Genomic DNA, 121,896 nt, shown 5'->3' with positions numbered 1-121,896 from the left:
CTGAAAGGAAAGTGGTGTTGCCCAGGTTTGAGCTTAGACCAAATATGAAGAAGACAAAACAAAAACTCAACAGCCTCCTGTGACTTACACAGGCAAAACTTCCCTAGCAGAAGGGGAAAAAAAACCATGCTCTTTGGGTGAGGGCTTATCATTCCTGAAGCTGGCACAGGAGCACAGAGCAGCACATGCTTCAGAAAGCAAAGTAATTAATTCTCATTGCTTCCAGCCACAGCAGCCTCTGCTGTGCAATACTGCACCACAACTGGGCATGGAGACACTTTCTTTCCAATCAAAAGAAGTATTCCTTTTTTTGCTCTGTCACAGCAGGGTTGGTCTTCCTTTTAATATTACTGAAGACAATGTCGGCTCTGCCTTTGTATGACCTTCAGAGTGTGGCTTTATGTTCAATTTTCCATCCCCCATGTTTGAAACACGAGGATTAAAAGAAAAAAAAATATATTTTAATAAATCCGTGATAGGGCGCATTAAAGCAAGATGATGATCGGAGGCTGGGGTAGGGGTTGAGCTCCTCATCTGAAGCTGTTCTCCTGGACTCTATCAATATCATGGAGAGCAGGTTGGGAGCAGTCAAGCAGGCTGACCCATGGCCTCTTGCCCATGCTCCTGGCTGCTTACCTGTTTGTGGGTCAAGCTGGTCGCACCCCACAGTGCCTAGGCGAAGGCACGAGCATGCCCAAGAACCTGACCGAGATGCCGAGTTCACCTTCCTTCCACCCAGCCGTGCAAGGTGGGCTACAGTTGTACCGCAGCACGTGTGCGCTTGCCTGCAGTGAGAGCAGTAGCTACATCTCGACTTGAGAGTGAAGTTGGAGTCATGGTTCACTGCTCTGGGGCATTTCAGTTCCCCTTTGCTGTAACGGTGCTAATGCTGCCAATAACTCTTGCGTCTTCCTGTTTGCGGGGCAGGCTGCTCCAGGCAGACCCCCTCGCTCCGAGCGTGGGCAGTGCCTAGCTTAAGCACCACCTCAGGTCGGTCTCCATCTGCAAATGTGTCACGATCATCAATGGTTCAAATTTGATGCTGGTTTAAATTCCCAGTTGCAGCGAGACTACCTAGCTTTCAAAAGCCAATTACTCAGCTCAGCATCCTCTACTCAGCTCCAGCAAGTTTTGGGGGAGCTATGCACACACCTCTGAAGGTAGAAGGAGACCCTTCAAGAAAGTCAGCAGATGATGTGGATCAAAGATTGCAGTTACAGCCTGCCCAAATGAAGGTAAATGTTCAAAAGCACCTTGGGAAACCTGGAGCAGAGTTGCAGACAACAGACTGTCAGAGGACATTCAAATAAACCTGAATTTGCGTGAAAGCAATTAATAGGCACTGAGGAAGATCGTTTTAGGAAAAGGCTTAACAGTTAGGCAATAAGCCATGACTCCTCTACTTAATGGTTGTCTTGGGAGCATATTGAGGTACGAGGCAAAGTCAAGTGTTTCCAAGTTGCCGGAGAACTGCATAATCGTTAATCATCAGCCCTAGCTGGCTGCACCAGCATCGAGACAGGGGGTCCGCTGGGATTAGAGGATGAGCCCTTGAAAAAAGAAAGCAAAATATTTCAGATTTGAACATTTAGATGCATTTAGATTTTGAACATTTAGATGTATATTAAGTGCCACTATGTGACAAAGTCCATTTTGATATCAGTGCCATCCCATGAGCAGTTCAGACGGGTCAAAGAGGCTGAGCAGCTCTGTCGCTCGGAGCTGAGGAGACAGCGCTGCTCTCAATACGGAGAGGGATTGAATCACGTATGCAGACCAGTGCGTTATAACTCACCCAGAGGCACCCTGTGAGCTCCTGTTTTAAAGGGAGGAGAAATCTCCCCTCAGCAGTAATAAAAAAACCAGAAATGTCAGACTGGCTGCATCTGGGGGCCCGTCTCGGAGAAGCGCTCAGCACCCAGCACCTCCCGTGGGGCTGCTGAGAGCAAGGATGGGTGCCATAAATCCAAGAGAGATATAAAGGTGGAGGGAGATAGATGCAGGCAAGTAAAGCACAAAGGTGAAAGCTTCAGCTGGAGGGTTAAGCTGGAGACCAGGCGAGGTCCTGGTGGGGCTGGTGGGATGCATGTCTGCAGGACAACCCGGGGCTCTGCTTCAGCCTGCAAGGGTTCACAGTCCCCACCTGCTCCTTCCTGCCCCGTGCGTCTCCACCTCTTGGAAGGCAAAATGCCTTGTGTAGAAGACTAAGAAATGCAGGCAAAACAGCGATAATGACTATTTGGTACTATATATAAAATATAAACAAATATACAATTCAAATACAAAGCTTTGTCTCAGACTTCAAAACAAGGTAGACTTGAACCCTGGCTCTGTATCTAGCCCATTTGTTCTGCAGTCTTCCGAAAAATCACAGACATCTTTGCACTTCTGTATTCACAAACTTGGGTTAGTGGTATTATTCCTTTAACTACCCCACAGATGTGCAGTAATGTTTTTGTTTAAATTAAAACTGCAACACTAAATTTTTACCTGATATATTGCACTGGGGTTGTATAGACTTTAAAGACGTAAGAGAAAGAGTAAGGAAGGGATGGTTTTGTGTACCAAAGAAGTTTCACAGATACCCTATTTCTTCTGCCCCAACCAGTTGGCTTGCTATGTGGCTTTCAAAGTACAGTTAAATTTTAAAAATTATAACATGATTAAAATGACCATTTTGGAGCACGGTCAGAGAAGTGACCATGAAAAACCTCTGCTTCTGCCAGCTGTGATCCAAATGTCCGTTTTGTGATCGGGTCTGACAAACACCCCCAGTCGCTTGGCGCCTGCCTCCACCATCGCCCGAGCTAGCGCTAAGCCGATCACGACATGCTTCAGCTGCCCAACCTCCTAGAAACCTGCCCTCAGGTTTTTATGCTACTTTTCCGTTCCTTTGGTGCGTATCTTGTGTTTTCTGCACCTTCTCTTAAAACGTTCCAGCCTCCTGCTGTTTTTTGAATATTTTCAGAATTATGCTCCAGAGCCGCCGACCTCATTCCTAGCAGATTTCTGTTAGTTAGCGATCGAACGATGGTGGACGTCATCCCTTTTGCTTTGGTTTCTCTCTTCAGGATATGATTAAAAAACCATGAGGGTTCACGGTTCTCCGCTGCGCTCTTCCCTTGCTATCAAGACGTCGAGCTGCCTTCCCGGAGCGTTACCTCATGTACCTTGGTCATTAATTAACAACCATTTCCCCTTCTTATACCCAGCGTGATTTGGGAACGAGTCTTTTCACTAGCGAAGGGTGTGCAAGGGCTGGAAGATGACCAGGGAAGTTTCAATGATGAAATGCAGTTGCAAAACGTTGTGTTAAAGGCGATTCCCAAAGGCCAGTGACGGAGGGCTGAGGTTGGAAACGATGCCCCTGCTTTTGGAAAGCTCTGGAAACTCCCAATCCCCCTCCCCCTTTTGGGGGGAAAGGACTTTAGCAAGGAAATGGCCTATGTCACCTCTGCTTTTCACCCTCCTTAGGAAAATGCACCAAATTTGGCCAAATTATAAGTAAGTCACCCCTAGCAATAGTATATTCTAACACTTTATGGAGACTAACATTTCTGTTTCCTCATTAAAAAAAAAAAAAAAAAAAAAAAAAAAAAAGAAAGAAATCCCACTGCCAGAGAGCTGTGAGAGAGCCACTGCACTGGCAAAGCCAAATGCCTGAGAGTAGGAGATATCAGCCCTCGGGGTGCTCATGACATGGTAACCTGGTAAACGGGGCAGCCCTGGGCACCACCGCCATGGCCGTGTTTGACATGTTCCTCCCAAGCCAGTGGGGCTCAGCTGTCTGCCCGGATGAGCCATGACCTCCCTCGAGCATGAGGAGAGGCTGAGCACAAAACCTGGCACCCAGCAGCACCGCTGTGGGAGGGCCATCAGGCTCACCAGCCTCCCGAGAGTCTGCGGTCCCTGGGCAAATGCTGGTTGGAGTCCCTCACGCCAGACCGTCACTTTGAACCTCATCAGGTGGTCACCACACTTGCTGTTACCAGATACAGAAGATGGAAATCAAGTATTTCTGCTCTTCCTGGGCCCACCTAGAGCGAGAGAGCAAAGGAGCGCCATGGTCCACACTCAGAGATGAAATGTCAAGAAGGACAAGGGTGGATTTTAGTCTTCCCACCCTCTACATGGGTCTGGGAAGGTAATAACAGCAGTGCAACCTTGAACGTGGGGTGGCTGAGCCTTAAATTACATGTTCCGCTGGGTGCTTGATGTGAACCCATTGGGATTTGTTTTGTGGGCAAGGTGAGTGCATGACCTGCTGTTGGGGTTAGGGTAATGCTGTTTTGTACATGAAGAAAAAGTTAGAAAATGCTAACCACACTGAAAAAAATCCCACATGGTGCTTGGCTAGCTTCACCTGTGCTCCTGAATTAGTAGGACCTTCAGGTTTCTTTCTTTGGTCCAGCTTCCCATCTACGAGACACGACAATATCCAGACACCCTGTTGCAAGTTATTCTGGGAACTGACTGTTTAATATTGGCAGGGTGCTGAGCTGCAGCAGCATGAGCTACAGAAAAACCTGGGGGAAAAGAAAAAAAGAATAAATCTATTTTCAAAGCAGAGCCTGAAGAACTCTGCAGTAAGAAGCTAACAGCTGCTCACTTTCTGAACAGCATCCATCCTCTCATCTTAGGAACAAGGCAGGAAAAATAGCATCTGTATATAATGAAAAGCCATCCTCTTGACAGCATACAAGTGGAGCAAATTAAGGAAGTACAGGCCGCCTATCTCTAACTCAAGCGGTTCCTAGCTTCCAAGTGTTGGATTTTTTTCTAAGCACTGTGATGCATATGTGCAAAAACTGTTTTGTGTATGTGTGTTAACTAGATTTCTTCCGATTAAAAAAATTTAGAAACTAGTTATTTTAAAAGAATCTATTGTGAAAGATGTCGATCGAACCCCGAACATCAGTAAATTTGGGTGCTGAGGACCAGCCTGTGGTGTCAGCGAAGCCAAGGAGCAGCTCTGCGGCCACTGGAGGAAGGATGTCCCAAGCAACTGCCTCACTTCCAAGGCTTAGCTGGCTGGGGGACGCTGCTCGCGGAGAGAGCGGCCGGCTCCTGCACTGCGTGGGACAAGCCCACGAATGGCAAAACCGCGTGCCGGCGGGCGCCTTTCGCCAGCACGCGGCGTGACGCTGCACGCAGACACTTCCCCAACCGCGGCAGCGTACAAGCAATGTTCACACACCGACTGTGCCGCACCGCTTGGGATCCCACACACGTGCTGCACCGCTGTTAACCACAGGCAAAGCCTGCCTGCAATACCGAAAGCTTGTTCAGGCATCCACCCTAAAGCCATCCTTGCGGAGAACTGGGGTGCTTTAAGCTAAAAAAGGGAAACTGGGTTGGTTTTTTTCCCTGATGAAGCCTTGCACTGGAGGGCTCGGTATCTTACCATAACCTGCCTACACAGACCTATTCCTTGTTGCCGTACTGCCAACTTCTACAGATGATGCTGGCAAAGCCCATAGCATTCTTCTGCAAGCCAGTTTGTTCTGGGAGAGATTCAGCATTATCATCTACGGAATAACAACCTCCAGGGCTACTGCTATTGTGTCGCTGGTACTGCAGCAATCTAAAAGAGCCCCAGTCACAACCCATAACCCCACCATGCAGGGTGCTGTACGGAAAACCCAGGTGTGCCTTGTTCTTCCTCAAATTCCCATGGAGATCCCTGGGAGTGTTGCTAGTTAAGTGAAGTAGATCAGCGCTCCAGACATACATACATACATGCACACCAAGCAAGAAGAGATGCAAACTGAAATATTAAGCTGCCAAGTGGTTGTTAAAAACCGTGTCCTGCTTTGACAAACCATGCAGGGATGCACGTACGTGACTGCACAGGGAACAGGCTCCACGTACGGAGGATTAGGCTGTATGACCTGTAGCTCAAAGCATTAAGCATGATTAGACTTGCGATCAGCGGCGTAACTCAAGCACATGCTCCCCTACACAGACTGCTTTTGTGAACGCAAAAGCTGAGGTTGCTCCCCTGGCTTTTGCTATTGGACGAGGATGCGCGGTGAGCACGACTGCAGCCCTGTGCGCGCTCGACGGTGATTCGCTCCCCTACAGCAAGGAACGAGGCAACGCTATTGCAAGAAAGCCTAAGCTGGAAAGGGCTCTCTGCCACCCACTGTAAACCTCTTCCGACACGTCAACGCTGTGAAGCTGATGAGCAAAAATAACTCTTTTATTAGTGCGTCTCAGTGAAGGAGTCATCCATTCACTTTATGAATGCAACCAAAATAAAGGTTACCCCTCCCCCCCCAAATCCAACCAAGTGCTGAAGCTTTGACGTCCAACACGTGTAGCTCCTGTCTTTGATCTCAGTTCCAAACTGGGATCCTGCTCCTCTTTTTGCCGAGCTCTCCAGAGGAAACGAGACCGGGGTACGCGCCCCCTGCGCCAGCTTTGCCCGCTCCCCGACCGCGCCAGGCTGTGGTTTTACACCAGTCCCACCGCCGCCTTGGCCCCCTTCCTCCTGCGGGTCCTGCACTAACCGCCGCGCTCCCCCCGGAGACCTTGCGGAGAGCCCACAGATGTGCGGGGAACAAGGTCCCCCTGTTCCCAGCTACTAGCTAGCCCCTAGAGAGGGGAACTACCTTCTAACGCGGGGGGAGGAAAAAAAAATCAGTAGTTCACTGAGTTCATTTTAATCTGGTTAGCGTTTGCCAAGCTGATTACTGCAAAGCCAGTTAAAACCTTAATCGCAGCTATAAAGACGCTGAACTCTTGTGCACAACGCAGAGCCGCTGGGGGCTGCTTTCTGCTTTTAATTAAGAAAAAAAAAAAAGAGACGAGAAAAAGGTTACCAAAATGTTTAGCCTTTGTTTTATTGAGTTACAACAAATGAGCAACAAGTTAGAAAAGTTGGATTTATTCAAACTCCCTAGCATTATAATTGTGCAGTGTACTGAAATATGGGCATGTTTTCAAAAAACAGCTAGTCAGAGTAACACGTCACCCAGGTCTCACCCGCGCTTCCTTGTACACACACGTACACACGCGCCTCATTTTTCTTCATACATGCACGCACAGACACCCCCACACAAAGAAAATTAGCACTATTTGAAAAAAAGTGCACTCGGGAATCTAGAACTGATCTAAAAATTTAGTGGCAAGGGTTAATCAGGAATCTCTTTTGTGCGCTACAATACCTAAAGCCGGAGGGCAGACTTTGTTTATATTGTCCATCTTTGTACCAACCAAAGAAACGCAAACAAGTTCAGCTCATGAAGCATCTTGATTTCCTCACTGCAACCCCTTTGGGGATTGTACTGCATGTTTAAACAAAAAGTGCTAAAAAAAAAAAAGGCATTCTAGCAAGATTTTCAGAGAACCATGGCCTGTGCTGGTTTGTGAGAAGTGAAGGACAGGAGCTGGATAAGCCTTGCTTCATAGGAGCACAGAAAAGCAGAGATTCAAATACTTCAACTGGTAGCAGATGGCCATAAAACAAAACAAAAAGCCTCGAAACATCCCCTCGCCCCCAACTAAGCCAGAACAACCCCTTCGCTGGGGTGGGAACCTGGGACCAGGCGCCGATCTGCACCCAAGGGATTCCAAACGTTTCCGAAAACACTTCAAAAAAAGCCTCCTCTCCCCACAAAACACACCTCCCTCCCCCAAACCAATCCAAAAATTTTGCAGCAGCGTGATATGCAAGAATAACTTGCCCCCATTAAAAAGTTAACAAAATTTCCACATTGTACAAATTTGTTCCAGTACAGGAAGAGGCTGGGCAGGAAAGTGGGTGGGAGAGGATGCAAAGGAGAAACCTATATACAAGGATCCTTTTTCTCTCTCTCTCTCTCTTTTTTTGTAATGCAGTAGTAGGACTTTGGCACTATGAACAGTCCCATGATGATGCTCCACAAGAGAATCTCTCGCTGTGCCTCCGCGAGCGTGGTTTGAGACTTGGGAGTTGCAACACACTATCTCACCCCAGGCAGAAAAATAGATTTTTCTTCTATTTCCAAACAGCGTTTCCCCTTCATTGGCAGGACAGTGCAGCTGATCAGAACCCCTGGAAAAATTAAAAAAGAAACATCGCATTTAAAGGCAGGCTGAACAACTGCTTGAGCTGCCAACTGACAGCATTTCCCTGCGCATGCAGCGGCGCTGAATTTTCTCTTAACCATACCTTGAAGCTTACTCATTTCTCAGCTTGACCCTGCAGTAGGGCACCAGATGTTTTGTTGCATACAACACTCAACTAATACATCCCCACAGATTTCTAACAGGGATACACAGCCCAGCCCGGACTCTCTGCTGGTTCATTATGACCCTATAAATTGCACAAATCTTCACGGTTGTTCAAAGATGGTTTCATGCACATGGGCTGGAAGCAGCTACTTTGTGAGGAGGAACAGACAGTGCTAAAAGCAAGAAGACTACAGGTCCTTCTTCGACCATAAATCCTCTATACGGCATTTTCGCGTGGTTTTAAAAATGAATTAAACAAACCTCAAGATAATGGAAAAAAATCATACGCCTCTGTGCTGCGCAGAGCGACTCGGGAGCTCTCCCATGATTCTGGCACCAACGGGAAGGCTGCCCCAGGGACCGGCGATTAAAAACCCCCTCGAATACTCGCCCGCCTCCCCGCGCACCCAGCCCTCCGCGCGGCTCAGACGGGGACACGCGCCCAGGGCTCTGCAGCAGCGACGTGTCCCCGCGCGCTCCTCCCCGTCGCGGGGAGCGCGAGCTCACGCTGGAGCTGCCGGCAGCAGCACGAGCGACGTCTCCCGCGCCAAGGCTTACAGAAACCCGAGCTAACCAAGCGCTTCGTGGCCCCCGTTCACGTTGCTGCTCCGCTACCCGCAGCGAAGCAGCGAGCTCCGGCATCCGCCGCTCGGAAAGCAAAGCAGTCGAGGCCAGCGAAAGGGCACGGGCTCGCGCGCACACGTACAGCAAAGAGCCTCCGGGCCCTGCAGGCTTTTCTCGCCCCTTCGCCTTCATCCCAGCTCATCGGCAATTTCTAATTGCTGTACCGAGCGTCGCTTCCTCCCCCATCTGGCTTCGTTGCTTTAGAGGCTGGGGCTCCGACGCGCCTCGCTGACTTTAGGGGAAACGGCGCCGCCGCTGCTTCGCGACGCCCGCGGAACAGCCTCGGCCAACCCGGTGAAAATCCCACGCCGGCTTCAGCCTGGAGCCCAGCAACGGGAAGAGGCACTACAGCTGGCTCTAAGGATGAAACCCTAAACCACAAGAAAAGCAAGAACTTGGGCAGAAAGGGAGGGAAAGCCCGGAGCTGTTAGCGCTTACCAATTTCAGACGCTGAGGAATGTGTTAGGCCACGTGAGAAACGGGTGATCTCAGCGCCTGCCGCGGTCCAAAAGGAGCAAAGGCACCAAGAAGGCCCAGACAACCTTTGATGCTTGGTGCAACACTTACGTAAGGAGCAAGGAGTAACTTTTTGAGGACTTTTTATTGCATGCAACTCTCGGATGTGTTTTTTTTTTTCCTTTGGGCCAAGGTGGAGGTCATGGGAACAACTCTAAAAAAGAAAGTTGATGTTGGGAAGAAGTGTACATTTCTGAGAAGAAAAAGCTCTGCTCTAAAGAAATACTGGTCTTGGGAAAACTCCCCTGGGGGACAGCGCTGTGAAGAAAGAGAGCAGCAACTGCCAACCACTCTGGCATTCGCCATTCCCACTCTCGTGCTGAGCTGCAATTTGCTGCGTTTAATTTCGGACCAATTTCTGACTGTCTGGCTTGCACAAACAGTGACAACAGACCTGATTTTGAGTCACGCTGCCGGAAGGCAGGAGTACTACTATTGATGGAAATGGAGCTACAACACGGTATTGACATGATGAGAAGGATGGGGAGCTTTGGTACGAGCGCACGGAGCGCTTTTAGTGATGACTTCAATGCATCTTATAGGAGCCAGCCACATCTTGAAGGCCTTGGTACCTTATGGAGACACTTCTTGCAGGCTTATTGTTTAAGGAACATGATCCCATTGTGGAGTTAACCTGATTTTACCAATAACTTCAAACAGGCAGAAACAGACTCTAACAGATACTTTTATTAGTCTATGGCTGGTATTTCATAGTGTTGAGCAAACTCTGCTCTCATCAAGGTCAGGCGGTGGGAAAACTCCCCAGCCTCAGCAGCAGCAGGATGTGGTGAACACAGATCAGTTCTGAAAAGTCCCATTTCCTAAGGCATCGTGTCCAGTAAGGCTATAATAAAGTACTACCTAATAAGTTCAGAAACTCCTAAAACTACATGCCTGGGCTAAGAGCGACCTGAGAAGCTCTGGAACGGTTCAAGTTTTACAGAAGCTACATCTGAACTCAGCCAATGACAAAAATTGAACAGAGAATAACGCTCTCTTTAAAGTACATACATCAAGCTGAGAAGCCAGCAACACCATGGATATCAAAGGACCACATCTGTGCATGATGTCAAGTCGAGCAACAGCTTCATGTAATGACTACAGCTGCACCAAAGCCCAGATGAGAAGTCCCCTGTTGGCTCTTCAGGACTTTGCAGTACTTCTTATCTGAGGCCAGGACAGCAACACGGCCCCCTGTACAGCACTGAGGACTCCAATGTTAGGAAAATCACTTTTATGGGAGAATATAACACATGGCAAGTTGCCAACTCAGCAAAAACAGGCTCTCCTTCAGGTCCCTCTGCTTTTGAGTCCTACCACAGGCTCTCATTTAAGATAACCACTGGTTATCTTAACATTGAAATTATGGTTAAAAATTAGGTAAGATGGCCACGCTTCACCAAAACAAGAGCGATGGCTTAGGCTGGAGGGAATGGGCAGCCTGTTTAATGCCTGCTTGAGACTGCCCGGAGCTGGCAGCAGGGATTTTTCCAAGGTTCCCATCGGTGGCAGGGTACAAAGCTCCGAGCTTTTGCTCCAACACGCCTGCTGCAGAGCCTCCAGTACAGTCACCAGGAAAAGGGAAGGGAAAACAAAATTGATAACAGACTTCTGTCAGGGCCCCAGGCCAGCGTGCTAAGAAAGGGGTGAAGAGCAGAAGGCAAAATGACCCCCTAGCCTTAATCTACACCGTGAAAGCCTCGCTCCAGTGCATCTCTTCTCAGGAGGCGTATTTTAAAATCAGCCATTTGAAAACACATCAAAAAGATGAAGTGGTGAAAGCTTAACCCCGATCAAAGCTTTTATTAGAATTCCTTTCGGAGCACGCTCAAACACCTCACGGCAGTGGAGCTTTACGGCCGGTGCCTGCGCTAGGGCTCCAAGTCAGAAGCTTCTGACCACAGCACACCCTATGCCGCTCACTGGCACTAAAAACACAGGCACCAAACTTATGCTGCTGGAACAGGCTTGCAACAGAGCTTGGTTTCACAGTACAAAGCATTTGCAAAAAATAATGGTTTAATAAGGTAATCTCACTCTCTCCTAGCCTCCTACCCCGTTCCCAGTCCTAGCCCATGGCATGCTGCCTCTCCTCCATTACGTTAGTACAAAAATTCATAGCTGGAACAGGGAACTGATCTGGAATAACAATCCCCGGGGGAAAGGGGGAGAATCCTACAGTGCGTTTTTCTTTTGTTGCTAATTTGTTTTTAAAAGCCAGATCAATTCCTAGCACTACTTTCGGATGTAGCTTCAGAAACAGTGACGGCACCCCAAAGAGAGCAGCATGCTATGAGGTCGGAAGAAGACACCTCTCGATGTCACTCCCATGTCCTTCCTCCTTCAAGCTCCGTGTTTGCTGCTCAGGTAACATGCACCCTGTTCCTTAGGCTCGTAGCTACCAACTTCCATGAGCTTAATGCAGGACAAAGCATCATACAGCAGTCTGAAAATACTCTGCAGTACAGATGCTGTGACATTTCTCAAAATTAAAGTCTATACAACTTGTAGGTCAAAAATAAAACCACTGGAGTGTTTCCCTTTTAAATGTGGAGAAAACATTCAGGAGGCTTTTGGATAAGGAGAAATCGGAGTGCTCTAGGCTAGCCAGGATGGCTTGCAAGGAAAAACTGCACTGTCACAACATTTAACGGTTCAACTCAAGTACTGCAAAGCTGCAACACTAAAAGTCTTTAGTGCAGGTGCAGAGGAACTCTTGTCAGTTGTGGCTTGTGTGTGTGTGTTTGTTAGAGTATAATATACTTCAGTATTTTTGCTTATTAGATATCAGAGAACTATTAATTATTTCTAAAGTAAGCGTTGTCTGTGTTTGTTAACACATTGTGTGGCATTTTCTGTTGGATAATTCCTAGCTTGAGCAGACTCCAGTGTAGGAGAGACAAATTTAGATCTCAGTTATACCAAGCATAAAACATTAAAGGCTCCAGTGAACTCAATTCAACAGACAATTCAAAAAAAAGCGATGGTGCTTGCTCTGGAATTACACCTGCCTAACCGTGATCAGAAACAGGCTTCAGCTCTCCAAATACAACATCCTCTTGCATTCTGAGAGACTGCATAAACCCCCTCCAGAAAACCCCTGCAGCCTGTTTTTAAATTCAGGCTCCTGTGAAGAGCTGCTAAAACACCCATGCGGCTTAGTCTGGGGCATTTCCTAAACCTCTACCGCGAGCAAGCCGAACAAAGCAAGGCTGGAGAGAGTTCTCACCTGCAGGAGGAAGACAGCACATTTGCATGAGCCCCTCCAGTCCCCACTTTTTTTTTTTTTTTTTGCTTGTTGTTGCATAAAGAAACATCCTTGTCCGGGACCCTTCCCCCAGCAACCTTCTTCTCTGAGCAAGTCAGGATGCTGCAAAGGCTTGACCCAGAGTGCACAAATAGCTAGAGCCCCTATTCACAGGAGATCAGTGATCTGTCAGCAAGATGGACATTACTAACCAGAATTACCTACTATTTCTTGGCATGGCTCAACTAATATATTTTACATCAAGCTCTGCAGACATTGCACTGGTCATTTAAAGGCAAAAAGTTCAGGGTTTATCACTTACTCCAGTTAAGTTCTGCCTTATCCAGAACCTGACCCACAAGGGGATGAGAAACAAAGCAAACAGTGCTAACTGCTCCCCTGCTGAGCAGGTACTTAAATTTGCAACCAGGATGGGTCTCCCTTGTGTTTGAGCATCCAGCAGGTGCAAGCATCTGGCAAGGATGGGCTCCTGGGACTGACACTGCAAAGGGGCTACTGGATACTGGGAGCACAACCAGACTGAGGCAGGCTCAGAGTAACAGGGCAGCAGCAGCGTTACCTGTCTATACGTGGGAATTGTCTCCAGATATACTTTCAGAATCAAAGTCTGCCAGTTCTGCCTGGCCTTCAGGTGCTGTTTGACTCCAGCTATCCGTACAGTCCGATGCAGCATCATCCTCACCCACTGTCACCTCCACCCAGTTCACATCTGCCGGCTCCTCGTTCTCCTCGCTGCCATGGCCGTCGTGGCTGTTGCACTCCAACCTGTCCGTGCTCTCTGCCTGATTGCCCAACAAAGAGTCTTTCAGTGGTTCACAGTCTCTTTTTGATCTCACAACTAGTTTCCCCCCGTTCTCTTCATTTAGTTTTTTATGCTCCTGGTAATGCTGCCGAGACACCTCGTTACCATTCTTTGGGCTCTCAATGTGTTTTGACCCCCTTTTCTGGTTTTGCTCATTATAACCATCAGCAACATACTGCTGTTGGTACTGATCAATCCATTTAAGCGACCCCGTTCTTAGTGATGACCGGTTTTCCTTGAACCAGCGAACAATTTCAGTTCTTGAGAGCCCAGTTTGAGATGCTAACTGGTCATACTCCTGGGGTGATGGCCACTGGGTTCTCGCAAATGTGCTTTTCAGTAGATGAATCTGCTCTTGGGTTTTTTTATTAAACGTGGCAGAGGACCCAGATAAAGAGCCAGGCAGCTGAGAGCTGTTCAGCAGTTCTGCCTGGCTTATTGCACCATTTTGGGTTCCTTGATCTTTAATTTTTCTGTATGACCCCATCGAGTCCAAAACAGCTTGCTCCATACTGTCCCTTATCTTCCTCCGCTCGGAGAACCACGAATCAATCTCCCTCCTACTCAGTTTAGTTTCCACTCGAAGCCTGTCCAGTTCTCCTTGGGTTGGAAAAGAGCATCTTAGGAAACTCTCTTCAAGGACTCTAAGCTGCTCCTGGGTTTTCTCTTTAAATCTATGAGGTGTAAAATCTGCATATGGGTGGAATGAACGGCAAGGTCGACCAGCTGAAGTCACTATTTGATCTTTTGCCAAAGAGTCATTATTCACATGCACAACGCCCCGTTGACTTCTGTACCTGTGGTCACTGAACCACTTCTTGATCTCACTCCTGGAGAGACCTGTCATCTCTATCAGCCGGTAGATTTCTGCATCATCAGGAAACTGGCTTGCCATAAAACTGGCCTTCAGTTCTGCTATCTGCTCCTTTGTCTTTTTTCGCTCACTTGCTGGAGTCAGTGGTGCAGCAGTCAGCTTGGCAGGAATCTCGGGCACCTGAACAACATGTGGACGTTTGGCCTCCGGGATATTTGACAAGGTCTGTATTGTTCTCTTTTGCCCCTGATTAGGAGCAACAGCAAGTGTAATTGGTGAACAAGAAACTGTTGAACCATTTGACACCGGAGTCAAAACCAGACCGGTTTGGCCCAGTATCTGACAAGGCAAAGCTGTCTGGATAATAGGCTGGGGCATTTTTGCAGTTGTCAAAGGAGCTGGTAGCACAGTAATGGTTTGGGGAACTGCCTGGATAGTACCATTAAACATCTTTTTTCTTGCCTCCTCCACTTCTTCTGGAGACCAACTTATACCATGCTTCAGACGCTGAGTAGCGAACCAGATTCGGATTTGCTCCTCTGGATGTTTTGACGCTGCTGTCAACCATGACAACTCTGCTTGTGTTGGGTAAGGAAATTTATTAAAGGAGTTGATCATGGTTGCATTAGTGTCCAGTGCAGAGTTATATTTGGTACTGTTCAGAGGTACCGGGACCTTGGGGACAAGGTTAATATTTGGTGGTAGCTGTACAGAGGGCATAACGTGAGCTAACACATCGTGGAGAAGGTCTCCATTTATACAAGCAATAGCTTCAGTAGCTTCAGTTATGATGCGAGGGAGAGTCCCGTCCATGTGGTTTTCCATAAGTCCCTCTTCTGGCTTTTTGGGACCCTTCTTGGTTTCCGCTTTAGGCTTTCCCAATTTCATCACTGGGGTTTTACTTGCACTAATCGCCCCACGAAGCGAGTCATCACACTCTGCATTTTCTAACCCACTGCTAGCGACAGCGACATTGTTGGTGGTGGTCTCGATAGACTGCTCTAAAACAGTTTGATTATTGCGCTTTATTAATTTCAATTTAAAATTACTCTCTCCTGGGTGATATTTTGTATTGTGGTCAGATAGGGAATCGTATTTTTTGGTTGTGAAGTTACATTCAGCACAGACATACAGGGGGTTGAGAATGACGTTTGGATGCTGAGTGTCAACATGCTCTGTAAATTCATTTAAGTTTTGTGTTGAGTAAGGGCAGTATTTACATTCGTAACCACCCTGGGGTTTCTTAGATTGATTTTCAGCTGGGGGCTTTGCCTCAATGACTTCACAGTCTTTTACCGAGCTTTCTGCAGGCCAGCTTTTTTTAGCGTCCTGCTGCGGTGCGGCAGTCCTCTTTTCTTTAGGAGCTCCTATGCCCTCAGCAGCTTCCTGCTCCACTACTTCAGAAGTTCGCACCATACACGGAGTTGTTGACTTTCTTTTGCTAGCCATGGCAGCCGTTTGCAGTGCGCTAATGTCCCAAATGGTGACTTTCTGGCAGAGGCAGCAATAAATGGGGAAGTTCTCGCAAATGACTCCAACCTCCCGGGATTGTTACACTCTACTTCGTTTAATAAAGCATTTCAGCGCCGGCTGCGACCATCAGCTTCAACAGCAAACCTGCTGGCTCCATGACACCTGTGAAACAAAGCACATGGCATTAGGCATCGATCTCTAAAGCACGTATTTAGCACAAAGTCGCAATTCAAGACATGCTTTTACAGCACCAGTCTGGACAATGCTGAGCTCTTCCGCCCACCCCAATAAACTTAAGGGGCAAAAATCTGCCCACAAAGAATAAAAGCAGTGGATAAGTTGCAACAAAGCATACCACAGGTAGAAAATGGCTTTGAAACAAATAAGATCATCAGACATTGGATTTTAATCCCTACTAGCCAGTCAAAACATCTAGTTGTGAAAGAAAGACACTGCTATAAATACTGTATCTTTTCTTAGAAGCTGCAGTTTCTATTAATTATTATTTTGAAGCCTGCAGATTTGGAATTGAACGTGATTTATATTAAATTTAATTACTTCTCACAGTCACCTACCTTTTAAATATGTCTACTAAATGATTGTGGCTATCAATGCTGGGCAATTTCTAAATAAAGCTATAGGGCCCTGTCTTAATTGTAAAACAGGAGTCAGAAAGAAGAGTTAATACAAATCAACAGTTTCAAAGTGCTGTCTTGACTTGAGGTGGGTTCAAAGAGATAAATGCCAGTCAGCTATGACAGGTGTCTACAGACCTACTACAAGTTTCCTAAAGGCATCGCTTTTCACTGAATATTGATGAAGGTAGCCTTCAGATTCCTTTTCCCTTTCTCTGTCCTGCTGATATTTTCATCAAGTCCTATTCTGTGTACTTGACTCCTTACAAAATTAAAAAAAAAAAAATCTGTTTTTAAGTACGATTTACATGTTAAAGCACTTTTGGAGGCTCCCAAATATAAGCATTTTGTAAAAATAGCATTTTAAAGAAGATGCGACCTCCACACCAGTCAGCAAAACAACAGAAAGTACGTAAGTTGTGTTAGGACCAAATCATGCTCATCAGGTGTGTGTGTGGGAATTTGTCATGACTGTTTTGTCTATCAAAATTGATGACACTAAGTTTCACCTGCAAAAAACCCAGAAATTGTTAAAAGGACAAAAACATCTCTGAATCTGTCTTATGCTTGGAAATACCAGTTGATCTTCAGAGATGCTGAGGAACTTAACTCCTCTCAAAACCAAGAGGAGTTGCATATGTCCAGCATTGCCTGGAAGTGAGGTCAACTTAAAAACAAACAAACAAATCCAGCCAAAGAACAGACCCCCCCCCCCCCCAAAAAAAAAAAAAAAAAAAAAAGAAAGAAAAAGAAAAAAGAAAAACCCCAAAACACATAAGCAAAAATAATAAAACAGCAACCTCCAAATTTTAGTCTTGCTTTCTCACGTCATTTAGACTAACCACAGTTCACTGGTATTGACTCCAATGGGTTCTCACTGGCATAACATATGGAAAAATGAAAAGCTCTACTCAAATTTGAACTGAGAGAGTTTCTTTAATGCTTATTAATGGATTAAGAAATAGTATTGAAACGGCTTATAAATGCTGTTACATTTCCACTGGTTCAGCTAATGAATACTGGGACAGTGCAGGTCACCCAAGCAGAGTCGTTTCCCTCATATTTCCCTCATTTACCATCAGGTCTCTCTGCTAGGTGCTTGGGGCACATAGAGGCTTGAGCCAGTGCGGAACGAAGCCATCCCAGCTGGGGAGCAAGGCATCATGCAGAGAGCCCAGCACAGCTGTACTTAGCAAGCTGCTTTCCCCCAAAGTGCTGATTTTAACCCATAAATCAGACTTTCAACACCATGGCAAAGGGAGGTCTTTGCTCCCTGTCAAAGTAGATGTACCAACACTGTCCAAAAGCAGTTGATCCAGCACATTCCCTACAACAGATGTACTGCCTGTGAAGTGCTCTGGACACATCAATCAGCTCCACGCCATCTGGGCAGGAAATCCCACCTGTGCCAGGTTCACAACACAGTCACTGTAGCATTGACCTGAACAGGCACACCAGCTGCTTCCCAGTGTTTCTAGGAACAAAGATTTGCTGGATCCTCAAGACTGATAAAGCTGCAGCCTCAAGCTAAAAGCTGCCAACTGCAGCAAAGATGATGCAGCTCTGGAAACAGCTGGTGGAGCACCAAGTCTCCTCTCCTACCCATCGTGGCCATCAGTGGGACGTGCCCTTCAGCGAAATGCCTCTTTGGCGAGATGCCTTTTCTAATCAATCCTTGATGACTCTTGATCAGGAAGGGTCTGGGTTTGTAATGTTTCCAGGCCTGATGGGAAACTCATCCTTCCCACTCAAAGAGCCCCTGGGATGGCAGGGGAGTGAGAGGGGACAGGCCCCAGGAGTTACAAACTGGAGGAAGATGGGAAGTGGAGATAAGTGAAATAAGGGGAGAAGACCTATATTCATTTCAGTAGAAGCCCATTCAATTGAGGAATCAGTTAGAAATCCTGCATCTGATCAAACACAGAATTTCTCACTGCGAAGTCTATAAGTGACGAGCTGCAGGAACCTGGCTTCGGCATTTCTGCTGCCACTGAGCTTCAGGGCTCCCCGGGAGCCGGCTGGAGGCTGCAGCTGCCAAACCAAACGGCTGTGGCCTGGGCAGGGAGTCTGGTGGAGAAGAGCTGGGGAAGGTGGGGGACAGACAGCTGGCTGCCCTTCCAAGTGAGAACCGTGCTCCTTTCCATGGGAGCAATGCTGATTTGCCTGGAAAAAACACGAGCTTTTGCTCCTACCACCATTTTCAGATTCTGGTGTCCACCAGCTGGCATTACTTGCAAGTCACCTGCAGGACCACTTCACAGCTCAGCTGATACAATGACCACACTAGTTTTAAAACTGTAGATCACAAACAACAACAACAACACGCAGCCTTGAGTTTCCACTATCTCCTTTTCTCTTGTAATAAGCAAGGAGATGAGCAGGGGAACAAACAAGAGCCTGGTTTTCTATGGATTTGTGCTGACTGACCTTTAAATTGGATTACACCGAATATTCTCTATTATTTCCATATATTCCTTCAAAATTCCGCTCTGTTTCCCCTCACAATCTTCCTCCCACAGAGTCCTTTGGCTGCGATCTATGGCTTACTGTGTTGGGCTGTAGATGGGATAAGGAGTTATTAGAGACAAATACGCGACTATCCAAACTCTGGGTCCTCCATCCTCCTGACCATCCATTTTTATGAAACTTGCAGAAAATTAATTATCTTTGAAACATCTGCCCCTGTATGAGATCTGGTCAAAATTGGTCAAAAGGTCAGAGAAGGGGGCAGAAATAAACTGCATCACCCTGGCTGCTGTCAGAAACCATGGTAAGTGTAACCAGGTTGCCTAAATGTACCTTGCAGATCACAAAGCACTTGTGATTTTTACAGACAAGGGAAGGGAGGCACAAGGCAGAGTCCCGGGAAAGGGCGGCAGAGACGAGACCAGAGCTTCAGCTCCTCTCACTGCTGCTGTGCTGCTCTACGGGGCCACACAGCTTCTCTTATAATGTCTGCTCTTTCTTTGATGTATGACCTTACCCAAGAGTCATGTGGCAAAAGGAAGAGGATCAAAGGACATCAAAGCAAGAGCAAGGCTTATTTATATTTCACTGAATATACTCTCCACACCCCCGCCAAAGGAAAGAAAAAAGAAAAAGACCTAAGAACAGAAAGATAAAGGAATGGCACGGGAGAGAAAGTGGAGGAAAGAGAAACCTACCTTAGATCAAAGGTTTCTTAGAAGTCAGACTAAATGTTTTCAAATCCATCAGAATTCCTCGTTTTCTGGGACCTCACTGAGCTCCTCCACCAAGCTGGCTTGTTCTGCTAAACGCCTGCCCCTCACGGAGACAGGCTGATTGGCCAGCCCTAGGCAAGGATGCTCAGGTAAGATGAAAGGGCCAAGATACCCCTAAAACTGCTGTGAAGTAAACGGGTGGACGGATGCAAGAGAAGAAATTCTGCCTGCTTGGATTTCAGCAGAAAATGGCACAGATTGCCACTTGTGCCGGTTTCGTATCACACAGATAACATTCTATTTTTGTAACCGTTGTTTTTGCTAACTCTCCATTTTTAATAGTTCTTTTGCCATATGAGAACCACTACCCACTGCACAAATCTAACTCAAGAGTAAAACATTTCTTTCTGGAGACTAAGGAGTTTCTATCCATGACAGACAGTTTGGAGCAGGGAGGAGAGACGGGGAAGGTCATGGGCAACCAGAGACTGCCTTTGATGCAAGACAGCATCCTGAAATAGGGGGAGAAAACCAGGCCCCAGCACAGCTCCACAGGCTGCCTTTTGCTGTCAGAAGAAAGCCTCCTCCATGGGCTGCCTGCTTGAGCCAGGAGCTGGTGTGTATTGGGACTTCGGCCACTGCCCCTGCAGGACCTCCACAGGCATCTCACTTGGGATAAATTCGTATCAAGTTGCTAAGAAGTCTTCCCTGCCCCGGAGCTTCCAGCCAGTTCTCACAGGAAATAAGGACCATGTATGTCGCGTCTCCACGAACTACACCTGTGCCAAAGGACACGGCAGAAGCATCGTAGAGCTTCAAAGGAGGGCGATTCGCTGGAGCGTCAAAGCCACCAAAGTCAACGTGAGGCACACAGGGCTCCTCCTGACCGCGCTGCCGAATGATGCTGCCTTTGCTCCTCTGATTTAGGAGCGAAGCGATGCTCCTGGCTGTCGAGTCGGCTAGAGCTCAGGGGGCAATGAAGACGCTAACCTGTCCACATGAATCACCATGCTTCACCCGGAGATGGTTGCGTCCGGGACTAGCAATAACCAGCAGCAACTTCCAACATTGGAGAGGGGATGGGAAGGAGAGGGGAAAACCACCAACCCCTTGGCAACAGCCTTGGCTTAGCAAGCTGCAGACCGAGGTGGGAAACACGGATGCTTCACCTCACAGCCCGTGCCGAGATGAGTGATATCCCCGCTCCGAGGGGATAGACCCGCATCGGGGTGAGACAAGCGGAGCTGCACCATGGACCAATTTCTCCCAGCGGGTTTAGAGCCCCCAAGGCTAAAGCCCGGCTCATGTCTCTGCTCGTATTTCATTGCTGATGGGAAGTCTTTTTTAAAAAAATTAATGAGCAGACACACAAAGCAGCAAAAAGAACCTAGGTTGAAAAACAAAAGCGTTCGTTTCTAAGCAGACAGCTGCGCTCATGAACCAGGTCCAAACCAAACCACAGAGCGTGTGCAGCAGCGAGAGCTTTTGATTTGCTTTGCTTCAGAAAAGGGAGCCGGGATGGGAGCACGAAGGTCAGAAGCAACGTGTTCTTTTAAACATACCTCCTCAAAAATGCATTGCAGCCATTACGACAGAGGCCCTAGTCTGCTTCTGTTTAATTTCCGAGAGCTAACAAAAAACCCAATCAGTCCTATGATCTTTACAGCCCCTCTTAAAATAGCTCCAACGCATCAGACGTGAGAACAAAGTGGCACCTAAATTTGGCGACTCTGCACACGAATAACAAAACACCAGATCTCCTAGTTGGTCCTTGGCTCCCAGGTCGGGGACAAACGGGGAAACTGGAGAACCACAGAGGTAAAGGGAAAGATAAACCATGTTTTAGGTCTTGCCAGCACTGGTAAAGGCTTGCTTGTGTAGCAATGCCACCTTTCAGCAGCAAAAGGTAACTTCTGCCTCTATCGATTCCTCAACTGAATCAAGTCTGGCTGGTAAAAACACTTCTGTGCTGGTAAGACTATACCTGCACTTGTGCATTTTCCAGTTCAGAGCTGTTTAGAAAAAGAGAAATAAATATCCAATGTTACCTGTGCCAGCAGTACTAAGCCAACCAAAGCAGCGAGCGTGGACTGGTGCTAGATACAGCTCAAGCAAAGGGCTGAAGAGTCAAAAATAAAAGCTTTCTCTTGCTGAACTTTGGGACCTTTTCCCTCTCCCTCATCTTTTCTCTGGCCCCCAGCTAATTTTCCACTCCCATCCAGCCCCCGCAAAAAACAAGCGTTTGGATGGAGGCCAAACTCTTTCCCACAGTGCTTTATTCCCACACTGGCTTCTCAGGGCTGGTGGCAGAGTGGAAATTTTCCATGGCAGCAGAGATACTGCCCATTTGCACCAAGCATCACCCAAAGCCCCCAGAGAAAACCCTGGGAAATTGGTCGGGCAGCGGAGAGACGGAGAGAGCGGAGGAGATGGAGATGCTGCCTTCTCTCCTATCCAGGAAACACAAGAGCCCCTGAAAAAAAGGTGCCCAAGGATTATCCCAAATTTGCGGAGAAGCCAATTCAAGAGGCAGGAAAAACCCTGCTGAGCTCTCGCAGGAGGGGAACAGCACAGCAGAAATAGCACTGCTTCCCACCACTTCCAGCTCAGAGGCGGCCAGGGCTCGAAGAAGGCAACATAACAAAGACCAAACCAGGCTCAAACTCCCACCCAATGTAAATGATCTTTACTTTTCACAGATATATGCTGCACTTCTTCCTTTCCCCCCCCCCTTTTTTTTTTAAAAAGATCACTTTAGCAACACTTATATGATTTGCCAATAAAGTTTCTTCCTACTTTTCCTCTTACTGCAGCGCGTGCCATGTGCCAGCAGAGAGTTCCCAGCACCCAGCCTTATCCTGGAGCAAACAGCAGGAAAAGCACCACCACGAGGATACCCACAAACCAAGGCTGAAACACAGGGAGTTTCGCTCGCGAGGGCCAGCTGGAGCTCCAAGAGAGTGCAAGCGTTTTATTGCTTTACTGCTCAGGCGTTTGGTCTGCAAGGACAGCGCCTGCCCGGCTGCCGTCAGGCCTTGCCTCCCGCTCGCTTGCCAACGGCGCGACGCCGGTTTCAAAGCAGGAGCCTCCTCGTGCATCACTTCTCCTCTCTCGGGCGAAGGCGTTTGCTCTGGCAACATGTGAGCCGGGTTCTCCCACAAGAGCTCCACTCGGAGCAGAAATTAATATTGCATGTTGTGAATTTTCTATTTTAGATACACATCGGTGATCACTAGCATTTTTTTTTCTTTCTTCTTTTTAATGCAAGTTACACTTAGTCATTAAAATCTGGAACGGGCCCAATTTTAGCGGGTTTCCTCGCTTCCTGGCCAGGACTTTCTGCGCTGCAGCAAGGGTTGGGGGACTGACAGCTTGCGCACCAAACAGAGAGCACAGGGCCCTCGTGACCGGCACACAAGGGCTGTGCCGAGGGCCTCTGGTGAAGAGAGAGACAGAAGCTCTTCCTCACATGGGAAAACGGACCCCAAAATCCCAGTGGCGCCTACGGCTGTGCATACTAAGCACTCAAAATCCACCCCCTCCAAAAAAAAAAAAAAAAAAAAAAAAAAAATCACTAGGAGATGTGCTACCAGGGCCCTGAATACTCCTTTGGGAAGGAAAAGCGTGCACTGACCTCAGCTCTGCTCATGCTGCTCTTCCAAGCAAGACACATCAATGACTCACCGTCCCCTAAAATACTGCCCCATACAACAGCAAGCATCCTCAACGTCCACACGGGGTTTAAACCTCTTGCAAATGCCCTGCATCACTCGCTTCCAGGGGAGTGAGCTCCAGAAGTTAATCGAGTACCACGTCAAAACTATCTCCCTTAATCAGTGGTATGTTTATTCCTATGAAAAGTATTTGCATGTTTGTAAGAGAAAAACAAGGAAGAGCAGATTTCTTGAGAGAAGTAGAAACACTATGAAAAAAATCATTCTAACTAGTTTAATTACTTGTCTGTGCAGCTCATTGATTCCTCATCAGTAGATTGGAATAAAATCACTAGATTCAAGTAATTTTTCACACAGAGTTTATGCATGACCACGTGGTAGAAGGACAAGAGATTCATAGATGCAAAACCAAAGTTATCTGTAGGCACACAGTATCTTCAGCTACCCAGGTAACACTGGGATGTATCTGCATTTGATATTACAAAGAACATGTAATTTATTCTGTTTGAATATTTAGCTTCATTTTTTTTCTAGGAGGTCTTTAAAGAGAGAATTATTTGGGAGTGAGAGAGCAAGTGTTTTAAAGAACTCTTTGCTTAAGCAGCTTTTAGAGATAATTTCCCATTTGTTAAGGTCAAACATCTGAATAGCAATGTGTACATCCCCTTTCTTCTCTCTGTCATCTCTTCATGACATTGCCACGTAGACAGGGTATATCTCTATGCAGATCTCTCTTCGGATTTATTTTTATCATAAGAATACTCTCAGTTAAGTGTCTCCAAAGCAGAAAGACGACTGGCAATTATAGAATCAAAACACTTGATTCTTTTTCTCCACATGCTTCCAAAACTTAAATAACCATACAGAAGTTTTTCTGCTTTAGTATTTCCTACATTGGTTGTCCCTCTCAGTCCTGGGAATGGCAAAATCCTTCCTTATGGTGCAGTAAGAGTCCTTTCATTTTTATTTTTCTTTTTACCTCCTCCTCTCAGGTAAAATCACTAAGGCACTCCTAAACACTTTCACAACCACCACCACCACCAGATGTGCATTCTGGGCATTCCTCCTGTAGAAATGCCAGAGCACCAATGTGTTCCCACCACCCCATGAAGGCCAGGAGATGACCTGTTGCTGCCCAGAACAGTTTAAATTTGAAAGAGAAAGGAGAAGAAATCCACATAATCAGGATGCTGAGCCTGAACGAGGCGGGCTATGCATGTAGACTCGCGGGACTTTCGGCCAGCGTGTTACTGCTCGGTATGGGAGGCACCCCTTTATACTGGCCTTGTCCAACAAAACGGCAGCTCTGAAGTCTATGATGTTTTCAAAAAAAGAGAAAAAAGCTAATAATTAACATTAAACATCAGTAGCTTACGCGCTGTGCACCTCCCCTTTGATTTGCTCAAGAGGTGCTATAAAAATGCAGGTGGTTTGCGATTTGTAATGCCGATGAGTTACTCCACGTCTGTTTGTCCCCCCAGGGGCTTTTCTGTGCATCTTCACGTTCCGGAAAGCCAGGCACACCCTGGGGGATAAAGTACTACAAGCTAGTGCAACACCTTCCTTACACGTGATTCTACTTTGCTCCCCAAAACATGGCTCTTTTCTTCTCCGATCCTCATTTCCCTTTGCAACCCTTTAACTCTGGGTTGGAGTCAACGGCCGTCACATCAAGACAGTCGAACTGACTCCATTTCCGCAGTCTGGGCTTCGGCAGCAACCGTCATAGATGTCCCTCCTGCACATCCCCATCATCCCTGGAAACTACTAGCCAGATTTTCTGAAGGACCCAAACACTCAGTCTCTTCCAAATTAAGCCAGAGCACATCACACTAACTTCAAGTCAAAGGTACTTTGGGACAACTCTAGTCTTAAGCACGCAGACAGGCAGCCTTTGTCCTAACTTGTGTAGTCAAATCCCTGAGGAATTTAGTTGGCCAGCCTCAGGCCCCCTGAGCTGAGCAGCCATGTCCACAGCCAGGGCTGCAAGGAGACCCTGACCCTCCCACTGCAGCCGAGTGGTGGGAGCACAGCGCGGACCCCATCATGTACAAGGTCAGGTCTCTGCTAGCCAGCCAAAAGCAAGAGCCCCTCTGCCCAGGCCCCCTCAAAATGCAAGAAGGTCGTTAGGTGAATGAGCCTAGATTGCCAGGAAGGTGGTGCGTGAAAGCACATCTCCGCTGTCCTGGCACATGAGAACCCCTTTGCAGTGGTGGTAGCCCCTTTGAAGGCCTAAGGAGGGTACTGGACTAGGAAGCGCTCTCCACCACTCTGACCTCCTTGCTCCCCTCGAGTGCTGTGGACAAGCAGGCTTGGGTCTGCAGAGGCTTTCTGAGTATCTTGGTGTAAATAACTCTGATCTTGTCCCACTTCTAGTTAAACTTCTTGCTGCTTATTTAAAAGAATGACTGTTTTTCAAGAACGTCCTAGTATCAGACAACAAAACCATAGTTCCACGTTTGGAGGCTTTTCTTCCTTAAAAGCAGTCATGCGACTTCCACCAATTATGTAAAACAGCTATCTTTTCTAGGTCCCTTCCCCTCCTGTAGGGTCTGCCTCACACGGTTAGTGGCCTATAGCGTCCAGAGGATCCCACCAGGCCAGCATAGAAGACTAAGTGTTAAGTATCAATCCCAGCAGCAGGCCTGGGAGCCCAGTGCTATTACCGCCATTGCTTGGACGGGCAACTAAGGCATGAAGACACTGTGGCCAAGGTTTCGTTAGATGGCCAGGCCACTTTACACCTTGCTGCTGCCAACAGGGACGTTGTTGCCAGTATGCCCAAGTCAGGCCTTGCCCAACATCACATCGGAAGTCTGATAAAGCTAGAAGCTACATCCTCGTTTTCTGTGCCACAGGCTACTGCTCTGTCTTCTGGTAATTGATGTTATCCACAATGCTCTGGAGTTAAAAATATTTCACAGTCCTGCAAAATGAAATGAGAGCCTTAACTTAGGTGGCAGCAAATCAGCATCAAGGTCATGAAACCTGCCACCCCAACTCACACTCGCCAGTGATCTCAAAAGAGGAAGCCAAAGTCTGGAGACCAAACGGCTGAGCTAGCTGCCTTCCCTTAGAAGCAGCTCATCAGGCCAGGTGCACGCACACGGTGGAGCAGCCCAGTGGCTTCTGACAGGGTAAAACTCCTTCAGTCCCTGCACCAACTGAAAATTACCATCCTCTGTAGCCACAAAAAAAAAAAAAAAAAAAAAAAAATACAACCACTAGCAAAGCAGTGCCACATCCTTCTCATCTTTCTTTGCTTGAAGGATGCAATCCAGACCCCCCCACACTTCTATTATTTTCCCTAAATTCTAGAAAGTCCAGTATTTTAAGGAAGGTCTCTGCATGAAAACAATCTTCTCATGATGACACCCAGCCCACCCTGACCAACGTATGTAAATATACTTGTTGTCTTCTCTCTTCAGCTCTGACAGCCCTAGCAGTCCACACCACTCTGAGTTGATCCGCATATCTTTCCATCAAGGGCATTTTTTTTTCTGCTGTTGGTAATACATGTCAAGAGCTTCTAGCATGCATCACATTATCCCTGAGCTGACTGCGGAGCAGATGAAGAGGTCATACACTGGAAAAGTGACCTTCGAAGAGATGCTTAGCCACACTGCTTTCTACCATTCTAAGTCACATGTCCTGTCTGTTGAAGTTGTTTCATTGCATCTGCTCTTCACCTCCTGCAATTCTTATTTAGATCACCTCTGCACAGAATTTGAAGCCAGTAAGGCCAAAATGATATCTCAGCACTTTACTTTATATGGGTATGAGATCTGGGCACTTACTGAGAAAAGGAGAGAGAATTAAATACACTTTGAAACTTTAGAAACACTTGGCTTCAGTAAAGCCTATGTACAATAAGACAGAGCCAGAGGGCCTACGACATGTTCAGTGGAACACGCAAAAAAAAAAACACACCTGCGTGCCTCCCCTTCGCTGCAGGTCACACAACAACTCTCCCCAGCTTACTGGGGATTTCAGACATCTAATAGAAGACCAAAAGCCACCACTATTGTGTGTCATAGAAAGCAAGCAGAAGATAGCTGAAGTGTCACTGCCGTTCTCAATCTCCAAGTCTTCTCCACTTGCAGCTTAAAAATAATAGTTGTTTGGAGCTAAAATTATTCAAAGAACAACATATTTTTGTTTTGTACCAATGCTCTAGTTTCTTCTTTCATCCAACTATATGCTCCCAGCCAAACATTTATTTCCTTAGAATAATCACATACTATACCAAAAGAAATTTAACACAGACATGAACACGCAGATGTAGAAACATTTTCAAAATGGTGCCTGCTCGTGGTGCACAGGCCTGCCTTGCAATGGAGCATGCTGAGATTTTGGGTGGCCGCATACCGTATGTTAAGCGTTACCGCTGGCAAGTCAGGCGTCCAGGAGGCAGAGCGGCTAACACATGCATTTTCCCTGTAGGGATCACGGGACCGAAGGAGCTTCCTCTTCCTCTCGGCAGCGCTCTTTGCTGCTCGGCTCCGCGGCGGAGCAGAGCCGCTGCCCTCTGCGCACAGCCGCAGTTTGGCTGTTGGCAGGATTTGGCAGGGCCACAAAGGACCTTTGTCCAGAGCAGAACTCGGGTGCCCGACGCCGCAACCCTTCCTTCCCTCTTGTCACGCAGGGCTGCTTTTCCAGGGCTTGGTTAGAAACACCTCCCCTCCCCAAAGCAACCCAAAGGAGGAGGAAAACAAAACAAAACAGAACAACGCCCCCCAGCAAAACTCCACCACGCACCACCAAGCCGAAAGGATAAAACAACTCCCCTGCTCAGACCTTACAACCCGCGTGAAGTCCTGCAAGGGAGGGGAGCCCGTCGCTGTGAACCCTACCGGGACTCGCAGCAGAGACGTGGTGGGGCTGAGAGGCTGCAGGAGCTCCAGCCTCAGGGTCTCCTTGCAGCACTTTTGCTACGTGGATACTACAAGATGACAGAATATAAGGATTTCTGACTTCCAGGTTTACTCTTTTCCTCAGGAAGTAACTCTTCCCCACGCCGGCCCACGCAATAAGGGTCCCTGGCCCACAGGTGGGAGCTACCAGCACCCGCGAGCTCCAGCGCGAGGACGCCAGCACCTGGGGCAGGGGACGAGGTGCGAGCACACCTCGATGCGACACTGGTAGGGAAGAGCGGGATGTAGCAGGCTGGGAAGGCCTTCTCTGTCTGAAGAAAAAAGTAATCTGAAAAAGAAACGATTATTGGATCGCTCACAAACTATTTATGCTGCAGTTTGCGCGAGTACTGAAATAAGAAGCAGAAGAGAATGAATAGTGTTTGCAAGCAAGTGAGGCTTCATAAAATTCGAATAATAATAATAAAAAAAAAATCGAGCGACACACTTGTAAAGTACGAGCAGACCAGAACCATCGATACCTCGGCAGAACGCCACCAGAGAGCCACGTTTTGCTCCTTCCATTTCTCATTTTAAACGTCACGGGGTGCAGGCTGAGCTAGTTCCCGCTTCCAGGAGCGGGCTTGGTTTGGAGCAGCCGGGGCTCCGGCAGCGAAAGCCAACAGCTCGTAAAGCCTCCCGTTCGTTATTTTTTTTTCCCAGTGTAAAAGTGTTTGCAATCAGAACACCTTAAAACGCAACAAAGTATCCTGCACAGTTACCTCCTCCTCTCTCCTCCCACCCGTTTTGATTCGGACGTACTTACTATTCCCCATCACAGGCACCAGCCGCTTCGTCTCGCTGGTGCCCGGTTCCCCTCGGGCTACTTCGCAGCGGGTCCAGATGAACAAACTGTAACAGTATTTCTTGAGCAATACTTCAGAAAGGCAGAGAAAAGGAGAACTGCTTATTACAACAGCTTCTGACTGAGGAGTATTTGTCTAAAGCCTTTTTTTTTTTTTTTTTTTTAAGCTGGGTTTCTTCTCCTCCTGTTCCTGGTGAGGAGGAGGAGGACAAGGAGAGGAGGACGAGGAGGAGGGATCTCATTTCCAAAAGCAAAGGCTGAAGAAACAGCTCCCTAGGGGAACACGTCTTCGTCGCCTCTTACAAGGTCAGCTGATTTTTTCAGGTTGCCTTTTGGTATATCAGAAATCTGTCACTGAGCAATTTTACCCCATTAAAAAGGCAGCCAAAGGAATTATTTTTGAATTATTTCATGGGCCTAATTGATTCTCCCTCAAAAGCAAAGTTAATAGTTATTCTCCAAAAAGATTACACCAGATTGAGCAAAGCGTAATAATAAAAACCACAGGTAGGCAGAAGTACAAAAATGGGAATTAACTCAAATGACAGTGAACCTTGCTGCTATCTAGGTCAACAGAGGGAAAGCAAGACCTGAGCTGAAGTTCGCAGCGTCCCGCAAGCCTCGTTAGCTCGGTTCTCCTCTTAGGCGACTCCCGCTCCCCTCTCAGCCTGCCTCCCCCTTCCGCTCCGCAGCTCTCCTCCGGCTGCCGGGCTCATCCCCTTGGGCTACAAAACAGGCTCCGACCAACCACTCGTCAAAATCCAAATGTGACACTGATACGGAGTATTTGTTTGCCAAAACCCATGTGCGCTCCTTCCAAAAGAGGGGGGGAACCCCCAACTTACTGCACAATTTCAAAAGCCACCGATTTTGTGGCCAGCTTGGGCTGATTTGGTCATCTCCCTGCTTTATTATGCTCGTGAGAATTTCTCGTTTTTCTTTACAAGAAATAATCACCACCAAGCCAGCACAAACTCAGCGCAATGTGGCAGTTCTTTCCGTGGCAACCCACTAGCGCACCAGCGCTTTTTTGCATGGACCTAACTGCAAAAAAAAGGAAGTGCAGGGACAAGAGTGTGCTCAGAAGCTCCAGCTGTTTCTTCTAGCCTGACAACCCTCCACCCCAGGACACTGAAGATAAAGGCAATACTTTTACAGCCTTGCTACTGAAATGCACCTTATCTCCAACTGTTAGCCAGCTGCGCAGTCATTTGCAGGTTGGGTGGTGGTTTTTTTTCTTCTTCTTTTTTTGTGTATAGTCAATATACACAATGTATTTTTGCACCTGTGCAAAGCTCACTGATAGGAAAAATCCTCTTTTGGAGAGAAGCTCCTGCTCCTCCCAGCACCCGCAGGGCCACCTTGCTGGAAGCCCAGCTACTGCAGGCGTCCATGTCTGCCGTGGGTAAGGTTCTTGCTTGCCTTTGCAACCACACATTTTTCTCTGAAACATCCTCTCCACCCTGCCCTTTAATGAATACTTTAGAAATGCAGCATCCCCAGACATTTGTGAGAGCTAAGGCCTCCAGGCACATCTTGTCTTTGGCTATTCTTCAATCCAGCCATGCAGCCAAATCCTTTGTGTAACTACTTGGGATCCACGGCTGACACCCGGCAGCTCCCAAGTATTTTTTCTCCCCAACAGCATTTTCTCTCCTGCTCATCACCTGCAAGAGTCTGCCCTAAGTGCTATGATTACCCATCCTGGAGTGGTCCAGGGTTATTCTTTCTGAGTCTTTATGTGAAAGTTTGATTTCACAATAGTCTGAGATCTACAAAAAAAAAAAAAAAAAAAACATTCCACTGGCTAAACAAAAGTGAGAGCCGACTTTTTTTTTTTTCCTAACCATCCCTCACCCTAAACTCATATAAAAAGGGGGAAGGGGAGAGACAACAGTCCAACAGTCAAGGCTGGGGATGGCAGAGACCCAAGATCAAGCTCCCTACTCTCTTCAGGCCACAGCAGGGACTCGAAGACACGTCTCTGAGGAGCATTCAGACCACCCTCTCTCAAATCCATTTGGTGCTTCAGGCATCTTTCCTGACAAAAGCTTCAGCAAAGCACACATTTCTGTAAAGAGTTTTCCAGTAGATTAGCTTCTTTCTGATGGATAAATGATTGGTCAAAAACATTTCCTGAAGCAACTCTAATCTTAAAGCTGTTGTGTGATACTCAGCGAATTAGATCAAGACTTTATGTTCCTCACCTGAAAGAGGAATCCAGGAAAGATAAATCTAATTCTCAAGTTACTTATTTCTCTTCTCCCAGAAATTTCTTTTGTCTTCACGATTTGCCTTGTGGAAATGACCGGCTTTCCCTCTGATGCCTTTTGCCTTCTCCACTCCCATTAGAGTAGTAAGGGGGTTAAGGAAGCTTGTTCAGAAAAAACAGAGCAAATAACTCACAAAGGTCCTGTCTTGAGTGAGATTGCCTTAAAAAAAAAGGCATCTGCGAGGCAGTCTCTGCAGAGGAAGGGTGATTCTGGCTTTCTGGCTTTGCAAGTAATTGAGCCTGATACGACCTGCTGAATTCAATTTACTAGCAGCTCTTGTGCCCTCACAAGGAGAGGTGAAAGGGAAGAAACTGGAGATGCTGCAACCAAGGAGCCCTTAAAATCCCTTCCCTCTTGCATGGGCCTGGCACAGGGCAAGTTATACCTCTGTTTTCCTTTTGAAAGATCTAATTTCTAAAGAAAAGTTACCCCATGTGAGGTACTGCAAAAGGAGGAAAAGCAGCCAGGGAGTTTGAAAAGGCTGCAGAAACTGGAATGGAAAAAATCACCACTAACTCAAAAAGTCCTCTCAACAGAGAATTAAAATAGTGAATACGATGAAACACAATTGCACACAACACTGCTGAGAAACTGGACCGAGCTGCTGAAGTCAGCCCCAGACCTCTGCTCTCAAAATACTGGTGGCTCGCACAGGAGGTGAGCTTCATCCACACCATCCGTGGCTGCGCAGGAAGGCGTGGGACAGCCGAGGTGGATCGCCTCGAGCTGATCCTGAATGGGGCCACATCGTCTTTGTTAGTCCCTCTGTCACCTGCTGAGGCTCTAATGAGCATCTCCAGTGGTTTTCTAACGACGGAAGGGGACACTAAATAAAAAGAGCTCAGGGGTTATGTCCATGGGACTTCTACAGCTATTGGTGCACTACAGTGAGAAAAGGACCCTTAATATTAGGTCTAGCGAAACAAGTAGGAAAGGGCTTTTCTTGATTGTTTTCTTTTCATTATTTACTTTTAATTCTGGATTTTATTCTTCCAAAACCAAATTTAAATAAGAGCAAGACAGATTTTACTCCTTTTCTGGAATAAGTCAGCCTAACGCTGCTGAGGTCAGTGGTTTTAGATTGAACTATAGAGGCAGGGGACCTGGCCCAGGATATTTCCAGTCCAATTCATCCTTTTGAAAGGACAAGAGAGCAGCCATTTGGACACTAAAAATTTGCTCATTCAAAGGTAAAACAATGTAATGTTGGTATTGGACAGCAGGAACTGAAAAATTCCCTTTTCCAGACTGCCCAGGGATATCTCTGCAGCACTTCAAAAGCTGAACAATAGGATGGCTCATGCGGTACGCTCAGTATGCGATGAATTTAAGCGTTGTGAAAGAGGTCCTTCCCAATTCATTTATCAGCACAGAGCTGCAAGAATGTTGCCGACCTTGCGGTGCCTGTCCTGGACGCGCAGGAGCAGTGAGCTACGACCCAGACTGGGGCAGTAAACTTGGAGAACCACAGATTACTTAACCTATCAAAAGGAGCCTTGGATGGGATCCAAGCCTCACATTTTAGAGGAGCCAAAGCACTGTCTGAGGCTTTTTATGACAAATGCATACTGGGGGAGGAAGAAGGAAGGAAAAGCGAGATGAGATTTTCTACCACATCCAGAGAAAAAAAAGTGTGCGTGTATATATTTTAAACTAAAAGTCTTTCCTCCTCGGACAACACTAGTTCAACATACACACATGCGATTTATACTGAGCTACAAAATAACAGCACATGCCATCACCATTTCCTTCGGGTGCAGCTAGCGCCAGGAAAGCAGCACCTTTGAACCCAGCCCTCTGTTTGCTCCCAGTCCCCAGCGACTCAGAAAAAGGGCTCTCTGAAAATGCACAGGAGTAGGTCAATCTTTCCCAGCAGGCAGGAGAGCTATAAATCAATTGCTTAAAAAAAAGATATAATAATAACAAAACCCCTGAGGCTTGCTAGGAAGAAGTAAAATTGGGGGGAAAAAAAAGGTAAAGATGAAAAGCACCTATAATCTCTTTAATGCAGCACTGAAGTTCTTCTGAAGAGAGAGCACAGAAATGATAGAGAAAGGGAAGAAAAAAAAGAAAAAAAGGCATCCCATTGACACCAGCTACAGATTTTTTATTTTTTTAAATGGGCATTAGGTCAGCAGGGCATTTTCTCTCTCTCCTGCTTACATCAAAGCTTTGGTTATGTTACATGCACAATTTTAATACAGCATTTATCCTGGTGGGGCCACCAGTTTATTTTTTAATTTGTTTCACCACACGCATTATAGCACAGGGTTTTTCAGTTGGGGAGAGAGAGGGAAAAGGGGCAATTTGTGGGTAGATGATGAAAACAGTGGTTGTTGGATTGCACCTCATCTGGCTGCTGGGTTGCTGACAAGGGGAAAGCAAGAGAAAGGAGGTGGCAGCAGTAAGGAGTCACAAGGGCTTGGAGAAAAGGGAAAGGAGAATAAGGCAGTTGCTTTGTCCCCAACTTCCTATAATCTGTCCTGCTAAATTCAACACCATCCTCTAGACTTCTCCCATGGCTCAGGTAGGAATGGGAGAAGAGAGCAGAGGAAGCCTCCAAAGCATTGTGGCCTGAGGTGGCAGAAGTGGAGCTCCTTGCTGATGAGAAACCCTATGCTTGAGCCTAGGATATTTTGAGCATCCTAGCTCCCATTAAAATCCCAGCAGCAGCCAGTATCTTCTGGAATTTGCAAGGTGGCTACCTGGGCTCTGCTCCCGCTGCTCATGGTGCACAGCCAGCCCCACCATGGCCAGGTCTGGCCTTGACGCAGGGGAAGCCTCAGCCCATCGCGGTCCACCCAGGGCACGTACCAGACCACAGCACTGCCCTGACACCCCGCACAGTCACAGACTGGGACAGATTACAGGGCTGCAAAAAACCCTGATGCTCTACAAGTGCCGTATTTTTTTTTTAACAAAAAGGATCATCCAAATCTACAACAGCATCTTTAACCCTCTTCACCTCATCTATCTACCCATGGAGATGTAAATCCTCAGTCAGTATGCATGAAACTTTCCTTTTCCGTGCCTAATACACAGGAGCTGCAAGTGTCCCTTCACTCCCGCCTTGTTTTTAGCCCAAACTGCAAACTTGCCTATTTTAACTTTGAAGGCACAGCATATTGGCCAAGGCAGTCATGATAAGACACATTATTTGCTGTATTTTTGATAGTGATTTTTATCTACACACATATAAATACTCTCTAGGCTTCTTCCCTCGAAAACACTACCAAATCCTCATTCTGCTTTTCTTTCAAATTCCATTACAGTGCTTCTGCTGTCAAGCCCAATCAGGACTGGATAAACAGAGCAAATCCCAGAGGAGTTCTCAGTAAATTAGCTACTTGATTCAAACACAGCTGAAGTTAAAGAAGGTTTGCTAAAAGCTAAAGTCAACATTTAAAACAATCTGCAGATCTGGGAGCAGACCTTTTTTTTCAGAAAAATCCTACCTTTCAACCTTAGCAATCTCATAATTAATGAAGTTTTATGATAGGTTACAATAATTACGCACCTTAAAAGAAAATAAAATCTAGTATAAAATCCCTGGAAGATGTCACACTGCTTGTGCTAACACTGGGTCACTACACATTTAACTCCATGCAATGTACTTCTGTTGAATATATCCTATGAAATCAAAACAAGCCCAGAGAATCTTTTTGCATCTGTTATGCTCCATGCAGCACTGGTGATACTTAAAATAATAACTGCTTCAGGAGAAAACCAAATGATCCAGATGATGTCCATAACAGACTATGAGGGACCTTCGCTATACACAGTATAGATGTAGACAACACAAATTGATAGCGCACAGATTTATTTTTCTCTTAAGCAGGTGAAGTTGAGGTATGCAAGAGGCACTTGAGACCCAGCAAGAAACCTAACGTTTACGACTGGCTGTGTGGATGACCAAGGGGTTGATGATTCATCATGATGGTACTTCACAAGTGGCAAGATAAAAATGAGGATACTTTTTCAATTTTCATTTTACATTCCCTGTAGATTATCTTCCAGGAAATTACTCAGTTACGTGAACACAATTACTAAATGACATTTTGGTCCCATTATCTCAGACTCTTTTTGGCATGCATGTCAAATGATTCACCGTATGTTTAATGACATGCAATACACTGGTTCAAATATACTCTAATGCAAAGGGCCAAGAGAACCTTTATTTTCTTAAGCTTCAAGTTACAGCTCAACTCAGAAATGCCTCACTTACTCATACATCCAATTTTAAGATCTCCCATGTAGGTTTAAGGAACTTTAATAACAGAAGAAAACCTCCTGAGATAGATAAAACTTCTTTGTATGAATTTGAGGAAAGCAAGATATTATTTAATTGTTATCAGGATAAGGACACTTCTAACATTAACTTCTCTAGTAATTTTTGAAAACTTAACTTAAAATGGTTTTCCTGTGTAATTATTATGTAGGACATGTATGGTGAGAATGTTTCAGCAGGTCAACAGTATTTCCAAATCACAACCTCAGTGCTACAAAACAAACTAAAACCAGTCCGTGTGCCACGGCCTTTACAGTCTTTCCTTCCCTTCCTCAAAGGTGAGTACAGGATTATTAGCTGTAAACTGCTTTGAAGGTCCTTATGAGTCAACATATTTTTTTTCAAAACTCTTCACTAACCATTTATATCATGATAAAAATAGTAATTTTGTGTAATAAGCTAGATATATTATGACTGGCAGCTCAGGAACAACAAGCAACAGCTAGTGCAATTGTCTGATAATAGCCCATCACAGGTTTAAGCTTAAAAAACAATTTGCCTGACAGCATCTTCCATTCCAACTCATGCAGTCAGACGAATTTTGTTCAATCCCTTCAGCCCAACAAAGGCAATGAGTCAGGGTGCCCCTACCCTGCAGGAAGCACAGAGCAAGTGCAATCTATCATAGCAATTTCCAACCTTGGCTAAGGGGCAGGCAACCACCCTCTTGATTTTTATATAAGACCTTGTTCACCTTGACCTAACCACGGCTGTACTGAAGATAAACAATTTGGCACTAGTCCTCTGTCCAAGAGGGTCTCAGACAGGGAACAGCAGAGAAACACCAGTAATCCCCAGCAATCCACACAGGGAAAAAATGCAGCGGCCGTTACTGTGCATCCATGTAGCCACCCATTTTGACAAAACACAAATAAAAATCACCACACCACACTACAAATTCACTCACAGGAATGCAACATCTCCCTCTGCAGAGCTTTTAGCTGCTTGGAACAAAAGCTGGCCTTCCTAAAGCAGTCACCGACTGCTTTCAGTTTTTCAATTTCAAGTTTTCAGATGCATTCAGTATGCAAGTCTCCCAAATAAATTAGTAGGACCCAAGGAGCTCTGTGTCAAAAATAAGTCTTATGCATTTTGTACAGGTGTACAACACAGCACTGGTATTACACACTGGTAAATACGCCAACTATGATGCTATCTGGGTCTGCACTACTATCTGTGCCAAGGCTCCCACAAGCAAGAGCAGCAAGGGAAAACGCCAGCACACATACCGAGATCTTTATGTAATGCCTCAACTAGCCTTACTGAAGCAAGCAGGATGACTGGCTCCTTTGCTCAAATAGATTAGGTGTTATCTAAAGGAAAGCACAGCTAATTACTCGAACTCTTTGAATATCACTATTTCCTGGTAGGTGACACCTAGAGTTGTCCTCCTTTTACAGATCTTAAGATTTAATGTTTGAGGAAAAGCACAGAGGCACAAAGAGTGGAGTCCGATGGTGTTAGCAAGACTAATCCTGTTAGAGACTCATGAAAATGAGTTGATTGATAGCAACTGATGGGGCTGCACAAAGGAGGATGGCATCTCCCTCCAAATGGGCCTGTCTTTGTGAACGATCACCGCAACTATCACAATTATCACCCAACGGGAGCACAGTGGAATGATCAACTCACACAAGGAGCCTTTGCTGGACCAGCCACAGAAGAACGATACAATGGACAAGAACTGATGCATTTCAAAAAATCAGCATTCATTGTGAAATGTTTAGATTTGAAAGCATCACAAAAGCATCACGTTTTAAGGGGGGATTTCAATAGCCAGAAGATGGCTGATGAGCATTAGAGGATGCAGTAAGATGTTGAGGAGATGCCTCAGAAAAGGAGCCAGGATGACAGACTCAGCTGCACTGCTGTCCTAGGATTGTGCTGCTGTACTGAGCGTAAGAGAAGAACTGCCTTGGAGTCTTTTGGGAGGAGAAGCTACATTTTAAGTACACTGGTATTACTGTCCAGAGACTTGATGGACACAGTGTATATTAGTTGAGAGATAAGAGACATTAAAAATAATGAGACAGAAACAAGCAGACAAAGATTATGCTTTACAGCATAATTTCCCAAGTCTATTAGAACTTTTTATTGGCTCTGAAGACTTCCAATTAAAAACATCAGATCTAGGAAGTGATAAAAATCATGAATAAGGAAGACAAAAGGGCAGTTTAATGGGATCACATGTGCAGCAGCACGTTGTGCTGCAGCGGCAGGACCTAACGAAGCAGAAGGTAATCTGCAAACTAGGCCACGGCCTGAGCTGGCGACTTGAAGAGTGGCTGACAAATGCCGAGAGAAGCTGTGCGCAGGAAGGGGCAGTACCGTGATTGCAGACACCTCAGGCCTCCAGGCTCTGGGAGCTAGTGCCAGCCGAGGGGCACCTAGCTGGGCAAAGAGGGGCACGAGGAAGGTGTGGAGCTGACAGCCAGCAGCTGCTTTTGCTCAGGATCCTGTGTGTGTGTGTGTGGGGGGGGGCGGGGAACCATCAGAACTGCCCCATTGCCCCCACCAAGCTCCAGGTGCTTCACTGCAAAGCTCTCCTAACATAAGGGATGCTGCTATGAGATCTGCTTGCGCACAAATGCAGAAATTCTCATCCTTGTAAATAACACTGACTTTTTTTTTTTATTTTGGTAACCAACTTAAGTGCTCAAAATAGCAAGCTCAGGCCAAGAATGGATATTTGTTTCACCATTCAAATGCTCTTTTGGCATCACCTACCTCCCCAAAACCAACTGCAGTTGATGTACTGAACATTTCCCCCTCCGTTGTCACTGTGGCAGCTGCTCCGCAGCCATCTGAGCTCCCTCCTTCCCATTCGTCACCTCTCTGAGGACATGGCCACGCTGCATACTAGACCAGCCACATCACTATCAGAGGGCAGTGAAGAGGCAATCGCCAGGGCTGAGCATGTTTCTTCTGCCTTGCTGTCCTCAGGCGCAGAGACATGTCAGAGCTGGTTCTGCTTTGGGAAGGGAGACGAGTAGCACAGTCCTCTCCTGCTTGCGCCGCACTGCCACCATGGTTATACAAACACAGAAGTGAATGCAAACATAACTCCCCACCTTGTTAAGCTCAAAGCTGTGCCTTGGATCCCCAAAGATGGTATAAACTACTACGGGCTCTAGTAGATTTATACCACTTTTACAATACCCCTGCCGTTTCTCTGCCACCTCCACCGTTCAGAACTACTGCACATCCAGTGCAAGCAATCAGCAGTTAGCCCAAATGACGTCTGGAAGGAGATGCTCCGAGATCCTCACGACACGCATGAAACAAACAGTTTTCACACACAGAGCAGTACGTTGCCTTTGGATCTTCTCTTATGAAGGAAAGTGGTGCTATTTCTATAGTAACACATCAAAACACAACTTATCATGACAACAGGCAGTGGTACACATTACACTGCTGCTGCAGCAGGCTGAAGTTCCCTTTCTTCTGATAACACGCTCCAAAAGGGAACGTGTTTATAAGAAGACACACCTTACTGATGGCACATTCCCTTCTCTCTACTTCAGGCACACATAACATTTTTCTCACCTACTTGAAAGTGCTTTTTTTCCCCCCCCAGTGCCTTGCAAATATTTTTAAAGCAGCAGATCCTGGCTCACTGAAATCCTCTGAAATTTGGTACCGACTTCAACAGAAGCAAGATCAAAGGAGGAAGCAGATGCTTTTCTGCACTCCTCTAGTACCACAGCAATGGCCTGTTTGTGGTCACTCAGCAGGCTCTTTGACATATGAGAAAGCCACAGAAAAGAAGGTCATACCAGGAATAGGAATCCACTGAATTCTTTTAAAGAGAAGTAAGATCACAGTAAGAAATTCCTATTCCTCCTCACATGTGAGTACAGTTTGAAAAGCACAATAAATGCAACACAACTCCCTATACTCTGGAGCTTTAAGTTCCTTCTGTAATAGATGGCAAACGCGCTTGCCCTTCCTACACACGTTCACCGTGTTGTCTGAAATGCAGCCGCTCCGAAAGCTGCTGGGTTTGATTCATTCTGAGCAATCCTGGCTGGATTTCAGAGAGCGGCAAGCACAGTTACAGTCTGGTTGGAGACAGGCAAGCGGGAAGCTGCGCTTTGTGAGGTGCAGACAGGAGACATGCCAGATTTGTTTATACCTGAGTCACGACTAATGCTGACAGTGAAAACTGAGAAAGACTCAGAGACCATTACTACGCTCAGGGCGTATGTGATTTACTAGTCCAATTCCACCAAGAGCAAAACTGGGACTAAACACACATCATCCACTGCTGATCTCAGAGTTGCATCGCATGAAGCTAATCACGATGGAAATCAGGTGACACTCATGTGACACCAAGTTCAGAGCCAGAAACACCTTCTCAAATCTGTGACTGCCATATATTATAGAGCTGTTTCCTTCAGGATATCGAACCTCTCCAGCTTTCAACAGGCACATCAGTGAGTGCTTCAAGGAGCTTCTGCTACCAGAGCAACCTGTGGCAGCAGGATAAGGGAAAGGATAGGATGGAGATAGTACCCATCCCATGGGGGGAGGGGAAACCTCCAGGAAAATCCCTTATGATCCCTTACATTACACAGGGGTTTGGGGTGGATTACACAGATGTTAACCCACCGCAGAAAGGGCGGTCACTGGGGGTCCCCCTGTTTCTGGGAGCCCTGTCACCCCAGCATCTCCAAGTGGTCACTCCAGAGGTGGACCCTCTGCTCCTTTTTTCTGAGAGCTCAGATCCCCCTTGGCTCAAAGGGCAGCAGCAGCAAAGCCTGCCACACTTCATGTTATTCCTCTCTCAAAGCAAGGTGCCAACTCAAATTTACCGTAAGTTGAACCTGTACAGAGTATGTCGCACTGCAGTAGCCCCATGCCTACAAGGAATCTGACTGAGCTGTGGAGGTCTAGCTAGGGACCTGGCCTGGAAACACATTTTAACCTGCCTGTGTCTGCAGCAGACCTTTTATTTCCCTCATGTATCACATTTCAGCTCAACACAGCTTCTTCAGTGAAGCTTTCTAGCATATATCTACCTGAACAAAAATAAATGCTCATCTCCACTTTTCCTAAAGAAATTCTTCCTTAAAAGCTATTTTAGCTCCCCTTTTCCAGACAGAGGTGGAGCTGCTGCAAAACACGGCACTCCGGATTAGCATGGGAAATCTCCCAAATCGCTAACATCCCGGGTCCTGCTTCACCACGTACCTTGCTGGCATGGCAATCCCCCCATACAATCTGCTGCACGCCTCTTCCGCCACACCTGCTTGGGGGAAACCAAGCTGCTGGCCTTTCTTTTTCTCCCTCCCATCTGCTACACTGTCAATATTCTGGCTATTGGCCATCCCTCTCGGATCAGCACTGGTGGTCACTTCTACATCTCAGCAGAAAGCCCAGGCGGGACTTTTCTTGCCACTTCTGCCTCTGGGCCTTTTCCAAGATTTGGCCACACAATGGATATTCCAAGCACAAACAGTCATTTCTCTTCATTTTCATCACAATTTCCCTTTTAGCTACTTCACCCCCCATCCCCCTACCAATGCATTCAAAAGCACTAGGACGGATCATTCCGGTCTCCTCCCAAAGAGCCTCTCCACAGGCTCCCCTTGTTCCACTGCGGTACAGTCGCACTCTGCAGCTCTTCTCACCCCTCTGTAGTTGCCTGATCCTGTTTGTTTACACATCAACACTTGCCTCCTCTGCTCCACAAGCGATGCCAGCTTCATCCGTCTGTCAGCTCCCCCCAGGCCAGGCACCGTGCTTCCTTCTTCCACGCTGCCCCTTCGGCGTCGCAGGACCTGCCTCAGCACATCCACAGAGCCAGTCCCTGCTGCTGCTCTGCAAGCCTCAGGAAGACCCCCATTCGCTGTGAAACCCAATCAAATTTGATTTTGAAGCAGCATAGTTTCAGTTCATTATTGGTAGAAGATTAAAGGATGCCTTCTTAGACTCTGGTGGGAACCTGCAAGCCTTACAACACCTAACTTGTGCAACCACGAGTGCTGATGGGAGCCACGTGTCGCCCTGCCAAAACCTCTGCTTGTCACTGAGTGCCAAGGGACCCTGCTCCAACCTTGTCACTGAGTGCCAAGGGACCCTGCTCCAACCACAGCTTCTGGCACATCCTGGGATCACCTCAGACTCCTTGGGGCTTACATCAGCTTGCTTAAACTTACAAAGGTTTAAGCAGAGTCCTAAGTGTTTAGCATACAAAAAAAAAAAAAAAAAAAAAAAAAACTCAAAACAAACATACACAGGTATAGACTGCAACTAATAACATTGTAAAGAACCTTCTGAAACACCTACCGTTTGCAGTATTACAGCTGAAATAACATTACCACTGTCGTCATGCTTGCAGTAGCACAGTAGCATGGCTTTAGCACAAGTAGGAAGGAGAGCCCTGATTTTCTCCCTGGCTTGCTTGAAGAGTTTTGGCAGGTCCATTGTACCTTAGTTTACACATCTAGAGAGTGGGTTTGCATAACCCTCTAGGCTATTTAAGCCTTAACACCCATGCATGAAGACTGTGCGACAGATCAATTGTGCTACTTTGGAAGGGGAACCTAGAATTACTGTGACCACACCAGCATAAAGAACATCCTCCAGCCTGCAACATGGTTACAGACTACCTACAGAAACAGGCACAAAACTCCTGTAGGCTTTCACATGGGGCATCACTTCTCTCACCTAACTTTTGCTATCCAACATACAGCCTCATCTTTGTGGGCAGAGTCAGTCACCCACTGAGGGTTTTCTGCTGCTTGTCTTGAACATCTCTCTTGAGGCAGGACAAAACACCTCTGAAAATGGTATGGTCTCTCAGCTGATTACAGAGGTGACATAGATAGCTAGCGTAGAATAACTGCTCAACTTTCAAGCTGCTAGAGTTAGCCGAGGTGAGAAACTTTGTCTCTGCATCTACCACCCCTTGGGCAAGACATGGGATAACAGCACCATCCCAGCCTTTGGGAGTGCAAGAGGGCAACCGTGTCAAAGCCAGGGACCTGGCAAGACACCACAGTGGTATGTGATGGCACTACCTATAACAGACTCTTGAATAAGTCAAAATACTAAATTGCCTTCCCTTCTCTTCAAGGAATGAGGGTGTTATTCTCCAAGTAATGCATCAGTGTGATTCAGATAGATAAAAAGCATACAATATTGATGTTAATCATGGAAAGTAGGGGCTGGGAGGGAATCCCATGAGATCAACACATTTATTTCATTATTGTATCACAAATGACATTAAGTGGCCACTAAGTCCCTCCAGGTAGGATTCCTTGCATAAAAGTATCCACATTTACTAAGCATGGTAGAACCTGTAAGTGTTCTATCAATAAAAGGTATTTACAGCCTAGCTGTTAAATATTTATTTTTCTCTTGGGACTAAGTTCTCTGCTCATTTGTCTCCACTGTTGAATCTTTCAGTATTAGGGAGCAGAGGAGCTCACCTAAAAAAAGACTAGGACTCATTCCAGAGCCTGATCTGGACACAGCACCAGCCTCCTCTACAAGCTGCCGAGGGAAAAGCATCCAACCTGACACAGAGAGAACACGAAGCAAACAAAACGAGAATGATCTCATCAGGCACACAAAGGTAGAGCAAGGAAGTCCAATGACAAAGAAGAGTTTCATAAATGCTATCATACCATCCTGTCCTTATACAGAGAGAGCTTGACATTATCCATTAAAGAAGTGACAACCTTCAATTGTGAAGTGTAACTGCAGATTTCCATTGCATTTGCTTTGTGTCTTGGGAACAGGCATACGTTTCTCAACTAATGAATTACAGTGATCTCCCCTCCCTTAAAAAAAAAAAAGACTGTTCCAGAGGGGAAAAAAAAACCAAAAGCAACCAAAAATCATGGCTCTGAAATACACTTCACCGCTAACCCTTTGTAATAGCGATTGTAGTAGTTCTTACTCCGGCTTGCCAAAAGCAGAGTTTTAATTAAATATTAAAAAGCTATTTGTTAAAATAACGTTACCATAGCAACTAGAGAAAGCTAAAATACCCTGGTGTTTCTGACTCACGGCATATTAATCAACCACTAGCTATTATATAATGAGCGCCCCCCTGCAAGGGCCTGCCGTAGCGGCGACAGCAGCGCCGAGCTGCCGGGTCGGTCGCTGCAGAGCAGCCGCCGGACTCTGCCCGCCTTGGTATGGCAGACGCCTCGTCCGCCCTGGCTTGGACAGGCTCGGCTGATCATCGGGCTAAGCACAGGAATCGTGCGCCCGACTATTTTCGGGAAGCCGTGTCCGAGCGCTCGCGGACTGCCCGTCCCCGCAGGCACGCCAAGCGACGGCTAGACGAAAGCCAGGGGCAACGCGAGCGATGGGCAGGCGCAGCTCTGATGATGGAGCAGCGGGGAGGGTAATGCAGCTCCCTCTCAGTGGGTCCCCATCACCCACTTTTGGTTCTTGCCACACACAGAACTCGCACCAGATCTATTTCTGTACATTTTTTTAAATTATTATTGGAATTATTTCTTGCAGCAGGTGCCTTCCTATTATCAGGCCAACTGTGCAAGAACTCAGGAGAGAAGACTAAGCCTAGCAAGGGCAAAACAGCTCCACAACTTGCCCAAAATAGAATATTTTACGGGGAGGAACCTACCTCATCAACCAACTGAAAAGTCCTTCTGCTCCCTCAGTTTGCATGGCCTCCCATGCACTGTGGGATGGCAACTTTGGCCATCACGGAGCCTGTTCAGTCAGTGCTGGCTCCTTCTGCCATTGGGAAGGCAGCTCAGCCCTCCTGGGACTCCTCGCTCCCTGTCCCTCCGTTCCACCACCAGGACCTGACCAGCAGTCACCACGCAGCCAGCCAATGCTGGCCCCAGCCAGCCCTGCCCCAGATGTGCAACACGGCTCTCCTGGCCGAGCACAGCTATTGCCACCTATCGCTGCCTGTCCTCAAGAGGCTGGTACCTGGGGATATGGGCCCTGCTAAAGGTGGTGGGGCTTCTCTGCTTTGGCTTCACCCACATGCCTTGACAACAGCCATGGCCGCAGGGGTCCCGAGGGAGGCTACGTGTCAAGGGCCAGAATAACATTAACTTGGAAAGACGGATGGGAAGGAGAAGCGAAGCCTTGCCGTTCAGTGCAAGGCAGGGACAACCCTCCTCCCTCCCCCCCCCCCCCCAAAAAAAATTTTTATTTTGTTAATGCCCTCCCCTCCAATGCTTTTCAATGGAAAATAAATCCCTAACCACATACTTATTAATCAAAAGGAATGTGATGAATATTACAGCATTTGTATGCCAGCTTCGGTTGCCTGCTGCTTTGTTTGGGTGTCACAGGCTGTGACTATGACAACCACAAGCAGTTATTGGACTGATGTCATTTGTGACATCATGCTCCATGGAAAAGAAAGGGAAGAAGAAGAGACACTACCAAAAAAATTCCCTACAAAACAAAAAGTGCTTTCTCTTCGTCAAGTGCTGTCAACTCCCATCTACTGAGCAAGGTCCTGAGGGACCCTGTGGTGGCTGCTGCTGGAAAACCAGATAGGGTCAGTCCCAGGGTTGTCCAAGTCAGGCCAGTGCTGAGCTTTTTGGAAAACCTGTGCTTTCCCCTTCCTCTCCAACGTGCGTGGGACTGACTGCAGGTTCATACTCATACGGAGAGAATCTCTTCATCCTCTTCTGGCTGAGGAACCACTCTGTGACCTCCACCTAAGCTGAGATTAAGACGGAACGAAGGAGTTTAGGTAAGTCTAACTTCTCCTGACTAAATTTTTCTTGCTCTCCAAGTAGTTTCTCCTCTCCATCTCTATTCTTCAGGTACAACAGTACTTTCCCCCCACCACTTTTCGAAAAGTAACGTGGTCTGCCCAAGATTACCAGACAGTAGTGTGACTGAGGGGAAACGTACTACTGATGTGTGATGAGCACAGTCATCACCGGACGTAGTGCCAGCGTTCAGAGGACACACCACTGCCACAGACTATATGCTTTGCTTTGTCAGAAACAGTCTGTAAATGAAGTGTTCAAGCTTCAAATACAACACACAAAAACGAAAGCCTAAAGTCTCCAAACCCCAAACCTCACTTGGCTGGGAACAGTCCACCACAACAAGCATTTCCTTTACAGTCACACATTTAAAGACTACACATGGCCTGACACACACACAAGCTTCCCAACCAGGTATCAGGAGTGATTTGGTTCAAGCCTGCATCATGAGAACATGGTCAGCCACAAAAAAAATAAAATCCAGCTGTTTACAGAAAGCAGTTGGAAATTTTTTTACATTACTCACGAGAAACACTGACTACACACTGCATAAAACACGCATGTTTCTGCTGGATCTCCCGTACTTCAGCAGCCCAGAGCCACAGCTAGGGCTCAGGGACCCCATGCCACTCGCTATCCTTATCCATAGCCAACCTACCAGCTCTTCCTCATGCACAGCATGCTGGGGGGAGAAGGGGGAGAAGCAACCACACAATGACAGAGCTGCAGACATTTCTCCTTAAGAGACCCAACCTGAAAGAAACAGTTTTTCCCTTTTTTCCTCCCAGTGCTTTGCCCCTCCTCTCTCTTACGAAGAGGCGGCCCTGTCACACACACACACACACACACACACAACAAAATCCTGTGGATGAGATCTTGCCCAGTGGAGCAGAAGAACATGGATATTTCTGTACAGTAGCAAAGTCTGAATGAGGGCATTGCCCAATGAAGAGCAGGTGGGTTAATGTCTAACAAGTGAACCTACTGCTGCTTCCAGCCTTGCCTCTTTCCTCCAGTCCGTGTTCCCAGGCCAGCTGGGAGCACAAGCAGCTCCCCACAGCAACACAGTTTATGATCAGTCATAACAGAGCAAACTGGTCATGGACTCCCTTACACATGGGTGCTGGCCAGGGCCATCCTGAACAACTTATCCTAGGGAACAGAGAAGGGCACACAGCCACATGCACTTTCCTAACTGGCTTCCACCACTAACAGGCTTCCACCTGCGGTTGCAAGTGAACACCCTCACCCTTCGGTCAAGCAATAGGTCACCTCCTCAGGGAGGAAATGGGAATAAGATGGAGAGGGTAAAACAGCAAAGGAAGTCTCCTTTCTCCATCAAGACTCCCCAGATTGAATGCAACAGCACTGCGACCTGAATGCCTGGTCCCAAAACATTTTAAAGGACTGAAGAGCAATGCAGAGAGCAGATACAGAGGAACTCAGCTTTCCCAGCTTTAGTTTCTCCCCTACCTTGTGAGCAGCACGTAATTTTACAATAAGCATCACCCTACTGCAACAGCAGATGTTCTGCATTCCCCAGTTCTTCTTTCAAACAGCTTCTGTCAAACAGTGTTTCATACACCAGAGTACTAGGAGACAGGTAAATGGGAATTTACAGTCTCCTTTCAGTGCTGAGCAATGACTACAACACACCGCAGTAATTCCAGAGCCATCTGACAATGTTCAGAAGTTACCTGGGCAGCTTTCAAGAAGCATGCTACTCTGTTTTTATCTTTCCTTTTAACACAGCTATGCTATACCAGAGGCACCCGCACACTGCTTGCCTCAGTCAGCATCACCGCTTCGCTTTGACTTAGCCGACACCACCCACCTGGCGCTGCTGGCCTGCCTCTCTGCAGGGCAGAGCGCACAACTAGAACAAGTCTCCTGGTTTATCCCATTTACAGCAGCAAACGGCACACTGATTCATCAGGACAGCAGACTTTGGAAACGCATGCAGAGCAGAACTGTGCCAAATTTCAACACTGCCTGTCTGATTAAAAAACAAACAACCCCCCCCCCAAAAAAAACCCCAAACAAACAAACAAAAAAACCCCACAAACTTTACTTGGGAGACAAGTGAACAGCATTTCTAACATATGGATATACTCTATGGATATAATACGTAAACATGGTACCTTTCTGACAGATAGACTCAAGACAGTTGTGCAGTACAGCCGCTGAATTTACTCACTTAGACCAATTTCTACTCTTCCTAGCAGGGCTATAGAAAAAAGAAGCCAGAGTCTGTTCTGTGAAAAGCATCAAAAGCGACTGACATAAAATAAAACCCCACAGCTTGATTAGCAAGCCTCACGTGGCAATTTAAACACAAGAAGTTGTGAGAAAACATTTTTGATTCAGAAGGAAAGCACAAGCTATGAAATCTGCTGAGAGAAAAATAAGTAGAAAAGATGGCAGCTGATGAAAACTTCATGCCCCTTTTCTCCCCATTACTGGACTCATTTCCAGTATCCTCCACAAAAGGCTGAAAATACGATTTCTCATTGCATGCTTACCGATTTCTGAATGCCTACTAGGTATTTATTTTGCAAATTCTAAGCTCTTTTTTGAAGATTGCTAGACTCAGTTTCTTTCCTGTTCACAAAATACAGCTTTCTTTCTCTCTCCCTCCCCCCCCCCCTTTTTAAGGCTGATTTCAATTTGGGGTTTTATTCTGCTCTATCCCAAGTAGATTTGTGCTGGTGTAATAGAAAACAAACTGTATGCCACTGAAATAAAAATGGAAACAGAATTCTGCTGATTTCCAAGTAACCATAGATTTCTATCACCATAGAGCATGGGTAAAAATGGGAAGGGAGTTGGACTGATTCTGAAACTCAAGAAAATTATTTAACTATTCTACTGAAAACAAATAAAGAAAAAAAACACATACATGTACTTCCTTCATCCTTAACATAGCTTTTCTCTAGCCAGGCACAATGTTGTCATTAAGCTCCAAATCTGATCCTTTGAACCAGCTAACTTTCAGCTGTTACCTACTGCTTCCTACCTCCTAGAATCGGCATAAAGGACTTACAGAAAAACAAGCCTGGATCAGCAGAGCAACAGCACCCTAACACCCAATATTTTGCCAATTTTGCCAATATGATTTTTTTTAAGCCCCATCCTTCCATAGTGTGTCTCAGCTCCTAGCTCTAACTCAAGGAGCTCCTACCTGCATATCTCCACCACACTGGGACACAGAGCAGGAAAGCTCTGGCTAGTAGAGCTGTGGTTGGTCTTAGTGTAGCCCAAGCTGTCTCACCTGGCCATCCTGCAAACAAGCCACAGCTGGCAGAGCAACCACAGCCCCAGCTCCCTAAGCAATACAAGGGAGAAGCCTACAGTGCCGCTGCCCTATAAACCTTGGGGCAAGTGGAGGGGGCCAAGCATTCAAGCATTTCTTGTGGTGTAAAAGTTTCTCTTAAGTTATTCTGCCACATCAGATAAGACCATGATACTACTTCCTACCTGCACTGCTACTCAGTTAGTTTTCTATTTTGATGACAAACCTGAGTTGTTTCATACATACACACAAAACCTTGTAGCAAACCTTTTCCTTTTCAGGATATGCAAGCTTTCTTCCCGAAGAACAACTCCTTGTCTCAACTTTCTAACAAGATTTTGTCTTTCAGTGGCTCGTAGAGCTTGAAAACAATAAACAAGCTTCAGATGGTGCTAATGGTTCATTCTGTTGACCATATTCTCAGTTAAATACATTCATGTGGTTTGCATCTGCAGTGAGATAATTATTGAGCCTATGTGGTAACACAATGCTGACTTTATCTGGTGGGTTGCAAAGAGGTGCCAAAGACATACAACTGGTTCCAGAAGACTGGATCTGCTTGCTGTAAACATTTCTTGAAGAGTGTGTGTGTGTGTATGTGTTTAAATCTTCCTTCTGTTTGCCCAAACTTGTTTTTCCCACTTAAATAGAAAAAAAAGCTACTCACAGTCATGTATTTCTTACATCCTGGGAATCTCAGTGCTTATAGCTCTCTGAAGGTGAGCAGAACTTCAGATACTACAAAAGAGGAAAAGCTATGTCAGTCAGGAAGAAAAAGGGAGACGATAACATGCATCCATTCCTTTCTCTGACTGGTTATTTAGTTTCTTAAGAAGCACATGGGAATGCTGATGGACAGGAATTCCAGCAACTCCATTTTCACTGACCACCACAAAGACAGAAGCAGAGCTTAAAAGATTCAGAGCCCAATCTGCTGCAGTAACACTACATACCTTGGGGGCCTCTTGGGGGAACCGCCCCCCTCCACACACACATTTCTTAGGCCAAGCAGACTGCAGAGAACAACTCATCTACTGATGCCCTAAGATACTACCACTCACGGTTTATGCTGGAAATACCCACAAAACATCCGCTCCAAGAGACATATCAGACTGAGCTCTGTTTGGCTACTGGAAACTTTGACAAAACGACATCTGGCCTGTTGCCCTTCTCCCCCTTTAAAGGGTCTCACCCGCTGCGTCCCAAAGTTACAAGTTTGCTTTACCCATTTTTGCTTTTTTTTTTTTAAAAAAAAAAAAAAGATGAAAGGGGAGAGCAAGGTTTAGCTTCAGCAGCTGTAGCAGCAGAACTGATATAATATACATACATACATACATACATATAAAACCTTCCACTTTGGCAGCAACTGTGCACATGTTTGTACATATATCTGAGGACCAGCTTGTCTGAGAGTCAGCAAGGAATAGGTGAGATCTGAGAGAAAAGCAATGACTGGGACTGCTCTGAGTAAAAGAAATATATTCAGGAAAACACCCTGCTTGCCCTGCAAGAAAGGAGATGGGTGCTTATTGATTACTTCAGCAGTTCCAGGAGCACAACCTTCATTTTCAACTCAGACTGAAGAATCCGAGCTCAAAACTTCACACTTACCTTGTTATCTGGATAGAGAAGGGTTAGTTGAGAAATGGGAAAGCAAATCAGAAAGAAGCAACTAGGAGTCTTTTGCTCCTTCCCAGCAGGTTAGGACGATATTTGTTGGCTCTTTTTAAAGGAAGATATGACTTGATTTCCTGAAAGAACATCATAGCTACACAACTAGCTGGGAGGCCAGGAGCTGTGATACAATCAAAATCACTTTTTAAAGGCTTAGAACAGAAAAAGCTGCATGTTTGTTCACAGATAAAGAGGAAACTGCTTTTCATTTTGCTCCATCTCAAAAGTAAGGCAAAATGCTAGTGCAGACCAGCTGTGGATTTTGTGGTACTCGCACGTCCGCCCCTTCTTTGGTCTCAACAGGCAGCTTCTGCAGGCTGGCCCTTCCCTCCTTTGGGGCAGAATCCCCCGTTCTTCCACACTTGATTATGTGCCAGGTGTAGAGCATTTTCTGTATGTAATGTGCTCAATCCTGTCTTTTCTACCAAGTTCACCATTTGAAATCCTTTCTTTTCAGCACTGCGACCAATGCACAAAACCCACCAATCTTGCCAGCAAGACCAAACCCACCCCTACGAACAAAACGTTCTGCAGGATGACAGAACCGCCTGTAGTGCTACATAGCCCCGTCTTTCACCTGGCCTCCAGCCTCTGGGAAATTAGGTCTCTATCTACTCCTCTCTGTCCCCAAGCCCTTTCCATCAGGGCTTGTCTTTCAGATTGGGCCAAACCCTTCTTCTCGGCCACCCAGGCCTCCGTGGTCCTGCCGCCCCGACCCACCCCAGCGAGCTCAGCGCAGCCTCAGCGCCGAAACTTGGAACTACGCAGCTCTTGCCTCTTCGCCAATTAACTCTACGGTTTCGTACGCCGAGCCAACCTTTACTACCCTTGGCCCCAAAACACTACAGGATATCCACTTATCACGGCAAGCGGTTCCAAATGTACCGCGCTCCTGCTCCGAGGGAGCCGTTCTCCTGTAAAGCGCTTTGATTTGGGACGTCAGCCTCAAGAAAAGCCCTCATCACGCAACTCTTTCTAAAGAAGGTCAGTTAAAAAGAAATACACACATATGGTGCTGCTGCATATATCTATGTGGGACTGTATAACCAGCCTCGCAACCTTTGGTGCTTGTCCTGAAGGCCCAGCTGTTGAAGGCAACAGATTATAGTACGATCTCAGAAAAGGAAAGCAGGAAGAAATCCCCGGGGTTATTAAATCCAGTCCCTTGCTGCTGCGCTCTCATCACACAGTCCTCTTGGGACTTCTGCAAAAAATTTCTAGGCCTTGTGGCTGCGAGAATATGACCTGAGTGTCACGTAACAGCTCAGAAACAGGTTTCTTACACATTAGGGATCTTTTGAACAGATCTTTGGGAGATCTGCTGCCGCTTTTGAAAATCTTGAGTTAGGCAGTATTGAAATAAAGTCAGAAGGTAAGTAATCGCAAACACATTTCACCCAGAAACGTCAACGTTTTTGCACGGAGGAGCGTTCGCGCGGGCCTCCTAGCGCGTGCGCGTGCAGGACGGGTCGCGGCGACTCATGTAATCCTCGTCGGCAGCCTACGGAGAATAACCCGAACTACCGGAAATCCTCCCTTTCCTGCGGGCTGCGCAAGCTCAGCCCGCGAGCCCAGCGCCTGCCTCGGCACCCGAGGCACCCTCCCAAAGAAAGAGCAGCTCGCGGCAAAGTGAAGAAGAAAAAAAAAAAACCCAGACGAGCGACACGATTTTCGGGAGTGTGTCACTTGGGAAACACAGACGCCCCGTGTGGTTTCGACAGCCTGGATGCTGCAGCACCAAACACCTGCAAATGGGATTATTTTTCACTGTTCATAATGCAATTTCCCAAGCAACCAAGCTCTACGGCGAGGTAAAGCGCAAAGCTGGAGCTGCTGTATCAGCACGCTGCAAATCCCAATTCTCCTGGCAGATCCCGGGCTCCCAAACGGATCCTGGCTCGCAGGCCAGAGCATTATCATACAGGATCTTCCCTCCGAAGCGCCTCGCTGCCACGGCTCCTCGAGTGTTGCTGGCTATTTTTGGAAGAATTCAGAAGCACTAAAACAAGCAAAATGGAGACTCTGGGAAAAAAAAAAAACACTAAGATGTTCCCCAGGTTTAGGCATGTTTTCACTGTCGTCGCTGTACTTCTCCAGAACAGCGTGCACAAGAAAGTATTCCCCCTCTGTCAAAACTCCCCAAGATCTCAGCAAACACGTTCTCCTCGGGGCTGAAATCCGCCTGGTCAAAGCAACCTCGTCACTTAAAGCCCCGGCAAAGCAGGAGAGCGACACTCCAGAACCGCCAGCAGCCGACCCAAACGGCCGCCGGCTCCCTCCTCAGCGCGCCGGAAAGGCGTATTATCTTCTTTTCCACTTTTTTTTTTCCTCCAGCAAACAAAAGTGTTTTCTTGAAGGATGATAAATCTCAGGTTTGTATACTATTTCAAATTGGCAGCAAAGGCTTTAAAGCAAGGACAGGAATGTTTAATCGCATAAGATCTCTCTCAGCCAGAGAGAGACAGAGAACGTCCTGTAGGGTTTTGCCCGCCGTTAATTTACTTGGCCTTAAGTGGACTTAACTATTTCAAAGCATTCCTCCTCATCCCTTGCATTTCTGCCTGCCACTCTCTGGATAGTTGCCCGTGACACAGTCATTGGCACAGTGGCACCGTTGCAGGACACTTGTGCTGCCCAACATATGTACAGCGATATATATATATATATTATTTTTAAATGACCAAGCTGCAGACTATTCACCCACTAATTAGTTTTCAACTCCAAGGGACGTCCAGCCCCAGAGGACAGATCCATCTAGGTGTTGTGACACGAGTTTCTTAAAAAGACCCGGGGGGATGAACTGAAGCTACAGCCGCTGTGCACAGGGCCCTCGGCCAAGCATCTCACCCTCCTTCCTCTCCCCCCACGAATATTTAAGCTCACAACAACGGTAGCATTAAAGAGAGAAAGACCAACAGAAGAAGATAACTGAACAGGATGCAAAAATAACCCAACTCGTGTCGGTCCCATTGGTTTCAATGAGCGGGCCGATCTGCCGAGGACGGGGGGGTTTCTTCGAGATTGCCTCCGAGAGGCATCGTGCAGGCATCTACGGTAAACGATGCCGACGGCATCGCGTTACTTCACGTGCGTTCAAATCTGCCCGAATTAGCTGCAGCCAGAAACATCCCTAGCTGTTTGCAGGACTCCAACCCGCTGTCCTAAGCACACATGTCAGCACCTCCCAGCACTACTCTTAGATTTGGCCTGGTCTCTCCAGTTTCAGCCTGATTTTCTAACCAAATCATACACGCCTTTGCGCAGCAGATACTCTTTCTCCTGCTCTCTTAATTCATTTCCTCCCTTGTTTCCCTCAACTCCCTGGCTGACCCCCGCCCCCCGCCCCGGCAACTTAAAAAAAATAAAAAGGGAAAAAATGACTGCCAAGGCCAGCCAGCATCTACACTTTCTTATTACAAAAATAAATAAAAGAGGATGGGGCATCCCTTTTCCGGCCGTTTAGACTGCTCCTAGCCTTGGCTGCAAGCACCGATGTGTTTGCAATTCCCTGCCAAACGCAGCAGCCGTCAGCGCAAAAGTGGTAAAAGCAGTAAAATAAGCAAAGGGTGTAAAAACAGAGCAAGAAATCCATTTGCTCCTCCTTTCGAGTAGCTGTGCTCGTGCCTCCTTCACTCCTGCAGACCAGAGCCATTAGGCATTGCGGAGTCCCTTATTTTCAGAAAGAGCCTCCGGGGAGCTGCAGCTGGCACGTTCAGCGAGGTGCAGCCGGGCCAGCAGCCCACACGTTCATGCCAAGGGACCTACTTTCAGCTACAAGTAATCAAGGAGGCATTAGAGAGACCGTGGGAAAGGCTGCCCGGAGCCCCCTCCACGGTGCCCTGCGGTCCCTCACGGCGCTGAGCTCCAACTGCTCAGCTCAAGCTGACACTACAAAGAGGCAATGAAACTCCCTCCTCACGGCCCATCTCAGTCCCGCAAATCTGTCCCCTCCGCTTGCCGCCTTCACTGCAGTAATGCCTGCACTGAACGCTTACTCGCATAAATATCAAAATATCCTTGGACGCTTCTGGAAGCCAAAGGATACAGCATCAGACATTTAACACGCAACGGATTCCACAAACTCCTTCAGGTCTAAATGCTGTATCTGAATTGAATTAAGGCCGGACTCTACTTACGTTGAAGTGTGGCAGCAGATGCTTTTTACAGCTTTCTACCTAATTCAGAATCCAGGGCATAATTATATTTTTTGAGAACAAATACAGCTACTATTTAAATACAGCTTTGCTATATGCTCCAGCGGGAGCCGGCGAGAACCCAAGGAAGATACAGTACAATCCGCATCCCACTGTGAACAGCTGTTCAGGAGAAACACGCTTTCACTGTTTAAAAATCGGACAGAAACGGATTTCATACAAATTTTATCCTACCCTTAAACACAACCTGCAACATGACATTAATTTCTTCCTTCTCACAATACATTTAACGAGGGCAAAAAAAAAAGAAAGTGCGTGTGCACACTCCTTTCTCCAGCGTTCCTTGTTATTCTTCCAGAACAATTCTTCAAAGCTGCTGAGATCACTGTATGTTACCTCCTTTTGAAGGATCAGATACATTGCATCAAAAAGCATGCAGGAAAAGTTCTAGGGCATGAAACCAATTTTTGCACACTTTTATCTGGGTCAGCTTTTCTATTGATTCTGCAAATACCATAGCATTTTTTAAGCTAAGTTTTTTTTTTTTTTAAGTTCAAAAAGAAGAAAAAGGGAACATTAGAACTTAAGTCAAACATCTACCTGAGCCAAGGATTAGTTTTGCTGGGTGACTCCAAATCAAAAAGGTAGACTTTTTTTTTTTAATACAGTCCAATTCACAGTGAAAAAAGCACATGGATTGATTTCTAAATTCAGTAAATGCCCTCTTTTTGTGCTCCATCTGTTTTTATTAAATACTGTTTAACAACTTTGTGGTGAGGTATACAAGACTTTGACAGCTGACAGTGTCTAGGAAGGCTAATGTAAAGACAAACACATTAAAAACTCTCTCACACATATTTTACCAGCAATTCATCTTTTCTTTTCTCTGTCCCCTGCCAAGCTTTGCTCCATGGTTATGAGCTATTTGATACAACCTCCAGCTTTGCTTTATGTTGTTTCATCAACCCCCACCTATGTCTTGAGGGGCTTTTAAATAGAAATAATAAATAAGAACCGGCCTCAGGTGACAAAAGACGGGGTCCTAGGAAGGGGTGACCTGTTGCTGACAACTTGATGTATCACATCAACTTCATCTGCACACACAGGTGGGAAATGAAGAAGCAGCACGTCTAGGAAGACGCCTACAAACAGCCGACAATTTGTAGCAGTTGCGACTCAGAAAATTCACTTGCAACTCCAGATGACAGCGGGAAAAAAAATGAAGTGGTAGAGAAGCCTAATTAACTCCTGGTGAAAACGAAGAGCTAACGAACCAGCTCTCAGGTGCTTCACCCTTTTCGTTTGAGAAATGCTTTTGCATATTTTGTCTGTGGTGCAACTCTGGCAATAACCAAACCAGACCAGCAAGTCTGCTTCTGCTGGAAGCTGGGCTCGTGCTTTGGTGAGGCCCCGTTCAGTGGGGGAACCGCAGACCACGAGCCGCGCTGTGTCCTCGCATGGCGCCATGCCGCAGCGCGCAAGCAGCCTCCTAAAGCCGAGCGTTTCTTTCCTGGCTCGAGGGCGCCTGTCTCGCACGCTCGAGGTCTAGATCATCAGCATGGACCTCTGAGCTGTGCCACAGTTGCATTTTCATATTCCACTTCCTCAACCGGGAGAACTGAGACTTGGAACATGAGTAATAGTTTCCACCAAACCGGTTGTGTAATGCAAACAAAAATCCCAGCCTCACTGGACCTAATAGTTTAATGATTTTTGATCCCCAAATGATCAAACCACGACATTTTCTTCTCTGCGCCAGCTCCTCCTCCAGCCTCGTCCCCGCCGGTGCCAAGTGGATGCAAAGTTGCCTGCTTTCACTTCAGCCACCTTGGCGCTTCGCTCTCCGCCCTCCGCCTCCACCTCCAAACTACCAGTTGCCAGGCGAGCTACCTCCAGCTGCAATTTGGGGAGACTCAGCCCTGCCTGCCTCATTGCAACGGTGCAGTCGCACTGGGAGTTGTGTAACACAGGGAACCGCGTTACCGGCATGCTGGCCTGGCCTCCCTCCCACGCCTTGCCATGCCACACTCCCTTCCCACGTTTAAGCCCAATTTTTAATATACTTCTAATTGCAAAATTGCCGGTGTATTACATCCCGGCTTCTATCTGCCGCTGCACGTTAATTGATTGCTTGGAGCCTTGCAATCTTTCGAAGAAAACCCCTTGCAAAGTAAGACTAGAGAGAGTTGCATTAAATAGGGAAATGAAAATGTATTACGAGCTGTGCCGAAGAAACTAGGCCAGATTCTCCCTACCAAGTCTCCAGGTATCTCTGAAACAGTAAGAGAGACCATGAATCTTAAAATACGTGTGCGCTGTTACAATGCCTGCTGATTAAACCTGGCTTACAGCGCTTAAGAAACTTAGCATTAGCAGTGAATTTTAAAACCAGACAGACATTAGGATTTTGAAACAAACCTTCCTCTAAACCCTGCGCTGCTCATCTAATTCCATCCATAGCCGGCTAAAACACATGGAGCAAAATACATGGAGCGATTACTGTGGGAAAACTAGATTTTTGAACCGCAGGCGGTCAGTTCAAATTGCAAACCAGGATTGTTCCAGAAGTGAGATGGGCGAGATGGGAGCAGAGTAATCTGCTCTGTTCCCAAAGAGGAGCTGAGCACCGTCTCCGCCAGTGCTTTGCCCTCCCTCCTGGCTCTGGCAAGCAACCGGGAACCAGTGCCTGCCCATCCCTCCTCTTCCTCAGCAGCGCTGGCTGCTTTACGTCAGCTGCTCTCAGCATCTTTGCATCAAGTATCAGAGCACCTAGCTGCACAAATGATTTTAACATGGCAAGTATTTTCACCCTCTTATTACAGATGAGGTGGAGAGAGACTGACAGCTTGGATTTATTCAGGTTGCATCAGCTCACACTATGGCTGTGGCTTCATGAGATCACCAGTCGGGAACTTGCTCAGCCCGACCCTGCACCTCACCCACCGCCACTGACCCAAGACCACATGAAGGACAACTCGCGCTTCAGCCTGCTCGCCGCCAGCCTAACAACTCCCTGCTCAAATATTTATGCCGCTTTGCTGCAAACCTCCATACTTTCATGCCTGGACTCCTACCACGGACCTCCTTAAGCAGGTTTTGGTCACCCATTCTACGGCAAGTTGCAACACGTGGTGGAGTTTGTGCCCTTTGGCAGAGCTGCTGGGCAAATGCATTAACAAATGACCAAGTCCGTAGGTTGAACCTTGAGCAGGTTGTGTCAAGCCCTTTCAGATGTGACTACTCACAAATTCAGTCAGAGGTCACTGGAGAAGGGGGCTGGAAATGCTCTGATTTGCATGCAGCACCGCAATGGGGGAAAAGGTAGCTTTGAAGCATTTTATGTAGAACAAGTTAAGTATGAATAAAGCTTTGAATAAAGCTCAACAGCCCTCAGATCCATCCAGGGTGGTTACAGCTCCCTTTAGCATGTCCTTTGTGCACCTTCAAAGTGGTCAGGGAAATCGGCTGTAACGTTGCCACTTAATTTGTTTCCTTTGTGACATTTTATGACATCTCCCCTAATAACCATGAAGCAACACAGTGACATGAACCAAAGGGAATTCCCTGGCACATACTCTGCTGTCCAAATGGAAACTACACAGCTTAGATGTAATTCAGGCTTCAATTTATTTCTATGTATATAGCATTTTCCAGATCACACATGGCATCTAAGTGAAAATCTCAATGAGCAGTCTCCACTGCCTTCACCCTCTCTTGGTCACAAGCTCTCACACATCCCACCAAGATGACCAGGACCCACTTGGGCAGAGAAATATTCCTGCACTTAAAGCAGCCTGCGCTGCAAGGAGCTCTGTAATGCTCAGCTCAGAGATGAACAGTGGTCAGAAGTTTTGTTATTGATAGAGGCTGTATCCAGCATATTTCTACTGTTCTCAAAGGAGTTTCATGACCTTGTACTTTGCATGTTACAAGGCAGATCTCATTTGCAAGGCCACATAAGTCACGACTGCACAGAACCCCCCCTAAACTTACAGTACCCGCAAACCAGATTTGACCATCTGAATTGAGATGCTCGAATCTCCTCTTTTGCTAAAATAAAGGCAGAATTTGGTCCTGGAAGTTTAAGTTCCTCCTCAGTTTGCAGTAGAAGCTAACTAGAAATCTGTTAAATTTCTAGTCCGTACCCTGAATAGCTCTGGCAAGTCATATGATCTGTAAGAAGAAACCAAGGTAGGGTTTTATTGTTGGGGAATGTAAATAAATAGCAGGCGGTGCTGCTCATCTACCTCAGGTTAGTGCACATCCTTTTAATTAAAGCATTTATGTAAATACAGATGCAAATTAGGTTCAGCATAGCATCTGGCAAATTACTATCAGAGTCCTAAGGCTACTGGCAAATTACCAGTACGAGCCTCCGTGATGTGAAGGTAACAGATCAGATCTTGGTCAAGAGGTTGTACATTTTATTTGGTTTAAATTGATGGTAAAAAATATACTGGAAAACAGCTCTTATGAGGTAAATGAATGTCTAGCAAGACAAAAAAAACCTTGTGCATTTCTGTAACACCTATCAAAGGAACTCAAAGCGCCTCTGAAATGTTAATTAATCCACACTCTTCCCCAAGGGAGATCTATTTTTTCTATTTTAAAGATGGTTATATGGAATCTACATTACTCTCTCATTTGCCAAAGGCTCACAGAGGGGAATGCCATAGAGACTGAATCTGGACCTATGAGTCTTCATTCCCTGCTCCTCCACGTCCTCATCACAAGAACTCCCTCCCCCAAAATCACAAGAACTCAGTCATACTAAAGAGGTGTGACCCTCTTTGGCCTAGATGTCACTGCCTCAGAGTAGTGTTAACTTCAGAACCTTGTTAAAACTATGAAAATGTGACTGTATGAAAAGAAAAATATGGGAAAACAAATCACCAAGGGAGAAAAAAAGCTTCTGAAAATGGGAAAAATGTAGAGATAATGCCGAAACGATCTTATCTTTGCAAAATGAAAAGGTTTGACCAAGACAATTTTTACAGTAATGGCCACATTAACTTTTGCTGATTACTCCTCATCTCAAGGTGTACTTACGGCCTTGCAACTGAAGATCAAGTCCCTCCTCTTTCAGAACCCTGCACTAAGATCAATGCTTGGAAAGAGGTTCCTAAGGCTTAAGAGTCCACTTAACTTGATCAACATCAATGATACTTAAGCACAGGCTTAGCATTTTCCCTGCAAAACCTTTGTAAATTTTCCACAGTATGGATTTTTCCACCCACCCCGAATGAAGTGAAATTGCATCTCCAATTTATTCAGAATGGATGCAGAAGTTAACCGAAAACAACGCAAGGTTTGGAGTCATGTGGGTACATTCACACTGTGATAAAATGCAATACATACTTGACGTAGATGTGACAACGTTTTGGAAAACATTTGTAACGAGCATTTTGTAAGCATATGGTCATATATTGGCCCCAATGCTCAAAACTAAGAACAAGGCAAAGGAGCAGGAGCTAAACGCAGATTTGCCTCTTCGCATTCCTTTGCCCTGGTACCAGTTATAATGACTGCACATTCATTTAAATGCTTTGCCCGCTGTTTATTTGCTTTAGTATTTTGCTTCAAAGATCAGTAAAGAGGTAAAAGTGGCAAGTGTTTTGAACACTGGCATGTCAGTATTAACTCCTATAGTAACGACAAGGCTTCAGCTGTAGAAAGAGTGTGAAAAATCCACCAGGGGCACAGGGCGAACACGGGAAACAAGTTGTTAAGGACATTACATTGAGGTCCTGTGATCTATCGGGTCAGGCTAAACAGGAAAAGCATCGTGCCATGGGAAGCTGGGATGCTCTCCAATGCTATAAACAGACTCGGTATGTACCTGTGGGAAACCTGCTGGACAGCAGTAACATCTCAGGCTCAGCTCCTCCATATCACATTTGTATTCTAACTGGACCCTGTCCTAGCAAAATTATTTTTTGGGTCCCTTTTGCAGGAAGGAAAAATGCTAAGTTTCACTGCGAGGAGAAAAACCTTTACAGAGGATGACAAAACATTTTCCATTCTTATTTGGGGAGAAAAAATCAGCCAAAATCACAGCCTTGCCACATACTTGCTTCAAGTTTGAATGCTCAGGGGCTTGGTTGGGGAGCCTGCCCTTTTCCTGCCAATAATCACCTCAATAAACTTTAACTAATCTGAGACTTAGTTGCACAATTCCAGAAGACTGAATTACTGCACTAGTTTTGCCAAAGGTAATAAGTAACTTTAAACATAGAAGCAAACAGATTAATAAGAGACATTCAAGTCTGATGTGGCCTTTGCCATTCACACGCTGGCACATCCTTAGGGATCTGCTTAGAAATCAGTGTGTTCTGTACCGGACTGAGAAATTCGGCTTAGTCAGGCAATAACTCCAAACACAGCGACATGGGTGCACCAAAGCAAAAAGACAGGCAAGAGGGTAAAGCCCTAGCCAGGGCTATGGGAGAGAAAGTTTTCAGTCTCTGCATGAACTCGTGCAAACCATTTTCACTCCCCCGCCCTCATATGCATGATTTTTCTAATAGAACTTTTCTGTATCACACACAGCGGCACGGAAAATACACAGACAGGTATCAGGTGCTCTTTCCTCTGATTCTCCACTGAGGCTGAGAACAACCTCGAGGTGGGCTTTTTTGAGTAAAAAAAAATGCAGAATGCTAAAGACTGGGGAGGAAGAAAGGAACAATATTTCACCAAAGACTTGTAATAACATAAACTCTTAAAGGAAGCCAAGGAATAAAACTCTGTGTGGAAAGACCGTAACTAGTAAAATCCCAGTAGAGTTATCAGTCTTTTAAGACTCTGGAGGTGAAGTTGCACTGAGAAGAAGAAAGGGAGTTGCTCTGTCCAAGAGGCAAAGTCGCGCTTTGTTTCCTCTGTCTGCATTTTTTTTCCACATCTTATTTTTGGATCCTGCAATATTATCCAATATTAAATCATAAGTGGCTAGAGTAACAGCTGTCCGTGCCCAGTTTCTGAAGATGGAGGGAACATCAAAATCAGCTTCTCCAGGAAGGCCAATAAAAGACAGTCTACAACATTAAAAGGTGGTTTTCACCTCTGTCCTGCTGAGGAGGATCTGTAGCACACATCTAAAAACTTGTAGGAACTGTGACCACAATGACACGAGAAGCTATTGCAGCGAAACTATGCTTTACGCTAGCATAGCAAATCCACCTTGCAGGAGTGAGGCGTGTTTTTTCTAATATAGCCAGGCCTTCCCTTGGGGCTGTGCCAGCACAGTTATGTCACTCAGGAATCACAGATCTTCACGCTTTTGGCCAGCACAGCCTTGCTGGCAGAAGTCTGCAGTGTAGGCATAGCTTAACCCTAAGCTATTTTCAGAAGGAAGTGAGATGCGATCTAACTTTCCAGTATACATTACAACTTGCATTTTAGAAAACACACAAAAAATCAACTTTTATTCCTTTCCATGGGAAGCTTCACAGTCCACCGGAGGCAGAGGCTGTCAGAGGCTGTAAAGCAAGTGCTAAGACACTGATGCCATGAAAAAAAAGCTCTTATAAAAAGCCCAACAAGACAGTTTTCATTGATATACAAACGATATTAACACTGTTTTGGAACAGGATTCAGCAACCTGAACAAAGTTATAGTGCTCACGACATGCACACTGCCCTGCAGCATTGACAGCTCTGGCCCTGTCGCATTACGTTAGTGCAGAAGTATCAGGCTACACAGCAGGGAAGCAACAAGGCGACTTTGCACTCCTTAAGCCAAGACAAGCACTAGAAGTAAAACAATATCAGTGGGGAAACATGAGAAATAACGAATCTCCAAGAATCATGAAAATCTTTTGAAAAGGCCATGTCTAGCAGGTCTTGTAGGACAGCTTGATGCTGGACTTAACCAAGGCCCATCTTATTTAGCCAGGGGATTAGTTCCCCCAATTTCTATCCATTAGTTGTGCAGCTATGAGGCTGCATTTGCCCTTTCTTCCTCTTAACCTAGGCTTACATAACATTTTCCTCAACCTCCTTAAAGACAGTCAGATTTTATCATCTACCAAAGTGACTGCTGGTTGAAGTGGCTACCAATCTAAATGTATATTTAGAGTTCACAAAAATGTAAGCAGATGCTTTAAAACTTGGCAACCTCCTCATGCATGCAGGGCAAACCCAGACATAGCTAGTGAACAGCTGGTTTTATCAAAAATGCTGTATACACACAAGTCTCAATGAACTACTGGTACCCCACGGCTCACTTGGATGCCAAAACATGAATTTACAGGCTAAACTTTAGAAACTCCTATTCAAAAATTTGAGCAATCATTTTTACCTTGAGAGGACACGACAAAAAAACACTGGCAACACAGGGGAAGGAATAATGAGTGCAGCATCCTCGGAAAGGCAGTCCAGTCCTCAGTCTGAAAGAGCTGAAATCGGGAATCTGCCTAACAGTGCATACAAACATACATTTTCCTTGGAAACGCAAGCCCCAGCTCAAGTGGCAAGCACAGCATGCATCCAGAATTTCTCTGGCCACTGGCAGTTCTTTTAGCTCGAGCTATAACAGCAAGAACCCAAAGATGATGTTTCTACAGAGAACTCCTCCCTTCTCCAGTTATTTTGTCGTATACAGTCAAGTTTCTACTTAATGGAAATATTAACCATCATTATATTTTCTCCCGTCAATGCCACTTGATCATGGACACCCTCGGCAGGGATGGGACATACCCCACAACATTTCAAATTAGATTGGCCTTCAGTGCGGATGAGGAACAGAGGTTCTGCAACATTTCAAACCTGTGATTCAATCTCCAAATCAGGGAGGAAGAATAGTCTCTGTGCTGGGCAGACTTCTCCTACCTGCAAAAGGAGAAGCACAGAAAGGGCTCCCAAGCTTATGAAAAGCTTCATGGCCTCAGTGGGTTAAGAAGGGAGACCATCCACGAGACTGAGAATTGCACATGGAGCCATAATGGAGCTACTGATAACTTAAAAAACTGCAACAATTTGCTCTGCAGCTCCGCTACAACTGTCTCTGGAAGAGCTGCACCAACAAAAGGGCAGGAACATGATTCCAGCATCTACCCATCCTCTAGCTTTTGGAAGAACAGCTTCAATAAATAAGAGTGACAGGAGTCACTCAAGAATTGGATGCTATTCCTGTGTCAGCAGAGTCCCAGCAGTCTTCCTCAGAGAAAATGAGACTAGTTGTTAGAGAAAAGCCAGGCTGCATTCAACTTCTTGCTAGGATTTCTTGGAGACCATGTGACAGCAGAGTCCTACCAGGATGCCACAGTTACAAGGGGTGTGACACAACCTGGTTCTACCATAGGTTGTGGTTATCACCAGGCTGGCTAAGCAGACTTGTCACTTTGTCCTAGCCATATAAAATTAGGATGTTAACATAATCCTTTAAATGCACCTTAGGTGAAGGATAAGACTTTGAAACTCTACTCTGGATCCATCTAACTTGCTCTGTCAACTAAAAATAACGGGTCCAAGAGAGAAACCAAGCATACTTTATAATTTGATATGATGTGGGATAAAATATTTACACTCTGTAAAAAATAACAACGAAGACAGTTCTATCAGGAAATGTTCCTGATAGGAACCAGTTTTGCTGCCTGGCTCCACTCCAGCGCTATCTGTAAATCAGAACAACATTAAACGCTGGTCGTTCCTGAAACACTCTCCATCTTCCAAACACACAGGAGCCTTTTCACAGAGAGTAGCTGCATATGGAAGACATTAAGCTTTGTACAGACTGGTCTCCACTTCTGAAGTGCAGTCACATTTAAGAGACTGGCATACATTTACCTGCTCTCTTTAAAGCATATCTATCTCCCTACTTTGCTAAAATAATTAAAAAAAGGCTTCCCACATTTATTTACAGTAGTACAGTAGTATTTGCTCTGCAGATGGCTGTGGGAAAGAAATATAGATTCTAATCTGCCTGGCACATTGCCAGCTAAATTGCAATTGGGATTTAGTGGACAAACTCTTTAATGCTGGTACATGTAAGTGACAGGAGGAACACAGTTATATTTCCCAAATCTGGATAGAGGAAAAAAAAAAGGTAGCTTCCCTGCTGCTTCTTGGTACAGGAGGAAGCTTAACCAACTGGCACCTTCCTAGGGGAAGCACTATTCAACACTCACCTTCATCTCTATGACCACGTAGCAGCTCTATCTTGCATAGGAAGAGAACAACTTGGAGCAATGCTCTGTATAGAAGCTTGGCGATCCTACCAAATTTCTGTTCTGTTCAATAACCCATGTTCAGCGACACAGCATCTAAACCTCCATCTACAAAGAGCTGTGAGCCACTGGGCTGCACCATCAGCATCCATGTCTGAGCCCCACTGAGCTGCAAGCAGAGAGGTTGAGGGGACAAGCACTCGTGCCCTGGGCAAATGTCCCTACGTCACAAAGACATCAGTCAATATCGGAGTCCCTCTCTTAGCTCTTCCTTTGCAAGACTCACAGCGGGCTTCCCTCAGTCTACCTTTTGCAGGTACTTGGCTTGTTTTGTAGCTTCTATGTCTAATTAGCAGATCAGGCTCCAAACTTAAGAAGAGAAACAGCGATGAAGCCACCTCTGCTTGGACCCATTATGCAGGGATTCAATATTGCCTGGGATGCAGCAGGCAAGTTTGAAGCCCATCTGCGGTTCTACAGGTCTCCTTGGGCTTGTGCAACCTGTTAGACTCAAGCAGACTAAAAAGGCGGGGGCAGGAGGAAGAGACCCACTGGGTCACCACAGGACACAAAGCTCCGGATCCCTGCAGGAGAACTCATTCAAGCAACACAAGAGACCTTCAACTGCTCACTGGTCTGAATCCACTCGCCTTCACACTACACAGACTTTAATCAAAAGTACAATTCCAGTTTTGGCAAAAACATTTCCATCCTCTACTGGCTTCCCATTGCTTGGCTTCAGACAAACTGTTTAACTTTTGTTCCTCAGTTTCCCTATCCATTAAATGAGAGTAATACAACCTTCCCCAGGTGTAACATTTACATCACAGTGCTTGTAAAGCATCTTGCAGTCAAAGGAAAGCACTAGAGGAAGTACAGATCATACGCTAAGTGGCCAAAACATGACTAAGGAGATAGACAAGACACCAGACTATGTTAGTTTGGTTATGAATCTGCTGTGTTATGGCAGGTTGCTTGAAGAAACAACTCAACGAGGGACCAGTTGAGTCACTGATGTTTCAGCAAACTGTCTACTGCAGGCAGACTGTTTGACCCCTACAGCTACACCTGCAGCGCAAGCTCAGAGAGCCAAAGCAAGAGAGAGGCAGCCACCTTCTTCATATTCATGAGCTCTTTAATAAAACTCAGCAAAACTTGGAGACATGTTCTCTGCTGTTGCTCTTGCCCTTTTGCACAGCGAGCAAATCATAAATATTTCAGGGGAAGAGTCCAGAAAACTTGCAAGATTGGTCCTCGCCTTTTACAGCATTAATGAGTGGGTCATTAATAGTTAATGAAACAGCTGCTGGTGATCTCAAGAGGTAAAGGCAAGATGAGAACACTGTGAACAGCAATGTTTGCCCATTTGCTACAGTGGGATAACGTGAAGGAATGACTTGATCCTTTTATCAAATTCTCCTCATCATGGCAAGACAAGGGAGCTGACTGCAAGACCTCCAGCAGAACTGTACCCAACCTGTCCGGCCCAGTAGGTCATTCATACGATGGCAGCCAGAAGCCAGCTGTACGCCCTGTGCTGAGGCGTCCCCAGGAGGGCAAAGGGCCAAAAAGGGTCTGAACAAACCTTACATGTTGGGCACATCTGCCTTATTAAAAAGTCCTCAGTGCTACTTCTTAAACACAACACAAATGCAGTACAGGTAAGAGGATGCAACTTATGTGTGTAGACACACGTGTGCACCCTGCAGCCATGCACATGTGAAAACACCCGTGAAAGGCTGGGAGTTCAGGCTTTTTAAAGGCATCTGCTATTTCTCTCATTCAAAGCTACATTGTAAAAGCCAAATTCACAATACAATTAGGCAGCTGATTTCAAAGAACAGCTTCTGCCACTTCTGATTTTAACCTTGCATACAGAAGCCACTCTGGTGGAAAGGAAGTTTTGCTTGACTTACTTTTTCAGACCTCTGAGTCAAGATCCCCTTGGCTGTGCAGTCCCAGCCTGGAAAGTACAAGGTGTCACTCGCTGGCTGGGAACTCCACTTACGAAGAGCTTTGCCCGAGCAAGGGTACCACATGGCTGCTGCCTTGGTGGCCACACTGCTGTCAGCAGTCCTAGACTTACAGCTGCAGGCATCAGTAAAACAAAAGAGAGCAACAGGAGGAACTGGGTAAAATTTTGGAAGTATGTATGCAGTTCTATCGATCCCAGTGCTACATTTTTCAACTCCCTGGCCAGTGTTTGTCACATTCATTGGAGGTCAAAGTCCTACCAGGCAAACAGGCAGCCTATGGAGGAGAAATTCCTATTAATGGTACCATCATGGGGAGAGGAGGCAGGATCAGTCTGACCACTCTCCAACTCCACTCAGGAACTCTTATCTCAAGCTTTGAATCCACTGCAAAACAGTCTACATCAGTTTTGCTGCTCCCAGAAATGATCAGTTTTCTGGATTTCTGCTCAGATCAGACCTGGATTGTCACAGAGATGAAGTTTTTCCTACCTGACAGCTGACAGAGGTCTACAAAAAAAAGCAAGAATTTGTAGCACAGCCACTCCCAGGAGAGCCCTGAATGATTTGTGGAACCAACCTGCCTATCTTGCTTTTATACAAATGTCCTTAGAACAAAGTGCAAAAGTTTCCACTTCATCTGTAATGCTCTAAATTGGTAATTGAGAGCCTTTAAATCATTGAGAAGAATAAAAGAAGGAAAGCTTAATTTCAAAGTTATAATTTTAATTCTACCCTCCAACATAGCACTGTTAAACAGCTCTAGAGTCAAATGCACCTGCAGCATCTGGCCCTTTGTTAACTGATTAATTATGATTTCCCTCATCTATCTGCATGTACTTACCGAAGAGACAAAAGGAACTTCTCTCAACACACCATGTTCACCTAAAATACACGTGCTTCCGGACAAGTACCTCTTGGGAAGATCCTCTTCTTGTTTTTAACAAAGCTGGTCCTTGGTTTTGCCTGCCTTCAAGCAAAACCTGTCTCATTTCAATGAAGATCAAAGGTGGCCTTAATAGAGCCTCATTGTATTAGGACTTGTAAAACAAGAGTTTATTATGTTAAGTTTCTAGTAACTATTTTATTCTGTAATTTGATTTAAAATAACCATTTGACAAACATGCCTTGAAAAAAAAAATACTATTTGGACTTAATAGTATATAATTAGTAATAAATGTATAGTGTTTCCTTTAAAACCTATAGCATGTAACAATCCTTCGCGTTTTAAGTATGGAGCATCTTAAAGTCATTATAAGCTTTGATTTAAAGGCTCTTATAGTTGGAACTGTTTAAATCACATTAATGACGAAATATCACATATGAAAGAATTCTGCTAAACCCAGATGTTCATTGGGCTTTTCCTCCCCCTAATACCATGTATTTTACATATTTTAACAATGAATATTTTTAAAACCGCAGATAAGCCAAAAACAGTTTAAAGACTCAAAAATTACTCAATTTCAAATGTTTCTTAATCAGATTCCCATGTTAGTTGTCTCACTGTTTTATTTTTCTAAAAAAAGTAAAGACTTCATTTTTTTCTCCTCTGCTAGCTACAGAAGGTTGCAATACTAAGTGTCTGTTAAGCTCGCTTTTTCCAACTTTGTGAGTCCTTTTTAAAAAACTGTTTTTAAAACACAGCAAATGGACAAGGACTTTCTAGGGCTAGCCAAAAATTAATCAAATTGCGACCCAAACCAAGCTAACTGGCCACAGCAAAAAGCGAACAATGTTTCAGGAGGAGTATCTGTACGTTGTAAAAGACCAGTAATGAACCATGGCAAATCACAGTCATTTTCTCTGCGGTGCTGACCAAAACGAATGAATCTGAGCGGAAGAGCAGTCTCCCAAGTGCCAGGAATCTGGAATGCGAGGTCTTCCAGGGGGAAGCTATTGCAATGCCCAGATGCATAAAATAAACTAAATGCGAGAGCAACGTTGCAGCACAAGGTAGTCATCCCCATCCAGAGACTCAGCAGGAAGGTCAGGAGAAGAGCGAGAGGCAAGAAATAAAGTTATTGTCTCCACAGGTATTAGCAAGATGTAGGTTGACTTAAAAAAATTAAAAAAAAACACATCAGATGATAACATGAGCTAGTCTGAGCAGTCCTACAAGAGCAGTATGCATCCCAAGACACTGCTGGTGTCAGTGAGCAGGTAAATGGAAAAGGACATATCAAGTCTAAGGCAGCTAACTGAAACAAATGGTCATATCTCAACCCTGCCTACAGAAATCAATGCAGAGAGTAAGCTCGGGTACGAACTCAACAGTCCGCCGCCGCATACCAACTCTTTGCAAATACACAGTTTTTAAAATGGAGCAAACTCCATTTTACATGGCTGCATACAAGAAGTTTTTTCACGTAGAAGGGAAGCGCAGGAACACGGCACTCGTGACTCTCACTACAGCGATGGACAGATTCATCTTTCCAGACAACATGGGAGAGAGCAGTTCCCTTTAAACCCCACTGATGGACCTGAGGCCATGGACTCAGTCCTTCAGGCCTGGACCCAAACCTGCTCCCCATCTTTTTGGGCAATGTGCCACCTTCACAGAGCCCGCAGGAGCCCCTATCTGGCTTTCTTCTCCTCTTTGATTGCATGGGGTGCTGGCAACAGCACCTCAGGCGAGTCGACTGTCCGACAGCAGGTCTGCACGCAGGGCACCGCCATAGGGCAGCCTCAGCCAGCAGATGAAAATGACCCTCTCACCACGTCCTGGCACGTGCCCCTGGCACGTGCCTGCAGGGACACAGAGCCCTCCACTGTGCCGGCAGGGTGGGAAAAGGCAGGCGAGGGAAAAAGGGAAGGAAGAAGAAAAGGACACCAACAAGAGCCCACAAAGAAATTAAAAATGCAAACCACGTTCTCCACAGCTGACTTCCTCCTGAAGTGGAAAACAGAGGTTTGTGGCTTTCTATTTGTGTGGGGGTGGGTTTTTTTTAAAGATATTTGAGTCCCTTGGAAATTTTGCAGGAGAAGTGCAGATCATCCTGTAGGGAATCAGGCCAACTGGTGCCCAGAGCCCCCGAAGCACGCAGGGACCTGAGCACCCTGCTCTGAGAGTCCCTGCTCTGGAGAGCTTCACAGCGAGAACGACACAGGCCACTTGCGAAGAAGCCAGAAGGAAGAGTGAAAAGCAGTTCAGATCAGGAGATTAACTTTAAATCCTTCAAGTCAGCACTCTCATCTGCTGCTATTTGAGCTGAGATCACCCGGGCGGAAGCATCCTCTTCGGCATAGGCAACACCGTGTGATGTCCCCCTCCGAAAGTCTGCGCGCTCTCCTGTTGTGCGGCCGGGCCAGCCCCGAGCCGAATGCCCAACAGCTGAACTGCTTCTCTAGCTGCCCACCACGAGGTTTCAAATAGCCTTCTTCCACCTCAAGAGACGGGTTCACCCAGCAAAACGCAAAATACCATACTTTGAGATAAAGGCTAAAATGCAGGACGACAGGACAAGCAAACACATTTGAAGGCACTTCACGTATATTTAGGCTTGAAAGCAGAATACTTCAGAGAGCTAACATCTTTTTTCTGTACCTAATGGTGGATTTTTTTGTGCTTGCCTTGAGCAACATCCCCCCAACCACCTCTGTCTCCCCGATGCAACACAGAGGAGGTGGCAGCAGGTACACAGAGAGGAGCCCTGCAAAAGCTGTGTCTTAACAGCAGCAAATACAGGAAGACACCTTAACTCTACCAACTCTACCTTAACCACAGAAGATGCTAAATCAAGGCGAGTTAAAGGGTTTCTGGCTCCCAGAGCATTGGGGAAAAAAATAAACAAAAGGGAAAGGAAAGGAAAGGGATACGCAGCCCTGAGAGGCGAGGAACAGACCCCAAACGTTGCCCCCATCCGTGACCGTGAGGTCACCGTGGCTCCATTTCAAGTGGGACCGTGGGCCAGTGATAACGAGCAGCACCACGAATGTGACAAGCTGCAGGAGAGGCCATGGCAAAGCCTCATCGTAGCAGGGAAATAAATGAAATAGAAGCACCCGCAAGGCTATGGAAGCACCCCTGATGGAGCGCGAGGAGGGCGCTGGTGCAGCAGCTGTCTTGCCACAGCCTGGGAAAGGTCACCAGCCACAGCCATGTGCAACCCTCGGCATCCAGCCACCGCGACCGAAAGTCCTCAACAGGAGGGAGCCGAGCGCTCAGCCGACCTCCCTGCGCTTGAACCGCGGAAAGACATCGCCACCCGTCCCAGAAGCAGGGAAGGGGATCACTCTGGAAAACCGTGGCACGTTTCCTCAGCTTCAGGAGAGCCCACGATCCCCTCCACTAACCTGAGCGTCCGCAATCTTCAAGGAAACTCGGAGAGAGCCTGGAAGACGACGAGCACCAAAGGCTGCGAGAGCAGCATGCCCCGAGCATACCATTTAAATAAATCAGGCTCTGTAGAGACAGAAGATGAGGCAGAATTCCCCGCAGCGCCCAACAGCTCCGCGCCGAGGAGGAGAGCAGCAAACCCCACAACAAAACGTATTTGCTTTAGAGGCGGGAGGCGGAGAGCGGGACTGGGGAAGGAGCCTTGTCAGGCCAGACGCGCCAGGACTTTCCTTCACGGTGGGCGAGAGGGAACTCGCAGCCCCGCAGGAGCGAGCCTCAGCACCGCGCGTGCCAAACCTCCCAGCATCGCTTCCCGGCGCCCCTCTCCCTGCAGTCTCCGAAAGCTTGAAAACTTCCTACTTCCAACTTTTTACTCTTGGGTCTTCTTGCGAGAGAGATGAAAAAGAACGAGCATTTTCCCACTTCGGCCATTTGAACGAAGTGTAACATTATGTAATGGAAATGAATGAGCACGAAATGTAGGTTTCGAGAGAAAAAAAGAAAATCTCCAAAGCTTGGAGAGCAAGAAAAAGGAAGACGTACATCGAAAGCAAGGAAAAGGGCCACGGATTTCCTGAGAGAGACTTGTATTGTATTAAACCCCTCCGAGGGTGCCTCTAGCACCTCTTCTGCTTCTTTCGGGTGCTATTGGGGGGAAAAAAAAGTTTAAACAGGAAGGAATCACATTTTTCCACACAGCTTTGGTAATAAGAGACAGACACTAGGTCACTGATTTCTTCCTCTGCTTACCAGACTGGACAGAAGAGTGAAATAATCCTGAACTTGAAGCTTCCCCAGTTATGATTGGTTATGGTCTCAAAACAGGCGAGAAAAGCGCTCTCCATTTATTTTTCTGTTTAAGGCTCCAGTGAGTCAAACATGCAGCCTTAGCATTTCCCAGCAAATTGTGGAACAACAGAAAATTAACAGCGACAAAAGAAGAGAAGCCAAAATCTATAGGTAATTCGAGGCTGCGATTTTCAAAAGTATTTCGAATTTAAGGGAGGAAATAGGGTCAGAACAGGAAGAATGAGGGGAAAACAGGAAAGGAAAACCAACATTTCGGGCCTGTGATGTGCTAACTTGGGCACAGGAAGCAGAGCGAGAAGTTTCCATCATGCCCCTCCAAGCTGCTCATACGAAGCTCGTTGCCCTCGCCGTTGGTGCCAGCTGGGACCACACGCATCATTGCAATGCTGGGAGTTAAAAAAATCCCTTTCTTAAAAGAGGAAAGGAAGAAGTGAAGCAGAGGGTTGTTTATAACCCAAATAGTTTCTGGGCCAGTCCCTCAGCTAAGGGGACAGGAGCAGGACAGCACTATGGAAGAACCTGCATTTTTTTCAGCTTTGCTACTGAAGCCAGATTTTCCCAATGTGGATGATGAATTTCAGGGTCAGGCTCCCAAATGAACCAAACTACGCTTGGGTCAGTTAAAACCACTCTTGAAGAAACACTGAGGAACATGTAGAGCCACTTGCGTTTGGGCCAGGATTCACTATATTCCTGTATACCACAGACCTTTGCACCTCTAACACCTATTTCTGTGTGGATGCCACCAAGTTGTGCTTAATGGAAGCACTAAAAAGGGTCTCCTGGAGAGCAGTGTTGATGTACGGACATCAAGAGCTGAAAAACATATGGCAGCAGACAGCTCTGGACCGGAACAGCATGGGTCACGTCTGTGTCACAAATGTTTGCCACGCGGTTGTACAACCCAGGGGCAGACTTGTCACTGATGTCACTGTGCTGACAAAACCCACGTGCAGAAAAGCTGTTATTTCAGCAAAAGGGCGTTCCTTTGCTGATGTCGCTTATCAAACTCCCTGCACAGGGTCGGGACAATGAAGGCACAACCTGCAAATCCACACCAGGAGTAAGCCTTGCCCGCGTCCAACCCTGCACACGACCACAGGAGCCCGCTCAGGGCTGAGCTGAGTCCTCCCTAAGCCTCCTGGAGCTGGCCTAGGTCAGCCCAGGGCTTGTCAGCGCTGTAGGTGGCCAGCAAGCCCAAGGGTGAATGTGGATGACAGGCTGCTTGGTACTGCCCGTCGGTGCGTTTCACCCCGCAGTCTAGGGAAAAGAGTGGGTGGGAGTCTACAGATCACTCCGAAACGCCTGCAGCAGTTAGCACAAAGGGGTAAGACGCCTGCCGGCAGGCTGCACATTGCCAGGTCACATCCCCTTGAGAAAGTTTGCCCAGGGTTCACAAACTGCAGAAGATAAAAGCTGGCTGGTGTAAACACAGCTCGAGAGACTCGTTGCCAGAGTGATGTTTCGTTCTCTGCACAAGCCCCAGTTTCACCATCCAACCTATACGATGTGCATCAGGCTCGACTTGTAAAGGGTTGTCAGAACTAGCTGAAAGCCCCCCGCCGCTGCCGAGGTGTGATTTCTAACTGTGCAGGCTTTACAGATCACCTTCCTTCCCGATTCGTTTCCTGACCTTTCCTCCCTTCTCCTGTCAAACCTCCAGATGGCAAAAGCTCCCCTCTCCCAAGCGCGGTCACGGCAGCTCTCGCGGGCTGAGCAGCCTGCCTTGGGGCAGCCCCAAAAAGCTCAGACACGTGCCGCCTCATCTGTGCATGTAAAAGACTACTTTGCCTCAGTTGCTATGGATTTGATAGCATAATCATGTCATCAACTATCAGAATAAAAATCCCCAGGAGGACTTTTTAGGACTTTTTTTTTTTTTTTTTTTTTTTTTTAGAAATCCCCTCTTGTTCACATCTACTGATGCTCACGCTTCCTCTGCTTACCTTTGCCGTTCCCTCTCAACAAAACCACAACAAGCCAAAGTCACCTGAAGCTCCTGCAGTCCTAAACGCACAGACTCACCTCGCTCGGCCTTTCTGAGAAAGCCCACACCGCTCACTTTGAGCAGATCTCCCGGCCCTACCAGCAGGCCCACGACATTAGCTGTTGCACTTAACGTGACGATTTCTGCAGTAAAACAGAAACCTCAGCTTTCGCTTTAAAAAAAAGTTTGAGGGCCTCACAGTTACAGAGAAAAGCTTGCAGAGTGAGTAGTCTTAACTCACAAACCACAATGTTTGCTACAAGAACCAAAAACGTCTCATAAAAAAAAGGGAACAAACAAAAAAAGCAATTTAAGATGTGTAAAGCCACGTTATTTTGGGAGAGGGAGGGCTGGACTTGTGATTTTTGGAGTGTGCCAAGATGGCAGTGCTGGTATTAAGTCTCTTGACTTAATATTTTGAAGGCCTATCCACTTTATTCACATTTTGCTACATCTTAACGAACACCTAAACCAAAGAATCAAATGTTATCATGCATTAAAAGTGTAACATTCTGGAGATCAACAGTTCTGCCAGCTTTTACATAAAACCCCCAAACTTATTGCTGCCCTGTGACTTAACCATAAAATGACATCTAGTAAACTTCAGATCTACGTTATTTTTGAAAGGTTGATAAAATAAACCGTCAACAAACACCATGCAAACACTCCTTGAGAGAACACTAGGAATTACTTTCACAGAATTACCTGAAGTTTTTGTATTTTATTGCTTAATTTTGTTCACTATTTACTTTAAATACCAGCAGACATCATAATGTAGATATGCATGTTACAACCTTTGGTTTAGGGAAAAAATAGACTTGCTAGATCATGCTTATGCTTGAAGCATAAGCATAATTAAGCATATGCTTATGTCACTAAAATTACACTCTTGCCACATATATAGTAAATGCAGTTTTGCTGCTACATCACAGCCATACTGTGATGCTGTGACACTGCTCATTTCTAAATGAATTATAATCAACACCCTATTTTTATTTAATTCTAATAGATGTTTTCACTCCTTAACTGGCCACATTGGAAAATAATTTAGACATGGGTCAGAACATTCTAACTAAAAGAGACCTCAGATAGTATCTCTGAGGAACATCCTGTTAGAGCAAAGCTAAAAGGAGTAAGAATTGAGTATGTTGTACAGGCAAATAAAGTAACGTCGGGCCTGACATTAAAATCTTCATTTTGTATGGAGAGAGATGAGCAAAACCTGTTGTGCTCTATATTCAGCCTGCAACAGTTTGACACTAGTCTGAAAATGCAAAAAGCAGCAAGCCCTTTTGCTACATTCAAGGCTTTTTTCCCCTTCGACTGTTATTAAGAACATAATAAAGTTCCCTTCACAAAAAGAATCAAAACATGAGACACTGCCAATGCGGGATGTCTCATGCGACGGATTCTTGAATTTACAGACACTGCCTAGAAATCAATGGTGGCAGGGCAGAAGGGACAGAAAACGCTTCCCAGAGAGCGCCCGTCGGCAGGGCGCTCCCTGCAAACCCCGGCAGCCAGAGACGCGCCTGCGGGACGAAGCTCTGACACGAGAACCTGTGTGGCGACTGGCAGGGAAAACGTCGCTTTACACAGGCGAGAAACCGCACTGACTTTGGGCTCCCGGCTCAGCGCTAAGCCCATCTCGAAGCGCTTGCTCGGGCCGAGTCCAGCGTAGGTACAAGACGAGAGCGCGACCAAGGGAGCTCTTGCGGCCGTTCGTCTCTGCATACGCGCAGAGAAGGCTGCGGCGGGACGAACGTGCACAGGGCTGCCGAGGTAAAATACAGACTAGCCAACGACTTGAAAAATGCACCAACTTTTTAGCATTTATATTCTTCCTGATTGCTGGCCAGTGCACTTGCTGACCAGGAGATCAATTTGCAATTCTGTGTTTCAAAGGGTTGCTGAGTTCATACTAAAGATTGAAGCCACATCTACATTCAAAAGGCTTCCCTGGGACATGAATATATCACACTTGGCAAAGCGCTCCTGTAGCAGACACATGTTAAACAACAAAATTACTCCTCGACCAGCCCGCTAAACCCACCACAACACACATCCAGCTGTGCCCTATTAGTTTGCATGCCATTTCCCACTACGGCTATCCTGCGAGATGCTCCTACCAGAGATATCTGCTTCGGACCCCAGCTACTCAACCCAGACCTGCAAAGCTCTCCTGGCCCCAGCAAGGGCCATCAGACCCTGGCTGAAGTTTAATCCATAGTTTTTAAAAAGAGACAACTCATCGACAAGGGGAGGGTTACGTGTAGGTAAACCAAACGACAAAGCAGCGAGCAGCGACAATGTACCTTCATTTCTTCAAAAATAATTAAGTCATTTGCCATTTTAGTTTCCAGCCCCAGTGCAGAAAGTCTTTTGTGGAAGTTACTATCACTCCTGCAATGAGGATGTGCTAAAACACATAAGCGAGCAGGGAGAGACATTGATATCTGTGCATTTGAATCCAGGGAGGACCAAAAGAAAAATCAAACAGAAAATACAAGCTGTGCATTCTTGCAGTTAAGAGCCTTAGAGCACTTTGGCAGGAGGGCTGTAGAGCTACTGGCGATGACACAAGCGCTGCTTTAGGAGATACTGTGCTCCTCCACTGTTGCCTGCTGCTCGGGGACACTGCTGCCTTGGGATGCGCCTGGGACAAGACGCTGAAACTCAGCACTCCTGTAACCACGAAGTTACCTTCTGACCAAGAGGATCCTCCTCTCCTCTCCCCTTCCCACACCTTCTCTAGCTTTCTTCCCTTCTGCTCTCTGACTCAAAACTTCTGCTGGGTCTCTGCTGCGCACAGGCCCCTTCCAGCCTCCCAGTGTTTCAAAGGAGCACCCAAACGGACAGGGTCAGGAGCCTCCGTTCGGAAGGAGCCGGCGGGAGGCGAGGTGGGCGAGATCAGGGCCACGTCACCCTAGCAGGCTTGCACTCTATGGAGGGGTTCCCACATGCAAACCAGCACAGGGGCTCAGCTGGGCAGAGGGACCTCCTGGGAGGTGCACTTCCACGGAGCCCGGTTTTATTCCTAGCAATGAGGGAGAGAAGATCGGTGTCTTTTTCTGTCTACCCCATCCTGGGGCTGGGGGTGAGAGAAAAGGCATCAAAAAAAAAGCCAACTGTGTGATGGCTTTGGAAGTCAGCTGTAACAGAAGGGAAAGTCACCGCTCCCCTCTCTCCCCCCCCCCCCCCCCCCGCTTCTTCCAAAAAAAAGTGGATGCAACACGCCAAGAGTTTCCCCACGGCTCCCGATCCGGGTCGGGGCGGAGGAGGGGGGCAGCGCGGTAGCCCCTGCGGGGGATGCGCGGGGCTGGCGCGGCGCGGTGCCCGGCGCGGTGCCCGGCCCCGCCGCGCTCCCCGCGCTGCAGCGAGCGGCCGCGAGCCGCCGCGGCGCGGTGCCTGCCACCGCGTTACGGACAAACCGGCCCCGGCGGAAAAAAAAGAAGAAAAAAGGAGGAGGGATATATAAAAGAAATAATTAAAAAAAAAAAAAAAGGAAAGAAATCTCTGCCAACTCCGCGGGGCGAGAGGTGCCGCTACCCCGCGGGGCAGCCGCGCCGGGACCCCCGGCCCCTGCGTTTGCAGCTGCCCCATCTGCGCTATTTTTTTTTCTTTCCTCCCTTAAACCGAGCGGCTTCTTTTTAAAGCCCACACTGACAAAATCGCCCTGCTCGCCTCTACGTAACGCCCTGTCGAAAGCGGACGCCATATTTTGTGTTGCTGATGTCGACATAGACAAACGTAGACATGTTTTTTCCTCCCCCCCTTCCTCCTCCTCCTCGCTTTCCCCCTATCCCCAAACTTGCAATCGGGAGGCGGTGGGGAGCGGGGAGAAAGGCGAGGGGGGACGGGACGGGAGGATGCATAAAAAAAAATAAAACACCCACCCGAAACACCCTTGCAGGCTCCCTCCCCCGCCATCCCCCCGTGTCCCCCCCGCGTCCCCCGTGCCCCCGCTGGAGCCCCGGGAGCACAACAGTCTTTTTTAAAGGAGAAAAGTTGGGAGCGAGCGGCCGGGGCAGGAGCGCTGCAAGTGCATGTGGGCAGCGAGCGGCGGGCGCGCCGCTGCCGGCAGCGCCGGCTCCGCGGCGGGGGGCGGTGGGAAGTTTCCTACCTGCGCCCAGGGCGGCGGACGGCGGCGGCGGCACCCGCTGTCCCGGGCGGAGCGCGCCGGGATCCGCGCACTCCGCTCCGCGCCGCTCCGCGCGCCGCCGCGGGAGCCAGCGGCCGGCGGCACCCCGCGCCCCCCGCCCCCGCGCCGCGCCGCGCCGGCCCGCGGGCAGACACGGCGGCGCGCACGCCACCGCGGCCCCTCCGAAAAAAAGGCAAAAAAAAAAAAAAAAAAAAAAAAAAGAAGGCAAAAAAAAAAAAAGAAAAAAAAAACTCGATCGGTGGGGATCTACGCCAAAACCCACATGATCTCTGACGTCAGCGTGCGTATTTGCATACGATACCACCGGCGGCGCGGCCGCTGGGGTCCCTCGGCGCGGCGCAAAGTTGCGCGCGGGGCTCGGGCTGCGCCGCCCCCGGCCCCTGGCTCCGGCTCCGGCTCCGGCTCGTCCCGCGGCCGCCGCTGCGGCGGAGCGCCCCGCTCTTCCCCGCTGCGCGGGGGCTGCGCGCCGCTCCGCCGGCCCGCGTGGCCATAGTGCCCGGCCCGGCCCGGCCCGGCCCGGTCCGGTGCGGGCGGCAGCGGCCCCCGGGGAGCGCCGCGCCTGCGGTGCTGCTCCGCCCTTGTCCGCGCCGGTGCTCGGCGGCGGGGCCGGGCCGAGCGCGGGGAGGGGGGGGGGGGGGGAGCAGCGCTGCCGCGGGCGGACTGGGCGCGGAGGGGCGCGGGGGCTGGAGCGCCCTCTCCCCCGTGGGGCTGGCTGGGGCTGGAGCCGCCTGATGGGGCGGCGGGGACGGGGGTCCCGCTCTAGCATCGCGCGGCTGCACCCCCGCTATAGGGATGAGGGCTGGACCCCCACTGCAGGGGCGGCGGGGCTGGACCGCCTTAGAGCGATAGCGATGGGACGGGGGGTGACCGAGGCTGTGCCGCTTGCGCAGGGCTCTCCCGCGGCCGGGGGCGGGGGGGAGCGCCGAGGCAGCCGGGGGGCATTTCCCCGTGCTCGGCTTGTAGCGGGGCTTTGCCGAAGCGCCGGGGCCGGGGTGGGCTTCCCCGGGGTGCTGCAGTCTCGGCCCCTCTGCTCTGCCGGGCGAATCGTGTCCCCCGTTTAAAACTGTCGGTAAACTCTTGCGTCTTTCTGCCCTTCTACCAAAGACATGTAGGACAGATAGGACCCGGGCTATTTTCTATTTACTTCAATGAATTAATTAAAAGAAATAATTTAGCGGTTTTATCTTGCTACATGATAGCAGATCTTCCAACAAGTTCAGGCTAATAGGACTTACGAGCAGCATAATATCATTCTAACTTCAGGCGGATCTTCTCTATGATGAGGCATCTTTGATTAGATCATATTAAATTAATACTTTAATTGTATACTTAAACCTCCAAAGACTTTGAATCTCCACTTTGCCCTGCTCTCTCCCTGCCCCGTTTCCCTAGCGTTTGGCACGCACCGTCGGAGCCAACCTGGAGTCCTGAACTCGGCTAAACAACTTTGCTGGGCAGCATCTCCTTTTTTCTCCCTCGTGTAGAGACTGGGACTGGCTTGTGTCGGAAGAGGAGCTCTAAGTTATTGCAACTGAACAATCGCGTAAGAAAGTAAATATGTCAAAGCAGTGTCAAGAGATTTCTTTGCAGGGATACCCTTATCTGAGTGGGCGTGTTTTTGACTGCCTGATTGAGTACAGTCTCTGCAAGCATTTGATAACAGAATGGATTCCTTCCTCTCTGCTACCTAGCCGGAGACGTGCGCTAACTTTTCCTCTTCTCCCTAGATTGAAGCTGTTAAGAAAGAAGCAGCATCCGCAACCTCTCCACGCTTGCTGAGGGCACAGAAGGTGACCGTGAGAGCTTGCTGATGCTTACTGAGCTTTGATTTTCTTCCCAGGAGGTTTTTTTCCCTTTAACGGCAATACTGCTTTCTTAAAAATACTACAGAATATATTTTGTTTAACTCTTCAGTAGCTGTTCACCTCTGGAAATGTTACTGAATTTTGGGTGACTGGAAAAATAGAAGCTATTTGGGGGGTGGGATTCCCCACCCTCCAACCCCCTGGATAAAATCTGTTTTTTACTTTCTGAAATTACTTTTCTGCCTGTGGTTTGGAAAATCAAAACAAAAGCCAAATTGTTTTAATATGACCAGTATGTTTATTAACGTAAATATATTCTTAAAAGGGCAGATCAATGGAAAAGCAGGCGGGGGGGGAGGGGAAAATCATTGGCTTGAAGTTGTCCTAATTAACACTTACTTTAAGGCCTCTTTAACTTCTTTTGCATTGCAAAATGCAAAAGGATCTTTGACTGATTGGGTTGACACTCTAGTTAATGCTGGCTTTCAAGTGCAAAAAAGAAATGCCAGTGGGAACTGGGCCCTGTGTTTTGGGGCAGACTTTGGTGCCGCGGGTGTAACAAAGACAGATCTAACCCGCGGTCGCAGTGATCTCTGCGCCAAATAAGGCGCCTAGTGAGACGCATTTGCTTTCTAAAAAAACTAGTTGAAGTGACACGAATTAGGAACTTAAAAAGCCATTAAAATGGGCCGTGGTTGACTTTTAATAGGAGGTTGTGGCTTTAAAATTGCAACAATTGATCCTACTATCTTAAATGAGCAAACTGAGAGCAGCTTTTCTGAGCGTAGATCATTCAATGGTATTGCTGGAAAACCTGCTGAGACTACGTAGATAAGGCTAACGATACCTAGCCGTGTGTGACTTTGCGCTTTCACACGACCAAGTGCACAGAGCTATGTTTTGTGAGTGCTTTTTAACTTGGTCATCACTTTTCTCCTCCGTTTGAAGTTTCCTTGAGTAGTGGGACCAGTAGCGCCTTTTTCTTGTACGCTGCAGTAACCTCGATTCCTTTCACACATCCCTGTGACTCCTTCTTCCTATGCCCCTCTTCCCGCTTCCTGTGAAGAAGCTGAAGGATGGGATCAAAACCCAGGTGCTGGGAGGCAATGGGAAGCGGGTGCCAGGACCGATTCTAAGCTATTCCCGTGCTGGTGGGTGGCCTGAACAGGTGACTGTAGCCTTTCCCGTTCCGGGACCTGCAATTCGTGTGGCTTTTCTATCCAGAATGAAATTGTTAGGAAACTTGTAGTTAGATAATTACCTCTGGTTTCTTCTCCTCAGTCAAATTTAATCATTGAGGGGTGGAAGAACAGTGTTTATGATTAGAGTTTACAATCACAAAAGCCTTAATTCCTTTGGAAATCATGCCTTCCCCCACCAGCGTGTCTGTGACGGACGTAATGTCGGTATTCTTGCTAGCTCTCAGGATGTAACTCGTTTATACAAGCCTAAAGTGAGAACAATGCAGGGCAATGTAACAAAATGGAAATTGCTCATACAGAAGATGCGAAAAGGAAGGCTGCGATGTTTTGTGCACAAGGCCTCTCTTTTCAGTTAGTGCCACAGTGGAAGCCACGTTGATCGCAAAGCGTAATGCACCAGTGTGCCTGACTTCCCAGGAAAGCAAGCTTTAAATCTAGTGCCCTCTGTTTCCTCTGCTTGCTTTCTCTAGATTTAAAATGACATCTGCTCCATAAATACTTCAGATAAAGTTGCAAGCTGTCCTGTAAAACCATACCTTGGTTAGAGATGATAAATTGTGTACTGGTATGTATATATGTATTTTTTATGGCGAGGGGATGTGTATGTTACATATAGATTCGCAGCCTTTCTCAGTTTAGCAGTTTCTTGGTGCCTGTTTAGCCGTGCTGATCGCCAGCTGGGTCAGCACCGTGGATCTGATTCCCCGCCTGGAAGGTGCAGCTCAGAATCTTGCTCTGCGGGGAGCGTGTGCGTATCCGTGAAGGATCTGCACATCCTTTAAAGGCCAGACCTGAGGCGGGTAGATAACAGAGCCAGAGGCTCATTCTCTGTTCGGCACGTGGCTCTGTGCTGCTCGTTTTCAGGTCGGCCCAACAGCGTGAGATGGTGCAGAGCACTGGGTGGCTCTGAGTTGCAGGGCGGCTGTGCTTCTGCCTGCTGAGGGGACCCTGCCCTGGCGTTAGAGGGCCAAACTGGTGACTTGAGGTGGGCTTCAGGAAGAGCTGGGCTCAGCTTCAGTTGCTATTTTCACATGTTGCTTCTAGCTCCGTTTCCACCCCAGTCTTCCTCCGCACAGGTACGGCTGTTCCACCGCACTTGATGGTTTTAATTACAGATCAGTAGTGGAATTAGGCTTTCTGTATAGCCATCAGCAGAAAGGATGGTGAACACAGTTCACAAAGAGGTCGGGAGATGAGCAGTGCTGTCTGTTCCTCTCTCGGGGAGACCTTGCTCTCTGCGTACGGCAGGACGCGGTGCTGGTGGGTAGTCGCTGAGCGCTGTGCAAACCAGGGGCCGAGACGCAGGACTCCTTAACCCATGCATTTGCCTCTCACTTCCCATCCTGTTTCCTTTTCTGCCCAGCAAAGCAATGACCAAAATCAAGATTTTTTTCCCCCCTTTTGCTAAAACTCTGAGTTGTAAGTAATCCCATCAGTTCCCTAATTGCTGGGATGGACAAGTGCAAGCTGAGGCGGTGGCGGCGCGCTGGCTGCCGAACGCGACGCTGCCGTAAGCACGCAGAAGGGCAAAGCCGCGTTGGTGCGCGATCCAGGCGTAGGGGCTGACCCGACGGTTTGTGGCGCCCTTATGCTGGGGCGGGAGGCCGGACGCGTCCGCTTCGGGCTGGTGGGGGACGCTGGACGGAGCGAGCCCCCACGGCGTGAGCCGCCCGAGCTGAGTAAGGGTCCTGGAAAGAGGCGCCCGGGCTCGTCATGCCGGAGGGATCAGCAGCTGGTGCCCGCGCCGCCTCCCCGGCCCTCTCTGCTTTCGGGACACCGAACGGCCAAGGGGGCTCGAGGTGGCCACCCCGCCCGGCTCCCTCAGTGACCATTGCCGAGACTGTCGGTTTGGGGATAATTATTTTTCCAGCCCTTTCTTTTTCTTTTTTTTTTTTTTTTTTTGCTTTTCCCCCTGCTTTTTAATATCTTTTTTCCCCTATTGCTAATTGCTAAGGCATTTTTTTTTTTTTACAATTTAAATGAGGGCTTCCTCCCTCACAGCCCATCTGCCGTGAAATCATGGCGCGCACCCGCGGCGGCGGCGGTTGGCGCGTCGCCATGGCAACGCGCTGTGATGCGATCTGCCCCGCACTATGACCTCACGGCGGGGCGGGCGGGGCCGGCGCTGCCGGCGGGAGCCGGACTCTGCTCGGGGCCAGGCGGCGCTTGGCCTGGGCCAGACGGGCTGAAGCGGCTGCCCGGCCCTTTTTGGGGGAGCTCAGTGCGTGTGTGTGGGGGGGAGCATCCCCTTGAGAAATCACGGGATTTCTCTCTTTAGAGAAACTTGCTTTGAAAAGCCTTTTTCACCCATTTATGGTAGTGGTTCAATAGAAAACCTCGGAATTTTTTGAAACCTTTTTTTTTCTTGTGTGTCCATAAATTGGAAGTCGTGGAGAGCAAACTCCTGTTAGATGCTCAGATGCAGGTACCGCGTGGCCGGGGCGATGCAGAGGCGAGCGGTTTGGCTTTCCCCGGCGCTCCCCTCGCACCCCGTGCCGAGCCTCGAGCCGCGCCGGACGGGCGGCTGCTGTAGCACGTCCCTGTGGACGGCTGGAGGGCGTTGATGGTCAGGGGCTGCCCAGCAGCTGCCATAGCCAATGTCACCCATCTTCAGTGATCGAAGACCTGATTCAGAGCCCCTAGTTCAAAGTGGAGCTGTCTTTCCATTTTCCCCCCTTTTTCTCCTTTTCCCCTTATTTTTATTTTTTCCTTTTTTCCTTTTTTCTGTTTCTTCCCTTTTCCCCCCCTTTTTTGCCCCTTTCCCTTTATTTGCCTTTCTCTTTTATTTTGCCTTTCCTTTTTTTGCCTTTCCCTTTTTGTTGCCCTTTCCCTTTTTCACCTTTTCCCTTTTTTTGCCTTCCCCCCCCCCCCCTTAGGTGGCACATTGTGTGGAGGGGACAGTGGTGCCTCAGGGTCCCCCGGGCTCCGTGGTTGGGTGTGCCAAGCCGTGTGCAGTGGCTCCAGGGCCCCGAGCCCTTGGCTGCTGCGAGTTCCTCTGCCCCTTGGTCCGTGACCACCGTAGGAGGCCGAAAGGCCTCACACGTCTAGGATTCCCGTCTCTTTTTTTGCTGCGTAAATAATTTGTGTAGCCCAAGTGCATGGCTAATAAGGCCGTTTCCTTTTGCGTTGATGACTGCATTACCTGCGGAGTGAGGAAGCTAGTGCCTCGGCGCTGAATATGTGTCTTTAAGCTGTTTTGGAGAGCCAGCCTCAAAGCAGTCTATAAATTTTTAGGCTCACAACCGAAGGGAGGGCAAAAAAAAAAAAAAAAAAAAAAAAAAAAAAAAAAAAAAAGAATTGACTGTAATGATTTCTCCCTCAGAAGCTGGCTTTAAAAGTACTCCTTGGCTCAGCCTTTTTAATGCCATTGTACTGCCTCCAGCAAGTTTTTACAGCTGAGCTATGCTCCAGTCCCTGAAAACATTGTGCAGCCCCTGAACTATTGAAGTGCAAATGGCTTGACCGTAATCTAGGAAGATTCAAGAGGAATAGGTCAAATGTTACACTGAACACTTACGGCAAGTGGTTAACAGCAGGAGGACAGGAGTACGTTTACCCTGTCCAGATTTAATGCGGCCAGGATCTTCTCTTTCCTGAAGAAGAGTGTAATTAGTTTACTAGTCTTTGGCTGTGAGGGCTCAAAAATAGCAATATTTAGCCCTTTGATGGCCCCTTCCATGCAAGGGTCTCAAAGTGCTTGAAGCCTTAACCTGATAAGCTTTAAAACATGCCTGTATTGTAAACCACTGTGGTTAGCTCGATTTACCAGTAGGAAACTGGGGCCTGGGGAAACTGGAGATTGGGTTCTCCAGTGACTTTGGCTCTGGGCAGGCGTTCATAAAATCAGTGTCAGAATTGGGGCTCTTACGTGCCGTGGCAGAGGAAGATGTTAAGGCCAGATCTCCTGAGTCTAAACCCGCTGGCGTAGCTGCAAAGCCCCTGGTTCACCTCTGTTGCGGACACCAGCAGGAATCCCCAGTCACTGCATGTTGCACTAATTATTTATAGGACTGGTCCGTATTTAGCAGTGGCAGTAGGAATTTTCTGACTTTCACAGAAAAGTGCTTTTGTGTCACCATCAGAAAAATAAAAGAAGCGTTATAGTGCTCGCAGAAACAAAATGCAGTCTTTATCCTACAGTGACTCCACCATTAGCTCAGATCATCTTTTTCAGAAGAGATCTGCCCTTAGGTCCTAAGCATGTGTATCTTCCCTGCATGCTGGGGGTGGCCCCAGGATTTTGTTTTGCACCAAGGCCACGCTAGCAATGTCTCCTGCAAGTTTCCAAGAACTAGGTTTGAAAAGCTAGCTGCTGGAGAACACGCTGAATTACAGGTTAGGTTATGCGTATTTACTACAACTGAAGGGGAATGTTTTTCAGCTCTTGATAAAACGCAAAAAGGCAGCTCCCTCCATGCAAGATGTTTTGTCACACTAGCCACCTTAAATGTCAGCCTGGTTCAGTGACAAATTTATGGTGACATTTTTCCACAGAGACAGTTAAACTCAGTTCAAGTGCTGCTTGTAAAATACTGCTTTTCCTGTGCTCTGAGAGTGTCTGGGGAAAAAATGATACTGTATGTAAAATCTGATTTATAAAAACATGTGCCTGTTGCCTCAACCTCTGGGTGCATTTATGTTACAAGACACAAATTGAATTTAGCATGGTGCTGCCAATGACTGCTGCCTCCACTGCCGAGCAAACAGGACGGGAGCTAGGAAGTGCAACACAAGGGTGGTGACACAGGGGGAAGCTTGGAAAGGGCAGCTGGAGTGGGTAACTTCATAAAGGCACATGTCTTTCTAAAGGAATGAGTGTGCATTTGGCTGGCTACTAGTTGCATAGAACCGCTGGTTTCAGAACTTCCCTTTTCAATATTAAAAACATAAAGACAAGGGGTTCCCCTCTCCCCAAGCCCCTTGAATTTACTTGCAATATTCTTTGGAATTCAGTAATAGAGTCGATGATTTTCCTAATGACATGTCCTTGGTGCAGAACAGAATTTTTTAGAGAAGTCCTGACCAGAGGGAGAAAAGGGATGTTCAGTCTCCAGGCTCTGCTCACCACTCTTACTAATGTCTTAATGCTTTAATGAAATGCATATAAAAATAAATGCTCTGCTAAGGATGGTGTGATGGATACTGATGCAAATGCAAATTATTATTAACTGTATCTCCATAATTTAACAGGAGATGGAAGCCACCTTCCTGCTATGTGATTAAAACAAATTCCTGCCCCTTTTATTTTTGACCAGTTTTGGAGAGAAAAATGAGATTGGACTAAACAAATTTTTCTTTAATGTCTTACATGTGTAATTAGAGATTCAGGCATTGCAAGTAAGTATAAAAAATGTGTAAAAGTCACACAGAAGAGAGGCCTACAGTGCCAACACCCCCCTTCCCAGACTGTACCGTACCCCAAATTCTTCTAGCTGAGTTTAGTAGCAATTTCCTTTTTCCTTTGGGGACCCAGAAGACCTCTCCATACACTCCCTGGCTTTGTCACAAGCACAAAAAAATCCCCTTTGAGACAATAACGGCCCGCAGTGCCAGACAGAGGCGTATTTCTGCATGCTGAGCCTGGAGCTCCAGACATGCGCTGGTGTGGCAGGCGCTGGGTGAGGTCCCACAATTCCCCGTGCTGTCCACCACTCATGTCCCCTGCCTGAGACCTTTGCTTTTGGCCATGTTTAGGTAAAACCATCCCCTCCATCCTTCCATCCTGTGCATATTTACTAACCAGCTTGGAGGACCTGGTGGTTTTTCTTTGACCGATTGGTTATGAAGCAGCCCAGGATGCCCGTCGTAGCCAGAGCTCCAGTGCTGGAGCATATTGTGTCTCCTTATCCACATGTCTAAAGGCAGAACAGTGTCGCTGCTGGATGGCGTATTATAGACAGCAGACTTAGAAACAGCAGTTAACTTTTCCCCCAACAAATTGAGTGAGATTTAATGTTGCTAAGAGATTTGGACCACATCCCTCCAACTTCAGAAGATTAGTGTGCCAAGCAGGAGGCACCGTAGAGGGCTTGGCGCAGGGCCAGCAAACAGAGCTTGGTGGGGATGATACGTTGATATTTGTGTGTGTTGTAAAATTAAAAAAAAAGAAGAAGAAAGGGCGGGGTGGTGGACTGCCTCATCTGTTTCTCTGGCACAGCCATCCTCGCTGAAGTTAGTGGTAAAACTACTGCTTCAGCAATAAAGACAGCTGATTTCGAAATGGCCTGATTGCAATGGAAAAGAGATGCCTGGTGCAGCCAGTGCTCCTTCAGCTCTGGTCCCAGCAGATCTTGCATGCAGAGATATTTGTCCTGTGAGAATGCCCAGAAGCCCCAGCTGAAAAGAGAGCCGAGTTCAGCGAGGGGCTTCTTGGGGACACCAAGAAGCTCAGGTGGTAGGTCTCAGGCAGAGACAAGCTCACCCTGCCTGGGCACAAAGCTGGCAAGGCATGGGTTAAGCATCAGTCCAAAACTGTGTAAGCAAGGTAGCATGGGTTGAGGTAATAAACCACTATGAAAAGCTCAGATTATATATTTATATAAAAAGCAGCAGCTCAGAAGTGTAGGAAGTGGTGAGAATCTTGCTATCCCTCATCTGATGCTGTAAATATGAGGGAGCATGCTGGGAGTGCTGCGGTGGGTCTGACCAACTGTGAAGGCACGCCCAAATTCCAGGTAAACTTTGGACAACTAAAATATCTGAGCCACTGCTGGACCACCATTTGTAGAATTCATTGCTGAGAGGGGTGACGGAGAAGCCAATGAAGAAAAGAAATGACATGATGATTAAGAGCGAATTTCCTGTTGCTTTAGTTAGTGATGTGCACCGAGTTGTAAGACGTGAGAGATTTGTGGAGGGCCCTAGCAGTGCTCCTGCTGGCACTAACTTGCTCACTGCTTTTAGGGGTCAGCCTTGGGGATTTGGGGAAAGTGGACCTGAGTGTATCATGCAGTTTGCCCACATCCATGCATGCATGTGTGTCTAGGTACAAGACACCTATGTTCTAGTAGGGGCTCGAGATATTTTCGGCCAAGCACTGCTGTGAGCGTGGTCTATCTGATGACTGTATCAGCAAAGTGCAACTTGTGATTTCCTCACTACATGAAGCCTCCAGCATACGAACAGGGTACAGGAGAAAGGGGGGAAACCTTAAGGTTTCATGGAGTGAAATGGCACAGTGTCTACCACAGAGCTCAGTAATTTCTGAATTTACACACCCCAAAATGACATGAAGACAACCCAGAGGTCACAGAAAATCCACACATTGTACATAATGTACCAGGGTACAATATATAGGTGAATACAGCTTATCTTTAGCCCAGTGCAGCTCCGGTCAGAGCCAGCCTCAAGCCCAGCCTGATTAAATATTGCCTGTTGTCACCGTAGCGTGACTCAGATGTGTCTGCTGGGGTTTAATGAACAGGTTGTCAACCTGTGAGATGGTCCCTCTTTGCCAGAGCACCCTCTGGCCTCAGGGTGACGTCCAGGTGTGATATTTGTGCCATTTCTATACTGGGTGACCAGGCTGCCAGCTGCTCTCCGTGGTCCCTAAGGACGCCCAAGCGCCGGCAGAGAGGGACAAGGAGTGCACCGAGCAATTTAATGGCCTGGGCTCCTGATAGCTCTGTAAAGACAAATGTTTGTGCAATGGCGTGTCCTGTTACCTGTCACCAGGGATAAAGCAATGGTTCAGCCGAAGTGTTTTGTCGTAGCTACACATCAAAAGACACCTATGCAGAAACCTCATCTCAGGACTGTCCTGGCTATTGAGGATCTGGGTCGTTACGTGAATCCAAGGGGTTATAACTTTTCTGCTCGTTTACTGAGGGTTTTCTGTTTGAATAGTCAGTTCTTCATGCAGAAAAGCTCCTCCTGCTTCACATTGTTTTTTGTTGCCTTTGGGCTGTGTGTGTCTAATTCATTTTTGTGTGTAACACAAATGGCCTCCCTGGATGTAGCTGGAGGATTCAGCTTCAGCTCAGCTTGCTGCGCGCCGAGGAGAGGTGCAGCTGGAGTGACCAGTTTGTGCTCCGGACAAGACACCACGTCTCCCACCTCCGTGAGAACACAAATGAGCTATTGTATTAACAGTCTTTAAGTGATGTAGGGCAATCTCCACCCGAAAAGCCTCTTCTGCTGTTGACTTTCTCCATTCTAGTGTCTTTTCATGCTCAAATGGCAGCATTAGAGAGAGGGGAACACAACAACAGCAGTTGCTGCCAGAGCAAAAAAACAGCTTTTTTTTTTATTGTCCAGAAGAGAAAGATTATGACTAAGGAAACTCAGGCGCTGTGCTTATTCATAACAGTCCTTCCCATAGCTAGCTCTGATGGTGTCAGTCTTAAAAAAAATAAAAACAACTCTAAACTGATAACAACAGGCCTTATTTGAAAAGTCTTGTCTCTGATTTATAAAGTACTGGAGGAGAGTGCTTTTGTTCGCGTGTATTTCTCTGTGCTGTTAAGGATTCACTTCTCTGTTTAAACATAACCCCGTAGGGGTGCAGCCAAGGGAGACTGCACCAGCCGGGCTGCCCCTCGGAGCTACGGCTCCTCAGTCCTCCCAAGTGTAACTCACTGGAGAGGGGCTCGCTTGATGGGGAGGTTGTTCCATTAATAACGGTCTCGACCTGGTGAGAACACGGTGAAGCAGGGAAGCCAAACCTCGATCGCCTCTGCCTGGTGGAAATGCCGCTTACGGAGGAGCTATCAGAAGTTCTTAGTTTCACATTTTGATCTCATTTCCCATTTGACAACCTGGTGTGGATGGGGATTTTCTGAGCCATCTGATCTGTTTGGATAATAAAAGTCCGTTAGGTCTTTTGGGGAAAAGCTGATAGGCAGTTGCCAACATTTTTGTAGATGTTTTCCAAGCACAATTTTCCAACTGAACCCCAGAGGGTGAGCAGACTGGGAGCTGCTGGAGGGCTGCAGGCTCATTTTGATCCATTTTTAATGTGCTTAAAAAACAAAGGAAAAAAAACCCTCTTGCCTAGTGACAAAGTTCTCTAAAACAATACAGTTTTGGGATTTTTGAACTGAGGAATCTCTTTGCTTACAGAATCCTGCTTTAAACCAGGTCCTGTGTTGGCATTTTTTCAGTGGATGTAATGTTTTCATTTTTCTGCCAAAACATTAAAAGGGCAGTGGTCTCTTCCCCATGCATATAGTTATGAGAGATCCCCAGATGTTCTGAACCAGGAGAAGTGTGTTAAAATCCTACGACCTGTTTTTTTGAAAGCACTTAGAGCTGCCAGTTTCCTTTGAAATCTGTCACTGTGATAAACACATAGCACCTCTAGAAATAAGGGCATGGATGCTACTCCAAGTGTATACAGGCTCCCCATGCTGCTGTGTCTCTGAGGTGTTTTACAGCCTTCTCATGATGTAGCTCCATCCACTGTCTAGGTGAGAAGTCCTGGAATGTGCTACCTTCATCTGTGAGACTAGAAGTGATGAGTAGCTCTGTCCTCTTTGACATCTCTAGAAGGTGAAACCCAAAAGGGAGCTTTATGCCATCGAGGCAACAGAAGCCAGGATTTACAGGCAGTGTGGATTCAGGTGGAGTTAAAGCAGTGTACAAATGATACAGATATGCTGCACTTCAGCGTGCCTCTGCCTTCTGCTGTTCTGAGTACCTCTGGTCTCTCTTTGAAAAGTCTTTTCTCCTGAAATTGGTTCTTTTCTTTTCAAGTTTGTTCTCATCCCCTGCTTTCTGTAGTTTTACCTAATAAACTAGAGGAATGTGGATTCCTCCCTCATCTTCTCTCCCTTCTTTCCTATGACCCCCTCTCCTCTTGAGTGTGTAAGTGTAGTCTGGTGCCAGGTCTTCCTAATTACGATTCGTAAACTGGAGAGCTTGGGTGCCAAGTTTTGAGCATGAGTCTGGAAATCTATGTGACAAAGTGAATCCAGGACTCAGCAACACAGATTTTTCAAAACTGATACTCAGGACACCACTGCTTTGAAACGCTGTATGTGGAGTGCCCCATCACAGAGAAATCACTGACCTCAGAAGGTGAATGTGAGTCTCATCTCAGTGGAGCAAATGGCATAAAAGTAGGCCTCCATGCTCTAAACTTGCTTTGTTTCACTGGGTAAGCTTGAGAAACTCCTGTGTATTACTAAGAAGCGATTTTTTTTTTTTAATTCTAGTGTCACCATCAGAAGATTTTTCTCTTACAACTGAAAAAATGCAAAGAACTCTTGAATGCCAGGGGAGAAGGCTGGTACAGGTGACTCAGGTATAATTTACAGAGACGTTAATCAGCCAAATAATGTTGAAGATCATGATGCTCTGGTCCCTTTTCTTCTCTGAACTGTTCAGTTAATGTTTGGACCAATTGGTAGCTGTCAGGCTTGTTCTGAATGTACTCAGGGTTTCTGTGATACTGCTCTGTCCATCTGAAGGCAAGTGGTATAGTTAGGGTTTCAGAACAACGTCAGTTAGAAAGCAATTATTTCATGCATTCACAGCTTACTCTAAGTGTTATAATTTTGCCTTACACTTTCCATGCTGCTTGCTCTCTCAAAGCTGATCTGTTTATTTCTGTTATCTACTTCATTGTGAACTCCCTGGAGAACAGACTCTCTCATTTACTAAATGTGTGCAAAATGCCCGCTGCTGTCTGGCTTTGGTTCTTGCTGGGACTCCAAGGTGCTCCTACAATTAATACCAGGATGGAAAGTTTGAATAAGTTCCTCATAGCTGTTTTGAATGATGAATGTGTGCAAGGATATCTCCTGAGATTTTTCTTATAATAAAGTATTATTTTTTACATTAATGACTCCAAAATAGCTGTAGTTTGGCTTGGACTCTTCAGCTCATGATTCCCAGAGTATGTGTTAGCTGAGCTGTTCTGCCTCTGAGGATAAAATTCTGGCCCCTGGAAGTTGTGTGTGGTCTCAGGGAGCAGTGGTCAGTCCAGGTCTCTTGTGCCACTTGGGCTTGGGGAGAGGATTTTTTTTTTACCTCTATAAAAATTCAGATTGTGCTGTAACCAGAGCATATTCATCCAGGCAACATTCAAAAATATCTGCTTTTGAGGATGCATATTGCCAAAAGGTATTTTTAATTGCTTAATGAAAAATTGCCTTTTTAATGCCAATACTCTTTTTATGGGTGTATCACAGTGGTGGTGGTATAGGCTGGACACTGGTAGTGGCTGTTTAGCTTACTTTGCAATCTAACAGCGAAGACAAGGCACTGGGAATAGATTTTGGAGAACTGGACTCAGAAAATAACCTTGTCCTGTATTCTTTGGACAAATCATTTGGTCTCTTGCTATCTGAGTTTCTTGACTGTAAAATGAGATTAGCAAGTACTTCACCTACCACCTTACCTTTTTGGTTTCTGACTTTTGCAAGGGCTTCACTGGTGGGTTCATTGAAACCAGCTGCCTTGGTGCTGCAGTGATGGAGGACCTCTACTGTGTCACTCCTGTTCAGCTCTGGGCACCACAGGTGGCAGAAGAAGGGTGGTACTTGGAGGGCTACTGTGTCCTGAGCTGCCACTACTGCTTCTTAAATTGTTGTGCAACCCTGACCTGGAGCTGGGTGTTACACAGGTCCAAACTACTCAGGGGAGTGAGGATCTGCAAACACTTTACTAGAGTTTAAGGCAGAACTCAATAGCTGGTGAACAGGGTTACACGATACGTCTGGTGAGGAAACGAGATAGCCTTGGAAGCCTCTTTTAGTTCTCTGCTTACTCTTCGACTTGTTTTACATGCAAAATGAAGCACCTGCTTTCAGTGGGTTTGGATGCTTCAGTAAAACATATTATTAATGCCCTCTCATAGTGTGATAGGTTGAGTGGTTCTTACAACCGGCCAGAGCTTTATCTTGGAAGTATTCAACAAGCATGGGAAAGTGTGAGGGAAATGCAGAGATGTTTCAGAGTTGTGGAAGTCCATGCAATTTATTCTGAGTGCCCATTCAAAACTCCTAAACTGTGTCTGGAGCCATCTGTAAGACTGTGGTAAGGGGTCCAACTAATCTCAGAACCACATCACTTTTGTAGCATCTACCATAGAAAGTTTGAGAAAGATGGAGACGAAAAAGCTCTGTGGTGGTAGGGGCAGTATGTTGGGGTGAAGAAGCCCTAACATCGTCCACAAAGTTTGGAAACCCTGGATTATACTACAGCCTGTAGCTCGGATATGGCCTAAATAGCCAAGTGTGAGGAGGAACCAGAGCTTTGCAGTGAGGATATCCTCTCTATTTGACTTATTCTGGAGGTCTCTCAAAGTTATAGGCGATCATGCAAAACATATATGGTATGGAGAGGATAAATCTGAGCTACCTGAGAATGAGAGAGGGATTTTCTGTTCCTGGGCTTTGCAGTCAGGGCTTTTCACTCTTATTAGTCCCAGAGATTTTCTTTTTTTTCAGTATAGAATAGAGATAATACTGAAAAAACCAACAGATGTTTAACTGTAGTGTTATCAATGGCATCACTGTAATAAAATGCCTCAGCTTGTTTCCTTAAACAGGTAGTTTCTCTGAGGACGCAGCAAATGCAAAAAAATGAATGCTGTATTTTGGGGAGTGTGAAGGGGGGAGACTTCACCTGGCTTCCTCCTAATCCTGATGCAGCAGCCAAAATGACTCCATCTCCTAGTAGGACCTGCTGCCTCATACATGGAGATTATATGGGCAGTTCTTCCCCATCTTAAGCCCATGTTCTCTCAAGAGATTTTGAAAGACAGTGAATACTGTAGTCACCATTTACAGGTGGATGAGCCAAGACAGAAATCTTTAGATTCAGCACCAGTACTTAAATGTTACATCACTGCATACTTTAGAGCCTTGTTTTTAGGTGACCTGCTGCCTTGTGAACTCACACCTCTGATCTGGGAATTCACACTGCTCCAGCAAATACATGGAGGGAACAAGTCCCTGGGACTGGGACTCATAGGCGTCCACACGGGCAGTGGGAAATGCTGAGGTTTCTGGTCAGGCTCTTGGAGAAGCTTTTTCCCTCTTGTCATTTGCAGCCATTAGCAGGGAAGGACTTGGCCAGTAGCACCTTGTATGATATACTTTGCTATGAAAAGCAGGGGAGAAGCTGTTATTTCTTGCCTCCCAGATTCTTGACTTCCCAAGATTCTCAAGATTTTTCTTCCCAAGGAAGGAAAAACCCCAGGCTCAGGGTTCCTCATGGGAGGGCTCTTACAAAAAGGCTGAGAAGCAGACACAGATTTATTTGAAAGCAGGTAACTGTCATACTGGTACTTCATGCTGACTGAGGGATGAGGAAGGAAGGAGATGGCACCTAGAGGTGTCTTTCTGTTTTTTGTTTCACTCCTATCTTATGCCACTGTTTAACAAGGACCTGACCCTTTGAGCTGCCCCTGTGAAGGACTGCCCCTGAGTTCAGTGGACGTGAGGAATCTATTCTCCAAGAGCTACTATGGCCTGGAAGCTGAAAACATACTTGCATATATATATATATATAGCTGTGTGTGTGCTTGTCTGCAGACTGTCAGGCAGATTTGCTGAACAGTAAATACAAAGCTGGCACTGAGTCTCCTGGGACTGTCACTCACTGGCAGATGGTGTTTGCTACCATGGCATGACATGAGCTGCCATGACTTAACAGAGTTATGATGTACTAGCAGTGCAGATCAGAGCACTGGGTAACAGGGAAGTTCATCCCCATTTGGTCTGAACTGCAGTTTGGGGGAAATTCTGTGTTTTAAAAGTTTAGTATTCTCAATGGATGGGCTTTAGCTGGGTCTTTTCTTCTTGAACCTGCCAGTTGAAACTAAAGAGGCGCAGGTCAAGGGTCTCGGATTAAGACTGCCACAGATATTTAGACCCCGAATGCCCAAGATGAAGGACAGTTCCTTGTCAGCAATGTTGTACTTGAAAGGGCTTTGGCATATGTAAGGGATGAAGCGTGTTCAAGCACTGAGATAGGATCTTTGTGGATCAGTCCTTCAGGCTGTTGAAGAACATTGGTGACCCCACTTCCTCACCTCTCCAGATCCCTCTGAACAGCAGCCCTTCCCTCCAGCAAACTGACTGTTCCTCCCTGTTCAGTGCCACAAACTTTCAGAGATTGCACTGCGTCCTATCATCCAGGTTATTAATGAGGACATTAAACAATACTGGTCCCAGTACTGATCCCTGAGGGACAACAATGATTACTGGCTACCGTTTGGACTTTGCACCACTGATCACAGCTCTACGAACCTGGCAGCCCAGCCAATTTTCCACCCAGCTTATCACCCATGTATGCAGACTGTATCGCACCAATTTAGTGATAAGCACGTTATGGGAGACTGTGTCAAAGACCTTGCTGATGTCAAGGTACACAACATCCACCACCCTCTCTCTCCTTGTCCACATCACCATTTATCTCATCACAGAAAGCAGATTTTACTAGCTCAGCCACAGTTTACCTTGGAATCAAGCTCAGCCAGCTTTGTACTGCACTCCTCCGTGCTCCAGGCTGTGGTGTTAGTGTGGATCAAATTAGTTCAGTCTATCTGCGTCCCCTGGAGTTGACATACCTTTAACATATGCTCATGCTGCTGCAAAAACAATTGAACCCAGTACTGAGCAATCAAGCCCCAAATATTCCCTTGAATTATCCAAACCACTTGTATTCTGGAAGAAAGTACAGATGATGACATTCAAGATGGAATAATTATGTAGTGGAGTCTTCTAATGTTTATGTGAAGAGTTATTGCACCAGAGCTCCAAATGTTAGCAAAATCACCCCAAGTAAAGAGTCTGTAGTATTTGCATGTCTGTCTCCCAGTCTCATTATGATCGCTCATATTTATATGCAGAGTTATATGTTTTTTTTATTGCTAACATCTTTCTCATTAATAGCCCACTTGAGTTTTATGGTATATCTTTTTGGCACAAAATCAATTGAGAATTTGCAATTATGTTTCCGGATAGAAGATGCTGTTTACATCATGTTACTCTTTAAATCTTGGACAAAGCGATCTATGTGGGAGCATAGTGCACAGTGCTGGGCCAAAGATACCAAAGGATTATTTGTAAGACATTTATGGCCAAAGGACAGAATTTGCTGCTAGAGTTACAGCTCGTTCCCTCAACAAACTGCAACGGCAGGACTAAAGAGCAGTGAGTTACCAAAATGAGGCTGTCTGCCCCATGGCACTGTGGCCTGGGAAGGGCCTGGGCACCATGGGGATTCTCTATGTTTAGTTGGAGAACAGCAGAATTGTTAACGATAGTGATGTTAGTCCTGCCTGTCTTTAGAAAGGTGGGACCTGCCTTAGTGCAGAGCGATTCCAGTGCACTTGCGCGGCCTCGTATGGGCACACTTTGTGCAATGTTAGGCAACATGCCACATGAATCACATTGCAGAGGCTGGAAAAATGTAGCAACATATGGAGCTGAGTTTGGGGAAAGAATTGAAAACAAACCTCATAACTTGAGCGGTTTCCTCCCATGGCAGCTGTTCACATGTGCTCTTAATGCTTGATATGGACCTCTCTGCTCATTGGGGAGATACCTGGAAACTGTCAGCGGAGCATTTGCGCTCCAGAAGGCTTTCACCACCTTTTGCTTACAGCTGCTTGGGACGAGGAGTGAATTCTTAGATGACCTGAGGAAAATGCAGTTGGCTGCTTCCCCACATGAGCTACAGAAGCCTCTCTGCTAGCATCCCTGCAGCTTTGGAGCTTGATCACATCTAGACCCAGCATCTATTAAATAATGAGCACTGCATATGTTTAGCGTAGCTTGATGAAGCATTGTACAAGCAGGCTGGGAGAGCTGGGGACTCAAGAGTGTAGTAGCCACACTCACATTTGATGAATGTACTGTAGGTCTAACATAGCCAGAACCAGCACCACTACTCACACAACCAGGAGATTCAGCTCTTCCACCAACAACTGCACAAGCCTGCAGGCTGGGTGAAGATTGAGTGGGTGACAGTCCTTGCTCTATCTAGGATGCTGCGAGGCTAAAGCGTGGGGGAGTGAGTTATGTCCTTGCTCCCACTGCAGATCTCATGTGTGACGTGATCCGTTCATAGCTCATCTCCCTGGTCATAAAAGGCAGAGAGGAACAGCGCTCCCTGCCTTGGCTATTAGCACTGTAACTTCCAGGGTGGGTACGTTGCTGTGCCCAGCAGACCCTCGTCTCAGTGGAGATCTCTAGTCACTCCTGGGATAGAAACGGCAAGTGAGCTAAATCAGCTATCAAACAACTTCAACAGAGAAAACTAAGCACAAGAGATAGAATAAACTTAACAGCAGGAACTTGGCAAGAATTTGTTGGGCTAGAATGATGATGTTAGCAACATCAAAGGTATATCCTGGTTGGGGCTATCAAGCAATTCTCATTGCAGCATCTCCTCTGGTCAGTCTGCCATCCTTATTGTGGATGTGTCTGTCTGCTCTGGTTTGCCCACTCTCTAGCAATTGCAGTGGCAATCCCTGTGCTAGCCATAGCTAAACACCTCTTTTGTCAGCTGGTTTTTGAGTCGAGTCTCAGGACATTGGAATTGCCCAGGGCATTGCATCATCCTTGCTAAGCTTGTTGGGCCTCTCTCAAGGCCCAGCTGGGGCACAGACATCCTTCAGATTGACATATCTCAGCTTTTGTGAGTCATCACCCTTAGGATGTTCTTTCTCTGTCTCCTCCACAAAAAGTTATTTATATAAGGTCAGTCCTGCACCACCTCGAGGTTTTGACACCGAAATGCAGAGCTGTCATGCACTGTGACATTGTTTATCATTTATTTCTAGCAGAGGTGATTTGAGGGAGGCAGTTCTTGGGACTGCCACAGGGCTCAGGGCATGAGGAAAAGTGAAGTGGAGGAGAGGCTGGGAGGGGGCTCTAAATCTCCGTGGAGCACTGGGCTGGACAGTGGGTTGGAGGCATCTCCCAGCACTCCTGTTATGTGGGGGCCCTCTTGTGGAATATTTGCTGTGTATGTCCAGGAAGGGAATTAGCTCCTATTTGGGACAAAGCTCACTGGCTGCTCTCAAGTTTCAGCCTGGACCAACACCATGGTTGTCATCACAGCAGTTATCACTGCTCTCTAACCACCCTTTTCCCGGCAGTGCTGTCTGGTGACTGTACCCCCCATGATGTTTTTTCCGTCCTACATGGCTGGTTTAGGTTCTTACAAACAGCAGAGATGCTACTCACATTACATATGTACCTGAAAATGTGAATCCAGCTCATGTACGAGCTGCAGCAGAGCTCCTGACTCTCAACCATCTGGTTTTGACTGGGAGGAGTGATTTTTGCTGAGGTCTGCTCAGTAGAAAGAAGTGCACCAGCTCCAGTTTTGCGGGGACAGGGCAGTGCCACTCATTGCTCCTCACAGCTGGGCAGTGCTAAGTCTCAGCTCCCCTGTATGTACCTGAAAGAGCCGTCCCTGCCTTCTGGAGATAGGTGGGAGGAGGCCTCATGGGAGGAATTTGGCTCCTAAATGTCATGTATCTACCCTGAGCCCATCCCCTATATAGTCAGCGGAGTGCTAGTCAACGGCATATGGCATGAATTGCAGCCTCTCTCAGATAGACCTCTAGAAAGGTCAGAAGAAGAGCAGCTTGAGAACACACATTTTTCTCTTCATTTCCTATAAAGGGAGCCTAAGGTGATTAGCAGATATCAACACCTGCATTGCGAGTATTTGCAAATAGGTGAACTGAATCTCACTCTTGTGCCAGAGACTTGGTGAGGTTTGAGCAAACTCTATACCTGGTACCACTCTGGACAGGAGTCCTGCATCTGAGGGGCCCTCATGCAGGGAAGTAGCTATTGATTTTGTTGGCTCTATCCTTGATTATTCTTACTTGCTAAAGGCCAGCAAAACTCTTGCTCCAGCAAAACTCTTGAATGTTTGTTTAATGTGTGAACAGGAGGGGGCTAATTATACGCTTTAAGTTATTTAGTAAATGCTCTACTGGAGTGCATGGTGCACAAGGATTAGCTGCAAAGCAGAAGATAGAAGCCAAAGTGGAATATGGCCAGGGATTCTCTCATTCGTTTCCTTATTCCAGAGCAGTGCTGAACATAATGGGCAAAATATGACCAAGACTATTCTTTCCATAGTCTAAGTTTTCAACTAAAAATATTTGTACTCCAAGCACTCTTTCCTTTTCTGGGACATGCACAGACTTGGTAACTCTGATTGTGATTATTATTTATTTTACTTTATTTGTGACAATATAAATCTCTTGTCCTGATTTTTTTCCCAGACACTTTCTGTGTCTGAAAACTGCATTGTGCAGGAAGAAATTTTGTCTTGGCTTTTTGGGATAGGACGGAGTTGACAATGACCCTTATAGTGTCCAGCTTATTTTGAAACTGTGACAATGGCTCCCACCACTCTCTCTGCATGAGTGGCTCAGCCAACCATGCAGCAGCTGCTGAATTGCCAGAAATTACAGCCTACCCTACTAAAGATATCTTAAATTGAATCCATTTTGCCTCAAACACATTAGTAAACTGATCGTGCTGTCCAGTCACTAGATTCATACAAGGGGAGTGTGGGGGCAAAGGACAGGGGAGAGACAAGTGCTGAACTGCTTTTTTCATGGCTCCTGTTTGACTGAATGAGGTGTCTGGAGAGAGAGATAGGGAATGGGGCAGGAGAGACAGTGGGGGAACAACAGATTGGGACAGAAATCAGCAGGATTATCCAAAGATGGTCTGTCCCCTTAGTTTTACTGCAGACACTTCAAATGTAAGTGTATTGTTGAGGTGCGTACATCTCAAACACATCAAGAAGGACCTATCTGATAGACAGCGAGGTCTGCTTTTATTCTGGGGAAAAGAAGCCCAGCTTGTGCAGAGCTGCTTCTGCTCCTCACAGAGCCAGTGTCAAAACCTGGCTGGTATAAAATGTAGTTATTGCACCAGAGGCCTTCAATCTGCAAGTGCAAATGTGACGTAAATGGATCTAATGTGCATGTGGCTTGTAATGGGTGACAGCTTAAGAGCTGCTCTTTGAAAATATGGTCCTCTGTGTCCCATTCTCTTCATTTGGCTTTGTTTACTTTCTTATACGTGCGGGAGAGATCAAGAATGGAGCATTTACTACTCCCTAGCAATTGTGCTTTGTTGATCCCTTCTATTCCAGCCCTAAAAAGAAAGCAGGGGCTGCCACAGCATGCCAGCATAAATTAACAAGCATGCTGCAGGAATGGCAAGGGAAATTCTGGACCTCTATTACACTATGAGTTGGATCGGATGGTTTTTATGGATCCCTGAAGCCTTAAATCTCTGCAGCCGCAAAATAACCAAGACAGACTGTGCACAATTTTCAATGGTGCTCTGAATACACTTCTCCACCTCCCCTTGTGTTGACTTTCAAAGAGCAGTTGTAAATATGGAAAGAACATGGAATCCGAAGGACCAGAAAGGCAAAGTGTATGGTTTGTGAATGCTGGGAAGTGTCTTTGTTCTCTGCTGTCAGTCATACTGCAGGCACATGAGAAGGCTGTGCTTTAATACGCATCTGGAGACATTTCACTTAAGGAGGAAGGAGTGAGGTGTATTTCCTGGAGCACTCTGCAAGTGTGAATGAGGAAAGAGCAGAGTTTAATTGTTCTTGTCCTCTATGTCACATAAAGTTCAATTTTTTCCTTTTCAAGGACGTAATTTAGGCATGCTTTTCTAGGAAGGCCAGCTTGCTCAAAAAATTCAACACATATAGTGCCTTCCCACTAATGCCAGAACAGCTGTTTCTCTGGTTACCAGTCCTCCTCCCTCCTTCTCTTCCTGACAAAAGCAAACACGAATACTACAAGGTCATATTACTCTACAACATATTACTAATTTCATTACAATGAAACTAGTGACTTAAGAAGGGTAGTATTGCTTTTATTTCTGTTTATGCTAGCTTAGGTAAGCTATTGATGCAAAGACTGTTGCTATCTTCCTTCTCAATGTGGAAGAAAACTTGGCTCTAATCAAAGTGGCATTTTTTTTCCAAGGTACTTCTGCTCTTGTTCCCATCGCCCTGGGCCACAATCAGCCATTGAGCTATGCGGGAATCAGGTTGGAAGAAAGATCTAGGTGTTCACTTGTTGAAGCAAGGGACTGCAGAAAATTTGATGTGATGAAATTCTGGAGATATGTGGTCCAAGCCCTCTCAAGGCAGGATGACTGCTAAATGCTACAGCAGGTCAGCTTGGCTTTCCTATCTGACTCTTGAAAACCACCAAGGATGGAGGAGCTGCAATCTCTATGGGTAACATCCTCCCATGCTATCTACCCACCCAGTGAAACTGTTATCCCCAATGCTATAACTCTTATAACTACCCTTCAGGTAGTTGTTGACTTCTATTAGATCGTTGCTTAGCCTCCTTCTGATCGAACCAAACAGACTCTTCTCCCTCAGCATCTCCTAGGTCTTGTTCTCTAGGCTCCTGACTGTATGGTTATCTATGAATACATGCTATCCAGTTTATCCACCCCCTTTGTGATCTTTGGGAACCCAAAACTGGACACAGCAATCCAGTATCAAATAGAGGAGAACAATGACTTCCCTTGATGTGCTGGCCATGCTCCTCCAAATATAACCTGAAATGCAGTTTGCTTTTTTTCTGGTGAGACCATATTGCTGGTTTGTAGTCAGTCTGGTGTCCACCATAATTCCTGGGTCATTTTCAGCAGAACTACTACTCAGTCAGTGATGGAGTTGGTCACAAGATGAAATTGCCACTTTCAGCTGGGTGGAGGTTACTGCTTGTGTTTGTGCTCTTAGGACTATGAGACAGGCTAGCTGATAAAACTTGCTGCAGTGGTCTAAGATGTCTCTATCTATTTTGTGCCTAAACTATTCCATGTTTTAACACAAATCAAAGGTAGATTCATTGTATTTAAGGTAGTTTGGATTTTTCCAGTAAGAATAAAGTCCACTGGAAACCAAAAGTAGCAAGCAGATACTATGAACTTTCCTGTGATGGGCCACCTACTCTCTCTCACACTCTAATAAGGACCAAATTAATTTCATTTTTTCTATAGGAGCATAGCTAAAAGCAGTAAGTTTCTATGTACTGAGAAACATTTTGCTAATCCCATATGCCAGGTAAGAACTACATTTTTGGACTATAATCTGATATGAAAACAAGAAATAAATGTATTATTTGATTCCAAATTTTATGGAATTGTATTAGGCTGAATTTGGTGTGATAAGTATATCTATATCTTCCTGACTTAGAAAAGTCTTTTAAAACTCTCTCTCTATTTATTGTTGTTGTTCTGCTCAGTAAAATTAATATTATTCATAAAATTTAAACAATGGTTAACTTGCTGTTCTGCTCACTAATCATCACTTGTCTTCTAGTAGTATATAAACACACACAACATATATAGCATTTAAAAGCCTATGCCAAACTTACATAATACATCAAGAAAACAGTATGAGTCTGCTTTTGTGATGATCTTAATGACTGAAACACTTTCCACTTGCAAAACCAGATCAACAATGAGACTTCTGTTATGAGTTAGGTACTTTTGAAGAACTCTGCTCCTGGAAAGCAGGATTTACTTAAGTGTCTTAAATTATTTATTTACAGATTTCAGTTCAACGTTGAAAAGCTCATTTTGATGAGCTAATGATTAGATGCCATTACTTGTTCCACTTTCAACCTTTTATTCAGTAATTAGCCACTCACTCATAATATTTTTGCTTGAGCCTATCAAGCATATATTCATGTTGATTGGATAGAATATTCATTGGTAGACAGTATATGAAAGGACATAATTCTATTTATGCTCATTCCTTAACCTATTCTGGCAGTTTAAGGTATCTGATAATGCCAGCTATCTTTCACTCTTGATTGTAACTTACTCTGGTAAATTCAGATGCTTATTTTGTGAAACATTTGAAGACTTTCATTCCTGAAATGGAATGGGCTGCTGTATTCTTTAATGTTAGGAAAATGTTTTTTTCTGCTAAATGAAAGGTATTTACAGCCTCTTTTTTATGATTAAGAATATGAAAGTGTAACTCAATCATGCAGAAATAACCATTTTGGCTTTATCTAGGAAAAATAACATCTCTCAGGAAAAACTTGAAATATGAGGAAGTGTGTTCTTTGGGGCATCATTCATCTGATCAGATGAAGATGTCTTCAACACTGATGTCCGTATCTGAGCTCATCATCTAGTGCCTCTTTATATTCAATGGATAGCAGTAGACACCTCCATGATGTAATTCATAGAATCATAGAATGGTAAGGTTGGAAGGATGATGGAGATCATCTAGTCCAACCCTCAGTGTAGCCCATACGGGGATTGAACCCATGACCTTGGCATTAGCAACACCACACTCTAACCAGCTGAGCTACACCTGCCCCCAACATTATTCATTCATATCACAAGGTAGCTGTCTGAAGTAGTTTAGTTGAACTGCTATGTCCTCTCCATTGACTCTAAAGGAATATGTAGGGCTTGATTCAGTTGCCCATACAGACGCACTAAGTGCCATTTGGGATGCTACAGTGCATCTGACACATCTGCATGGGGCTGACAGATACGGCATAGGACCTATAGGAGATCCATTCCCTTCTGGAATGGCAGGTGGAGGCTGGACACTTCAGAGGGCACTAGGTGCTTTTACTTAGGTGACTGAGTCACCTGCATAAACACTGTCTGAGCTGTTTTGGGATATACATGTAGGAGATCATTCTTGGCTTCTGAAGCTGCTTAGGAAGGAACTAGGCATCTCATGAGTCTGGGGCTATCTCATTCCACCTTGCATCTTGAATTCCCTAGGGCATATCAAACAGCGTTAGACAGTTATGTTTGCCTAGGACACATATGGACAGCTAAGTTTCTGCTTCTGAATCTGGAGCTGAATTTCACCCCTGAGGGTTAGGTACCTTTAACTTCCAGTCTCTATCATGGCTGGTTAGTATTCAGAGACAGCTGTGAGTGAAATTTTCTCATAGATCTTCAGAAAATGGTTGTCTGCTGGTTGAGTTCAGTATCACATAGCATTACTGATATATCTTCTCTACAACAGAGATGTCTGTGGTTGTTTTCTGAACAATTTCTGAATTGCCACAGTTAAGATGATTTGTCTATTCTAAGATCAAGAGGTGAAATTAAGTGGCTTGAGGTGAAAACATAAATCTTCCCTGAGGATCTTTTGGAGGTTCTTACATGCAAAAATATATGTGAGTGGTTAGCTTTATCCCTTGAAAGTTGTCTCATTGAGGTCACAGAGAACAGAATTGGACTCTGTCAAAGACAGCAGGAAATCTCTGCCTGACTTCAGTGGGATCAGCACGGCTCGGGTATAAGAACAGGTACGTGCATGAATCTTCTTGTCTGGTGGAAGCAGAGTACAAGACTGCTACGAATGAGTGGAGAAGGCTCAGTGGGGAAGGCACAGTGCCATAACAACAGTAAGTGTCTAACTGCCATCCGGGTGCTGAGATCCTGCTGATTTCACTGAGATTTCCACATCTACCAAGCAGCTTGGAATGCAAATGCTGCTTTGGATTTCGACCTGAGATCAGAAAGGATGACAGACTGAGCCCACCTGTCCCCTTCTAATACTATTTTTATCCATCAATACTAAAATAGTTTCTTATAATAAAACTATTTTTTATTTTTTTTGCTCTCAGATTTTAGTAGTTTATTATTAAATCTTGCTCTTTTGGGATAATCCAATCTCTAAAAATTAGACACGGAGATCTGATGTAGAGTTTAGCTCAACCCATACATGTGGGATATTTTTAATACTTTCTTCTGGAGTACGTGGGACTTGTTATTTTCATAATGGGTTATGGAGCCAGATGGATCCCTTCTCTGATTGAAGATAGAAATCCTAGGATAATTTTTGGCTAGCCCATTAAACTCCCTTGTATCTCACAATTAGAGTTTAACATAAAAATGGGACTTTTATGCAGCTCTGTAACTTGTTCTTCACTTTGTCACAGAGCAGACTGAAAAGGCAAGCATTTTGATTCACAGCATGTCTTATGGGATCTAACACTTTTATGAATGACTCCCCTCCATGTAATGTATGGATTAAGGCAGGGAAAGCAAGGTTGCTCCAAAGAAATGGACACTTGAGAGCTGGAAGTACAGAACAAGTTGGTAAATTAACTGTCACCCTCTGCTACAGACTAATCTTCTAAATTAGCAAGTACTGGTATTAATATTCAATTAGAAAACCTAATCTTAAATAGAAGGGCATTGAAAATAAAACTAGCACAATTGATATATTTACTCAGTTTCATTTAATAATTTTTTCGTGATAACTTTTATAACATTAAAGACAAAAAACGTAAGACACCAGTCAAGATCATGTTTAACAGAGTCGTAGCACACTGGATTTGATATTGGATGATGAAAATCTGCAGAATAGCAACTGATTTGGACAATACCCCTGTAAGGATAGTAAAACAGGTTGCCTGGGAAGTTTGTAGTGTTTGTTGCATTGTAGGTTTTTCATAAATAAATGAGATAAAGATGAGCTGTGAGGTTTTCTAGGCATAACTGCCTCTGCCTCTATGTACTGTCTCTTGGGGACTGTGCACTCCCGAAGTCTAGCCTGGATGTCTCTTTGTGCAGTCTGCAAAAGGGTTATAGAATCGTGGTATTATTTGAATAGGCATTTTCTGTTGTGATGAAGCCCCCAGACTGACAACTCAGTGGCTGCCAACACTGTCGGTTTGTAAGTGCTATGACAGTTTCAATATTTAAGGAATAATGATTAACCTAAACACTCCATTTCCTTTCATTTTACTGCTGTTGGACTTGAAGTTTTACAGCAGCCTGCTGCTTTCTTGATTTTCTTCAGTAAGTGCTTGTAGCTTGTCAGGCTCAACGATGGGCTGTAATGGATTACTCTGGCAAAAAGAGGAGAGCTGAGGAGGGAATATAGTCTCTCTCTCAGGCAGTTTTGCTTACTTATAAGCAAGGCACAAAATCTGTTTTCTCTGAACGTGGAATGACTCAGACAACAAGAGGCAATGGCTTTGCTCACAGCCGCAAGCCAGTTTCCACGGCATTAGGTTGAAGACTTCTCTCTTACCTTTTCACACTGATGATGTTTTCTCAAGTGGTGTCCTTTGCATTTCTATTTCCTTTGATCTCCCCATTCGTCTGTTTAAAATATACATGTTCATAGAAGAAGAGGTAAAACCCCTTTGCCTTTCTGTATTTTCTTCATGCTTCTCTTTCAGGTGATGGCATGTGCCATGTTTAAGCTGGAGGTGGCTATTACTTCAGCTATCCATTCCCGTAAAAACGCTTAGCTGTTTTCTTACAAGTAGAAAATCAGGGTGTGGGTTCCAGAGACTTTGTAGTCTTAACACATAACACCGCGGCTAAAAGAATCAATATTGGCTCTTACCCTGAAGTATAAAATAATATCACAAATTTTACTGAGGTTTGTTTCCCATTGTAAACCCTTTACTGGATTAGAGCTACTATGGAAGTTAATATACCTCGTTCCATGTATATATTTTAAGGCTTGTTTAAGTAGTATAATAAAATATAATAATACTGAGGATATCTTGGGAGTTGCAACAAAATACCTCTATCACATTTAATTTAAGCAGTAGTCACATTTCTTAGATTTACTGTAGATGTTTATAGCTCACTGTGAATTGCTGTGAAGGGATGGTTATTCCTACTTTGCTGACACTACAAAATGTGAAACTTCCTCAGGGTTTTGTAGTGCTTGATGTAACACTGAATATTTTGCTCTTTTTTATTGTTCCTTGGGACTCTCAGTTTGTTCTCACTCCATTTCTGGAGTTTCCAAAGCTGAAATTACAGAGCATGGAGAAATATGCATAGTGCTGAAGGGATGATGGATTTTTCTCTGACCTATTTGAAATAATTTTCTTTGCCCCGAAATCTACGACTGATTAAAATTTGGTGATTTTGCAAATCCTCCTCTGGAACTGAAAAGGTGATTTACACGTGTGAAAGAAGTTTCTTGAGCGCTCATAAATACCAAAAGGAAAATCCCATCATCAGTTCAAAAGCAGACTGCCATAGTGAAGGAGGTTGTCATGCGGCTGCAGAGAACTCTTGGAAGTTTCCCGGTACATGCAAATTTCCATCCATGAAATTCTAAGACCAGAAATATATTCTTAAAATTATTCATAAGGAAATTGCTGGGTAGAATCAGAGGGAGCAAGATCTAATCAGAGAAACCACCGTTTGCAGAAGAAAGATCCAACAATCAGTGACATTGACCAGCTTTTAGCTATGCCAGTTTGGTTCTTACCCTGTTAATACTGATCACTCCACAGACTTTGTCTCACTCAACCAGTTACCCTGGCTCACTTTGTCATCTTTGATCACAGCCTCAGTTCCAGACTGGATTTGTCCCTCTAATTCTTTTATTTAGGAAAGTCAGTGAGTAACAAGCCATCCTGTTGATAAGATTACTCTTTAGCAGTCTAACCTCTCTGGCAGCAGATCTGGTTTGTTTTATGTACATTTGATGATTACATTCTTACTATCATCATGCTGGTTTCATGTCTTTTATCATGGATCTATTCAAAATTCTTCATTTGGTTTCACTTCTTTTCACACCTTCTTCCCCAATTATGTGTCATATATGTGTCCCCTAATGTGTCAAAATATGTTCTATTGACATAAGTTCCCCATGTTATTCAGATAGCTACATCAGAGATTTTTTATCTTTGTGTATAGTCAGTAGTTAAATCCACAGTTTTAGATTTACCTCTACTACAGCCATGTAAGCAGGCTGTTTTAGGCTAGAATGGGTTTATACCACCATTTGATTCAAGGGAGAAATGCTTGTTGACTTTAATAGTATAACTGTGTATAACTGGAAGATTTGACCCTCAGTCCAAGTAAATTTGGTATAATTTGGAATATTTGATATCTTTGCTATTTTTGCTCTTAGTGAAATCTTCCCCTTTTTCCCTTCAGGACTGCATGATTGTTTTTCCTGCTTCTGGTACACCGTGTGGTGGTTTCTGCCTCCTGCTGCCTGTTACGTGTCCATGGACTGGAGAGAAGGAACAAGCTGGAGGCTGCCATTTTATGTTTCTTCTTTATGGATATGAATTCCCTTGGTACAGGGAGAAACTGAAAGAGAGCTGTGTTTGATATGGTAGTTCTCACCACTACCCTGGGTTTGGGGAATCTATCTACTGCCAGAAAAGATCAATGAAGGCAAACTTGAATTAATTTGCATTATCTGCAGGCTATGCATGCGAACATCTAGGTCAAATCAGCTGAGGCACAGCATCTTGCAATCTGTCATTAAATGGTCAATATTCGAGAGTCTCTGGAATTTGAAGGTCTGTCCCCCGTGGCCCCATGAGGCTGTGTCAGCACTGTAGTATGGAGACGGGACAGCAGCATGTGCATCCTGGTTTTGCATTAGCCTGGCTAGTCTAGGCTGAAGTGCCAGAGACAAACTGCAGTGTGAGCTGTCTGGGACAGAGTCTTGGGGCCTGTGTCTGCAGGATTCGCACTCTGGCCTCATCTCACCCATCTAGGAGTTGCATAATGTCAGGTGATTTGTGTGTGTCAGTTTTCTGCGGGACCAGTGGTTAAATTTTCACACGTCCCTGCCGAGAAGGATGTAAAGGCAGCCAAAAGGGGATTCCTTCACTGCAGCAGTTGTGCATCCATCCAGACTGCATCTCTTTGACTTTGTTACCAAACTTCTTTTACTCCAATACTTTCTCTACATCTTCATTTGTACTTTTGGCATTGACTGTCAGGGATACATATTGGTCTTTCAGAGTGAATTTCCATATTTATTCCTCACTTTCCTTTGGATACACAATTTGAGGCCTGAGGGACTGTCACCGTGTGCTTTCCAAGCTCTGGAGGAGAAGTGCAGGGAGAGCAAAAAGGCTGCAGCAGCAAGCCTGGGGATGAGGCTCTGGCGGCAGAAATGCACTGAGATAAAACTGCTCCATCTGCTGGAACTACCACAGGAAAACTAGTGAACTCACATCTAAATAAGGAGTTGGGGAAAGTTTCGTATTTCTATGTCCATCACATGACAAAAGCTAGCTTGGTCCACTTTTTATTTGCTATAATAACATACTCCACCTGAAAAGCAGAGAAATAACCTTTTCTTGGGATTAGGAGGATCCATGTCCAGACAGAAGCCCCATTTTCCCATGCAAAGTACTCACCAATGGCCTTTCCTCACTGAGCTGCGCTACAGAGGTCTGGAGTGGGCAAACATCTACACACCTGCTTAGCAGTGAATCTGTGAAAAGCTCATTTTACTGAGCCTGCTGTTTAGTTCTGTTAGCCCAGGACTTGGTCCCATGACTAATGCTGCCTGATGCATTATCCGTGTTACCCATAAATGCAAATCAGAATTTATTGTTTTGAGCTCGTACATTGCCGACTTGTCGATTTGTAGTATCCTCCATGACGAGGATTTTGAAAGACAGCAACAGCCTAGTCGGAATGACACTGGAGCTGCTTTGCAGGCTGCCTGGCAATACAGCTGACATAGCAGTAGTGACATAGCCAAAATTAAATCACAGCTCTGGACGTACTTGGCAGCGCAAACCTAGATTCCGGCAGGCTTGGTGATGCATACAGTCACTTTTTTCTTCCCCTGAAATAGTTCAGGAAAATGTGAGAATCTTTTCCATAAAATGTAACATTTTTCAAATGTTTTCCCATGATTCACTTGTCCTGAGTGTGGTAGCATTGTTTTCAGTTCCCTGAGTACTTACATACTCATCCCAGCAGAGAATTTTCGTCTTCCTTGGAATTGCTTGGGAATGGAAAAAAATTCCCCATATGTTATCGAAGAGGACAACCCCTCACTGACAGAAGACAGACTGCAGAATTTTGGCACTATGTGTCTGATCCAAAGTCTGTTGATACAAATGAGTCCATTTAATTAGTTGTGCAATGGATGCAACTTGTATCCCATCTAGTTTTAAACATCTCTGTGATATCTTTAGGTAATTATATTTTCAGGATCTTGGCAAAAGTGAATTTAGGAAGAGTGTTCTTCCTAGGTACTTCAGAGATTCATCATATACAAGGAGAATTAGACCAATGTCTTATCATCAAAGGAAATTCCAGCCACTGTCTATTTTGTGAAATTCTTTAGGCTTCCAGTTCAAACCTTCAGCAAAGCTCACAGATACTAACTTTTTGTAAAAGTTACTGTCCCCTTTTGGATATGATCAATTTTTGTGTGCCTAATTCTGTACAAGCTGGAAGTTACTTTCTGCCCTGTTGGTTGATTTTGGGGATGTTCTAATGGAAGCAAGACAGTAGGGTAGGTCTACCATTTGGTTCCACATGTTCCACGGTGGGATTGAAGTTGATCACAGTGATCATGGCACTATTCTATCTAATATTCTGTGTAATGAAGCCTTGAGCAATTTTGACATCTTTTTGATTATTTGAAAATCCTTTCCTATAATTTATAAGTGCAGTTGATGGCAAATGAGTATGAGTGAAGACTAGATATTCTGTTTCAAGGAAACTGTGATGTTAATTGGAAAGGAAAAAAATATTCTTTCCCAGTAAGTGAAATTCCAGGAAGACAGATAAATGAGACAAAATGTTTGGTCTTGATTTCAACCTTTTATAACTTTTGTAACTGAATCTTGTTTTGCAAGTCCATTTCAGGAGAAAGAAACTCAAACCTGCTGTTCCAAAATGACAAAATAGGATATATGAACATCACAATATTTTGTTCAATTTCTTTCTAGAGCAAACATTGTCAGACAAATTTTAGAAAATGCATCAACTCTGACAAAATCAGATTTGTTTTGGTCCCCCAAATACTTTAATGAACTGTTACCAACCAACTTTTACTGTAAGCACACACTTGGATTGAACATCCAGGCAGTTATTCCAGAATGAGATTGCCACATGCATCTGGCTGGTCTAACTCTAAAGTCAAAGAAAGTGAGCAGTAGCAGATTTATGCTGGAATAGGACACTTTGGGAAAATGCACTGTTTTAGATGGGGTTCAGTTTTCATGATCCCAGTGAATTTTGGTAATGGCTGGATCCTTACTTTCCATTCGTACTTCTGGAAATTGCCATCCTCCTATTCCCTCTTGTAATTCAGTGAACAGATTTATATGGCTGCAGTGGATTAGAGATTTTATAGTACCTTCATTTATATTGAAAAATAGAGACAGAAAAGTTAAATAAGAAAATGAATAATTCAGTTTCTTGTAATACATGCTGTGTCTATTCATTCTGATGTTGCATGTGATGTACGACACTCTGAATAACTTTATACATAGATTTTTGTACCAGGTATATCAAACTGCCTGTCAGGAGCCAGCATGGGTCTGGGAGACAGAGAAATTGAGATTTAAGTCACCTGGATGAAGACAGTCAATGCTCTGTGCTGGATGTGGTGTGGTGGGTAGGTTAGAACTGTGAGGTGGAAGTATGCTCCGTGGCTGCTTCTTTTTATATTATTAACAATGAAATACTACTACTTTCACCACTGCCATAACCTTAACGTAAAAAATCCAAGCCTGTAGGCTCTTAAATCACTTCAGTTTCAAATTCTAGTGCCAGATTTGTTTAATTTTCTCCATCTCCTATGTCTGTGCATACATGTGTATGTGAGTATGAAATATATGTAGAAAGACTGCAGCAGCAAGCACAAATTTTAGCTATGGTGATCAATTTTGAAAATGATTATTTATTTAATAGCATCTGAAAATTAAGTCCTTGAGAGGAAAGTATATGGAAAAGGAGATTGTAGTGTGAAGAAGGATTTGACAATTCAGAGAAGAGCAAGTGTGGAGAATAAAATGGGTTATGGAAATCGGAATATGTGGCTACTGAAGTTAGTGTGGGTGGCTAGAAATAATTTTGCATGTGAAGGGTACATACATTCTTCTGAAAAGCATGTGAAAAAAATGAATTTTTATTTCAGGGGTAAAGGCTTGCCTTAGGAATGTTGTTTGAGATGTATAGATGAACAAGAATGGTATTATTATATATGTTATATATTGGAAATACTCAAGTAAAATGTATTCCTGATTGCTCATCCTTGTGTGACTTTGCAGCTTTTATCCCTTGCACTGACATTTTCCCTTTCTTTGCTGGACAAAAATATGAGCAGCTAAAGCCAGGTGGAATTTTCCTTTGGAAATGATACTTTAAAAGAAATCATTTCATTGTCAAAATAGAAACTAATGTGGAAAATTCCCATTTCTGTCAAAGAAAAACAAGCAAAACAATGCAAAACCTTAATAATTATTTCTGTTTGCTTCACGACAATTAAAGGCTAGAGCATTTTTGTCTGCAAAGTTTTTCATTATTTAGTTAATGAAATCTGAAACTTTTTGTGCAAAACAAAAAAATATTTCACTGAATTATTTTTGAGAATGCAAACAGATGGCTGCCCTAATAAGTCAAGTTCTTACACATCTCCTGCAGGAAAGGGTGGACACGGCCACGCAAATAGATCACCTAGTGACAACTGAGAGTTCAGAATTTGCCTGTTAAACATGCAGATTAAAAGATTTACTTTTCTTTCCCAAAAGATTTATCTGGACATCAGAAAGACCATGAAACACGGTGGAAAAATGCACAGTTGTGTCTTTTACATTTTGGGCTCCTTTGGATAGCTGTTGAAATTCAATGGGCTGTAGCAAAGGAGAGCACCCAGATATGCAGTGCAGGTCTGCATTGGCCAGATAATATTAATCGCACATGAGGAAATTGAGATTCTTTGCCCATTTAGAGACCATCTATCATTTTCATAATTAAGCATCTGAGCACTTTTCACGTGAAAGTAAGGAAGGTGAGGAGAGTCAGCGTAATAGTATGCAATTGGGAGGTAATGAAGGGCGCTGAGGCTCATTACTTAATTACAAGAGGTCCCTCCGTCTGCTTTGCAGGGAGAGCTCTCTGGTGCATAGAGCTCCGAGGCAGATTGCCCGGTGCAGGGTGCACAGTGCTATTTGCTCTGCACCAGAGCTTGTCTGCCCTGTGGATGACTGGACCGGAGATGCAGGACATCTTCCTCTGGCACTGGCAGAGCTTATTACCGTAAGCATTGGGCTGCGCGAATGTGGTGATAGTGATTCAAGTTGGAGTCAGTTTGGGAAGCAGTTTGCCTGCGTTTGTCCAAAGTGGAGCTGGAGCTAGAGAGCACCGAGAGCGCTGATGTGAACGTTTCTGTGTGTGCTTCATGCTGGAGGCACTACAAGCCCCAGGTCCCCAGGGCTACTTGAATCCGTAAGGCAGAGTTTGGGGGACTGAAATACAGAGACATATGGGCTGTCTTGGCTCTGGAAGCTGCATCTAAGCGATCTGCTGTTTCCCATTCCACTGCTCCTGCATGTACACAGAGCCAGCTGTGCAAACAGCCAGAGGACTCTTGCCTGTACAAAGCTCTGGAGACTGCTAGGGTGTCTAATGAGTACAGTACAGGAGCTCATAACCAGAGGAGATTTGGGAGCTGAGTGAGACCGCACTGAAAGCCGTGGGAAAGGCCACCTCGATGAAGTCATGGCAGGATTATTCTGCAGGCTGGGAGTTTGCCTTCTGCTTCTGAGTGGCTCTTGCTTTCTCTCTCTCCCATTGATGTCCAGCATAGGAGAGCTGGGTCTCCCAGCCTCGTTTCTGGAGTGTGCTGTTGCCTGTAGGTCTCTCAGTGCTTCACTGCTGCTACTCCCTGCGGAGGTCTCTGCTTGGGCCATGGGTTACATCCAGAATTGAAGTCACCTCTGTGTGCCAGAAGCAGTATTTTTGGCTAGCTGCCCTGTAAGATTAATCCCCTCCCACTTCCCCCCCGCCCCCCCGGACTACAGAATGATTTTTTTCTCAACACGCACCTAGCCTGAAGGTTGCAGTCTATAAATCTTTATACCTGTTTTGCCTAATTGTATAATTGTCCAGTGACTGCTTAGCCAGAACAGTCATTTAACACATTCAGCCAGACCAAGACAGTAGTAGATGTGTTTGGGTCCTTCCAGCTGCATCATGGGTGAGGATGTTCTAGGTGACCCTGCTGAGTGGGGAGGTTGGACTAGATGATCTCCAGAGGTCCCTTCCAACCTTACTGATTCTATGATTCTAAGATGCAGAGGCCACCTTGTCCTTTAGGAGATTGCTGATAGTTTGGGACTGCTCTTCACCTGTGATGCTCTGAGGGAGCAGGGCAGCCGATCTGCTTCAGGTATGGAGGAGCAGGGCAAAATACCTTTTCAGAATCCCCCACCTTTACCTTTCCTACCTGACAGGATGAGCTCTGTGTTGCTCCTTTCTCCAAATGATGCCCCCAAAGTGTTGAAAACACACACTACCTTTGCTGTCACTTAAGAAACGTAGTGAAGTTGAGTGCAGGGAATCAGTATGCTCCCTGCAAGAAAGTGTATGCTGTGTTTTGCACTTTGGGAAATGGCAACGCTGAGATGAGACCAACTAAAAAGACTTTTCTCAACACTATTATGCACAGTGAAGAGCTTTTTCTTTTGATACACATTTTGCTGACACTGATTTAACAGATATGATCAAACTCCATTAGCCTGAATTTGAAAAATGTGCACTAGTGCTGCAGGTAATAGGGTGTAAATCTGTAGACTGTGGTTGTCTTCATATTACAGAGCTGGGACAGGCTCTGGAAAGAGCTAATGACCAATTTGCCTGGGGGATTTTTGGGTTTTTTTTTTTTTTGATTTTATATTTTTCTTTAATCTCTATTGTGACCAGTTGGCTCTCAGGGAAAAAGGTTCTGAATTCAGAAAAAAAAAGCATGCTGCACTTCATTGCATCCGGGCATGAAGCATATTGAGCAATGTTTGAATCTTCCAGAAACTGTAAAATGCAGGATTACTCTCCCTATCTTGGGCACAAATTGAAGTATCCAAACAAATACAATAACAATGAGCCGAGGTTATTGAAAGTAAGGTGGGGAATCAGGGTCATTCTCCTTCAGGAGCTACCAGAGTTATAAAACCCCTATACCTTCTCACCTGGATGTTTACTCTGCACAAGGTGAGTCCTCCTAGCCCCTTGCAATGTGCGAAAACATGGACTTCTACAACCAGCCATGGACGGTCCAGCAATGTGCACCTGTACTTGGGCCAGCTACAACCTCTCTGCTGAGGGTGGGGAACTTCTAAAGCCTGTCTTGTGAGAGCTCACGCACTTGTCTGATCATGGCTGCTTAAATGGGGAGTGTGCTGGGCTCAGTTTGATGTGGGACAGGATAAACAGCTGCCCGATTCACAATTGGTCCCACCACTGGTTGTTTTTTCTTAAAAAAGAAAAACCTCCCTTCCAGGAATGGATGCTCTGCTTTTTGAGCAAAACTATCTCCTGTGAGCCACATAATGGCATCACATTTTGAACTTTCAGCCAGTATTTTTGCCTGTAAGGCAGCTATGTGTGTCACTGTTTCAAGCTATCCCATTAAGATGAGGTTCTAGCTCTTGCTAGATTCTATGAATCCCTAATAAACTCTGTTAGAGGAACTGAAATGGATATTACTTGAACAGCAGGATGACTTGAGTACCTTCATGACAACTACCTTTCGCCTATCTCATCAGTACTTTTAAATACACTGCTGAGTCTGCCTACACAGGGATGAGAGCTTCTTAATGGCTCAGCTGTAATATATCACAGTGTAGTCAATGACCTTTGAGTTTGTAGGTACCAGTGACCTGGCTGTCGTAAATGATAACTTTCCTCTATGAGATGATGTCAAATTACCAGACTGATGTTGTACGTATCCTAACTTACCTCTAGGTGTTGCGATCACTGTTGTTCCAAAGATGTCAGTTAAGACTTATTTTGTGCTTATTGTTATTGAAAATATTGTTGTTGAAAATATATTGAAAGCCAATATTTTTGATTCATGGTAAAAGAGGCGAAAGGATACGGTACCTGGAACTGGCAGGAATGTAGTCCCAACCTGTTCAAAGAACTGCACATGAACCTATGGCAGATTAAACAAATGATAAAGTAGAAATTGGGTTTGTACACACTGAGTTTTTTCCTGACACATCATTATTTCCCCTTTCTTCCCCTCAAATTTTTGTTTGGGATGGAAAAGTGGAATTCAGACATTTCCTGGTGTTGCCAGATGCCCTCATGTCCCAGACAAACGGCCTTTTAGTACGTGCAGTGGATAAGCACAGGCTGGACACTTCACTCTCCCTGTGAATGTGTTATATCACTAAGCTGCATGCGAGTAGGATGGGTCTGGTGAACAGACTCACTGTGCTCATCGAGGAGCTTGTACCCTGCTTCACTATGGGTTCCCCAGCTGGGACGTGATAGGAAGGCTTTAATGTCTTGCACATGAACGAGCAGGACTAGATGCTTTGGCACTCTTACATCCACAGTGAAGTGACTTAACTCAGTCAGACCTAACAGGCAGCAGGATTCATCCCAGCACATTTACTCTTTGCAATTTTTGGTATTCACCTAAGTAATTTTAGGACATGGAGGATTCTTAAATGTTGTTAGTGTTTCTCCTCACTGCCTTCTGAAACTTCACTTGGAAATTGTGGGTTCAAGTGAAGCTCCTGAGATTTGCCAGGCTCTTGTGAACTGCCCACGGGTTTCACAGACAGCCCCTGCAGAGCAGTGAAGCAAGGAGCTGCAGAAGGGTTTGGAAGACAGGAATTAGGACAGTGGTACAAAAGAGCACTCTTTTCAGAGCCACATCTGCTTGCTCTGAAGGATACTGGCTAACGGCTCTCTGTCTGTATCAGATGATCTAAAGCGTATGGTTGTAGGAATGTCGATACTTTGACATTTTAAATTGTCTTGCTCTGTTGAACCCATCAGCAGAGATGCTTCACGAGTCTGAGAGCCCTTTGTGTGCAAACAGCTGATAAATCTTTAAAAAAAATAGCAAGGACAATTTGGGACAAGGATGAGGTATAGGGGGTGACACTGCAGCTAAGCATGACTGATGCCCTTGGGAACCACAGGGTACTTCTGTACCTGCTCTGAAGGGAGCAACATTCCCCGTTTGGGTCTGTACCTGTTTGTTGGCCCCTAGCATGGCAGTGTGTGAATAAAAGCCCTGTGGCTGGTCACCTCCTGCTGTGACCCCCTTCATCCTGCAGGCAAGAACTCAGCTCTTCGGTCCTCTGGGCCTGAGAGATCCCAACCTTCCTAAGGGAGAGCTCCTCCTGCAGGGCTTTTATGCCCTTTCCCTTTCAAATGAAAGAGCTAAGGACTGAAGAGGAAAGTGGTGGAAAGCTCATAATTTACGTACTTGCAAAGGAGAGGAATCTCTGTTCGCAGGTGTAAGTGAAAAGCTGGCCCTTAAACAGACTGCTCTGTCTGCTGTGCAGACTGTTTAATTACCAAGGGTTTTAAATGATTTTGGTTAGTAAAATACCAAATAAATAATGGAATATCTTCTCTTGCCACCCTTGGGTATAGCGAGTGTCAACAGAAGCAGTGTAACAACTGTTACGCTTCATCCCAGAAGCAGTTGAATTTTAGTAAACCCAGGGTGTGTGATGCAGAATTTTGATTTGTTTGTAGAGCCAGTACCCAGATTTAAATATTTTTTTTGCAATTTAACAAAATGTGATGTTTATTTCATGCATAAAGTGGAAAAGGTTTTAGAAAAACTACTCACATAACACTAATCTGCAGGTTCTGTGCTTTCCTGCCCTGTTTTGTCTCTGATACTGCTTCCTGATAGTGCTCAAAATGGGCTGGTGTACACTGGTATGCTGAAACTTTGTAGAATCATACCACTGCTTGCACCTCTCTTCCCTTCCCCCCACCCCTCCAATAGATTTAATCCATTTTTTTTCTTTTCTTCTTGATTGCTACTTTCACACCAGGATATCTGTCCAGGGATATAACCATTTCCATTTTAAGGCAAGGACAAGTGATATAATCTCCACAGACCACACAAAGAAGCAGCAGCAGAAACTGGGTAAGAAGTCAGGAATTTGTGGGTTATTATATCATGCTTAATACTTCAGGTCACAAACCTTCCCTTTTACACCCAAATAAAGCATGCCCAGGTGGCCATGCTTTTCATCATGATGCTGTGTTATTTAATGCGAACTATGGTTTTATTATCATGCTGGGACCTTCATGACTGGCATTTGCCATGACCACATAGTGATTCTGAGTGCCAAGTCATCTTCTGATTTGTTTTCACCAACAGGTAAAAACTTCACTCGGGTTAATTCAGACCTGAATAGTGCTCCTTTCCAGTTCTGTAAACCTGTCAAGATATTATTACTGCAACAAACAGGTTTTTGCTGGCACTTAGCAGTGGAGCACATGCCAGAGATTCATGTGAAACATAAGGATTGGTTCCCACTACTGAGTACATTAAGTTAAAGGAGAAAGCTATTTCCATAGTAACCACATATGGTAGGTCAGATGGTGACTTTCCAGATTTACCACCAGTGATTTTGATCCTAAATTATTTATACTGTGAATTTTAGCTTCTCTGGTCTTCTTGGCATGTTGCCTGTGAATCTCCATGTTAACATGTAGGAGGAAAGGGAAGTTTTATATGTAATGCTTAGGCTTGATGTTTTTATTCATAGATGAAACATCACTATTCTCACAGCAAGTATCAATGCAAATAATAGTGGAAACACTTGGGTTCTCTCATCTACTTCTTACTAGGCAGTATGCACTAATAACATGTTATATAGATGGTGCTGGTAGCAATTGCTGTGCTTGTACTGCAAACATTTTTCTGCTATCAGAACTGCTTTTCTCACTTAGGACTTTCTGAAACTTAAAATGCTTCAGCTGAAATTTGCCTCTTCTCCTGCTTCTTTGGGCTATGATTTTTGGAAGAATGTTCAGCCAACTGCAGGCTGAACTTGGGGGAAAAGCATTGCTTTGTTAGTGTGAAAGTTTCCCTAAAACTGTTTTGCTGAGAAACTTGAGAACATTCACTATTAGGAGCAAGCGAGAGCATACTTAACATTTCACTGTAAAGTGTTTTTAACATTGTGATTTGTCTTCATTTGTTCCCAGGAATTATAGTCAAATATGGTCAAAGTATACAATTGTTAATAATTTCAGAACAGTCATAACCTGGTGGACACTCCATGTAGATCCTGGTATAAAATAGTCCTAACCCCCTTTGCTGTCAGTGATTACCTCTGAAAACCTCTGATGGAGAGTGGAAGAGGCAGCTCTGCATGGAAGAGAGTAGCTTTCTGCTAACAGATAGATATGGCAGAAGTCTCTATCCCAGCCTGGCTTGGGTGTTTGTGCAGCTCCACATTATGGCATCTTGTTTTTTGGTTATGAGGTGATATTTTGACAAGCATTAGCTGTAAGCAGTCCCCTCACAGGGCAAGCAACAGTATTTAGCAAAGCCCCAGGTTCCTGGTCTGCAAACACTTTCAGCAGAATCCAGTCCCATTAAATGCAGAGAAGTCTATTTAGTTTGTGCTATCAGACATCACCTCTGGCTCATAAGGACTCACTGCACAGCTCCAGCATGGCAGTCAGCTCCTTTTTGCAAGAGACATTTGCCAAAGGTGCCTCTGGCTAGATTAACTGCTCTCTTGTACTCGCGGAAGGGAGGAGAAGTTCTCCCTTACAAAGGAGCAGAGGCCTCTGGGCCATGCAGGTTAGGAAACATGTCTGGTCCTCTGCCACGGAGTATGGGCTGAGGGAGCTTGTATGAGTGCTGTCTATCACGAGGTGAGTGATGAGATGGCAATAAAGCCAACAGGATGGTGGGAATCGCCAACACGGGCAGAAAGTAAGTGGGAGGACATCCACTGTGGAATAGGTGTTTTGAGGGTCAGATGTGGAGAACTACCTCATGAACTTACAGCCACTAAGAAATCAGACATAGCTGTCTTATCATCTTCCCTCCCTTTTTAATTGATCCTCATAATAGTATTTGAAACCAGCGTCATACCTGGTTACTAACAGGGTCCTGTGTGCTGCTTTCCAATCCTTGACCACAGAGCTAAAGGAATCACGGCTCCATGGCAAGCTTTTACCCAGCTGAATTAGCTTAAAATCCAGATTCTTTGGATGGGGACACTGTGCTCAAGGCACACCAGCTTGTCTATCCAGGAAAGCAATTGGCAGTGAATTAGCTTATGTAAAGAGTTTTCCCCTTTCCCCAACACCTGGCTTCTGTGCCTTGTTCCCATCCTGTCTCTGTTTTCTCTTCTCTTCATCATCACTTTCTGTACTGTTTCACCCTGAGAGAAAGATGTTTCCCCAGACAAAGATGGAAAAGGTCCCCTGAGCTGGCATTACTGGGTTCAGCCAGCTGAACCAGCTGCATGCTTAGCACTATCCTATTTCTCTGTCTGTGCCGGACCTGGTGCTCTCCCTGCCCTGGCTCCCACGCATGGGAAAACCAGGCCTCTGTCTAGGTGAGGGCACTCCGGAGGAGGCTGAAGGAAGCTGATGCCTCTCTGTCAACCGATGACAGGTCTCCTCTTTTCTAGCATGCTTTGGTCATGGAGGGAGGTGTAATAGTTCTCACGTTCCAGATACCAGTGCCCTACCTGGAGCTGAGCAGATTCTTATATTGAAGGACAATCCTGGAGTTTGCCTCTTTCTCTGTGACCCTCCTCTAGCATTTGGGCAACTTGAAACCAGAACAAATGGTGTCATATATGTTTCCCCTGATGGCATAACACTTGCTCCACAGCCTTGCAGAGACAGAGCTAACACTGTCCAGCAAAATAAGGAGTAGCTCATAGCAACGTACACATTAAAGTTACCAATTATTTTTTTTTCCCACTCATAGCTTTTAACCCTTGCAGATACAACTTTTCATGTGGAAAGTCTGCTTCAGGCTGAATATTTTGAAAGATTTAGCTGTTCATCTGTGGCTGAGATGAGAGAATGACAACTTGCTCAGCCCATGTTTAAGAGGAGCAAACATCCATGCAGACATCCGCTGCAGAGATTCAGCACCTTGCTCTGGAGAAAGGCTTGCTGCTCCCTTGCCAACAACATGCATTGGGCTGACCGCTGTGGAAGCTGGCCCGCATCAAGCCATAAAAATTACAGTTTGGCAATGGAGAAATCAGTGAGAGTTTTCCGTTTATTTCACTGGGAAAAAACAGGCCTTTAATTCTTAACAACATTATGTAGTCATAAAAACAGAAGAATGAAGAAATAACTATCAAAAAAATAAACAGTGAAACCACCTGTGTGTCAAGCAGGTTTGCCAGCAATTTGTTTTCCAAATGAACGTAACTATTTTGCCTTTCTGGCTGAGATGTGAAAAGCAATAAACCTCCCTTCCCTTCCCCTTTTAACAAACTCTATTATTTCTTCACTAAACAGCAATGTACCTCTTTGTTGAGCACGTAGGACTTGTTCTCCATAACTGCTGCATTAGTGGTAATGAATGTCAGTGAAGAAGAGGTGCATCCCATCCTTTTGCATCTCATTTTTTTTCAGTCCCAGAGAGATAGAGGGATATTCAGAATAGATCAGGATTGCATGGCCATACTAATCCAGGTACCTAAAGTTTTGGGGGAATGAATCTAGACATACAGTGTTCCTTCAGATATTTAGTCCAGGTAGATCTCCAAGGGTGGAGATTCCCCATCCCTTCTGGGTACCTGCTCCAGTGCTGCAACACTCTCACAGTGAACAAGTTTTTCCTTGTATCTCTGCAGAGTTGGCAAAGGTGTGCAGCTGACTCCGGGTCACTTGGTGTCCATCAAGACCCCATGTCCTTTTCTGCAAAACTGCTCACTCAGCAGTAGTCTCACAGTTTGTACTAGTGCCTGGGGCTGCTCCATCCCAGGATACTTCTATGATGGAAAAGGCATAGACTATCTTGAGATACAGCTAACCAGGGGCCTGGGATAGGTAACATCCTTCAGAGGCTTGGATGCTGCTATTTGGCTTCTATTGTCACCTCAGTTTAATCTATACTGAGCTGCAAGGTGGTTGAAATGTGAAACGAAGACACAGAAGGGCCATTCATGAATTGTGTGGTGCCCTAAGGAAGCATGCCGCATACAAGTTTTGCAAAGATTTTCAGGCTTCTTCCTTCTTCCACTAGAGGGACCCAAATGCAAATAAAAGCTCTAGTTTCTCAGCTGGGGAAAGGACAGGGGAGTAAAGTACATTAGCACTGAATGAAAGATGATATATTTTTTCCCCTCCTAATATTTCTGTTAAGGACCTGTATCACATCCATTGAGATCTAGATGGAAGTACTCATAGGCTTCAAGCTAAGAACCAGGACCTATGATTC

General features: G+C 45.8%; 1 protein-coding gene across 3 annotated transcripts; it reads right to left on the bottom strand.

The window, feature by feature from the left end:
• Positions 1 to 6,820: 6,820 nt before the first annotated feature.
• ZHX2 (zinc fingers and homeoboxes 2) lies at positions 6,821 to 77,809 on the bottom strand. Of its 3 annotated transcripts, XR_009957716.1 has the most exons (5): positions 77,721 to 77,809; positions 49,166 to 49,236; positions 13,185 to 15,876; positions 8,924 to 9,212; positions 6,821 to 8,038 (listed from the first exon to the last, which is right to left on the bottom strand). XR_009957716.1 is itself a non-coding variant. In XM_062570583.1 (4 exons), the coding sequence occupies exon 3, from the start codon at positions 15,688 to 15,690 to the stop codon at positions 13,189 to 13,191; it is 2,502 nt and encodes an 833-aa protein (XP_062426567.1). In that variant the 5' UTR covers positions 15,691 to 15,876; positions 49,166 to 49,236; positions 77,721 to 77,809; the 3' UTR covers positions 6,821 to 8,038; positions 13,185 to 13,188. The 3 variants fall into 3 exon arrangements, 2 of the variants coding, with proteins under 2 accessions (XP_062426567.1, XP_062426568.1); XM_062570583.1 differs by lacking the exon at positions 8,924 to 9,212; XM_062570584.1 differs by lacking the exons at positions 6,821 to 8,038; positions 8,924 to 9,212 and adding an exon at positions 9,245 to 9,511.
• Between the last annotated feature and the right edge of the window lie 44,087 nt (positions 77,810 to 121,896).

This window comes from Rhea pennata, chromosome 2 (assembly GCF_028389875.1).
Source record: "Rhea pennata isolate bPtePen1 chromosome 2, bPtePen1.pri, whole genome shotgun sequence".
Lineage (NCBI taxonomy): Eukaryota > Metazoa > Chordata > Aves > Rheiformes > Rheidae > Rhea > Rhea pennata.
Note: the sequence above shows the minus strand (reverse complement) of the source record. Positions and strands in the feature narration are given on the sequence as shown.

What these genes read in the sequence shown, in the direction of transcription:
- ZHX2 (XM_062570583.1), bottom strand. Translation starts at nt 15,690, where the DNA reads ATGGCTAGCAAAAGAAAGTCAACAACTCCGTGTATGGTGCGAACTTCT.